The sequence below is a fragment of the Lampetra planeri genome, chromosome 42 (assembly GCF_965212315.1).
Source record: "Lampetra planeri chromosome 42, kcLamPlan1.2.h2, whole genome shotgun sequence".
In the NCBI taxonomy this organism is placed as follows: domain Eukaryota; kingdom Metazoa; phylum Chordata; class Hyperoartia; order Petromyzontiformes; family Petromyzontidae; genus Lampetra; species Lampetra planeri.
Window position 1 is genome coordinate 750118 of NC_136148.1, and position 141208 is coordinate 891325.

Below are 141208 nucleotides of genomic sequence, written 5' to 3' on the forward strand. Positions count from 1 at the left end.
GGAGATCTCGGGCTCACTGGGGGAGATCTCGGGCTCACTGGGGGAGATCTCGGGCTCACTGGGGGAGATTCCGACCCCCCCCCCCCCCTGCGGTAGGCGCGGCTTTAACGTCTCGCGCCTCGCAGCAAGAAGAGCCTGGGTTCGATTCCCCCGACTCGAACGCCTTTGTGCGTGGAGTGTCCGTGTCTGCCCCCCAACCGCTCCCCTGTTCTGCGTGTGACTGAGCGTTGAGTGTGAAGAGAGCGGTGGCGCAGTGGTTGCCGTGCCGCGCTATGAACACCGGACACCCGAGTTCGATTCCCCGCTAACGGCCAACAGCTCCTGGGTCTCCCCCTAGGTCGACTCAGCCTCAGATGAGTTCGTGGTGCGATGTGTAAATATCAGCAAATGGTGAGAAAGGCAGTCGGGCGTGATGCCATGTGGGTCTTCATAGGCGCTGCTCGCTCACAGCACTTGCTTCCAGAGCCTTTGTCTTTGAGTGAGTGTAAGGAGTTTGTGTTCTTGCATGGGTTTCCTCTGGGTTCTCCAGTTTCCTCCCATAGCTCTACCACACAATGTAACTGCAAATTGGGCTAAACAACATCGCAGTGCTGAAAACATGTTACCTGCAAATCACTCATTTGGCGTCGCACACAGCAGCAGCAGCAGCAACAACAAACCCCCTACCCGCTCCACGACGAAATGATTGGCAAGACTCCCCTGACAAGGCCCTGAGACTCGGCGAGGCTTTCCCGGGTGAGCACGAGGAATCATAAATCATGAATGCCTCGTGGAACCTGGGACCACGGGCTCCCGCAGTGTCGGCAACCTTCACCAACACCAGAGGGCGCCCTCACCGCACGCTCTCTCTCTCTCTCTCACCCCACGCTCTCTCTCTCACCCCACGCTCCCTCTCTCACCCCACGCTCTCTCTCACCCCACGCTCTCTCACTCACCCCACGCTCTCTCTCTCACCCCACGCTCTCTCTCTCACCCCACGCTCCCTCTCTCACCCCACGCTTTCTCTCTCACCCCACGCTCTCTCTCTCACCCCACCCACGCTCTCTCTCTCACCCCACGCTCTCTCTCTCACCCCACGCCCTCTCTCTCACCCCACGCTCTCTCTCACCCACGCTCTCTCTCTCACCCCACGCTCTCTCACTCACCCCACGCTCTCTCTCTCACCCCACGCTCTCTCTCTCACCCCACGCTCTCTCTCTCACCCCACGCTCTCTCTCTCACCCCACGCTCTCTCTCTCACCCCACGCTCTCTCTCACCCCACGCTCTCTCACTCACCCCACGCTCTCTCTCTCTCACCCCACGCTCTCTCTCTCTCTCACCCCACGCTCTCTCTCTCACCCCACGCTCTCTCTCTCACCCCACGCTCCCTCTCTCACCCCACGCTCCCTCTCTCACCCCACGCTCTCTCTCTCTCTCACCCCCACGCTCTCTCTCTCACCCCACGCTCTCTCTCTCACCCCACGCCCTCTCTCTCACCCCACGCTCTCTCTCACCCCACGCTCTCTCTCTCACCCCACGCTCTCTCACTCACCCCATGCTCTCTCTCTCACCCCACGCTCTCTCTCTCACCCCACGCTCTCTCTCTCTCTCACCCCACGCTCTCTCTCTCACCCCACGCTCTCTCTCTCACCCCACGCTCTCTCTCTCACCCCACGCTCTCTCACTCACCCCACGCTCTCTCTCTCACCCCCACGCTCTCTCTCTCACCCCACGCTCTCTCTCTCACCCCACGCTCTCTCTCTCACCCCACGCTCTCTCTCTCACCCCACCCGCTCTCTCTCTCACCCCACGCTCTCTCACTCACCCCACGCTCTCTCTCTCACCCCACGCTCTCTCTCTCACCCCACGCCCTCTCTCTCACCCCACGCTCTCTCACTCACCCCACGCTCTCTCTCTCACCCCACGCTCCCTCTCTCACCCCACGCTCTCTCTCTCACCCCACGCTCCCTCTCTCACCCCACGCTCTCTCTCTCTCTCTCACCCCACGCTCTCTCTCTCTCTCTCCCGCCACCGTTGGGTGCGGTTGTGTTCACCTGGAGCTCCTGCTCTAACGTGTGTGTGGGTGGGGGCCTGGGCTCAGGTGTGAGCCTGAGCCTGGCCTAGGGAGAGTTTTCCTAGGGAAAAACGCTAGGTTATCTCTGCGTTTTCTCCCCGTGTATCGGCCTGCTGTAGTTAGTTTGTATTACTACTGTCGTTTGTGTGTTTGTCTGTGTGTTTGTTTGTTTGTCTGCTTGGTTGGTCGCGTTGTGTGTTGGCCTGGTGTTTTTTTTCACCTGGTTTACCTGGCTTAACACCGCGTGTGTTTGGCCTGTTTGTCTGTTTGTCTGCTTGGTGAGTGTTTTGTCTGTGTGTTTGTTTGTTTGTGTGGTTGCTTGTGCGTGCGTTTGTTTTGTTTATCTGTCGTTTTGTTTATTTGTTTGTCTGCTTGGCTGGTCGCGTTGTGTGTTGGCCTGGTGCTTTTACCTGGGTTAACACCGCGTGTGTTTGGCCTGGTTGTCGTGTTGGTGAGTGTTTGTTTTGCGTGTTTGTTTGTTTGTTTGTGTGTTGATTGTGCGTGCGTTTGTTCGTCTATCTGTCGTTTTGTTTATTTGTATGTTTGTTTTGATTGTTCGTTTTCATTTGTCTGCTTGTTGGTTCGGTCGTGTGTGAGTTCGTCTGTGTGTTTGTCCTGCGCGTGTGTGTGCCTGTCTGTGTGTGTGTGTTTGTGTTGTGTGTTTGTTTGGTGTATTTTTATTTTTTATTTGTATTTTTATTTTTTTATTTTTTTTGGTGATTATTTTTTTGTTGCTGCTGGTGCTGCCATGCGGGCGACATGGCTCAGCCCAGCAGCACGGAGGCTCTCACGGATACCCACGGCTTCCGATGTTTTCCATCGTCGGGGACAGCACCCGAGGAAGTCGCCACTGCAGTGGCAACGCACACCGGGCTGCCTGCTGTCCGGGTGGTGCAAAAAGAGAACCGTGGCTATGTTGTGTACGTAGCCACGGTGGAGGCGGCGGCGCGTGTGGTGGAGAAAGGACTCGTAGTCGGAGGTGAGGGGGGGGCAGCGGGTACAGTGCACCCCTCTCACAGCACCGACGGCGCGGATCACCATCACGGGCGCTCCACCATACATGACCGACGCGGAGCTGATGGGAGAGCTACAACGCTTCGGCGCGGTGGCTTCGAACATCAGCAGGCTGCCTATGAGAACGCGGAACCCTGCCATGCGACACATCTTGTCTGGGCAACGGCAGGTGCTCCTCATCCTGAAGGGTGGACGCACCGTGTTGGACGTGGCCTTCAAGCGCACCGTTGGTGGCCGCGTCCACACGGTGTACCTGGCCACGACCGAACCACGCTGCTACGGATGTGGCAGCGTGGGACACGTGAAGAAAAATTGCTCCACCAGGGCGGGGTCGGGTGGAGCTGTGACAGGGACGACGCCGACGCTGCAGCCGCAACCGCAGCAGCAGCGGGAGCATCGCGAGCGGCAGCAGCAGCAGCTGCAGGATCAGCAGCAGCAGCAGCTGCAGGACCAGCAGCAGCAACAGCCGCAGCAGCAGCAGCAGCGGGTGAGGGAGCACCCCCCGCCGCCGCAGCATGACGTGCAGCAGCAGCCGCAGCAGCAGCAGCGGCAGCAACAACAGCCGCAGCAAGATGGTGCCGGTTCCGCGCCGGAGCGCGGGGAGCCGGCCCCAGAGAAGGAACCCTCTGACGAGGACGGTGGAGAGTTCACCAGCGTCGGAGGGTCGCGGAAGAGGAGGAAGATGGGCAGGCGCGGGAGCACCCAGCCCGTGGAAACAGCCAAAACAGCCGGCGACGGTACCCAGCCAGCTGACCGCCCTGTGGAGGAGCGGGGGGGGGGGCGTGGGTGACGCGCCCCTGGTGGAGACGACCGAGCCGGGAGCGCGACCTCCGGGCCCGACCTCATCCCCTCCAACGGAGGGAGAGGAACAACCGACGACCGCCACCGGCGCCGTGGCTGTGCCGGGTGGCGTCGAGGCTCCGGGAACCACCTCTTCGCCTGTCCTGAGGGAGGGGGAGGAGATGGAAATGGACCCGGGGGAAAGTGGGCTGCCTGCGAGCGGGATTGTGCCCAGCGAGGGGCCGGCCCGCTGGGACGGGAGAGGAGGCCTGCGCCGACGTGGGAGGTGGCGTTACCCTCACCGACATCGGGGGGTGGCCCGACACTGATGACAACGGCGTGCCGGGGGGTTTCGTGCCGGTGAAGGGCGACCCTCCGCCCACCCCAAGGTGGTACGATGAAGCGGCGAGAGAGAGAATGAGGAAAAACAAAATGGGCAAAATTGGGCTCGAGCCCGGGGAGGCCCCCGTTCCGGGAACGTCGGTGGGCACCGGAGAGTGGGATCGCGTCGTCCAGAAAGCTGCAGCTGCAGCTAACAGGTTTGACTTGGAGAACGATCTGGACAAGAGGAAGTACCCCCAGAAGCTTGGAGGTTGGAGGGATGAGGCCAGGCCGGGGATGTGTACGCCCAAAGCCCTCCTCGTGTGGTTGAGGAAGGTGGACAGGGGGAGGAAGGGGAATGCGGCGAGGGAGCTGACGAAGGCTTTCCCCGACAGGCGCTCCCTTGAGCAGGCAGTAATGGACGTGGACTGGGAGCCACACAGGTACGGGTTCAGCGCGCGGGAGGCTGAACGGGCGATGGATTTGTTGGTCATGACGGTGGAGGCCGCGCCCCCCTCCGACTCGAAGGGCGGGGAGCAGAGGGAGGCCGGGAAGAGGGAGGCCATGGAGGCCAGCGGCGACGCGCAGGTGAAGGCGGTGACCAAAGGGGTGAAACAGCCAGACCCAGCCTCGCCCAGCCCGTCGTCGCAAGGGAGCACGGTGAGCGTCGTCAGCGGCAGCGACCCAAAGGGACAGGCGGAAAGGCCGAAGAGCTGGCCTCCGATGCCCGAGATGGGGTGCTCTCCCGAATACCTCCTTGGTTTCCTGAAATGGTCGTATGGGAGACGAAACGTCCGCGTGCGGGACAGCTTCCCCAACAGGAGGAACTTTATGGGCACAGCCCGGCGTGTGATCCAGGACCCGGACACGTTCGGATATAGTCGCCAGGAGATCTTCCGGCTAAAGGCCTTGTTGATCAAGGTCAGAAAACAGCCACCATCCCCCCCCACCACCCCCTTCTCCCCCGAGGCGTTGAAGAGCGGGGGTGAGGAGGTGGGAGCGGAGGAGCTGCTCTGCTAGGCAAAGGGGTGTGAGGGCCCGGATGACGAGCACACCGGACACTGGCTGTGAGCGGTGATGACGTGGTGTGTGATGACGATGAGTGTTTATTGCCATAAAGGCAGATACACTGCATGCTTTGAAAAGCAAAAGCACACCGGACACTGACTGTGGGGCGGTGGCGATGTGGTGCGGAATGGAGTTTGTGCATTTATTGTTGCCATAAAGGCAGGTATACTGAATGAACCGGAATATTCCAGCGTAATTTGCGCTGGTGAAATAAACTTATAAAAGTCAAAAGTCAAAAAGTCTCTCTCTCTCTCACCCCACGCTCTCTCACTCACCCCACGCTCTCTCTCTCACCCCACGCTCTCTCTCTCACCCCACGCTCTCTCTCTCACCCCACGCTCTCTCTCTCACCCCACGCTCTCTCTCTCACCCCACGCTCTCTCACTCACCCCACGCTCTCTCTCTCACCCCACGCTCTCTCTCTCACTCACCCCACGCTCTCTATCTCACCCCACGCTCTCTCTCTCACCCCACGCTCTCTCTCTCACCCCACGCCCTCTCTCTCACCCCACGCTCTCTCTCTCACCCCACGCCCTCTCTCTCACCCCACGCTCTCTCACTCACCCCACGCTCTCTCTCTCACCCCACGCTCCCTCTCTCACCCCACGCTCTCTCTCTCTCACCCCACGCTCTCTCACTCACCCCACGCTCTCTCTCTCTCACCCCACGCTCTCTCTCTCACCCCACGCTCCCTCTCTCACCCCACGCTCCCTCTCTCACCCCACGCTCTCTCTCTCTCTCTCACCCCACGCTCTCTCTCTCACCAAACGCTCTCTCTCTCACCAAACGCTCTCTCTCTCACCCCACGCTCTCTCTCTCTCTCACCCCACGCTCTCTCTCTCACCCCACGCTCTCTCTCTCACCCCACGCTCTCTCACTCACCCCACGCCTTCTCTCTCACCCCACGCTCTCTCTCTCACCCCACGCTCTCTCACTCACCCCACGCTCTCTCTCTCACCCCACGCCTTCTCTCTCACCCCACGCTCTCTCTCTCACCCCCACGCTCTCTCACCAAACGCTCTCTCTCTCACCCCACGCTCTCTCTCTCACCCCACGCTCTCTCTCTCTCACCCCACGCTCTCTCTCTCTAACCCCACGCTCTCTCACTCACCCCACGCTCTCTCTCTCACCAAACGCTCTCTCACTCACCCCACGCTCCCTCTCTCACCCCACGCTCTCTCACTCACCCCACGCTCTCTCACTCACCCCACGCTCCCTCTCTCACCCCACGCTCTCTCTCTCACCAAACGCTCTCTCACTCACCCCACGCTCTCTCACCTCACCCCACGCTCTCTCTCTCACCCCACGCTCTCTCCTCTCACCCCACGCTCTCTCTCTCTCACCCCACGCTCTCTCTCTCTAACCCCACGCTCTCTCACTCACCCCACGCTCTCTCTCTCACCAAACGCTCTCTCACTCACCCCACGCTCCCTCTCTCACCCCACGCTCTCTCACTCACCCCACGCTCTCTCACTCACCCACGCTCTCTCACTCACCCCCACGCTCTCTCTCTCACCCCACGCTCTCTCACTCACCCCACGCTCTCTCTCTCCCCCACGCTCTCTCTCTCACCCCACGCTCTCTCACTCACCCCACGCTCTCTCACTCACCCCACGCGCTCTCACTCACCCCACGCTCTCTCTCACCCCACGCTCTCTCTCACCCCACGCTCTCCCCCACGCTCTCTCTCTCACCCCACGCTCTCTCACTCACCCCACGCTCTCTCACTCACCCCACGCTCTCTCTCACCCCACGCCCTCTCACTCACCCCACGCTCTCTCTCACCCCACGCTCTCTCTCACCCCACGCTCTCTCACTCACCCCCACGCTCTCTCTCTCACCCCACGCTCTCTCTCTCCCCCCACGCTCTCTCACTCACCCCACGCTCTCTCTCTCACCCCCACGCTCTCTCTCTCACCCCCACGCTCTCTCACTCACCCCACGCTCTCTCACTCACCCCACGCTCTCTCTCTCTCACCCCACGCTCACTCACTCACCCCACGCTCTCTCTCTCACCCCACGCTCTCTCTCACCCCACGCTCTCTCACTCACCCCACGCTCTCTCTCTCACCCCACGCTCTCTCTCTCACCCCACGCTCTCTCTCTCTCACCCCACGCTCTCTCTCTCACCCCACGCTCTCTCACTCACCCCACGCTCTCTCTCTCACCCCACGCTCTCTCACTCACCCCACGCTCTCTCACTCACCCCACGCTCTCTCTCTCACCCCACGCTCTCTCACTCACCCCACGCTCTCTCACTCACCCCACGCTCTCTCACTCACCCCACGCTCTCTCTCTCACCCCACGCTCTCTCTCTCACCCCACGCTCTCTCTCTCACCCACGCTCTCTCTCTCACCCCACGCTCTCTCTCTCACCCCACGCTCTCTCACTCACCCCACGCTCTCTCTCCTCACCCCACGCTCTCTCTCTCACTCACCCCACGCTCTCTATCTCACCCCACGCTCTCTCACTCACCCCACGCTCTCTCACTCACCCCCACGCTCTCTCTCACCCCACGCCCTCTCACTCACCCCACGCTCTCTCACTCACCCCACGCTCTCTCTCACCCCACGCTCTCTCTCACCCCACGCTCTCTCACTCACCCCACGCTCTCCTCTCTCTCACCCCACGCTCTCTCTCTCCACCCACGCTCTCTCTCTCTCACCCCACGCTCTCTCTCTCACCCCACGCTCTCTCTCTCACCCCCCACGCTCTCTCACTCACCCCACGCTCTCTCTCTCACCCCACGCTCTCTCACTCACCCCACGCTCTCTCACTCACCCCACGCTCTCTCACTCACCCCACGCTCTCTCACTCACCCCACGCTCTCTCACTCACCCCACGCTCTCTCACTCACCCACGCTCTCTCTCTCACCCCACGCTCTCTCTCTCACCCCACGCTCTCTCTCTCACCCCACGCTCTCTCTCTCACCCCACGCTCTCTCTCTCACCCCACGCTCTCTCACTCACCCCACGCTCTCTCACTCACCCCCACGCTCTCTCTCTCACCCCACGCTCTCTCACTCACCCCACGCTCTCTCTCTCACCCCACGCTCTCTCTCTCTCACCCCACGCTCTCTCTCTCACCCCACGCTCTCTCACTCCCCCACGCCTCTCTCTCTCACCCCACGCTCTCTCTCTCACCCCACGCTCTCTCACTCACCCCACGCTCTCTCACTCACCCCACGCTCTCTCTCTCTCACCCCACGCTCTCTCACTCACCCCACGCTCTCTCTCTCCACCCCACGCTCTCTCTCCACGCTCTCTCACTCACCCACGCTCTCTCTCTCTCACCCCACGCTCTCTCTCTCACCCCACGCTCTCTCTCTCTCACCCCACGCTCTCTCTCTCACCCACGCTCTCTCACTCACCCCACGCTCTCTCTCTCACCCCACGCTCTCTCACTCACCCCACGCTCTCTCACTCACCCCACGCTCTCTCACTCACCCACGCTCTCTCACTCACCCACGCTCTCTCACTCACCCCACGCTCTCTCACTCACCCCACGCTCTCTCACTCACCCCACGCTCTCTCTCTCACCCCACGCTCTCTCTCTCACCCCACGCTCTCTCTCTCACCCCACGCTCTCTCTCTCACCCCACGCTCTCTCTCTCACCCCACGCTCTCTCACTCACCCCACGCTCTCTCACTCACCCCACGCTCTCTCTCTCACCCCACGCTCTCTCTCTCACCCCACGCTCTCTCTCACCCCACGCTCTCTCTCTCACCCCACGCTCTCTCTCACCCCACGCTCTCTCTCTCACCCCACGCTCTCTCTCTCACCCCACGCTCTCTCTCTCACCCCCACGCTCTCTCTCTCACCCCACGCTCTCTCTCTCACCCCACGCTCTCTCTCTCTCACCCCACGCTCTCTCTCTCACCCCACGCTCTCTCTCTCACCCCACGCTCTCTCTCTCACCCCACGCTCTCTCCTCACCCCACGCTCTCTCTCTCACCCCACGCTCTCTCACTCACCCCACGCTCTCTCACTCACCCCACGCTCTCTCACTCACCCCACGCTCTCTCACTCACCCCACGCTCTCTCACTCACCCCACGCTCTCTCTCTCACCCACGCTCTCTCACTCACCCCCACGCTCTCTCACTCACCCCACCGCCTCTCACTCACCCCACGCTCTCTCTCTCACCCCACGCTCTCTCACTCACCCCACGCTCTCTCACTCACCCCACGCTCTCTCACTCACCCCACGCTCTCTCTCTCCCCCACGCTCTCTCACTCACCCACGCTCTCTCTCTCACCCCACGCCTCTCTCTCACCCCACGCTCTCTCTCTCACCCCACGCTCTCTCACTCACCCCACGCTCTCTCACTCACCCCACGCTTCTCTCAGCTCTCTCTCACCCACGCTCTCTCACTCACCCCACGCTCTCTCTCTCACCCCACGCCTCTCTCTCACCCCACGCTCTCTCACTCACCCCACGCTCTCTCTCTCACCCCACGCCTCTCTCACTCACCCCACGCTCTCTCTCTCACCCCACGCTCTCTCTCTCACCCCACGCTCTCTCACTCACCCCACGCTCTCTCACTCACCCACGCTCTCTCTCTCACCCCACGCTCTCTCACTCACCCCACGCCTCTCTCTCTCACCCCACGCTCTCTCACTCACCCCACGCTCTCTCTCACCCCACGCTCTCTCACTCACCCCACGCCTCTCTCTCTCACCCCACGCTCTCACCCCACGCTCTCTCACTCACCCCCACGCTCTCTCTCTCACCCCACGCTCTCTCTCTCACCCCACGCCTCTCTCTCTCACCCCACGCTCTCTCTCTCACCCCACGCTCTCTCACTCACCCACGCCTCTTTCTCTCCCCACGTTCTCACCCACGCTCTCTCACTCACCCCCACGCTCTCTCACTCACCCACGCTCTCTCACCCCACGCCCTCTCACTCACCCCACGCTCTCTCTCACCCCACGCTCTCTCTCACCCCACGCTCTCTCACTCACCCCACGCTCTCTCTCTCACCCCACGCTCTCTCTCTCACCCCACGCTCTCTCACTCACCCCACGCTCTCTCTCTCACCCCACGCTCTCTCTCTCACCCCACGCTCTCTCACTCACCCCACGCTCTCTCACTCACCCCACGCTCTCTCACTCACCCCACGCTCTCTCTCTCACCCCACGCCCTCTCACTCACCCCACGCTCTCTCACTCACCCCACGCTCTCTCTCTCACCCCACGCTCTCTCACTCACCCCACGCTCTCTCACTCACCCCACGCTCTCTCACTCACCCCCACGCTCTCTCTCTCACCCCACGCTCTCTCACTCACCCCACGCCCTTTTTCTCACCCCACGCTCTCTCACTCACCCCACGCTCTCCTCTCTCACCCACGCTCTCTCACTCACCCCACGCCCTCTCTCTCTCCCCACGCTCTCACCCCACGCTCTCTCACTCACCCCACGCTCTCTCTCTCACCCCACGCTCTCTCTCTCACCCCACGCCTTCTCTCTCACCCCACGCCTCTCTCTCTCACCCCACGCTCTCTCACTCACCCCACGCCCTCTTTCCTCTCCCCACGTTCTCACCCCACGCTCTCTCACTCACCCCACGCTCTCTCTCTCACCCCACGCCTTCTCTCTCACCCCACGCTCTCTCACTCACCCCACGCTCTCTTACTCACTCCACGCTCTCACTCACCCCACGCTCTCTCTCTCACCCCACGCTCTCTCACTCACCCCACGCTCTCTCTCTCACCCCACGCTCTCTCACTCACCCCACGCTCTCTCTCTCTCACCCCACGCTCTCTCTCTCACCCCACGCCTTCTCTCTCACCCCACGCTCTCTCTCTCACCCCACGCTCTCTCACTCACCCCACGCCCTCTCTCTCTCCCACGCTCTCACCCCACGCTCTCTCCCCACGTTCTCACCCCACGCTCTCTCACTCACCCCACGCTCTCTCTCTCACCCCACGCTCTCTCACTCACCCCACGCTCTCTCTCTCACCCCACGCTCTCTCTCTCACCCCCACGCTCTCTCACTCACCCACGCTCTCTCACTCACCCCACACTCTCTCTCTCACCCCACGCTCTCTCACTCCACCCCACGCTCTCTCACTCACCCCACGCTCTCTCTCTCACCCCACGCTCTCCCCCCACGCTCTCTCACTCACCCCACGCTCTCTCACTCACCCCACGCTCTCTCACTCACCCCACGCTCTCTCTCTCACCCCACGCCCTCTCACTCACCCCACGCTCTCTCACTCACCCCCACGCTCTCTCTCTCACCCCACGCTCTCTCTCTCACCCCAACGCTCTCTCACTCACCCCACGCTCTCTCTCTCACCCCACGCTCTCTCACTCACCCCCACGCTCTCTCTCTCACCCCACGCTCTCCCCCACGCTCTCTCACTCACCCCACGCTCTCTCACTCACCCCACGCTCTCTCACTCACCCCACGCTCTCTCTCTCACCCCACGCCCTCTCACTCACCCCACGCTCTCTCACTCACCCCACGCTCTCTCTCTCACCCCCACGCTCTCTCTCTCACCCCACGCTCTCTCACTCACCCCCACGCTCTCTCTCTCACCCCACGCTCTCTCTCTCACCCCACGCTCTCTCTCTCACCCCACGCTCTCTCTCTCACCCCACGCTCTCTCACTCACCCCACGCTCTCTCTCTCACCCCACGCTCTCTCACTCACCCCACGCTCTCTCACTCACCCCACGCTCTCTCACTCACCCCACGCTCTCTCACTCACCCCACGCTCTCTCACTCACCCACGCTCTCTCACTCACCCCACGCTCTTTCTCTCACCCCACGTTCTCTCACTCACCCCACGCTCTCTCACTCACCCCACGCTCTCTCACTCACCCCACGCTCTCTCACTCACCCCACGCTCTCTCTCTCACCCCACGCTCTCTCACTCACCCCCACGCTCTCTCTCTCACCCCACGCTCTCTCTCTCTCACCCCACGCCTTCTCTCTCACCCCCACGCTCTCTCTCTCACCCCACGCTCTCTCACTCACCCCACGCCCTCTCTCTCACCCCACGCTCTCTCACTCACCCCACGCTCTCTCACTCACCCCACGCCCTCTCTCTCTCCCCACGCTCTCACCCCACGCTCTCTCCCCACGTTCTCACCCCACGCTCTCTCACTCACCCCACGCTCTCTCACTCACCCCACGCCCTCTCTCTCTCCCCACGCTCTCACCCCCACGCTCTCTCCCCACGCTCTCACCCCACGCTCTCTCACTCACCCCACGCTCTTTCTCTCACCCCACGCTCTCACTCACCCCACGCTCTCTCTCTCACCCCACGCTCTCTCTCTCACCCCACGCCTTCTCTCTCTCCCCACGCTCTCTCTCACCCCACGCTCTCTCCCCCACGCTCTCTCCCCACGCTCTCCCCACGCTCTCTTCCCACGCTCTCCCCCCCACGCTCTCCTCCCCCCCGCTCTCCCCCCACGCTCTCTCCCCACGCTCTCCCCCCCACGCTCTCTCCCCACGCTCTCCCCCCCCCGCTCTCCCCCCACGCTCTCTCCCCACGCTCCCCCCCCCCCCGCTCTCCCCCCACGCTCTCCCCCCCCCGCTCTCTTTCCACGCTCTGTCCCCACGCTCTCTCCCCACGCTCTCCCCCCCCCCCCGCTCTCCCCCCACGCTCTCTCCCCACGCTTTCCCCCCACGCTCTCTCCCCACGCTCTCCCCCCCCCCCGCTCTCCCCCCACGCTCTCTCCCCACGCTCTCTCCCCACGCTCTCTCCCCACGCTCTCTCCCCACGCTCTCTCTCCCCACGCTCTCCCCCCCACGCTCTCTCTCCCCACGCTCTCTCCCCACGCTCTCTCTCCTCTCCTCGTGGTCCCTGCCGCACCGGCCACCGGCTGTGAGCGCACGTGGAGCCGCGTCGAGTGCACGAACCGACCAATCCACTGCTGGATGAAGGCTCCCCCCCCCCCGCCCAACGAGTCGCCGTGTCTTACGGTCCAGCCAACCCCACCTCGCACCCGATCTCATTTCGTCGCTCCATCTCTGCGGCGCGCGTTCTCTGTCGGGCCGAGTTGTTCGTCTCGGCCAATCGGCTGTCGGCATCTCTTCTGGCCGTGACGAGTCCTGCCCAAACCAACTCGCTTCTCTTCACACCCTGCGCGATGTTTGAACCCTCTAATCCACGTCTTCCTCTAATCCACGTGTTCCTTTAAAACCACGTGCTCACACCTACGTGTCTCGGTGTCATTCCAAGCACGCGCCTCTGCGTGGTGGCGAGGGGAGTGAGAGACTCACTGGCGGGAGGGGTCCCCGCGTCAAGACTCTTTGGCAGATTCGCTTCGCAGGGAGCGATGTGCGCGCGACAGGAAACCCGCGCACCCGGAGAAGTCTCGCCGCGCACAGCGAGATGACCAACTATCGACGGTCTGCTAGCTCCGCAGACGGGAGCACGAGCCCGCTTGCTGTACTGCCATCTTCGCGGTCCCTTTGCCGCCCAGAGCTTGACCGGTGTCCACGTGATCCACCGACACTTGCATCCGCGGCGCTGGAGGTGTCCCCTCCTCTTAACTCTTAAACCGTCACTCCACATTCCCATGGCGACTAACAGGTAGCAGGCCCCGATCGGGAGTAGTCGTCCCGGAAAGCGCTGCGAGATGCGGGGTGGTCCCTCGGGCGCTGCGGTGGCGAGATGCGGACAACTTCGCCTGGTGTCGAGGAGGTCATGGGTTTGTTCCCGACCCTGACGCCTGTTGTCATTTTGAAGTTTGCGAGTCTCTCTCTCTCCCCGTGGTCGCATGGATTTTTTTTTCCGGGTCCTCCCTTCACATTGAGAATCGTGCGTTTAGAGTATTTGGCCGCTTTTATTCTCCACACGCTGATGATGAGCTGCTGCCGCTTCATTGGGCTGTCATTTGTGGCCAGGTCGCTTCTGGAAAAGGGCCGTAGAGCTCAGTACGCAAAACATTGTCTCGTAGTTTAATAATCCAGCTTTGATCGTGATGCGTGGAGCTTAGTTATTCATTCAATCATCATCAAGTGCACGTCATCAAACACCTTATCGTGCCATTTTCGATCATTATCATCAGTCTATACCATCTGTCATCGTATTGTCGCTTCATCACCATCACTACATCGTCAGCATCGTTTCGTAATCTTCATCAAACGTCACCATTGGCCATCATCGTAATCACACCCTCGTCATCGACACCACCGTAATCGTGTTGCCATGTCCATCAATCATCACCAATCATATCATCAGTAATCCTTATCATCATCGAGTCATCAATCACCTCACCATCATCACCAACACCATCATCACCTCACCATCATCACCAACACCATCATCGTCTCGCTCTCGTCAGGTGAACTCCTCATGAGTCCGTGGTCCTCCCAGAGGGGGTCACCGCCGCTCATTTCGAATGCGCCGGGCGCTCTCTCGCTTCGCGCCCCTACTAAGATATTGGGGGGGGGGGGGGGTTTATTGTGGTGCGCCCCGGGTCCCTGAGTCATGTACCGGCCCCCCGCTGTGCGCATGCGCGGCCCGGCTCTTTATTGGAGCGCGGCGTGAGCGGCGCGCGCCGCACTTCAGCACCTCCCGCGTGGACAGCGCCCACCGTGCCCGGGCGGAGCCCCCCCCCCCTCTCTCTCCACACGAGCCCTGCCACCCCACGGTAAGCTGGGGGGGGGGGGGGGTGCGAGCCCCCTACGGATTCTACCCCTCGCTGAGATCCTGGCGGGGGGGGATAAGGGGGGGGCGGGAAGATGGAGGGGGCGTCTCTTCTCCGGAGCTGCGAAGTTTCGCTGAGACGCGCGCAGGGCGATGTGCGAGGGGTCCTCGGAGCCAGGGGGTCCGGGCTCGGGTCCGGGTCCGGGCTCGGGGCGGTCTGGGCAGGGCACAGGCGATGCTGTAAGCCGGAGGCTTCGCTCGGAATGAGCTCTCGACGTGGCCTTTACCCGCACCTGTAGCTCTGTGTGCGCGTGTCTACACGAGTCTCTTGTGCGTCTCCGCGTGTGTGTCTGTGTGTCTGTGTGTGTGTCTGTGTGTGTCTATGTGTCTGTGTGTGTGTCTGTGTGTGTCTGTGTGTGTGTGTCTGTGTGTATCTCTGTGTGTGTCTGTGTGTGTGTCTGTGTGTGTGTCTGTGTGTGTGTCTGTGTGTGTGTCTGTCTGTGTGTCTCTCTGTGTGCGTCTCCGTGTGTGTCTCTGTGTGTGTCTCTGTGTGCGTCTGTCTGTCTCCGTGTGTCTCTGTGTGCGTGCGGGGAGCGGTGGTGCAGCGGTTTGCGCACTGTGCTAAGAACCCAGCGACGCAAGTACGATTCCCGCTCACGGCCAACACCGCTGATAATTATCTGAACCGGTCCTGGGTCTCTTCTACGTCGACTCGGCCTCAAATTAATACCAGGTGTGGTGTGTAAACATCACCACCGGGAAGACAAAGGCGGCCGGGGGTGTTGCTGGCTACCCTCTGATGAGCACAGTTGGCTACGTATCGTACAAAATAAGTTCAGCGCGCCTCTACGTGCCATGCCGGGCTTCAAAGGTGCTCGTGAACAGCACTTGCTCCAACAGTCTTTCAAGCGATGCGGGGATATTTGTTGTGTTGTGTGTGTGGCTTTGTGCATGTGTGGTGTGAACGCGTAGGGAGCGGTGGCGCAAGTGCTTAGCGCAATTCACGAGGAAGCCGGCGAGACGAGTTCGACTCTCAGACACGGCTAACATCAGTGGCGAGTGGTCTGAATGAGAGCACCTGGTGCGATGTGTGAAACAGTGGGAAGACAAAGGCGGACATCACTCACCCCGACGTCACTAGCCCCGACATCACAAACCCCGACGTGTGTAGGTGTGTGTGTGTAGGTGTGTGATGGTATCATAGGCCCTGACCTGGTCAAGGCCTATGATACCATCAGTAGGACTGGGCTCTGGGTTGTTCTTCGTGCTTTCGGAGTCCCTGACCCTCTGCTCACGATCATTAAGGACCTTCATGATGGTGAGCGGGCCCGGGTAAAACTACGTGGCCGGGAGTCGGAGCCTTTCCCTGTACACCTTGGGGTGCGACAGGGATGTCCTCTGGCTCCCACATTATTTAACATCTATTTCGACTGCGTAGTTCGTGAAGCCTTCAATATCTGTACCGGGGGAATTACCATTTGGTACAGATATAATGGGAGGCTGATCGACGCCCGGGTGCGATCAAGGGATGGCTCCCTATTGGTCAACCACGTTATGTATGCCGATGATTTGGTAATAGCTGCTCATTCAGAAGAGGAGTTGGAGACGCTGCTGCTGAGACTGGAGCGTGCCACTAAGAGGTGGGGCCTTACCATCAGCCCCACCAAAACTAAGCACCTGCCTGGGTATTTTGTACCATCGGACACTCCGCCCCCACAACTCCCAATCGGTGATGGGGCAGTTGTGGAGAGAGTAGAGAGTTTCCCATACCTGGGCAGTGTGCTCATGACCGGCTCCAGTTTATCAGCAGAGGTCTCACTCCGAATCAGTCGAGCGGCAATATCTTTTCATCGGTTGCGTAACGCTGTGTGGAAGCTACCTGGTCTGTCGCTCCGCACGAAGCTTCAGGTCTTCTCGGCCACGGTCATTCCCTCCCTTCTCTATGCTTGCGAAACGTGGACCCCCCTAGTGGAGCATCTTCGCCGGTTGGAAACATTTAGGCTGGCCTGCCTACGATCCATCCTGGGTTTAACCAGGCTGGATTGTGTGAGGAGCTCACAAGTCCTTGAAAGATCTGGGCAAAGTCCCATCAGTGAGCTCCTCCGGCAGGCAAGGCTGCGTTGGCTGGGTCATGTAGCCCGCATGCCCAGCCACCGCATGCCTAAACAGCTTTTGTTCGGCCGGATCGAGGGGGCTAAACGGGCGCGGCACGGGCTAGAGAAGAGATGGAGTGATGTGGTACAGGAGGACGTGGAGCTGAGTGGACTTGCCGATGACTGGTACCAGCGGTGTCAAGATCGGCCTCAGTGGAGGAGGCTCGTGAAGGACGCTACTGGGCAGTTGGAGGCAGTCGCCCTCCAACAACAACGGAGGGCGGAGGAGCGACGCTCACAACAACGAGCGGAGCGCCGGGTGGCTAAAGCACAGCAAGTTGGCACAGTAGGGGGCACAGGTGGTGCATCAGCCAGTCATCTCGGTCATCTCGGTCAGTCGACCCGTGGCACCTGGGTCTGCCCCGTGACCTCCTGCCAGCGGGCGTTCGACACTTCACGTGGCCTCAAGGTGCACATGGCCTGGCACAAGCGTCGTGGTGACGTCACCGCCACTTAGTGGCGAATGGCGGTTGTTGTTGTTGTAGGTGTGTGTAGGTGTGTGTGTGTATGGGGGGGTTTGGCCAGGAGACGTCATAAAAGCCTGACCCCCCGGGGCCTCCGGCACAAGCTTATTTGTTACAGCTTTTTGTTCATATCGTAGTTTAGTGGTAGTTAATTCGACACTTCACGTGGCCTCAAGGTGCACTTGGCCTGGCACAAGCGTCGTGGTGACGTCACCGCCACTTAGTGGCGAATGGCGGTTGTTGTTGTTGTTGTGTGTGTATAGGTGTATGTGTGTGTGTGTATCTTTGTGTGTAGGTGTGTGTGTAGGTGTGTCTGTGTAGGTGTGTGTGTACGTGTGTGTAGGTGTGTAGGTGTGTGTAGGTGTGTGTGTGTGTAGGTGTGTGTGTATAGGTGTGTTTGTGGGTGTGTGTGTAGGTGTGTGTGTGTAGGTGTGTTTGTGTGTGTGTGTGTAGGTGTGTGTAGGTGTGTGTGTGTGTAGGTATGTGTGTGTGTAGGTGTGTAGGTGTGTGTAGGTGTGTGTGTGTAGGTGTGTGTAGGTGTGTGTGTGTAGGTGTGTGTAGGTGTGTGTGTGTAGGTGTGTGTGTAGGTGTGTGTGTAGGTGTGTGTGTGTAGGTGTGTGTGTAGGTGTGTGTGTGTGTGTAGGTGTGTGTGTGTGTAGGTGTGTGTGTGTGTAGGTGGGGAGCGGTGACGCGGCGGTCAATGCGCTGCGCTCAGTGCGCTGCGCTCCGAACCTGGCGACCCGAGTTTAGTTCCCGCTCATCGCCCATAACCATTGCCAATTATCTCAACCGGTCCTGGGCAACCCCTAGGTCGACTCAGCCCTGAATGAGTATGCTGTGCAAAGTGTAAATATCAGCACTGGAGAGACAAAGGCGGCCGTGGACGGTTCTGGCTTCAAACGCCGTCGCGTGCCATGTGTGTGCCATGTGTGTGCCATGCGCGTGTCATGCGTGTGTCATGCGTGCGTATTAATGCGACTTACTCTGTGAGCAAAGACAAACATCCCTCAGAGAGACTGTTGGGGCAAGTGGTGTTAGCGAGCACCTATTAAGGCTGGCACGGCACACGAGGGGGTGGGGGGGCGACACCACGCCCCCCCCCCGCCTTTGTCTCCACAGTGCTGACGTTCACATATCGCACTGTAGTAGTTTCAGGCTGAGTCGACCTAGGGGAAGCCCAAGGCCGGTTTAAATATTCGCCGCTGTTTAATGCTTCGTGAGCGGAAATCGAATTTGGATTTCCGAGTTCGTAGCGAAGCGCGCTCACCGCTGCACCACCGCTCTGGGCGCGTGCGCATAGGGGCCGCTGTCGGGTCGAGGTCGCACGAATTGAATCCGCTTTGCTCTCTGCGCACAGCCACCTGCAGCTCTGTGGCTTGAGCCCCTTCGAGCGCGCTCTGCGAGGTGAGGCACCCAGGCGGGGTGCCGAGGAGGACCAGGGGGCTCCAGGGGGCTCCAGGGGAGGGTCACCGCGAGACCGCGCGGCAGCATGGGGCGCGTGGTCGAGTGGAGCGCGCAGCCGCCGACTCTGAACGTCACCTTCGGCCATCACCTCCAGATGCTGCTACTGCTGCAGCAGCAGCAGGCGAACGCCTCCTCCAACGGCACGGGCAGCAGCACGCCGCAGCCGCAGCGGCTCTCGCTCGAGTTCCAGGTGGTGAGCGCGCTGCTGGTGCTGCTCGTGTGCGCCGCGGGCATCGTGGGCAACGCCATGGTGGTGGTCGTGGTGCTGACCACTCGCGACATGCGCACGCCCACCAACTGCTACCTCGTGAGCCTGGCGGTGGCCGACCTCACGGTGCTCGTGAGCGCGGGGCTGCCCAACGTGGCCGAGAGCCTGGCGGGAACCTACGTGTTCGGCCAGGCCGGCTGCCTCTCCATCACCTACCTGCAGTACCTGGGCATCAACGCCTCCTCGTGCTCCATCACGGCGTTCACGGCGGAGCGCTACATCGCCATCTGCCACCCGATCCGCGCGCAGTTCCTGTGCACGGCGAGCCGCGCCAGGAAGATCATCGCGCTCGTGTGGGCCTTCACGGCGCTCTACTGCGTCGTCTGGTTCTTCCTCGTCGACCTCCAGCGGGACGAGGCCACGGGCGGCCTCTACTGCGGCTACCGCGTGTCGCGTCGCCTCTATCTCCCCATCTACCTCATCGACTTCGCCATCTTCTTCGCGCTGCCGCTGGCGCTCGCCACGGCGCTCTACGCGCTCATCGGGCGCGTCCTCTTCATGAGCCCCATGCCCTCCAAGGGGCCCGGGGACGACGCCGCCGCCGCCCCCGCGCAGCGCTGGGGGCCCGCGGACGCGGCGGCTGGCGGCGCTGGAGCGGCCGGGCAGGCGGGGCGGCTGCTGCTGCTGTGCAGCAGCCGGCGCTCCAAGTCGGCGCTCGCGTCGCGCAAGCAGGTGCGCTCGGACACGCCGTGCTGCTGCTGCTGGTGGAGGTGGTGGTGGTGAGGTGGTGATGGCATATGCGGTAGTGCTCGCGATGATGATGGTAGTTGTCAAATGTGGTGGTGGTGAGGTGGTGATGGCATATGCGGTAGTGCTCGCGATGATGATGGTAGTTGTCAAATGTGGTGGTGAGATGGTGATGGCATATGCGGTGATGGTGATGATGGTAGTTATGATGATGTCATGTGGTGGTTGTGATGATGGTGGTTGTGATGATGCCATGTGGTGGTGTTGTTTGTGATGATGATGGTCGTGATGATAATGTCATATGCGGTGATGATGTTTGTGACGATGATGATGATGATGTCATATGTGATGATGTCCGTGATGATGTCGATGCTCCTGGTGGTGACGACGACGCTGATGTCGATGTCCGCAGGTGGTGAAGATGCTGGCCGTGGTGGTGGCGCTGTTCGCGCTGCTCTGGACGCCCTACCGCACCCTGGTGCTCGTCAACTCCTTCCTGTCGCCCCCCTACGCCGACTCGTGGTTCGTGCTCTGCTGCCGCCTCTGCGTATACCTCAACTCGGCGTGCAACCCCGTGGTCTACAGCCTCATGTCGCAGAAGTTCCGCGCCGCCTTCCGCAAGCTCTGCGCGTGCCCGTGGCGGCGCGTGTGCCCGCCGTGCCCCCCGGGCGGGGGCCCTGGGGCCCGCGGGGCCCGCGGGGGCAGCGAGCGCGGCTGGTGGCCGAGAAGGCCCGAGGGCTCGCGGGCGGGATGATGATGATGAGGATGAGGAGGGGCGGGGGAGGGGAGGTCGCGCGTCGCGACGGGTGAGCACGTGCGCCGCACACGGGAACGGGATCGGAGTCACGTGCGTGACCTTCGGCGAGCGAGACACGGGGGACGTGGAGGTCACGACCTTTAGCATCGCCTAGAGATGAGGTCGCGACCTCGAGGCTCACCCACAGGCGAGGTGAAGACCTCGAGGGTCATCTTGAGTCGAGGTTACCGCCTTGACGGTCATCTTGAGTCGAGGTCACGACCTTGACGGTCATCTTGAGTTGAGGTCATGTGACCTTGAGCGTCATCTTGAGTCGAGGTCACGACCTTGAGCATCATCTTGAGTTTAGGTCATGTGACCTTGAGCATCATCTTGAGTTGAGGGCATGTGACCTTGAGCATCATCTTGAGTCGAGGTCACGACCTTGACGGTGATCTTGAGTTGAGGTCATGACCTTGAGCGTCATCTTGAGTTGAGGTCATGACCTTGAACGTCATCTTGAGTTGAGGTCATGACCTTGAGTATCATCTCGTGTCGATGTCACGACCCCGATGGTCATCTTGAGTCGAGGTCACGACCTCAAGGGCCGTTAAGAGGTCACGACCTCGAGCATCACGTGGTATTGTATCAGGAGCTCTGGGCTCCTACTGGCAGCAGCACCGGACACTGCTGCGGCAGGGGCTGTGCTCGCTCCACGGTGGCCACTCAGCCCGCAGCATCAGCAGCATCAGCAGCTGCCACTGCTGATGCGGGCTGACTCTGCACTGTGGTTGTCGCGGAGTGTCTCCACCTCTGGAATTCAAAATCAACCTCGAGGGGGGCGGTGGGAGTTGGTGGTGGTGGGGGGCGGGGGGGGGACGCGGTTAAACCGGTAACGGAGCGGTTAAACGGGTAACTGCTTCTCCTTCAAGGTTTATTTCGGATGGAATATCAATCACTCCAAACATTGTACAATGTAAAAGATGAAATCAGCTAAAATGTGGATCTCTAAAGCACACTGAAGGGAGAGCAATGAGGAGGAGGGGGGGAGGAGAGGGGGAGCAAGGAGGGGAGGGGGAAAGGAGGGGAGGGGGTGGGAGGGGGGGAAGGAGGGAGGGGGTGGGAGGGGGGGAAGGAGGGAGGGGGGTGGGAGGGGGGGAGGTCTTTGCATCCGGCCCCGAGGCTAATCGACGGGGACGGGGACACGAGGCGCTCCGTGCGTCCTCCTCCCCCGTGCCGTCGGCACCGCGGCGCCTGCCGTGTGCGGTGCCGGCCAAGAGGCAGCGGCAACTCCGTGTCCGCTCGGGGTGGTCAGACCACGGAACGGCCACGCTCCGTGCCCCCCCCCCCCCCCCCCCCACACCGTAGTCCGGTAACCTGTCTGGTGTTTTGGTTCACTGTGGACTCGATGGCGTTGACGCCAGGGCAAGGCACGGGGATGCGGCTCGCGAGCTTCGTCATCGGTGCCTTTGAGTCGAGACCGTGTCGACCCCCGTCTCTCCCCGGGACAAGGGCCTCGATGTCGGGCGTCGTGACGGCCAGGGCTCTCGCGGTCGCAGCCGACTGCGTTTAAGCGGGGAGCCGCACGCCTCTTCTACGGCGGTCACGCACTTGACGAGACGGCTGATCCCCCCCCCCCCCCCCGAGGATGACGCGTGTCCAGGAGCGATGTGGGCCGACGGCTTCTCGCCAAAGTTTGCCCGGTTCGAGTATGGCCATGCTTTTGGCGTGCGTCCAGATTCCAAGGTTTTGGTTTGTTACAGTTTGTTTGGCAATCATTGGAATCCGCCGGGAGCCGAGATGGGGGTGGGGGGGCCATCTCGACCCCCATCTCCACCCCCATCTCCACCCCATCTCCACCCCATCTCCACCCCCATCTCCACCCCATCTCCACCCACATCACCACCCCCATCTCCACCCCCATCTCAACTCCCATCTCAACCCCCATCTCCACCCCCATCTCCACCCCCATCTCCACCCCCATCTCCACCCTCATCTCCACCCCCATCTCCACCCCCATCTCCACCCCCATCTCCACCCCCATCTCCACCCCCATCTCCACCCCCATCTCGACCCCCATCTCCACCCCCATCTCCACCCCCATCTCCACCCCCATCTCCACCCCCATCTCCACCCACATCACCACCCCCATCTCCACCCCCATCTCAACTCCCATCTCAACCCTCATCTCCACCCCCATCTCGACCCCCATCTCCACCCCCATCTCCACCCTCATCTCCACCCCCATCTCCACCCCCATCTCCACCCCCATCTCGACCCCCATCCCCACCCCCATCTCCACCCCCATCTCGACCCCCATCTCCACCCCCATCTCCACCCCCATCTCCACCCCCATCTCGACCCCCATCTCCACCCCAATCTCGACCCCCGCCCTCGTGCATGTCGCCCGTGCTGGTGGCGGTGGGATCCTCCCGTGCAGGGAGCGAGGTCACTATCCTGCCGAAGTTGACGCGGCATCTCTCGCTCGGGGTTCTGTCGAGTGGCCCGGTCGTTACTCTCCGCCGACCTGGAGGCGATGGAGTCGGGCCAGACTATTGGGGTTCCGTATTCAGTCGGAGCAGTTGGTTCTTAACCCCCTGGGGGTGCGAGACATGGCCAAATTGATTTTTTAAGATAAATGATCGAAAACACAAATTTGGCACGTAGGTACAAAAATGCTTTGTTTCACCAAACCCTAAGTGTTTATTAACTTTGTCATTTGTTTAACTATTGAGAACCAAACGGGTGCAGGTTTCGGTGAAGTTTAAAACCCACTGGATAAGTGGCTCCAAGCCGTCCCGGTCTGGCGACTCGCGTACGAACAGCTACCAAAGTGGTGAAACACCTCCCAGAGCCGTGAACTTAACATGACAGTACAATTGCTAATGTGCTTAAACAGTTCAATGGTTAACAATGTGGTTATGATTATAACAAAGTGGTTATGATTATAACAATGTGGTTGTTATTATTATAATGTGGTTATTGTTTACGATACGCTCTAGCAGTTAAAAACGCGGTAAAACAAAACACGAAAACACATCAGCTCATCAGTGAAAGAACTCGGACGAACGGAGACAAGTCGTGGCCACGAGCAGCAGTGGGGAGCGCGCCGAGGGAGTTCACAGCGCAGGTGGCCGCCGGGCGGCTCACGAGGTCACCACTCCGTTCACCCGGAGCCAGCGCTGTGAGCACGCAGCCCATAACCTCGGTGACCCCCCCCCCTCCACGCCCCCCCCCCCCATGCCCCCCCATACCTCCCCCCCCATGCTTCCCCTCCCCCCCCATACCCCCCACGCCCCCCCTCCCATGCCTCCCCCATGCCCCCCCCCCATACCCCCGCGCGCTCCTGAACTGCGCTCGTCGTGTTCACTGATGGACGCGCGGCAGCCGCGAGGCCGCGCTCCGAGTGGCTGTGATTGTGACGATGACTGTGATTGTGACGATGACTGTGGTGGTGACGATGACTGTGGTGGTGACGATGACTGTGGTGGTGACGATGACTGTGGTGGTGACGATGACTGTGGTGGTGACGATGACTGTGGTGGTGACGATGACTGTGGTGGTGACGGTGGTTGTTGTTGTTGTAGTAACTGTCGCTCGTGGTTCGCGCTGTGGTGTTGCGCCCCCCGCCATCCCCGCGCCCATCGCTTGCGCAATAAACGGCTGTGCTGTACGCGATGGTGGTGGTGGTGATGGTGGTGGTGATGGTGGTGGTGATGGTGGTGGTGGTGGTGATGGTGGTGGTGATGGTGGTGGTGATGGTGGTGGTGATGGTGGTGGTGATGGTGGTGGTGATGGTGGTGGTGATGGTGGTGATGGTGATGGTGGTGGTGATGGTGGTGGTGATGGTGGTGGTGGTGGTGGTGATGGTGGTGGTGATGGTGGTGGTGGTGATGATGGTGATGGTGTTGGTGGTGTTGGTGGTGATGGTGGTGGTGATGGTGGTGATGGTGGTGGTGATGGTGGTGGTGATGGTGGTGGTGATGATGGTGGTGGTAATGGTGGTGGTGATGGTGGTGGTGATGATGGTGGTGGTGTTGGTGGTGATGGTGGTGGTGATGGTGGTGGTGGTGGTGTCGTGGTTAGCGCACCGCGCTACGAGCCTCGGCGAGCACGAGTTCGATTCCCGCTCACGGCCAACACCGGTGATGAATACGTGAACTGGTCCTGGGCCTCCCCGCTAGGTTGACTCAGCCTTAAATGAGTCCCTGGTGCGGCGTGTAGACATGGGCACTGTGTGGGGGGGGGACTTAGTAGGTGCTCGCTCCAGGCAGCGCTTGCCCCCCACGCTCTGTTCAAGTCGCGACGGGTGGTCTTGGGTGGGAGTGGCGCGGAGGAGTTGCGGGTTGCACGAGTCGAGGCTCGTGTGGCACAAAGCGCCAAGCGGCCAGAAACAAACAGCGCCGTCAGAGTTGTAACAGATGAGATTGAAGCATGCTTCTGGAATTCGGCGAGGTCATTGTTGTTCGGGGGGGTTGGGGGGAGAGAGACGGTGGCCACGAGAGGAGTGGTGCGAGGGCTACGCAGCGAGACAAGGGAGGTGACCTGCCGAGTGGCGAGTGTTAAGTGCGGGAGTGATTGGGTGGGTGGATGTTGTTGTCGCCTGCGGTGGTGGTGGTGGTTGAAACGACACAGTCAGCATGTGGTCGACCGAGTCCTCAACGCGGGTGGAGGAACCAACGAGTGAAGTGCATGGCCACAGGGACCAGAGCGCTTGTGCCAGGCTAGGTGCACCTAGAAGCCAGGTGAAGTGTGGAAGGCAGCTTGGGCTTGCGGTGGCTGGGACACACACACAACAACAACAACAACCACACACAACAACAACAACCGCCATTCAGTGGCGGTGACGTCGCCACGGCGCTTGTGCCAGGCTAGGTGCACGTTGAGGCCACGTGAAGTGGCAGGAGGTCACGGGGCAGTCCCAGCAGGTGCCACGGGTCGACTGAAATGGGCACACAGACCCACAGTGACACGCAGCGTGTGTGGGCGCCGTGTGGCCGGGGAGGATTTCGACTCCATACCCACTCACATCGCGTCTGCACAATGCGACTCTACTTTAACATCACAACGCATTGACACCGCAATGACACCACACCATTGGACAATCGTACGCGGCAATTAATCCCTCACTCGATATTTTCCGGAACGCCGCTCGTCCTGGCTTGGGGTAGGGGTTATTGGCGTAAGGCACTACCACTTAGAGTTCAAGGTACGCCCGATCCATAATAACACAGCTATGTTTTTCTCTTCCCAATGTAAATGTTCTAATGAGTGCTCTAAGGTGAACAAGGTCACGCGAGATGGATGTGGCTGGGAAACAAAACTGTCCCGGGAACAGCGTCCCGGGCTATCCCGGCACTGATCTCCACATTGTGCCCCTACGGAGTCACAGCGGGGCGACCCCAGCCCCAGCCACCCCTTCACCCCAGCCCCCAGCCCCCACGTCCAACCCCTAGACCCCCACCCCACACCCCCCCACCACCTTAGCCCCAGCCACTAGACCCCCATCTCACACCCCCTACCCCACCCCCAGCCCTAGACCACCCCCACCCCACATTCACCCGCACTGAACGGAGTGCCCCCCCACCCCCCGTTCCAGGGGCCCGAGGATCAGAGATGGGGGGGGGGAGGCTCTGGGAGTGGGGGGGGGGGCTCTGGGAGTGAGTGGGGGGCCCCTCAGACGATGACGATTACAGAGATGACGGCAGCGGATTCGTGCCCCAATTCGCGACCTCACCAACGCGCCGCGCCGCACGCCTCTCAGGCCCACGAGTGAACAGCGAAGCCCTTAACGCACGCGAATCGATGCGCCCGCGAGCTCTCACGCCCACGAGTTGACACGCTCCGCACGCGCCGTCTCCCATCCGCACCGGACACGCGCCATTCATCAACTCGGGGCCACTCAATTACCCCTCCCCCACCCCCTCACCCCCCAACCCCCACGTGGGGGGTGTTAGGGGGTGCTGTCGGGTGAGCCTGGGGGTCGGGGCTGTTTGGGATGACGAGTGCTGCCAATGGCTCGCTGACGGCGTGTTACACTCCAGATCGCGCGCAGCTGCGGTGGCAAGGTCGCCGCGGTAGCTTTGTGACAAGGATGGGGGGGGGGGAGCCCCCTTAATAGGGAGCCTTCACAGATATTCACTGGAACTCAAACACGAGGCCTCGTGTGGGGGACGCTAGTAGATTTCCCACGCCAATTGGAACCGACCAACCCCATGCATACACAGGGGGGTGCTTCGAAAAGATGTGAACACTTCTGAGAATTTGCAACAACATGACACTTGTTATCATGCTACAGCGTCGTATTAGCCGTTCATTTTCCCCTTAAAAACGACAGTCTCATGTAAGTATTAACATTTTTTGGAAGCACCTTCTATATTGTTGTTTACTCAGGAAAGCCTCACCGAGTCTCATTGCTCATTTTTCAAGAGGAGTCCCTGCCGAGAGTCTTAGCAAACGCGGAGCGTGACACCGACAATGCCACACACACCACACACACACCACACCACACACACCACACACACCCCACATACACACCAGACACCACACACCACACACACCACACCACACACACTACACACACCACACACACGCACCATGCGCCCTGCTCTTGCCAACGACGCCACGGGGTCATCTTTAACGTCCCGCCGGTTGAGTCGACGCTAATGACGGCGCGCGGTTCACGCCGCGTCGCAACGTTAACCGGGGCGGCCGCTGGACCCTCGAACCGCGAGCCGCTCGCCACGAGCCGCTCCCAGAAGGCCGCCGCCGCCGCTGGGCCGCGTGGCTGTGCGCTCAGTGCCCGGTCTCTGTACCGCGGCTATGAATATTAATGAGCTGGGGGGGGGCTCTTGGTGTTGGGGAGGGGCACGGAGACAAAGGGTCACCGTGAGTGGCACCCTCCCCAGCCCCTCCCCCCCAGCCCCTCCCCCCCCGTTATCCTGGTATTTGCTGCGCCGGTGTTTGACCTGGGTTCCACCTCCAGAGCGAGTGGTATTTGCATGAGAAAGCCGAGAGTTAGGGAACGGGGTCGATGTCTGTGAGTGTCTCTGTTTGTGTATTTGCAGTGACGTAAGGGGCCGTCCATAAATGACGTCACGCGATTTTGGACGATGTTTGACCCCCCCCCCTCGTCACACATCGTCACAAATGTCTGACCCCCCCCCCACCCCCAGGTGCGTGACGTCATTTATGGGCGGCCCCTAAATGGAGTCACTATCGCGTTTAGCGCAGCTGCTGTCACAAGAGTGAATCTGTGCGTCTTGAGCAACTCTCTCTGGCACCAGAGTCGGCATGGCATGGAAGCGGCCCTCGGGGGCATGGCTCTGGTGGCGGTCAGAGAGAGGGCAGGTGAGCACGTGACACTCTGGGTGAACACGAGAGGGCCACGTAACCGGGACAGGGTAGCGAGGGGGGTAAACAGGGGGCTTGAGGGACACGTGATGCTCGGTCGAGAACCTTCTGGTGAGATCCAGAAGGGGGCGTGGTCGAGGGCGGAGCGAGGCCACGCCTCTCGGAGTATAAAAGGGAGGTCCCGAGAGCAATCACGGCTGTCTTCTCGACATGGAACCCGCCGGTGCTGCGTCTCTTCGATCCTCGGTCTTCGGTCGTCACGCTCGGCATCGTGGGTCAGGCAGGTTGTTGCTGACTGACCCGCTTATATAGTTACCCCGTTGTGGTCTAGTTAACCCGTTGTTACGTTTATGTAGTTACCCTGTTGGAGTGTGGTAAAAAATGTGTGGCCTCCAAGTTCAAGTGTGTGCCTCCGTAGAACCCGTTACATATTTGTTTGTGTTTATGTGTCTTTGTGTTTGTGTGTGTTGTGGCTGTGTGTGTTTGGCTGTGTGTGTTTGTGTGGGTTTGTGTCTCTGTATGTGTTTGTGTCTGTTTGTTTGTGGCTGTGTGTGTTTGTGTGGGTTTGTGTCTCTGTGTGTGTTTGTGTCTGTTTGTTTGTGGCTGTGTGTGTTTGTGTGGGTTTGTGTTTCTGTGTGTTTGTGGGAACGGTAGTGAGGATCAACAGCGAGGATCAACAGCGAGGATTGTATTGGTTCTGAACGGCGTTTACAGGATCAGGGGGGGGGAGAGGTGAGTGGAGGGTGATGGAGGGAAGGGCGAGTGGAGGGTGATGGAGGGAAGGGCGAGTGGAGGGTGATGGAGGGAGGGGTGAGTGGAGGGTGATGGAGGGAGGGGCGAGTGCAGGGTGATGGAGGGAGGGGTGAGTGGAGGGAGGCGAAGGAGCGACTCAGATAAAGGGGCGAGGGAATGGATAGCGGGGGGGTGGTGGAGGGTGAGGGGGGGGAGATGAGAGAGTTGGAGAAAGAGCGAGGGGTGAATTGTAAGTGGGGGGGGGGGGGCGCGTGGGGGAATTGGAGGGGGGCGGGGTGGGGGGTAATCAGACAGCGGGGGGGGGCACTACAATTCTCTCGTGGCCCCAGGGCCCCCGCCCCCCCCCGCCCTGTGCCGCCATCCCCGCGTGCTCGCTGCGTGGCTGCTGCTGCCGCTGCCGAGTTTCCAGGGTGTCGCCTCGCCCGGCGTGTGGTGGTGTCCAACTCGAACTTACTGCCGGGTTTTGCGCCCGCGGAAATCACAGTGGGGATCTCACAGCGGGGATCACAGCGCGATGAAAGCCGCCGGAGCTCTTCAACTCGCGCGGTCCGGAATTGCACTTCGTGTTTATAGTGTCCCTACGGCGTGCGACTGCAGCAGCAGCACCACCACCACCAGCACCACCACCCACTACCACCACCACCCAGCACCACCACCACCCACCACCACCACCCAACACCACCACCACCCAGCACCACCACCATCACCCACCACCACTCAGCAGCAGCAGCAGCGGTGGTGGTGGCGGCAAGAGATCTCGTCCCGTGCACCGATCGGAAATCCGCGGCAGCTCGGGGCGTAGACCGCAGATTTCCGAAATAACGTCTCGAGCAAGAACTCCGATTTACAGCTCGTGCTCGATCAGGTGGATTGATGGGTGACGGCCGCCCGTGCTGCACGCGGCATGGGGGTCGCGTGGCAAGGCCGTAGCTCACCGCGCTCGGAGGCTTCGTGAAGGCGGTGGGGGGGAGGTTCTCGTATCGGGTGACCCCCCCCTCCTAAACCCACGGGGGGGGTCCCGCGTGCCCCCCCCCCCCTCTGGCTGTCCCGCTGGGCCGAGTCGATCGAGGACGACTCGAGTGGCGAGCCGAGCGGGTCCCGCTCGACCCACGGAACTCTTTCCGCGGTGGACACGCCGAGTTCCACTTTGTTGGGACGACGGCGACGTCGGAGGAGAGAGACCTGGCAAAATCCCGTCACGGGAACGTGGAGTTTGCCCGTGGCGAGGCGCTGTCGCGTCGCTCCCGTGCTCAGCGAAGACGTGATGATGATTATAATTATAATTTATATAATAATTATAATTGATATCGCTGTGGTTATTTCTCGTGTGCCCCCCACCCTGCCCCCCCTCCCCTGCCCCCGTCGCCCGGGATACGCGGCTCCTCGCTGCCTCCTTACCCACAGTTGCCATGGCGACGAAGCCGCGGCTCTGATAGAAAGGACCATGTCACATCTAAGCAGTCATTTACACACAACATACAACATACACGCAACATACACACATCATACAGCCAACATGCACGCAACATACACGCAACATAAACACAACATACACACAACATACACACAACATACACACACACATACCGCCCCCCCCCCCCCCGTAACAGACTGTAGGGGCAAGTGCTGTTCGCACCTGTGAAGGCCGGCACGCGAGGGGGTGATGTGACCCCGCACGTGGTGATGTTAACAGAGCGCGCGCGAGGTGCTCCTTTAAGGCCGAGTCTACCTACGACTGGTTCGCACACTCGCCACTGATGTTGGCCGTGAGCGGGAGTCGAACTCGGGTGGCCTGGGTGCTGAGCACAGCGCGCTCGTGACAGCCCTGCACCTCCGCTGCCGCGCCGAGAGGTCGAAACGCGCTGCGCTGCAAACCCGCCCAGCCGAGTTCGACTCGCGCTCACGGCCAACACGATGATCCGAACCGGTCCTGGGCCCCTCCCCTAGGTCGTAAAAACATCGCCACTGGAGAGACAAAGGCGGCCGGGCGTGGTTCTGGTTAACCCCCCCCCCACCTCGTGTGCCGTCACACCTTCATCGGTGTTCGTTAACTTGCCCCAACAGCAGCCAGGCTACACGGGTGGTCTTTGTCTTTGTCACCTGCTGTGAGCGGATTACGTCCGGGGCGTCTCTCTCATGCTGACGATGCCCAACGACGACGATGGTGGTGGTGGTGGTGGTGCGGATGATGAAGCTGATGAGAAGAATCTCGGGGGCTCGGGGATTAGCGGCGCGTGCCGGAGACCCTCCACCCCGCGGGCCCCCACGGTCTCCCCCAACGGCCTGACGCTTGCGCATTGCGCCACTGACTCTTTCACGGCCACTGCGAGTGAAACAGACGGCGCTGGGTACGGCTGTGGTTGTTAGCGCGGTGTTAATCTTGGGGGGGGGGGGGGGGGGAGTCCTGGATTCTTTACAGATGCAACAATGTTCACGATTATCAGGAACCAATTCAAATGTTTCGCCGCGGAGGGAGCCGCGATGGGGTTGGTAGATCACCGCGTGACCGACGGGGCGTGAAACTCCCCTTCCCGTGGCCCATGACGAGGAGGAGCCCACAGACTGGCTCTGCCAGGAGCAGCAAAAACACGTGGAACTCCACCTGCTCCACCTGTACGGGATCGAGTGTTTCCCCCTCGCACGCGTGGGTTTTCTCCGCGTGCTCGGATTTCCTTGCACGTGCTAATTAATGATGTAGAAAGACCTCAGGGGCTTGGGGCAATTGTTGGCGCCGGCTCCCGCATTGTCTGTGGTTTATCCTCGCGCCTGCGAGTTGCTCTCTCTCTCTCTTCCATAGTGAGCGAGAAATGTGCACGTTGTAAGTTGAATTCATTATTATTTGATGATGATGAGTTGTGTTTAACGTAGCCGCCCTGCGATACGCCAGCAAGCCTCAGCAATGTTTATAACATCGCCATTCTGTATGCAATCTCTGGTCAGTACTCTCTCTGTAACACATTCCTGCGGAGGGAGCTGGTAGGAACGTTGGGTTGCTCGGTCAATGGCCAGCGTCAACGGCGGTGTGGTGTGTTCCGCAAATATGCCCGACTGTGAGGACGGGCACACGCCGGCGTGAGTAGGTTAAACATTGAGTTTTATAAGGGCACCACGAGGTGACCAGCCCCACCCCTCTCACCCCCCACCCACCCCACCCAGCCCCTCCCTGCACGACAGACGGACACAATAATCCCCTGTTGGCTGGTGTAACCAGGAGGTTCCTACCAGTATTAACTTCCAATTGTTTACTTAATATTGTGATATAACATATTTTTGTACTTGCTTCATATATTTTTCTGCAAATGTTTATTTAAAAAAATTATTCCCAGGACTGTATCCTAACATCAATGGAGGATATCTGTGGGACCCTTTAGCCAGTCTCTAAAATGATGGGAAATACGAAGAGGTGTTATACTCTTTCTGGCAATGAAACAGGTGTTAAGATGTTCAAAACACCAAACAGAATATCGCTTTTCCAAGGCATCAACTTTGCATGAGTGAGGTTGATGCACACTTGATGCCTTGCAAATGCTATCTACTTGGCGCTTTGACCATCTTTACACCGGTTTTATTGCAGATAAAACCTATTCTTATATTTCGTCAATAGATGACTTACCGCAATTGCAATGCAGTGCCCTTGCCAAATAACCTCTGGCGATCCGGCAGCATTTATTTAACAAGCACGAAGGGCAAAACCGGCCTCGTCATTGTTTGCTGTCGTGCAACATGCTGCTGAATTGTGTTGCTCTGGAGAGGCAACAACCGTCATCATGGTGGTGGTGGTGTCGACTCGTCCCGCACAGGACCCGCTCCCCGCTCTCGTGGAGGAAGGGGAACCAGAGACGAGGAACGGGAAGGCAGCAGCAGTTAGCAGCAGGAAAGTGGCGAGGCGCCGTCCCGACCAACAATTGCCCAAACTCTGCGCGCCTCCACATGTGAAGGTATTTTCGGCCAATTCATGACGAGCGCCTACTCCGCGTGGCAGCGGGGCAGCGGGAGTAACCCGCGCGCGCCACGGGGAATCACTCGCGTACAGGCGGAACAGGCAGTGCCGGATTATCCTGGTAGCAAAAGTAGCTACATATGCTCCGGGCCCGGCACTTTCAAGCTATCAATTCCGGTTCAGTGATTCTGCACTTGCTCTATTACTATAGTGCTATACTGCCTTCAACTTTTATGAACGACTGGGTGTTTAAAGTTAGCAATTTGTCGTATTATCTGGCTATATGGCAATTAATAAATACAATTACTTTACGATGCAAGTTAAAAATTTGTGTTTTAATATTTGTGTATTTTTTTTTAATTTAGGGCCCCTTTATAACATCACATGTTACAGGCCCCGCACTAGCTGAATCCGCCCCTGGGACCAGGTGGACATGCGCGTTACCACCTCCTCGACCCCCGTTTGTGTGGCGATCCACCACCCCTCGCTGCTGCCACCACAGCGCTGGGTTGCAGGTCACGTGGGTAGCCGCCGCCACCACCACCACGACCATCACAGCCCAGAAGTTGGAAACCGGCCCAGGGTTTTGTGTTATTGTTGCAACAAACGCTGCTGGCTGGACCGCATTGCAGTCTGGATATCTCGGCTGATGGTGAAAAGCCGTGGTGTTGTGCCTAGAGACAGAACGGAGTTGTGCGTGTATGGACTTGTGTGAGGACCCAGCCCAACTCGGGCCGTCGGAGTCACTCCCAGTGGAGGAGAGGGCAGGTGGGGGTGAGGGGGAGAGGTTGGGGGTCTGTGGGCTCCTCTCCGCAGGGAGCCACTAATAGAGGTAACCGGGCAAAGCGAAACGCTTTCTCCACTCTGTTCACGGTTCATTAAGAAGAACGGCAGCAGCCACAGCAGCCACAGCCACAGCAGCAGCGGCGTCACGTGTCCCGTAGCGGCGCTCGCGAGATGATTGCCGGGACGCTGCGACCTCGCGTCCCGCGCGAGTGACTCGGGGCCACTGGGACCCGCGGCGCAAGCGGCATCCACTCGCACCGCAGGGCCCCGCTCCAACCAACTATCTTCATAGCTGACGGAGCTATGAAGATCTTGTGGCACTGTGGGTTCCCATGTGGAGCTGTGGGCCCCTGACGGAGCTATGAAGATCTTGTGGCAGTGGGTTCCCATGTGGAGCTGTGGGCCCCTGACGGAGCTATGAAGATCTTGTGGCACTGTGGGTTCCCATGTGGAGCTGTGGGCCCCTGACGGAGCTATGAAGATCTTGTGGCAGTGGGTTCCCATGTGGAGCTGTGGGCCCCTGATGGAGCTATGAAGATCTTGTGGACCTGTGGGTTCCCATGTGGAGCTGTGGGCCCCTGACGGAGCTATGAAGATCTTGTGGACCTGTGGGTTCCCATGTGGAGCTGTGGGCCCCTGACGGAGCTATGAAGATCTTGTGGCAGTGGGTTCCCATGTGGAGCTGTGTTCCCCTGATGGAGCTATGAAGATCTTGTGGCACTTTGGGTTCCCATGTGGAGCTGTGGGCCCCTGACGGAGCTATGAAGATCTTGTGGCACTGTGGGTTCCCATGTGGAGCTGTGGGCCCCTGACGGAGCTATGAAGATCTTGTGGCACTGTGGGTTCCCATGTGGAGCTGTGGGCCCCTGATGGAGCAATGAAGATCTTGTGGCACTGTGGGTTCCCATGTGGAGCTGTGGGCCCCTGATGGAGCTATGAAGATCTTGTGGCACTGGGTTCCCATGTGGAGCTGTGGGCCCCTGATGGAGCAATAAAGATCTTGTGGACCTGTGAGTTCCCATGTGGAGCTGTGGGCCCCTGACGGAGCTATGAAGATCTTGTGGACCTGTGGGTTCCCATGTGGAGCTGTGGGCCCCTGACGGAGCTATGAAGAACATGTGGACCTGTGGGTTCCCATGTGGAGGAGCTGCGGCCCTGGAGAAGTTGCTGGGTGTGTGTCCTACCTCAGGGGAAGCCGCGTGCAGCGAGACAAGTCGGCAATGAAGCTGCGCGAAGCGGGGAAGCATTGCTGGGGGAGGCGACACTGGTGGGTGGGATTGCAGCGGAAGGGGGTTGACGGGGGTCTCTGTTGGGGGTATCCGAAGGACCCCTGTATAGATATTAGACGCGTGGACGAGACTCGTCCGCGGCTTCACAATAACGATGAGTTGGGTGCTGACTCTTTGGGTTGCCATGAGCAGAGATTATGTCTGGGGGAGACTCCCCCCCCCCCCCCGTTTTCAGTGTATGCACTCCCCGTGAGATGACGGCAGAGATAAAAGCCAGGCATGCAGCGAGGAGAGCTGCAGACATCGAGACAAAAGTCATCCGCGTGTGCGTGATATCTGGAGGTTATATTCGGAGCCGAATAAAGAGCTGCCCTTGTGCCGCATTCACGTTCCTCACGACTGCCGGGCCCCTCGATCCACTTCAGGGTCCGAGCATTTGGCGTGAGCATACCAAGCTAATACAGCCCATCAGGTGCGTCCTTCAGCCCCGATCTCCGATTCACATCGCACGTGCCTCCCCCACCACCCTGACTACCCCCTCTTGCGACCCCCAAGATGCTGGCGACTCGGCGCCCATCGCGGATAATTCCACTGGGCCCGCGGCTGGAACCTCCTCCGCCCGATTGTCGGCCACACGGAATGGCACGGCAGCAAATGGGGGGGGGGGGGGGGGGGTGAAACTCTCTGCCCGTGATGCGAGGGGGTGTAGAGCGAGGAGAGGGGAGAGTGGAGAGGCGCGGAAATGGACAGAGGACGGGGCAAGAGGGGAGGGAGGTGGGTCCGCACTCAGCCTGGTTTCCTCCACCTTGCCCTTCCCCCCCCCCCCCACCTGGACTAATGACTCTGCGACCTTGGGCCTTGGCCCCTGACGCGTTAATTAAGCGGAGCGCGCCGCGTGGGGTCAGCGCGAGTGAAGATCCCCCGGCACGACGTCCATCGTCATCGGCGATGTTCACCTCGGGAGAGACCAGCGGTGGAAGTTGTGGCCATGCCATCGTTGCTGTTATTTGGTGACCACGACAGGGTTAAGTTTTGAGCCTCACCGAGTCTCAAGGCTCTCCTGCATCCAGCAGTGGCTTGGCAGTCGCACCCATCTCTCGGTGACCCGGCGACCCTCTCCTCGCCCCGACAGCGTTCGTCATGAACGCGCAGAGCGAGACCTCCGTTTGGAGATGCCCCCACTCCCAAGGGTCGGGGCGAATCCCAGAGAAAAACCGCGTCCCATTGGGGAGCCCGCGCTCGGCCTCCCGCCGACCACGACAATGCCGCGCACCATCGACCCCACCGCGCTCGCTCTCTTCACTCCGCACCGCCGACAAGGACGCCAGAGGGATCGGGGCAGGCACCAGTTTGTGATTACAGCGCTCAGTGAACCGCCTGTGTGCCAATTGCAGAGTTGTCACCCCATGCCCGGTCCGAAACTCCTGCCTGCCCGTTCTCTCTGGCGTCGTCCAGAACTTCTCATCTCGACCGCTCCCCTTCCCCCCCCAACCCCCGCCCCCCCCCATCTGGCAGGAGCAACCATGAACAACAGCGTGTGTGGCCTTTAATAGAAACACGGATCTAGCAAGAGTAATCGGCGACGCTATTGACACAATGGCCATTGTTCACAAGCAGCACAGGGAGAGACCGCAGAGGTGCAGTGACCTCAGTGGGGGGGGGGGGGGGGTCTCTGTGAATCGATCGCCCCGTGTTGTTACACGAGATGATTCCATCACGGGGGGATGGGGGGGGGGATTAGCTCGCACGCTATTGGCCGTAGGCGGGGTTGGGGGTGCGAACGGAGCAGCGAGAGGTCGCTGTTGGTTGAAGGTTGCCACCAGATGGGACACGGTCCGGTCTGTTGGATTTCGCCAGGGAGCCAACGCCACTCCGGCTCGTTACCATGGCAGCTGTCCAACACGGGAAGCACGAAGAGGTCCTTCCTGTGGTTCCCTCGCAGCCAAAGGGCGACCGTGAGCGCGACTGCGCGCCATGAGCACGCACTGGCCGAGGGGTAAAAAGAATTTGCCTTTATTACAGAGCGGGCGAGTGAAGGACGGTGGGCGGGATGGGCGGCGAGCGCGCTGAGGGATGGAGGCCTCTCCTCTGTGGAGAAACGATCGACTCGGATGCAACATTATCACCACCATCATCATGATCGCCCTTCACACGATATCGCAATCACCACCACCATCACCTCCTTCCCACCAGACATCGTGTGTGTGGTTCAACAGGGCGGCGTGTGTGTGTGTGGTTCTGCAAGGTGGCGTGTGTGTGTGGTTCTTCAAAGGAAGCGTGTGTGTGCTTCTGTAAGGCGGCGTGTGTGTACGTCTCTGCACTATCCGTGCGCCGTCTCTGTGACGCGCAGCGCCAGCAGCTTGCTCTGCGTGAGCAGGAACACTCGCTCGTCCGTCACCACGAAGCCCAGGAAGGGCTCGGAGCCAGCGGCTTCCAGCGTGGCCACCTGCAGGAGACACGAGCGCCGCTCACCTCACCATCGCTCTCACCGCACCCTTCCACTCACCTCACCGGCACCCTCGCCCTCGCCGCATACATAGTCATGCATATCGTGCTTTGTTTCTCATGTATTTCCGGAACGTTGCTAGGCTGGCTTCGGGGTAGAGATTACTGGCGTAAGGGACCGGCTATCCACAACAATCCTATATTCTCATTCCCTGTATTCCTATAATCATATAATGTTAGGTGGATGTGGCTGCCAAATTTATTCCTGGAACACATTCCTGGAACTCTGTAAACGCACGGAGACACAGATCCCCGTACACACTTCCGCCATCATCGTTGTCGCTCTCTCCAACTTCTTTGTCCCGCGAAAATGCACCTGCGTGCTGCACGCGTCGTCACCCGAGACTAGGAAAATCCGGAGTGGAGTGTTGTGCTTCCTGAACCGGGGCCTGAGAGCTGCTGCCACCGGCACGCGTGGAGATAGAGGTGAAACTGCGATACGAAGTTTGGGAGTCCTTGGCTCCGCTTGGACAGCACGGCTGCGGCTCTCGCACGCATGAGCCAATGAGGGCGGCTCGGGCCAGGCCTGCCTGCCTGCCAGTGCCTAAATGGGCTTCATGACGTTGATGCCACGTGGGGGGTAGTGTTAGCTTTTGTTGTTTTTATTGGAGGAGGCAGTGGGGGCAACGCCGGCACGCCACGCGTCCATCCCCGCGGTCGTTATGTTAGTGCCGCCGTCTCGGCTCCGTGGGCGTGGTTATATTGGTGTTGTTGTTGCGCTGCCGGCGGGCCGGCACGTTCACCTGCTGGCGCGCGACGCGCCCGTCCCCCGGGCGGCCGCGCTTGCGGAGCTGCGTGCCGGGCGACGCGGCCGGCTGGCGGTAGAGGAAGACGCGGCGCGAGCACTCGCACAGCGCCGCGAATGCGCGGCCGGGCGCGCACGCCAGGAACTTGCGCTCCTGCTTGGAGGCTTGAACGTAGCCTGCAGCACGGGAGGGGGGCAGCGCGGGGGAGCGGAACACAGAGCAGATTGTACACACAGTACGGAAACACACGGACAACACGAGCATGCAGACTACACAGCACACAATAAATACAGCGCTTAAACACACACAGCACACACGAGTACAGGGTAACAGTACACACATGCAACACAGAAACAGACAGCAGACATACACAACAGACAGCGCGCACACACAGCGCCCACACAGCACGCACACAGCGCGCACACAGCTTCGCCACCTGCTACATGACTCAGTTGACCCCCTGCACAGACACCAGATCATGGGTCAGTAGGAGGCACAGGCCAATCAGATTCCACCACACGGCCGCAGGGAGGGGGGTGTGGTTTGTGGGCCGTGGGCCACGATGGCCCTCCCTCACCCCGGGCCCCGTCGGCCCGCGAGAGAGTGAATCCGGCTCGGGGAGGAGGCGGCTGAATCTCAGATTAAATAATCCACGAGCCACTCGAGAAGGAAATTAAATTCACCAAAGTGACAGGACGTCAACAAGGCCGCCCGTCGTCACCCCCTGTCACCGGGGCGAACCCTCAGAAGTTAAAACGGAGAGGCGGCCGGGCGGCTGGCCGGGTGGCTCGGAGGTAAGAGACGCCGAACCGCCGGGAGATCCAGGGTCCAATCCGGGTCACAGCTGCTGCCCGCGATTGCAAGGGAGCGGGGTTCACAAGGGAGTCACGAGCGACTCGCACGGAAACTCACGGGTGTCGCCGCGAGACAGCGGCGCCAATAGCGCAGCAGGGATAAAAGCGGGGAAAACGACAACAATTTCCCTGTGAAACCACAGCCGCTACCAAGTGAGAATCACCCCTTGTGGACGCCGCTCGGTTGGCTCGGAGACGATTTTCCTAGAGCAGCGGATCCGCTCAGCAGCGCCAGGCTCCGGCTCAATTAATCACCGTCAGCGCCAACATACGGCGCGTCCACAAATCAGCGCCGCCCCATCAATCTCGTAAAGGGATCTCCCGGGCTGCCGGTCGCCATCAGGGACCGCTCCTCGCCGGCCCTTCCAAGTCACCGCGACGGCACCCGCGGGTATTCCGCACACGCGTGCGTCACGCATCACGCGTCGCGCGCTAGCCGCGACACAGCCAAAGCCGCGACACAGCCAAAGCCGCGACACAGCCAAAGCCGCGACACAGCCAAAGCCGCGACACAGCCGAAGCCGCGACACAGCCAAAGCCGCGACACAGCCAAAGCCGCGACACAGCCAAAGCCGCGACACAGCCAAAGCCGCGACACAGCCACAGCCGCGACACAGCCAAAGCCGCGGCGGGCACGGCGAGCGCGGCTCGCAGCGGCGAGGGTGGCGGCGTCGCCGCGAGGGTTAAACAGGCGACGCTGCGAGTGGTAACGCGGCGTGATAATTGTGCGCGTGGCAAATTACGCGCGGACACGCGCTCGGGCATGCGATCCCGTGGCCTCGCACGACCCCCCCCCCCCCGCCATACGCATGCGTTCATTAGACCACAGGTTTTGCGACCCACAGGAAGGGAGTGAGGAGCCGTGACTCCAGGATTTTTAACCCGTGCCCACGATTCAAGTCATTACTGGGGAAGGGAGATTGACAGGGATCGTAGACCTGTGCGTGCGGAATTCGTCAGTGAGCAGCGTGGGTGGGTGACGTGCGTCATCAAGCAGCGGGACACTGGGGCAGCGAGGAAAGGTTTCCGTGACCGCTGCAGCGAAGATGATCGCCCACTCCCCATCGCTCATGATGATGCAAACCAGAATGCGCCCGACCTCATAGAAACTCACAAGGCGAGCAGCATGGAGCCTGGTCCGTAATTGAGTGTGAGACCTGTCCCTTTAAACTCTAACTCTAAACCCTAACTGTAACCATTAACCAATAACCTCCAACCCTTAAACCTATCGTCTAGCTTTAGCCCTGTATCTGTGGCGCTGTGGGGGGGGTCGGCATGGCGTGCTTAAAAATCGTTAATGCAATCGGCAGCGACAACGGGCAGCTGTACCATGTAAGTGTGCGTGTGTGTGTGCGTGTGTGCGTGTGTGCGTGCGTGCGTGTGTGTGAGCATGAACCCGGCGACCTGAGTTCTATTCCCGCTCACGGTCAACACCAGTGATGATTATCTGAACCGGTTCTGGGCCTCCCCGAGGTCGACTCAGCCTCAAATAAGTACCTGGCGCGACGTGTCAAAATTTTCCAACAGAAGTGGCCGGGCGTGGTGCTGGCCACCCACCCCTTTGTGTATCGTGTTGGCCCGAACAAGTGCTCGCTAACAGCACTTGCCCCAAAAACCTGTTAAGACTATACGGGGGATCTTTGTCTTTGTGTGCACGGGGTTATAAACGAGACTGACTTATCGGGCTTGGCGTGTGTGCTGACAGGACCCGGCCACACCGACTTAGCATGGCAATCCCTCCACAAGCCACCGCATCGATCGCTATTCATCGTGAACAAGCGGTTGGCTGGCTCGCCGAGGACTCTCTCCATGCACACGCCGGAATCGCCCGAGTCCATCCAGAATCGCTGCTACCGCCGGCGACAGAATTTGCGCGGCGATCGAAAACTCGTTACGGCGAGTGCAGGGGTTGCGGGGCGATGTCCCCCCGCGATCGTCGGTGCGTTACCGGCCGCTCTCCCAAACCCCCCCCCACACACCACCCCCTTCCGTGTTGCGAGTTCACGCGGCCGCTTTTGTTTGAGTTCACGGAACCCATGCTACCCAAGGGCTCAAGAGTTCGGGCCTATTATGGCACCATGCGACGCGTACCCTTTCATCTTGTGCCGTGCGTCGTATCCCCCACCCGCCGCGCCCTGTGCAATGTCCCCCATCCACGCTCACCCAGGGCGTTGAACGTGTCCAAGTGCTCCCAGGGCCGGGCGTCGTCCTGGGGCCGCGGGCGCCACAGCAGCGCGTCCACGTCGTGCCGCAGGCACAGGCCCGGCATGTCCCCCGCCGCGAGCTGTGCCGTGAACAGGAACTGGTGGCCGCCCAGGTTCACCTGGCAAGGCACCGGCACAACCCGTGGTCAGAGCCGCCACGCCGCCGCCACGCCAGGGCCCGCCGCTCTCCTCTCACGCTGAAAAGGATTCGGCTTATCGTGGCCTGAATATTACCCCCGACCCTTCCGACTGCCCCCCACCCCGGCATGTATTAATCACCGCGTACTGCGCACGTGGCACAGATACACCGCGGCCATTCACAACACAGCAACAAAAAACCGAACAATGCATAACGGAAGCCAGGAAAGATGCATGCTGGTGATTACCCCGGGAGACAGACAGAGGCACACGTGGATGAGAGAAGACACGCAGGTGAACGACATCATCCAAGTGAGCGGGGCATGGGCAGGATGCAATTGCCGACGGTCAAGAACGGTGCCGGAGCAGCATCCGAGGAATGGGACGTGTCCGACAGGGCGTCCACCGAGGAGACGGAGGGATGGAATGGGCTCGTGCGCAGGTGCTGGGACGAATGTTGCATCGCAGGATCACGAGAGAGAGCGGCGGCTTGGGGAGTCCTTAATCCAGCAGTGGGTTACTCGTGGCTGATGATGGTAATGATGAGAACCAACCACCCCCCCACCTCCCCCCATCTCCCGTCGTCAAGACCCTTGCCCCCCCCCCTCCCAGGACCCTCGTCCTCCCGCGTGCACGCCTCTCTCGCTCTCTCACTCCCGTCCTTGCATTAAGACCGCGGCGTGGGCAATTTGTCCCAATTGTTCATTGAAAAACCTAATCTCAGCAGCACTGGTTCTCAAGCACCTCGGAGGCACAGCGGGGGGAGATGACTGCGTTGTTCACTCGGCCTTCAGGAGGGACGCGCGGAGCCTCGCGGGAGCGGCGCATGTGCTCGGCTCCATGGCCCTTTGACCATTTGTCCCCGGTTTCGTTCAGACTGCGCGACGGCAATCAGCGACGTGTCACGACGCGGAGAGTTCTCTCCGGCGCGTTTGCGGTTATCGCCGTGCGCCGTCCGGTGCGTCTCTCCGCGTGCTGGCAGCATCTTCGGCGCGTGGAGCGAAACGTGGTACGCGCGAAAGTGCCGCTGCCGAACGCAGCCGCTTTTGTCTGTTTTACACCGCACCAGATACCATTTTAAGGCTAAGTCGAGCTAGGAGAAGCCCAGGACCGGTTCAGACATCCGTTACGGGTGTTGGCCATAAGCGGGAATCGACCTCGGATTGAGTTCATAGCGCAATGCGCTGACCTACTACACTAATGCGCTGACCGCTACACTAACACGCACGCACCCAAGATCTTGAGCACTCGCACATTCAAACGCCCACGCCTTTACACACTCGAACGCCCACACTAGCCCTGCCGCCCGCTGTAGCTCGAGAGGGAAGAATAAGAATAGGGATGCCAATTTATTTATTTATTCACTGTTCGGATGAGAAACGCGGGGGGAAGTGGGGGGGGCGGTGGGCCCTTCTCGTAATGATGACACTTGAGCCTCGTGCACCGGGCGGTGCTCGCCGACACGCGGCGCGCACGGAATGCCGATTCTCCTCGACGGGGACCATCTCGGCGAGAGACCGAGGAGGGATCGCGGCGCCAAACACGCGGCCCGGGACGACGCAGAACGCTCGTGCGACCTTTTGCCCCGCGGGGGTTTTGCACCGAACGCCCGCGTGCGGCCCTCGCGAAATAATTACCGCGGCCGGCTTTGAGCTGTCTCCGGCAACCGGTGACACTGCTCGGAGCCAGGCCGGATGTCTGAGGCATCCGTTGTTCGCCGTCATTTATTTGCTTATTTGTTTATTTCTTCGATTTGTCACAAACTTCACTGCGCTGTAGGGAAATTAATCCGCCGATCGTGGATGACGACTCGACGAGATAACCCGAGGGCGGGCGGGCGGCCGGCGCGTCGGGGCGGCGTGCCGGGAGATCGGTGACGCGTCTGCTGGGAGACGATGGGTGGTGCAATGGTTAGCTCACCGTTTCAAAACCCGGCGACCAGAGTTCGATTGCCGCTCACGGCCACCAGCAACCAGTGGCGATTATCAGAACGGGTCCTGGCTCTCTCCTAGGTCCGATCATCTTTAAAATGAGCACCCTGTGCGGCACTGGGAGACAAAGACGGCCGGGCGTGTGCCATGCCAGCTTTCATTAGGTGCTACTAGCTGACAGCACTTGCTCCGGACAGTCTGTCGAGGCTACACGGTGATCGTTGTCTTTGTGTGGCGGGAGCAGGGCCACGCCTCATCGGCTCCAGACGCGGCCGCTTGGCATCGCCCGCCAGACGAGCGGCGGGGAAAACGACGTGGCGACAAACGCATCGTCAAAAAGGGCGCACACGCAGACCAATTCGCTGTTTCCCTTCCGTAAGCGTTTGCCATCATCGTCGTCATCATCACGGCATCGGTCGGGGATGCTTTGTGGATTCATCACTGGTTTGGCGCAACTTTCATCGATTTGTTTGGCTTTCGCTCCGGCGAGTCCTGAATTGCAGCACAGCTTTACTCTGAAGTGTCGTTTACGGGAGCTATACGCAGACAGACAGAGCCGACGCTTAACAAAGCATTCACACTCTCAAAAACCTCGGTTGCACACGCGAGGAGGAAATGGACTCGTGAGCCGGATCGTGATCTCAAACCCACCGGCGCCGAGTGAGCACGCAGGGAATGACGGTGGCAGTGGTCGATGGAAATTACAAAACGAGTTTTCAAGTGGCCCCAAGATAAAAGCTGAAATTATCACCACAGGTGGGGTTAAGGGGGAATGGGGGGGGTCTGTATTTGGCAGAAATTTTCCTGGGCTCCACCACCCCCCCCCCCATCTCAATGCATGCCTCCTTCCCCACCCCCAACCCACGGCGATTTTCGCTCCATTACGAAGCAATCTGTGTTAATTGCGGTCGGCGCAATTATCCGACGCGCGTTTGCTCGGGGGTAGCAATTTTCCCGCGGAGCGAGGCCTCCGCATCGATTCCCCGATTCCACACCCACCCCGCCACCCCCTGCACGGCCGCTCTCGCCCACAGGGTCATCGTCCTCACCATCGTCCTCCTCACCGACGGTGCGTGGTGTGGCGAGTCGACCGAGCACGCTCACCGTGTAGTATTCTCAGGTTTTTTCGGTAAAGTCACGTAGGTAAAAACATTAAAATTAATGAAAGTAAAATAAAACAAAACAAAATAAAATTCACGACGTTTCGGAGGCAACACAAGTCTCCGTCATCAGGTGGGACCGTCACAGCCGAATTAGCTGCATCAAGTGAAGCAATGATTCAAGATGTAATCCCTTATAAGCAAGTTGAAGGTAGGTGGAGAGGGGGGGGGGAGAGCTTATCAGGCTGTGGTAGCCAATGAATGGAAACGTATCGGGAGGGAGGAGGAGCGGTGATCAAAGACTGCACGCAGTGCTCAACACAATGAATGGAGACGTGTCGGGACGGAGGGCGAGCGGCGATCAAAGACTGCACGCAGTGCTCAACACAATGAATGGAGACGCGCCGGGACGGAGGGCGAGCGGTGATCAAAGACATCCCGTAGTGCTCAACACAATGAATGGAAACGTGGCGAGCGGTGATCAAAGAACAATGAAGAGATTACTGTTAAACACTGTGGATGTTAACACTCGGTGAAGTAAATTAAAATAGTGCCTGTCAGATAAGATGGTCCAAAAAGTGTAATTAAGTCTTCTCACCGTGTAGGTTCGCGCGTGAGAGTCGCCGTCGATGCGGCACAACGTGGCCATCTCCTCGGGAGCGGCGTCACACTCCTCCAGCTGCTGCGGGTTGTACGCCACCTGCTCCACGGGCTGACGGCGCAACCACGGTCACCACCACGACCAGCACCACGGCAATTACCACAATCGCGACCGTGATCACGATAGCCGTTCGAACCACAGCTACACGAAAACTACAACCGCAATCAATCTGAACCCAAAAAAATCAGTTTACAACCACGGTTGACAACATGATCCGCAACCACAACCTTGGTGATAACGTCGCGGCAAAGGAGGAGAAGCTCACACAGTGGCGCCCACACTAGCCACACACCAGCCACACACCAGCCTACCAGACACCTCCAAAACAGTTCCACAATCAGCACACAAATTGCGAACGACATCACAATGAATGTTTGACGTCCACTGTGAAGCAGGCGGTGCACACAGTACTTTTTACGGTAAATATGCCCGCAATATTCACCAGGGCGGCCACTCGACTCGAACCGTGAACCTCATTTAATTAATTCTGTTGTATTACATGGATTGGGCACTTGAGTATGGAGATCGGTGATGCCTGCCTCTGGCTATTATTATAATTATTTTGATCATCAAGAGGCACAGTCTCAGCTGCTCCTTCAGCCCGGCACATAAGTCATATGTACACGCGTGTGGGTGTGTGTGAGTGCGTGCGAGTGTGACCCCGTGTGTGTGGAAAGCGGGGGTTCAAGCCGTTAGTGTGCTACGATTCGAACCCTGCAATTCGAGTTCAATTACTGCTCACAACAAATATTGGCGACGCGTATCTGAACCGGTTTCTCGCTCCCCCTAGGTCGACTCAGCCTTAAACGAGTACCTCGTGCAGTATGTAAACATCAGTACTGAGGATACAAAGGCCGCCGAGTGTGGCGCTCACCACACTATCTCATTTCACACGTGCGTCCTTTAATTTGCGGCGAGCGTGCCAATCCAGCAGGTTAACAACCGCTGTGCCATGCTAAATGGAGTAATTAGCATTTCCCGGCTCGGCAAGGAAGCGTGACAGCTGACACTCGATTAACGAGCAAATCTATGCCGGCACGAGCGCGCATCGCCACATGTCCCGGGTGCCAAATAACACTCATTAGCACCGACGAGAGAAACAGTTTAATCGGTTGAATAAATACCCGAACGAGCACGTGCCGCGGGCAGGCCGGGCTGCTGCGTCCGTAGCGAATGCGGCTGTCGAGCGATGGGACTCCCCGTCTCGCCGGAAGGACGGCGCGTCACGCCCGCGAGCGATCTCGACGCCGCGGCACTGTGAACGCCGTGTGGATGAGCCACGTTCACTGCCCGCATTGCCGGACACGGGCGTGCGCTCCGCCTGCCATCCAGCGCTTCGGAAGCGAGGGTTGGTGTATATATGTGTGGACGTATATATGCGTGTATATGTATGTAGAACTTCTTTCGCACCATACCTAGCCAACCGTACCAATAGGAGGTGCAGGCTTCTGTGAAACTCCCAAACCCGCCGAGCTACGAAGTAGCAAGGTGATGACAGCACAGCGAGTGGGTCAGTGAACCTGTCTGCCGGGACCTCGTGAGCGTTGTCCCATCGCATGCTTGGCGGGGTTTTCTCCGGGTTCTCCGGTTCCCTACCACGTGAAGCCAAACCCGCACGAGTGGAAAGATCATTCTCATTGTGGCCACATCACATACGCGTGACGAGTTCCCCCCCGGGTTCTCAGTTTGGCTTCGCGTGGGAGGGTACCATCAAGTGAATTGGCCAAACATCCCGATGCAGCAGGACGCTCCTGAAAGAGTCTCGAGACTCAGTGAGGCTTTCCTGGATAAACCAAACCCACTGTACGAACAAATGCTGTGCACTCGGGCAGCGTTTGCCAACGTCCTTGCGTGTGTTTGTGTTTGACACACGAGCGTCTCGCCGGCGCCAGGACCAGCGCGAGGAGGACACCAGAGCGGGCACCTGCACTGCACGGGCTCACGCCACGCCGCCGCTGCCGCCACCTACCCGCCGCTCAAAGTCGTCCCCTTGAGTCGCTCCGTTCGCTCCGTTCGCTCCACCAACTCCACCCGCCAGCAGCTCGGCCCAGTCCCCGCTAGGCTCGGCCTTCATGAGCGTGAGCTCCAGCCTGCACGCAACACGAAGGTGCACGGCTCGCAAGGCGGCCACAGACTCGCACCCCCACGACGCGCCGCACCCCCACGACACGGTCGGTCTTTGGGTTGCGGGGGTCACGATTTGACTCGCGCATTGCTTAGCGTGGCCCTGTTCATACCGTCTCATTTTTATGTGTTTCACGTGCACCGTTTCTATTTTTAAGGGACAAGGCAATAATAAGTGAAAGTCAGAGGAGAAGAGGCTGGAAGATGTTGAGAGCCTGGACTCGAACAGAGGTAGGGAGTCGACAGCACGGGTGGCTGGGGAGAAAGACTTCTAGACTACAGGGGCAGCAGAGGAAGAGCAGCAACCTCCACCAAGCGAAGGCTGTGAACAAGCGTGGCAGCTGTCGACCGTAACTTGAAAGTATTTATTTTTTCCAATTAATAAAGCTTCAGGCTCGAGTGGAGCAGCCCCGTGACACACAGCGTGAGCTTACAGCGGTTTGTTAGTCTGGGCCGTGTCTGCTCAGGCTGGATGTGGCCCACGACTTAATTTCATACGGCCTGTGGCCCCACGAGGCCTCCTCCCATTTCTAAACCGCCTGCAGTGTTTCTCCGTCACTGCGAGCATCTTCGCCATACTGATCGGGCACTAGAGGGGGGGGGGGGGGGGGGGAGTATTTTCGACTTGGCAGTGACGTACGTTTAGCTTTGCGTTGTTATTAACTGGACGACGCTTACGTGAGTGACCTAACGTTGTGTGTGGCCGATCGGGGGAGCAGTGGCACATTGGTTAGCGCCTTGCGTGATAAACTCAGCGACTCGATTCACGCTAGCCACCAACACCGGTGACGAATATCCGAACAGAGCCTGGGCCTCTCCTGTAGGTTGACTCGGCCTCAAATAAGTATCTGGTGCGATGTGTGAACATCAGTACTCGGGAGACAAAGGCGACCGGGCATGGTGTTGGCCACCCACCCCCTCGTGTGCAGTGCCAGCCTTCAAAGGTTCTCGCTAACAGCTCTTACCCAAAAAGTCGACTAAGGTTATACGGGGGATCTTTGTCTCTGCGTGACCTTCAATGGCCACGCAAAGGTTCCAACCACACAGCGTCGAGCTCCAGCCACTTTGCAGACGAATAAAGAACAACCAACGTACCTGACACCATCACCATTGTAGCCACACACGGCGATCACGAAGGCGATATGTCTCACAGATGGGTCGGAACCGCCGAGCGGTTCGCATGGTTTTCAAATTGGGCAATTGTAGCCCACGACGCCGGCACGTGGAGTCGCATTCCGGGCTGCCGCCGGGGTAGAAGCGAGAAAGCCCTGGAAGCAGGCGGGGCAGGCGCTGGCGCTCGTCTCGCACAGACGGCGCCGCCGCGGCCCTCTCGGCGCGTGAGTGACCGCGCTCCCCATTAGCGCCACTTCCCTCTTCAGCCCCTTCCCATGGCGACGTGCCGGCGCTCCGACGGAACGCACCCACGGCCCCCACCGCCCCCACCGCCATCCCTCGGCCCCTTCCCTTTTGTCAGCTCCACAATCACAAACACCCCCACATTCCGCTCCCCCCCGCCCCCGCTCCACTGTGGCGGTGGTGTCTCAGCGAGTGTGTACCAGCAGTCGACGTTAATTAGCGATCGCCAGTGGAGCAGCTCTGGGGGGGGCGGTGGAGTGGGGGAGGGCTTCGCTGCGGATTCCGCGCGGAGGAAGTTACTCCAAAGCAGAGCACTCGCTCGGAACGCTGCGACGTTCTGGAATGCCTCGCTATACGCTGGGGAATTCCGGATCCAATTGAACGCCTTACAAATACAGCTTGTATCGTACAAGTACAAGAATGATTGCCAGCGTTTCATCATCCCACTGCTGGATGTATGGTCACACTTCAGCACGCTGGTCAGTGTGGGTGGCTAAAGGGTGGGAGGTGCCCAGGACTGGTTCAGATGTCGCTTTGCCACCGATGTTAGTCGTGGCCGGGAATCCAGCTCCGGTCATGCATTATACAAACACCCACGTTGCACTGCGTTGCTTTGTACTTGTCGAGATCGACAAGCAGCTCAAACAATGGAACACAGCGGTCCCTTTGTGCCGATGGGAGTGGGTACCGGGATTAGTGGGCTCTGAAAAGGGGGCCATTCCCCACGTGCCGTGTCGGTCATGGGGGTCGTTTGGCCATACCTGATCACGCTGGCACCGTGGGACACACCGTCACACACTTGGCGAACTCCAGAAGCGTCCTGGCTACGTCCCAAGTCACTCGTCCCTGCAGCCGCATCACTTCCTGTGCGTGTCGGTTGTGGGGGGCGGTCGCGTGGAGATGTCCCCCCCACCCCCCCAGGGACCCCCCCCCCAAGTCTTGGTGACATTGTACGAATATCGATGCAGGAATTAGCATCAAGAACAAGTGACTGCCCAAGTCAAGGAGCCCTTGTAAGGTCCTCATGAATTATGCATGGCATTCTGGGAACCTTCGCCCAGTCCGTGGATGGAGTCCGAACGCGTATGTTTACTGAGAGCGACAAACGGACACGTAAACGCGCGAACAGACAAGCGCACACACAGATATACACACAAAGGCCCCTCATAAAGCCTTCACCGACTGGGAGGGCACATGCTGTTCACGAACAGCTTTGAAGGCCGGCGCGGCACACGAGGGGGTGGATGGCCAGCATCACGCCAGGAAGTCTTTGTCTCCCTAGTGGCGATGTTTACACAGCACACAAGATTCCCATTTGAGGCTGAATAGACCTAGCGGAGGCCCAGAACTGGTTCAGATAATCACCACTGATGTTAGCCGTGAGCGGGAATCAAACCCTCATGTAGGGCTTAATTCAGCCGGGTCTCATAAATTATGTCCACAACCCAACACACCACATCCAGTTGCCCTCCCGTTTGCTATTTCAGTGGCTGCTAACAGTCGTGTGCCGGAGACACGGGAATGTTCCGCGGGAATCTGAGCCGCGGTCTCATCATCGACGTGATGGATGCGCAGCCCGAGCCGTCGCGTGGCCGGGGAAACGGACAGGATGTGAGGGTTGCGGGGGTCGCGGAGTGGCAGGAGATGCGTCATGCTCAGCGGTATCCGACTCGTAGGGAGCTGTCTGCGCGCGTTCTGCACTGGGCTGGATACGTGGACGCTTGGCACGGCACCCCATGGGCAACACTTTTAAAGGGCTGGATCGATAAAAGCACGAGGGGGGAAACACGTGGCAACGCCCGCAGGGGCGATCGCTCACGCCGCCACCCCTCAGACAAAGAAGAGCAATGGCTCTGCGCGTCTGAATCAAAGCCTCCCTCCTGAGTGCTGACTTGAATGAGTTGAATGTTGACTGCAGGTGGTATCTCTTGTTATGACCAAAATGCTCATTTGCCGCGTCCTAAACGCGTTGAATGGACGACGCGAACAGAAGGACGTGTCCATTGTTATCAGTCCCTGCTGGTTTGGCACAACATCTCTTATTGGCAAGACATCACCAAGCATCATCTATCCACTGCGGAATTAATGATCTATGGAGACACCTGAACACGAGCCGAATCTCATCGCTCCGTCTCCACAGCGGATGCCCCCCCCAGGCACACCCCCCCCCCTTTTATTGCCACTCCGTCGCCAATCTCCACCATTGGTGACGTGTCATGTGCAAGCCTTTACTTCACCGTTTCCATACTGCATCTGCATGGGAAAGGACACTTGGACAGAAGAGTGAGTTGAACCCGGGTTGGGAGACGCACGCTTGGCAGCAAGGGGAACACGTGTATTAGAGAGCATGGGCTTGTTTGAGACACCACGTTCACCGTTACCAAGGGTGAGCTCGGGGTTGCGTGGTGTTCTGTAAAGCACCGCGAGGTCTCGCGTGTGACCGGCGCTGCGTAAAAATAGAGCATTGGTTGGTTCCTGAGTGGAGGTTGGCCGGACACGTCGCAGCAAGGGACCATGGGTGGTGGCGGCCGATACCGATGACGGGAGTTGCACAACGGAACGCGCTCGGCCACGGAGACGGAGCGATGAGACCGGCCCGTGCGTAGAGCAGGTGCCGAGTGGACCGTTAACGAGGACGTAAGAGATGACGACGGCTCGGGGAGGCCTTCATCCAGCAGCGGATTGTTCATGACAGCTGCTAATGATGACGACGATAACGAGGGGAAATGACTCACCGTCCCGGGCTCCAGGTCCACGCGCTGCCCTCGGGGTCGGCGCGGCCCGCGAGCTCGCCCCGCAGCAGCGTCGCGCCGCCCTTCACCCCGACCTCGAGCCGCTCGGGGGTCACCGTCACCTCCACGTCACCCTTGGGCGTGTCCTCCGGGAGGTCGAAGGTGACCGTGACATCCTCGGACGTCTGCTGCCACTGGTACGGGGGGGCTGGGCGAGGGGTGGGGGGAGCGCAAGAGACGCACAGACGCGCAGGCGAACACGGGAGAAGAGGCGACGGCCAAGGGGAGACGTTACAAGACTCTCACAGAGAGGTAGAGTAGGCACTCGGTCCATCAGAGCCATCGAGAATATCTTGAATAAAAAAGGCAGCCGACTGGTGCAGGTGTGCGATTAATCTGAGGCGAGCGACTTCCCTCTATCTACAGGCAGGATGAGAGCCCGTTCACATGGCAGTGGACACGACGGGTCCCTCACGGGAAAGAAACGTCGCCCGCGTGGGTCCGTAGCGGCGGCGACGGTCACCGTGGCTTGTCTGCGTCTCATCGCTCATGGAGCCGCCGTGATCACCACCCGCGTTCGAATTCGGAGTCAGCCGCTCGCGACGTAAACCGGGTTCGAGTGCGGCGAGTTGGTAGTCCCAGCCTCGTCACGGGTGACTGCACAAACTGGCCACCATCATAATGGGATGCCATGGTGGTGAGATGTTAACTATCTCGCCTAGAATACAGGTTGTGGGTTCGATCTCGACCCTGACGTCTGCTGTATAATTGGAGTTTGCATGTTTCCCCCACCAATGCGTGGATTTTTCTCCGAGTCCACCGGTTTTTTTTCCTCCACATTTAGAATCATGCATTTAAAGAATTTAGCTGCGACATTTCCATGTGATAAGCCCCTTTGTTGAGCTATCATTTGTTACATAGCTCAGTGGGCCTCACCTGCAAAAAAAAAAAGTGTTATAGTTTTTAGACAATGGCCCCTGGAAGCGGATATCACAGAGCTACTCCTGAAATCCCTTCAAGCGACCTTTTATCCACACACCATGGGGCAGCACTTTGCGACCCGCTTCGCATACCAAAGGAATATTTGCTGTATGACAGTTGAACAATCGTGGCGGATCGATCGATGGACCGTTACACGGCCCCTCGGCTCCTTTCTCTTATTTTGGTCCCTGGAAGCTACGAGCGCTGCTGGCTGGGATGAGACACTGGAGCACGATCCTAGCCAGTGAGACGGCCTGGGGCCTGGGGAGATGGCGCAGAGGGCGAGGAGGGTGCGGGGAGAGCACGTGAGGGCGCGTGAGCAAGCGAGCGAGCGAGTAGGGTTAATCGTCCCTTCAGCGAGCGACCCCCTTTTTTCCTGGGATTGACAAAACCACTTGGGGACGCGGACGCAGCTCAAATCGCGGCGCGGGAGATGAAGGGGAGCGAGAGCAACGGTGAAATGGACCAATGATGCCACCGACGCTCCTTCCCCGGCCCCACGCCACCTGCGTCACCAGCGATGAACGTGGCGAAGCTGATGAACAACATCGAGCTCGCGTGCACGATGCGATGGAGATTATGAACGCCATCGCGCGGCGTACAGCAAACATCGGCGGCAGCGGGCGACGCTATCCCACCAGGTGAGGACGTGCGACTGCTCTCCGGAGACGACAGTGCGATGACGCGACGCAGGCAGCGCTCGGGCTCACGTCTCCCCACCGTCGGGGAGTCGTACGTCGCACTCCACTCCATGGTTTATTTGTCAGCTCGCACGCCGCGCACCACTCCACCGGGCACTCGGAGTCCGGGGTCACTTTGTCCTGCGAAGGTTTTTAGTTTTTTTCTCGGTGCGTTGGGCGGTGCCGGGTCACCGGATCTTTGCCCATTGCCGGCCCACGTTGCAACCACTTCCCCAACCAGGGCTCGGCGCCCGCAAATTATTTTTCATTTTTTACAAATTCATTATTTCTAAATGAGAAAAAAAATGGAAAAAAAGGAGAAAAACTCCATGATGCTCAACAAAAAACAAATCACGTTTCACAACACGTTTAGAAACAAAAAATATCACGATCAATCGACTCACAGCGGAAGCCGCTCGGCCCAGAAGTGGCGGCACTCTCTTTGTCGTGGCCCAGCAAGGATAAAGTGAGTGCGTTGCCACGTTTGGGGGTTGGGGGGGGAGGCTGGATCGGTTCCCGAGAAGTTCTTGAGAGCGAAACAGAAAATTAATTCAGCCGAGCTCGAGGGGCGTATCGACATCTCACGCCTCGCCCCCTCCCCGCTGCCCCCTCCCCGCTGCCCCCTCCCCGCTGCCCCCTCCCCGCTGCCCCCTCCCCGCTGCCCCCTCCCCGCTGCCCCCTCCCCGCTGCCCCCTCCCCGCTGCCCCTCCCTCGCTGCCCCTCCCTCGCTGCCCCTCCCTCTCTGCCCCTCCCTCTCTCTCGGCAGCTTCTGCTCCGGTCCCCCTGCGCACACATCTCTCCTTCCCAGCTCAAACTTCCTTTCGGGAAAAAAGTATTCACCCTTTCCCGTCCGTCCGCCGCGCGGATGGTTTGCCGGTGACGCCGTGGCCCGGCGCAGGCAAGATCTCATTGTCGCTCCCTTTCCGGCAGATCCTCGCTCGCCTCCAGAATAGCAACGTGACATTTCACATTCGTTCCTTCGCTCTGTCGACATCTCGACTGTACCCACGACAGCCCAACTCTTGCAAATGAAACGGCCTCCACGACCTGCGATATATATTCCTCCTCCCTTTCCACCCCCTCCACCACCCCCTTCCGTCGATGCCTAAGCGTTGGCGGTGCTGTCGTGGCCTGACCCTGGCGATCGTGCAAATGTGCAAGACACACTCGCCATCCCTGCCAATTTAATCGGCAGGCTGCTGAAATAAAAACAAATTCTCCCACTGTTTTTTTTACAGAATGCGGGACGCCTGCCTCTGACGCAAAGTGCTCGATGATCGGCACCATGCAGCTTACACCGTGTGGTACAGTACGCCGCATAAAATCCGCACCTTTCACGTCGTCCACGGCCAGCTCCTTCTCCTCTTCCTCCTCCTCTTTCTCCTCTTCCTCCTCCTTTACTTCCACCTGCTCCTCCTCCTCCTCCGCGACCGGCCGCGCTGAGTCGCTTGTCACACGGAGGGCCCTGTCAGCCGCGACCACGATGCCGGCACCCCACGGCTCCAGGGCGACGTAGAATGGCGCCGAGGGCCCCGCCAGCTCCCGCCGCCGAGACACCGAGAAGCGCGCCGGCGCCACTACTCCTGCCGGCCCCACCACGTGGATGGGAGAGGAGAGCCATGGTGAGACCCGGGCGGGCGGTAGGCAACACCTAGTGGTGGGGCTAGCAGAGTTTGATTCCCGCTCACGGCCAACACCAGTGACGATTATCTGAATCGGTCTTGGGCCTCCCCTAGATCGACTCGGGCTCAACTGAATACCTAGTGCGATAGGTAAACATCGTCACTTGGGAGACAAAGGCTGACCAGAGTGGTGCTGGCTACCCACTTCCTCGTGTCCCGTGCCGGCCTTCCTAAGTGTCTGCTAACAGCACTTTCCTAAGAGTTGGTTTAGGCTATACGGGGATCTTGTGTCTTTGATGCTAGTGATGGTGCCAGCAATAATGTTAGTGATTGGACTGGTGGTTGGGTTTGCAGTTGAGTTCGAGGTAGGGCTAACCAAGGTGTTAGTGATGGGGATAGTGGTGGCGAGAGTAATCACGTCAACTCGTAATGTGTAGCCGCACAGGATTGGGCAGTGTTCGCGGCTGGGCTATGGGTAGTGCTGGTGGCTGGGCGAGAGGTGCTACCTTCGTCTGGCTCCAGCGTGAGCCACTCGAGCGCGCTGTGGAAGCCGCTCTTGCTGGAGGGCGCCGGGTCGCGCTCCACGCGCAGCAGCAGCAGCTCCAGCACGGCTCCAGCGGCGCCGGCTCTCTGCAGCCCGTCCACCACGAGCGAGGGTGTGCTCACCGCACCGCTATACACCACCTGCAGCGCACGGCACACGTGCACCACGTTGCTGGCATACGGATCGATGTGAGTAGGTGCGTATACGTTCGACGTAGTGAGTTCTTCCCGTCACTCCTCACCGGCAGCGCAGTGAGATCTCGCCTCGACTACAGGATTGCAACTCCGTCCTCGACCTTCCATCGAGTCACCAAGAAACTCCAACGGTCGCGAAACCATCTCGCTCGGGTTGTGCTCGGCATTACCCCCCGCCTCCCTCAGCTCCCTCCACTGTCTCCTCACCATCGCCAGCAAGGCCGGCTATATAAGATCTCCTGCCTCCAGTCTCTCCTCCACTGGCTTCGCACCATCGCCAGCAGCGGGGTGAGCTGTAAGATCTCAGATTGTCTGTGCCACCACCGTGCCTCCGGTCGTCCACCGTGTCTCTCCTCGCTGCTGTCAGCCTGCACTGCAGCTCACAGTGACATCTTCCGCAGCAGCAGCAGCAGCAGAACAGTGACTCACAACCTCCTCATCCTCCTCCTCTCTACACTAAGGACCAGCACCGCCACTACCGGACGTCATTTCTCCGTGGAAGCCACCGCCATCTGGAACACGGCCATCATCACCGTTCCGCTGCTGCTGCAACTATCACAGCAGCAACATGAGCAGAGAAACTTAAAAGCCCCCCCTCCTCTTTCCCCCGGCTTTCAAGCGACACTGCACGTGGCTCCGCGCCTCCGTCACGCTCACTCGTGTCTGTGTAACATGGTGCGTGTTACAAATTGCGAGAGTATCCTCAGCATCGTTTCCGCAGGCGGGACGACGCAGCGCAGCGTTGCGAAAGAGGCGATCGGCACAATCAGATCGCCGAACGGCGCCGCCGCCCGCTCGCCCACCCGCACGCGCCCTTCCCGGTGGCGGCCCGGCACGCCTGAGCGCGTGGTTTCACTTTTCATGTTCGGGGGGAATAATAAATAATAAATGACGTGATTAGCGGCGGATCCACACGGTGCGCGCCCTAATCGAGTTAACGCAGTCTCCCCCCGGGCGGCACGAGACAAAGCGCGGAGTCTCCGTGCCCCCCCACCGTCCCCCCCCCCGCCCCCCCACCCAACGGTACTGATTATCGAGCGGTGGCTGTGACGGCGCGTCGGTAATTAAACACGAGCCCCTGCGGACAGCGCCGCTAATTGCTCTGCTGCCGCCACTGCGACTGCGCTCACACGCACTCGCGCATTCATGCACTCGTGCACACAGTGACGCACGCACTCATTCACTCATTCACTAACTCACACACTCATTCATTCACTCAGTCTCACGCACGCACTCACCCCATTAAATATGCACGCAGTCACTCACCTGGTGCAATCTATGGCGTCACACTGATGTATGGGCATCCCTCGACAGACAGAACAGATACATTGCTGAAATGTTTTCTGTAAAGCGGCATTCTGCAGATCGAACCCTGTTTATCTATTGACTTCCATTACAGAATTGAAGATGCATTCCCATGGAAAGAATTTCGGACCAAAGACGAAAATGAAATCACGCTTAGGAATGCCACAAACTTTTGTTAATAAAAAATACCCTACAGTAGTTAACCATCGTTACATTTTTTCCTCTAAATATTTTACAATTCAGAGACTCAACATGCCGTGAACGCGGATTTAACGTGACGTACATCAAATTTGTTCCCTCATGTACAGGCGTCGGCAAACAAAATAAGAGTCATTTTTTCGAATTCTGTAAAAAAAAAAACTCAGTATTTCAAGAGCCGCAATGCGTACGGTGATTACGAGATGGTGGTCCTTATTAAATAACATGACCAAAGCGGTCCTTAAAGAGCCGCACGCAGCCCCGGACCCACGGGTTGCTGACCCCTGCTCAAGTTATTTTGCAGCGATATAGCCGGCAGTACTGCCCAGTCAACGACGACGAAAGTCTACACCCAGGGGTAAGGAACCTTCTTCTACCGCATCCCACTTTCAAATCTCTTCAGCAAGTCATCGCACGTCAACACGCACGAATGTCCGCCACTCCTGTCACGCTCGCACTCCGCTGCCGCTCCAGCAGTAAGCTGCAAATATCTCGGACCAACAGACTCCGAGACAGCTTCTACCACCAGGCCACCAGACTGTTGAAAAGCCATCACTGGTTGTATATCTGCCCTGTCCTCTTCACCCACACTCACACAAAAACACACACAAAGCTCAAACACACACCACACACACACGCAGTCTCCCGCATAAAAAAAGACAAAGATCCCCCGTATAGCCTTAACAGACTTTAAGAGCAAGTGCTGTTAGCGAGCACCTATAAAGTCCGGCACGGCACACGAGGGGGTGGGTGGCCAACACCACGCCCGGCCGCCTTTGTCTCCCTAGCGGCGATGTTTACACACCGCGCCAGGTACTTATTTGAGGCTGAGTCGACCTAGGGGAGGCCCAGGACCGGTTCAGATAATCGTTTCTGGTGTTGGCCGTGAGCGGGAATCGAACCCGGGTTGCCAGTTCGTAGCGCAGCGTGCTAACCGCTACACTACTGGTTGTGTCATTTGTCCTCACACACACACACCCTTACTCACGCACACACATACAGACACATACACAGTCAACGCTGCTGTCCTATGTATATAGAGACATTGATCACTGGACGCTTCCAATTTATATAGTGTTTAGACACACTGTATTTACATACCGTACACTCGACAACGCTCACTCTAATATATCTATTGTTGTACATATCATTGATAGTATATGTTTGTGTTCATTCATCCCATGCATATATGCACAGATTGCTACTTTGATTATTGTTCGACGGGCAGGTGTGGTTCAACTGTGGGCGCAATGCGTGTCAGCAGCGTACACTCCATCCGTCAACAGCAGTGAGATAGGCCTGTAACTTGAGGCCTCATCTTCTGGCTGTCCAGGTTTCACGGCAGGGCCGTGATCTTTGCTCCCTTCCAGGCTCTGGGGATTGTGCCACCGAAATGGACGGTGGTAAACAAGGCCGCGTGCCAGTCGTTGCCGACAGGTCCCAAGTTTTGGCTTTGGTGGCCAGAAGAGCGTCAGCAATCTCTTCCCTTGAGTATGGACGGGAGATCGTGGAGCTTGTCGGTAGGCTCCTTAAGGTTGCAGTGAGATGTTTGCGCACGTCTTGTTTGTGTTGCTTTTTCATTGCGGCTTTTGTGCAGGTGAGGAGGCGAGAGGCGATTTGGTTGGCAGTGACTTGCGGCACTTTTTTTTTTATAGGTGGTACGTTGGCGCCAAGATGGTAAAGAAGATTCCACGCTTTGCGGCCGGAGTGTGCAAAGTTAATCACCAACTGTTTCTCGCCAACGCTGTTGTCTGGCCGAATTTAGAATCTCTAATAGTGCTGATGCCTTTGTCTCGTCGCGAGTTCTTTTGAACGCTTTCAGGAGTTCACCGCTCTCCAGATTCCAGCATGGAGTGTATCGCTTTCCGTGGCCTCTGGGGATATTGTTGGTGGCCGCTTCGATGATGGCATTGGCAAAAATGTTGTAGCTATGCGGCACCGGGTCAATGGTTTGCAGCACTATTTCTGTTTTGCCCTGAAAGGCCGACCAGTCCGCCTTCCGGAAGTTCCAGCGAGCAAATGGTTTGGCTGTGATCATCGTAATTTGGAGTCCAATGTGGACGATTGCTGGTCGGTGTTGGCTTCTGGGGAATGGTCCTCGGATTTTCCTTGTCGCGTAGGGCGGGAGACCATGGTGGTCTTTGGACACAAAGCAGAGATCTGGATTGTGCTCCCCCATCGAGGAGAGTGGAGACTCCCTCTGTTTAGGGTCGAAAATCACAAACATCATTTATGGACGACCAGTCAGTCAGTTGATCTCCTGCTTCATCATTTGTGGAATAGCCCCATTGTGTGTGGTGGCTATTAAGGTCACCCACATATACCGATGGATGTGCTGTAATAGGGATCATTGGAGTTGGCCAGGGATTCTTCGGCGGTTTATCCACGGTGGTCATGGACACATGACCTATTCTGATGGTAATGGTTCATGTTTCATTGGTCGTGACTTCTTGTCACCCCATAGTCTGTAACGCCTTGCGTGATGTAAGTGGCGAGGCCGTATTTCGGATGGTTAATGGTGGAATTATGTCATATCTGCTGATTTTATAATTCACGAGTCGTTTATCTTCAGCGTGGGTTTCCTGGAGTGCTACAACGTCAATGTGTTCTTGATGTAAACACTTTGCGAGCACCTCACACTTTGCTCGTGAGAGGCCTTCCACGTTAAGTTGGTATACTCGTAATGTTGGTCCCACTCTTCTTTGACTGATAATTTTGGCCCTTAAAAGGACCGTTATTTTGGATGCGATTTACATATTTGAAATCGAAAATATGCGATATCCAAAAATGACGAAGTAACGGTATTAGTTGTACAATGAGGCACTTAACAGTTGGGCCGCGAGAAGGCTACCATCTGTTAGGACAAGTGCTGTAAGGGAGAACCTATGAAGGCCGGCATGGCACACGAGGGGGTGGGTGGCCAGCACCACGCTTGGCCGCCTGTGTCTCCCGAGTGGCGATGTTTGTTACACACCACGCCAAGTACTCAATCAAGGTGGAATCGACCACTTACCATACACGTGCGCGCACGCACGCATACTTAGCTCGCAGCACGAGTGGCTTGCAGTAGCACTTACCTCCCACGCAGCGTCGGTCTCCACGGCGCGAGCGCCCGTGTGCAGCACGAGCAGCGTCCCCGCGCCGTCGCACAGTGCCGCCCGCTCCTCCGACAGGAAGTGCATGGATGTGCTGACGCGCCCGGGGCTCCCCGCCACCTCCCGCGTCAGCCGGAACACGGGCACCGGCGTTCCCAGGTACGTGTCCTGGTGGGCGACAGAGCCAGCGCAGCACGGATAGATTCAAGCTGGTACCTATTATCTAAACACGACTGGTCGCGTTTAACCAACCGCGAATCATAGCGATTCACTAAACATGACTAATCATAATTAACTCAACAAGACTTGCCACAGTTAACTAAAAATAACTCGCAAAGAACCAACTGCGACTCGTTTTGGTTCACTAACCACAACTCATCGCAAGTAACGAAACACGACTCATTGCCTGTCACGCACCAGCGCAACGCGCACGCGCTGCACGCGCCCGGCGCGGTCCACGTAGTAGACCGATGTCGCGTCCCAGGGGTCGGCGACCAGGTGGTTGCGCATGCCGTAGACGCGCACATGGTCGCGCGTGTACAGGTCCTCCGACAGCTCCACCTCGTCCACACCTGCGCACACACGACGATGACGGCAGGTCAGCCATCTCCTCATCCCCCCCCCCCTCTCTCCCCAAGTCCAGTTGTGCTGCGGATGGCAGAGGGACACGGTAGCAGTGAACACTGATGGTCGTACTCTACTGAAGAGCCCTAATGAGGACGGAGCCGGACTAACGTTGTGTCTTTGTTGCACCGCCGCTTGTTGTTGGGATGTGGCCACATTTTCTCAACTCATTGAGCCGGTGGTTTTAAACCACAACATGACCACACGTTCAGTTATTGCGAGCTAGTGGTCTGGACAAGGCATGAAAAATTGTCCACGCAATGCTGCACACACCGGTGTGTCATTAAATATGATGGCATTGTGTTGTCAAAAGACGAAGAAATGTCGTTTGAGAGTCTCGCAGTGAGCAGTGTACCACCACGTGCCGAAGAATCGGTCCTGGAATTTGACATCCCAGAACTTGTAAAATACAGTGCTAATTCAGGGGTAGGATGCCCTGGCACGCCCGTCTTATTTACAAAAACCCTGCGACTTCCGTAAAGTTATTGATGTTTTGCTTTTAGAATATTAAATAATAATAATATCAATACAAAGGAAAGTTTGAATAATCGGCCACCAAAATCACTGCGAATCGCAAGCAGCGTTTGGAACGTGCAACCCAACGCCGCGGTGGTTACCGCCGCAGTACTGCACGAGACTGGGAGCGCACTGTGGAGATTACACCGGCAGCGTCGCCTTGCGCTGCTGCTCAATTTTCGAGCTTTGGGAGTGGATTTTTCAATTATTTACACTTGTCAAAGCTACAGGTCTCCATTGGTGACCATCCTGAAACCATCGACTCACCACACTTGAGAGCCCAGATGTTAAATAGTAGGCAACTGTCAAAATTGAGACGCAGCATTTCAGCTTTGCCGGCTTGACACTCTGGCCACTGGGCCACTTGGAAACCCCAATGGATAGAATATGGCTGGCGATGGCGATGCCACGGCTCTGTCACACACGGGTTACCGAGACGCAAGCCGTGGGTGCAGAACCTCATACCGGCGATGCCTCGCACACCCATCACTGCCCCTCCTCTGCCGCTCCCCCCCCCACTAGGGAGCTTTAAAGCTTAGCTAATTCTCAGCAGCATGAGGGCCGCGTTACATATTCATGCGTGCAATGTTTATTCAAGCGGGATCGCAGCTCTTTTTATTGGAGACAAATCTGCCATTCGAGAGGATTTTCAAATTACATTGAAAAAACGCTGCCGCGTGCAGATAAAAACAAATCGCAGATTTAGCGACAAAGCAACCGCCCCCTGCCCCCTTCCATGCTGCCACCGCTAACCGGACAGCCGCACCAGAAACCACGGATGGTGCTGGTAGCACAGCGACACGCAGCCAGCCGAGGTGGCAGGTCAGAGATGCTGAGTCGGCACCGCCGAGTTTATGGGTTCAGATCCAGGTTTCAGCCGGCCGTGATTAATCCAAGTTCTCAAGTGCAGTGAAGTCGATGGTCTCAGCCTGATCACCATTGACTGACATAGCCACCCGTAAACCTACATAAAGGTGCACAGACTCGCAAAGAGACCTGTAGACTCATGTAGAAACCCGCGGACTAAGCTGTAATGCACTGTTTAGTCGATGTTCTCAGCACGGTCATCAATGACTGCACTTGGTTCTGTGCTACAACTAGCACAGCGCCAGATTCACGCAAACCCCAAGGCTCCTAGGGATCTGTGGCACCGAAAGGTGGAGTCTAACTCACCCGCGCGAGGTGTGCACCCGTCTCTTTTCCTTTGACCGAGGGGCAAGAGATGAAAAGTGACAAATCGGTTGAGTGGCACGGTGTGCGTGCGTGCACCAGGCTTGGTGCGATACCATCGATCGCCACGACTCAGTAGCCACCATTCTGTGGTACTCCAAACTTTAATTTCATTTTTACCGTATCATGTTTTATTTTTTATTTTTCTGCCTTCTGTCTCGTACAAACTGTGTCTGCTCCAGCAGCTTTCACGCGTGAAAAGAGCGCTCGATTTTAATCGAAGGCAGTCCGCGATATTCCGGATGTACGTTTCAGACATGTCAACGATGTGGACAACTGTGTGTTTAGCTATAACAGTGGCTTCTTTACCGGGGAGTAGCACGTCAACCGATTTAGCACCGTAATCCGCAAAAAGGAAAACGCTCGCAATATTCCGCCGTGACACTTTAAATAAATAAATGCAGTGATTTATAACGTGCACAATATTTCACGAACACATATATATGTATGTGACCATGACTCTGAGGCGGACAGCCTGCCTCAATGCCCATAAAAATCCAGACGAATGAGGCGGGGGGGCCTTTAAGCATCTCTTAGAAGTCAGTGCAGACCGAACGTTGCTGCTGCTGCGAATGTGCAGAGAGGAGGAGGTGTTGAATCACGTTGCGAGTCGCGTCGCTCCGGAGAGTTCTACCTTGAGCTTTGTCATCCTACGATTGGTGGTGATGGTGCATTCAGATGCATGTGTGTGTCAAACCTTATACTTATTTCGTAAGTAGGGAATGGTGGCATAGTGGTTAGCGTGCTGTTGCACAAACCCGGTGAACCCAGTTCGATTTCCATTCATGGCCAACGCCGCATATCCACGCCGCGATGGTGCTGGAAGAAGAACTGAGCAGAGGATGGCCACGGTGAGAGCGTGTGGTGTGTATGAGTGTGTACGTGTGTGTCCGTGTGTGTAAGTGTGCGAGTGCATGCGTGTGTGCGAGTGCACTGCGCTACGAATCCGGCGACCCGAGTTCAATTCCCGCTCGTGGACACTAACAGTGGCGAATATTTGAACCAGTCCTGGGCCTCGATTAGGTCGACTCAGCCTGAAATGAGTACTTTTTGTGATTTTTAAACATCACCAATGGGGAGAGAAAGGTGGCTGAACGTGGTGCTGGCCACCCACCCTCGTGCCGGCCTTCACAGGTGATCGCTAACAGCACTTGCCCCAACAGTTTGTTAAGGTTATATGGGGGATTTTTGCCTTTGTGTTATTTGAATTGACTGCGAGGCTGCCTAATGTACATAAAAATAATCCCTGCTCACACACAGGATATGCAAAGTGGTTTATATATATGTTTATATAAATGCTGAGCATGGGAATCAATATGAATCTATGAATTGATGCATCATAGCACACCACACAACAACAACAGCAGCTGCCATGCCCAACGAGGTGACGCTGACATCGTCACCAACGCTGCGGCGAGCTGCACCCGTTGACGTGCGGAGGATGGATGCCAGCAAGAGGTCACGGCACAGACACAAGGAGTTAAAGGTTCACCGACTGCAATGACTGGTGGATATACCGCCTATGGTGCCAGCTGTGGCAGGCAGTTGGACTCCTTCACGCGTCACACATGCACACAAAACTTACTTGAGCCTCTGTGCCACATTTAAAAAATAATGCCCACACAATGTAACTGGAATTGGCCAAACGCGCTAATGCTGAAAAATTACCTACAAATTTACTCAATTGGGATTAAACACGGCAACATTGCTCCCTACTGCTTCAACATTGGCAGGGCCCTCCTGAAAAAATTGTCCGGAGACTCAGTGAAACCTTCCTGGGTAAACAAGCTGAATTATAATTAATAATGATTGGGGGTTGCCAAACAATTCTGCCAAATCACTGGGCCACTGTGGTGAAGAGAGCTCAAGTGCCACGTGCCCGTCTGGGGCTGGATCCGAGCCACGTGCCCCCTCGCCCGTCCCTCTATCTGCTGAGTAAATTAAAACCGACCACCGGTGCTCTCCAATTTAATATTGGCGAAGATTCTTAATCGTTTAACATAGCTGCATGCAGTGGTGCCACCGCCACCGCCGCCGCTGCTGCTATGGTAACGGCTCGAGTTGGAGGCAGAGTGAGATGCGGGCACAAGATTACACGGAGCGAGGCAGAGCTGCTTGCGCCCGCTTCGTTGCTATAGCCACAAAATAAGCACGTATATAATACTGATAATAATAATGTGCATTTACCCAGGGAAGACTCCCCGAGTCCAACGACTGTTTTACTGCAGGGTCCTGCTACAATGCAGTTTTTGGCCAATTTTCTAAATTGACAGATTTGCTTTCGTGTCAGAGGAAGCCGGAGAATCGAGAGAGAAGCCAGGACGCTGTGTACGAGGGGGCGACCATCAGCACTGCCATCTCCTCGCCACACCTCGCAGCTCCACGCCAAAAACACCAGCCAAGTCCTGCCAGTGTAACCCATTCAAGTCAGAAGATATTCGCTCCAATTCAAATATTAATTGTAACATTGCAAACCTATGAACGTCTGCAGAAACTCAGAGCCTTTCGAGTGAAGGGAAACATTTAAACTATATCCAACCAATCATCATCATCATCATTTAATATTGATAACACGCTTCCCCCCATGAAGTGCTATGCTCGGGTTGCACGGACAATGATCTACAAAAGCCCCCTCTGTGACTCGGCTGCCACCTGGTGGCCGCAGCCCGTGCCACGTGGTTCCAACATTAACACATTGAACTAGATTCGAAGCTTTCGTGACTGCAGAAATTACTCTTTGGTTCTTTCGGTAAAGTAAAGTAGAAAATCAAATCAAATAATCGTAGAATACGACGTTTCGGTTGCAACAAGCAACCATCGTCAGGTAAGAATGAATGATGAACACACATACACGGGAACAACACAGGCAGACACACGTGCAGAGAGAGGCACACACCAAGACACACCGAGCGAGACACACACCAAGACGAACAGAAAGACGACTCTGTGCCGAGACCTTAAGTCGAGAGAGGAGTGGGGAGGCGAACAAAACGAGGGGCGCAGCAGACAGACGAGGGGACAAGGAGCAGCGTGGAATTCCGGACCACAGTGGCCGGAGGAGAGACAGTGGTTTAGAGCAGGCATGTCCAAAGTCCGGCCCGCGGGCCAATCACGGCCCGCGGTCAGATTTCATACGGCCCGCAGCTTCGGTCTTATAAATCATAAAACTTTAAAGATGTAATTCCTCCTTTCACCACACGGTAGCAGCACCATTATAATTCTATCTGGCTCTGTATCCGTGCCGCAAACCCTTCCCGAGTCATTTCTGCCATGGCGACTGCAAAAAAAGAAATGCGGTCATTCGCTAAGAAAATACTGAGCTTATTCGGCTCCACATATTTGTGTGAGCAAACATTTGCAGTCATGAACTTAAACAAGAACCGATTGAGGTCAAGGATGAGTGACTCCCACTTGCGTGGCATTTTACGCATCTCAACCACTGCCCTCAAGCCAGACCTGGTCTCTTTACTGAAATCTAGATCTCAGTATCACCCTTCTCATTAGTGTCAGCAAGTTATCTGTTCCTTGATCAATCTGAAATTGAGTGTTTTGAACGGTAACATCTGTCACCATTAACAGTGAAAAGCCTAAAGCACACTAATGCACTTGGACTTATGGCACTTGTTTTATTAAACTCTTGAATAAGATTTGGTGATAACTGTTGGTGTTATGTACCTGTAGATGTGACACAAACTATTGCTTTCTGAAAGATGTTGTAAAAGACAAAGGCAAAATTCACTTGATTTAAAGTTTAATGATAACAGACCACTTTGCATTACGTATAACTCCTGTTTAAGATGTTCATGAGGCAAAGCTATTTAACTCATGGAAATTTAAGGTATTCTATACAGTTTGTTCAATGTTATCTGACTGAATGAAAGGCAGAATTGTGTTTTTAGAGTTGTTCACTTCTGCTTGAGTGGGTTATATTTGCTTACATTGTCAATTGAAAAATAAAGGTAATTGTGACAATGAAAATTGTTTTATAACAGTGTGTATTTCCACGTAACTTTTGTGGTTAAAAAAATGTCAAAAGGAACTATTGGCCCCCGGGCATCTTCACTTTATCAAATGTGGCCCTCTTTGAAAAAGGTTTGGACACCCCTGGTTTAGAGCAAGACATCGAAATTTTGAGAAAGCAAATTTAGTAAAATTAAGAAGTGTAATGCAATGCACAGAGTCGTTGCCCTCCTGTTTGTCTGGGTGTGTCTCTCTCTGCACGTGTGTCTGCCTATGTTGTTTCCGTGTCTGTGTGTTCATCATTCATTCTTATCTGATGATGGTTGCTTGTGTTGCAACAGAAACGTCGTATTCTATTACTATTTGATTTTATTTTGTACGTGACTTTACCGAAATAACCAGAGAGATTAATACATTAAGCAGACAACACACTTACTTCTTCCCATTATGTCTCCCCACATTAAAAACTAAATTTAATTACATCCCATCAGCCACACACGGCCATCTGGGAGTGCATAATTTCAGCAGCATTGATTTAGTACAAGAAAACTCTGGACCGGTTTTCAATATATGCAGCGTCTCAATCAGAATCCGGCTTGTTTAAACGACTGCTGGTGAACTGCCAGAGATGTGTGTGAGCAAGTGTCCTCTGTGAGATATCGGTCCTAATTCAATGCAAAACTATCTAAATGTACATTTACAAAACATCTAACAGAGAGGTTTCCTTGCCTTTGAAAATCTGGCAGTTCACGAGCACTATATGTTTATCTTGGTTGTTTCGGGTCGATATACCAGGTCCCGCATATAACGAGGTTTTGAGGGGAGCTCTAAGTATTGAAAGCCATAAAAATAACCCCGAAATCCACCAGGCGGGTGGGAGCGTGGCACATTTATCAAATGTGACAGGGGTGAGTCCACGTGGCCTACCGAGCGAATCCCCCGGGACAGAAGCTAAGCAGGTGTAGCGCCTGGATTATGGTGCTTGCCTTGGCTACCGCCACACACCAGGGGCTGTTATAGACTGCGGGGCGATATCTTGGGCAGCACAGGGCAGTGCAGCGAAGTTGCATTGTTGTTACTTCACCGCACTGGGCAGCGCGGTGGTGAAGTATGGTCAAACGAACTCCACGACACGCACAACAGCGGGGGGGGGGGGCAGCGACCTCATCCAGCAGTGCGTTGACAAAGGAGCTGGACACACACGGGCATTTGAACAGAGGTTCACTCGTAGTCCCATCGTAGTTGTGTGTTGGCGTGAGGGGTGAGAGGGTAAGAGAATGAGGAGCGAGAGCGTGAGGGCGAGAGAGCGAGAGGGTGAGAGAGTGAGAGGGTGAGAGAGAGCGTGAGAGATGGTGAGAGGGTTGAGAGTGAGAGGGTTAGTGCGTGAGAGCGTGAGAGAGAGTGAGAACGTGAGAAGCTGAGAGGGTGAGAGAGTGAGAGGGTGAGAGAGAGCGTGAGAGAGATGGTGAGAGGGTTGAGAGAGAGAGGGTCAGTGAGAGTGAGATGTACCATTGCTCAAGTGCAACTCGCAATGCCCGCTACTTGGCCCTGTACCCATCTCACAGAGTCCACCTGCTCGGTCCCCAGAGCAGCGGAATTGATCATCAGCTCACCAAGCGACTCGTTACCTTCTTGCAGCTGCACGCTGTAGGTGGGGATGGGGTCCAGGGAGAGTCGGTAGCTCTCAAAGTTGGGGTCTAGCAGGGCCCGGTTCACGGTGAGCGAGACGTTGACCGCCATGGTTGGCGAGCCGCTCGTCCGTCTCTCGGTGCGGCTGCTGAAGCTCGAATCGCTCTCCCGCTAATTTCTGGCGAGCTGCGATCGCGGCGAGGGTGGGACGCGTGGAGCCCCGCACACTCACATGGACGACTCACAGCACGGAGGAGGCGCCGATAAGTACCAGAACGCCATATTGGGTAGGGGGGGGGGCTCGCGGTGTCGTCACGGACCTCCACCCCTTAGTAAGATGGCGATTTTGTGCGAAGATTGCCGGTGCCACCATCTTACTTAGGGGGTTCACCGCTGAAAAGCGTGAGGTTTGCCATAGTCGCCATCTTACTAAGGGGGTACCACGCCCTTAGATGCATGAAGATTGCCGTGAGCGCCATCTTACTAAGGGGGTTCCACCCCGAGCCAGATGTGTGAAGATCCCCGTGACCGCCATCTTACTCGGGGGGTTCACCGCTGAATAAGAAGCGTGAAGATTGCCGTGACCGCCATCTTACTAAGGAGTTTCCACGCCCTTAGATGCATGACGATTTCCGTGACCGCCATCTTACTAAGGGGGTTTCACCCCTTAGATCAGGGGTCTGCAACCTTTAAGACATAAAGAGCCACTTGGACCCGTTTCCGAAGGAAAAAATAAACTGGGAGCCGCAAAACCATTGCAACATTTAAAACAAATATAACACTGCATATATTGTTTCTTACCTTATTGCTATATACAGGATCGTGCAGTCAGCTGTCAATCTGAATAAAAAAAGGACTTTTTCACTTAACAATGTAAAATATATTTTTGCAAATTAATAGCTAAATTACCTGGTTAATGGGATTTTTGCTCCTGAACCTCAGTGCACAGTGTCTGCACATCACCTTCATTTTCACACAGGCTTGCAAGCTGTCATCTGTGAGGCGTGATCGATGTTTGTTTTTAATATAGTTCATGTTGGAGAAGACCTGCTCACATACATATGTGGAGCCGAAGATCGACAGGACTCCAAATGCATACTTTTTCATGTTTATATAAGTGTTGGGGATGGCATTCCATGTTTCGAATACAAGTTTGTCCTATTTGGGAAGGTTTTCAATATCACTCCATTTATGATTCTGAGCCAGAATGGCCTTCTGACGGGCAACATCCTCAAGAGTAGCGGTCAAGCATTTGAACTTGGACACCCATATATCTTTGTCGGCTATATCGGCCAGTTCCATCTCAAGATCAGGTTGACTTACACCTGCAAATGCAGTCATATTCAATAGGGATGGATCGATCGCCAGGGGAGTGACAGGGAAGGATAATGTCGTTTTTTCCTCTCTGAACTCACAGAATCGTTTCCCAAACGAACTTTGCATTGTGGTGATTGCAGACTTGAAATATTCCAAATTTATCGTATCATGACTTTGTTTGAACTCTCTCAAAGAGGGAAAGTGAGACAGTGTACCTCTCTGTAAATCTTTGACAAACACTGTCAACTTGCGCTCGAATGCCAAAACCTCCTCCAGCATGTGCAGGGCTGTGCCTCCTTTCCCCTGAAGGGTTGTATTTAGCGTGTTTAGATGTGCTGTCATGTCTACCATAAAATGTAATTTTTCCAGCCACTCTGGCTGTTCCAGCTCAGCAAAGGTGAGCTCTTTGCTGCCCAGGAAGGTTTTTACTTCTTCCAAACATGTGACAAAGCAACGGCAACGTTATTGCCTGTCACCGGGCGGGCAGTGTGGAGCGGAGCGGCGACCTGTCAGCAGCGGCAACGCCAGAGCAGGTGTCACAGTGCGCCTCCTCCCCTCGCTAGCATCCGCCCCGGAGCCGCGGTCAAGGTTCAAAAGAGCCGCATGCGGCTCCGGAGCCGCAGGTTGCCGACCCCTGCCTTAGATGCATGAAGCTTGCCGTGACCGCCATCTTACTAAGAGGGTTCCACCCCCAGCTAGATGCATGAAGTTTGCCGTGACCGCCATCTTACTAAGGGGGTTCCACCCCCAGCTAGATGCATGAAGTTTGCCGTGACCGCCATCTTACTAAGGGGGTTTCACCCCCAGCTAGATGTATGAAGCTTCCCGTGACCGCCATCTTACTAAGGGCAGTGGGAGGAGGAGTTGGGGGGTAACCCCGGCGCGCGCGCGCGAGGCGCCCCAGTCGGGGCCGGGTGGCACGGCCCAGCAGGGCGACATGGTGGGGACGCGGGGGCGACTCTGGCCACGGGAGTTGGTGGTGGCAGTGGCGGTGTTCGTGGTCGTCGTGTCTCTCACGGTGCGGGCGCAGGCGGAGCCGTGGCGATCGGGGCGCACGGGGTGAGTGAACGCAACCCGGGCCCCCACCACCCCCCCTGTTACTTTCATTTAACAGTTTGTGGAGCACGCACACGGGCGTTAAGAGGCCAGCAACAAACAGCACTATCCGAACTGTACTCTCTGGTTCTTTCGGTAAAGTCACGTCGGTATATAATAAATCACGACGTGTCGGGCGCATTCACACGCGTCCGTCATCAGGTGGGAAAGGACGCTCGTGTTGCGCCCGAAACGTCGTGATTTAGTTTATTTTCTACCGACGTGACTTTACCGAATGAACCACGGACTGTGGATTCCTGCACTCACGAAAGCTTCAAATCAAGACGGCACCATGGGAACTGTGACAGGCACGAGTTGTCAACGCGCGTCTTGGTCTGTGCGGGTTGCTCATTGAGAGGTGGAGTGGAAGAGACGAGGGGAGAAAGACGAGGGGGGGTCCTTGCTGGGAGGCATTTGCCTGGACGTGGAGTGAACGTTCTGACCAAGACGTAGACCCAGGCCCGTGACGTGTGACGCGCCGACGACGACTCCGCATCTGTGTCGTGTTGCTGGTGGCCCGTGAGGAGCGGTGGGCGCAGTGGTTAGCGTAGTGCGCTATGCAGTGCTGTACTATGTACAGTACGTACTATGTACAGTACTATATACAGTACTGTATACAGTACGTACTATGCAGAGTACACCGATGGGAGTGAGTGGGGTCCACCGATGGGAGTGAGTGGGGTCCACCGAGTTCGGAGCGGTGTCCGAACGGGGTGGTGGTTGCGAGCTGCCTCTCCACACACGAACTGCAGCCACCGTCAAGTCTGCTTTGAAGAAGGGCCATTGTCCGAAACGTCGTCTTCCTAAGTACGTGTCCCCCTCCCCACCAAACTTCCCTTGAGGGCAGTGTTGTTGACACATCCATTGAGTTTGTTACTTGCGCTCATGTACCAACGCGAAAGATCTCCCCGTTGTACCCTGAACGGAGGGCCCACACGGACCCACGATGGTGGTGGGTGGCCGAGCACCTTGCACACAGCGTTGTAGGAAGATTTGCTGGTTTATCCAGGATGTTTCTGTTGCGCGTCGCCGCTTTAAGATGTTCCCTGTTCATATTTAGTTTGTTGCGGTTGCACCCGACTCAAGAGCCGCATGGCTCACAGGGCTACATACTCGTACTCTGAGGTTTTTTCGGTAAAGTCACGTAGGTAGAAATAAATAATAAGAATAATAGAAATAATAATAGAAATAAAATCATAAATCACGACGTTTCGGAGGCAACACAAGTCTACGTCATCAGGTGGGACCGTCACAGCTAGATTTACTGTATCAAGTGAGGCAAAATTCCAAGAGACAAGCTCTTAAATACAAGTTAAGGGGGAGGGGGGAGGGGCTTATCTGAATGTGGTAGCCAGGGAATGGAACGTGTTGGGGGGGTGGGCGGGGCTAAAAGAGAACCATGGCGCACCGGGCTGCACCTAATACATGAAACTTGAAACCCCGCCAGGACGGGGTCACACATTCCCCGCTGGTCGTCGGCCGCGGGCGGGAATCCAACTTGGGTAGCCGGGTTTGGAGCGCAGCGCGCGAACCACTCCCGAAACCGGAATGCCTTCATCCGGCAGTGGAATTTACAAACAAAAAGGTTGGACGGTGGGGCGATGCAGTATATCCACACAAGTGTGCATCTTGTATAATGCGCTCGTGATTGTGGTGTGTATTTGTGTAGTGTTGCGTCGAATTAGAGGGGCGTCCTGAGCTGTCAGCAAACATCTGGCAGTTCGATATTGGTTAAAGCATGGATCTGCTGAATGTCGAAATCGGTCCAGAGCTTGTGTTGAACCAGTTCTGCTGGTATTGTGCATTCCCAGAAGGCCGTGTTACTTTAAAAAAAAAATTCTGTTGAGGTACAGATATGTGGAGGCGGATTATCCCGCGGATTATCCCGTTATTTTATAACTTACCTTCTCCACAGCGACGCTAAATGGCCGTTTTGTGTTGTACAATCTCATAACTGGAGCAACTGTTGCTGCCGATGTCGCTAATTATACGGCAGTGGTGGTTACTGGAGTCTCGTGGATAATCACGAGACCACGCCAGGCCAGGTCGACTTCCCCCCACCGCACAGCCCGGGACTGCAACGTGGCAGCAGCGTTCCTTCCCAGGGCCACTCCCCACTGAGGTGGCGTCACCTCACCTGTGTGTGTGTGTGTGTTCACCGTAACATCGGGGGTCATGCACACTGCGCGTGACCCCACATTCAAAAGTCGAGGGAGCAACAGCCTACAATACGTGCACAGAAACACAGGGAGCTGCATGTGTACCACCGTGGGAAGTTGCCGACGCGAGCGAAGTATACGTGGAGGCGAGCTCCTGTCAGTCGCGACAGCACCCAGCCTGGCACCGAGAGTGCTGGCTGAACATTATTCTTCCCGGGTCCCAGCAGGCGCCTGGAGATCGGCACCAGCTAATCAGAAGCCGATTTTGGTCCACCAATCGGACCGCTTCGATTTTTTCCACATAATTGTGCTCAACTCTGATCGATTATTAACGTTTCTTGTACGCATTTTCACTGTAGCTGATGTATCGCTAAGGAGAGTGAACTTGGTGGGCCAAAGGGATATTTGGTAGTGCAGGGCCCACTCCAGCACCCCCCTTGTGGGAGCCAGATAGTTGCTTTGCGAGACTTTGAGAGATGGCGACGGATGGGGGCAGGAGGGGGTGCCTTCATCCAGCAGTAGATAGATCTTGGCTCATGATGATGATGGAAGAGACCGAATAAAGTCTCGTATGATTCCATACCGTGACCCTTCATGACCCCGGTCTCCCCCGTGCCTCCTCAGGCCGTCCCTCGATGACGATCTACTGCTGCCCTACCCGGTGGGCTCCCCGCACGGAGCCCGCGTGCCGTTGCGCGTGGTGCGGCAATGTCAACCGGAGACCTATGGCAACGTCACCCACGAGGCGTGGCCTGCTCACCGGCCCGGGCCCGGCGCGGTCCACGGTCACGGTGTTATCACGCACCAGTTCGTCTCCGACATCAAAACTAGCGACGGCGCTAAGAAGGTAGTCGTGGTAGTAGTCTTCTTCATCATGTTCTTTCTTGTGGCACTTGAAAAGCAAGCAGTGTGAGCTTGGAGAAGAAATATCTGGAGTCTCCAGATGGAATCCATTTGCACCTCCCCGGCATTGATCTGTAATGTGAATGATGTTTCCCACGCAGTTTCCCGCCCCTCTGCGCAGTTCGTGTACGGCCACTGGACGGTGGTGGAGGATCCGGCGCGGACCCTGTCGGTGCTGGAGCCGGGAGGAGAGGGCGGGTGCTCGGATTATCGGCGCGAGACGGTGGCGGAGACGGCAGGGACGCGTCGCTGCCTCGTCTCCGCCAACGGCGGCTTCTTCCGCCCGTACACGGGGCGCTGCCTCGGCAACATCGTGAGCGACGGGCACTCCGTGCTCGGTGCCAACGGAGTGAGAAACGCGAATTTCGGCATACGCCGGGACGGCACCATCGTCACCGGGTGAGCATCGCCGCGAGGTTAGGGCTAGCTGCTCATGTCGAGATCAGCGTAGAGCTGTGACTATAGACAGTTGGAATACAAATACAGTTCAGTTTTGATTTGCATAGCGCCTAATGCGACTTCTGATATATGAGCCACCTGGCTATCGCCCGTCACATATTCTGTCAACGTTTATAATTCTTTTTCATGTAATGGACAATGCTAAGATTGTGCGTGTGTGTTAATGTGTGGTTGTTTGCCAAAGGTAATTGATAGCCCTGTCCGGCGCTCGGTAAGGAAAAGAGTTCTCAACTCCTGCATCATAACAAATGCTCGCTCCACGGTTCTGGTACTAACCCAAGGAATTTTTCTCTCTGAGTGTTGGCTTGAAGTGTCTGAGGGACTTGGCACATTGTTTTTTTGCAGCAGCAATAGAAGTGCGATGTCTTGGGTTAGGCCCTGTGTGGAGCATCCTTCTCTACAGCTTTTTCTACTCACTACCTTGTGGATCTTCACCTTCAGATGCCCACGATCTGGATGATTTGGTCCTAGGCTAAGCATTCAATGTCTGTCTGTCCTCATACCATACACATGGATCATTATTCATAACAGTCCCCTGCATCTTCAGACGCCTGCAATAGCGCATGGCAAAAGTTTTCGAGAGTAAATTCTCAGCATGCGGTCTGAGCCAGAAGTCCACACTTGAACTCCGCTTGGGGTATGGTGGTATCTTGCAGGTACCTGTCGGACGACGAGGAAGAGGAGGAACAGGATGGTGCGGAGCAGAGCTCCTGGCTGCAGCTAGTGTCCGGCGTGGTGTGGCTGTTGCGTAACGGCTCCATCTACATCAACGAGAGCCGTGCCGTCGAGTGTGGCGACACCCAGGAGACCGGTGCGGCGCTGTCCCTGCTTGCCCGCCGTGGCGCGTCCCGTGTTCCACGCAGCCCCGGTTTCATCCCCCATGTGTCGTCTGCCTTGCAATGCTTTTCAGCCAAGGTTGAAATTGGTCAATGGCAAGCCGCATTCGTTCTTCCGTATTACTGTACTGTATTTACTGTATTACTGTCTGTTCTTCTACCTCTAACGGGGTGGGGGGGGGGGGGGTTCTGTCACGCTCATGAAGGTTATCCAAGATAAACCAATTTTTTTTCATAAAGTGGCTATTAGGGACCCCCACCCTATTGCAAACCGGCCGAACTTATTCAGGGGTTAAAGTTGAGAAACACTACCCAGAGCAGAGGTATCAAGAATGGCCTATGTGGAGGAGGCTTGTCCAGGTCGCTACTGGGCAGTTGGAGGTACCCACCCTTCAACAACCATGGCATGAGGAGGAGTGATGGTGACAATAAAGAACAAAGCACCGGGTGGCCAAATCCTAGCAAGTCGGGTAGTGGGGAGCGCAGGAGGTACATCTGTGAGTCATCTCAGCCAGTCAATGCATAACACCTGGATCTGTCCTGTGATTTCCTGCCAGCAAGCCTTGGACACTTCTTTAAGTGCATCAAGCCTGGCACAAGCGAATGGCAGTTGTGTGGATGTATATATGTGTGTCTGTAGGTGCTCGCTAGCAGCACTTTGCCGAACCGTCTGCTAAGGCAACACGGTGGGCATCTGTGTCTCTGTTCCGGCAGGCACGTTCGACCGCTTCATTAGCGTGGTGTCGGCACGCACGGCCGTCGGGCACGACCGCGAGGGGCGCGTCGTCCTCGTGCAGATCGACGGCCAAACGGACGCACGCGGGTACGAGCGCGGGTGCAGACGCACACGTGGGACTGCCGCCTCCACTGCTCCCACCGCCACCACCACCACTCCCACCGCCACCACCACCACTGTTCCTACCACCACCATTCTTACCACCACCATTCCTACCACGGCCGCCATCTCTCCCACCACCACCGCCTTCGCTACAGCCATGGTGAATCCGCGGCCTTGATTTAAGAGCTGGGGAGCAGTAGTATAGCAGTTAGCTTGCTACGCTCACAGTGACGATTATCGGAACCGGGTCCTGGGCCTCCACAAGGTCGACTCAGCCTCAAATAAGTACCTGGTGTAAACACCACTTGGGAGACAAAGGCAGCCGGGCGTGATGCTGGCCACCCACCCGCTCGTGCGCCATGCCGGCCTTCATAAGTGGTCGCTTACAGCACCCCAACAGTTTGTTAACCTTATCTGGTGGGTCTTTGTCTTTTATTAAGAGCTGCTCATTGGTTTTCAATTCCATGTGTCGTGTCTGTGCCATCCAGAGTGAACCTGTGGGAGTTCGCCGCCTTCCTGCAGGCGCACGGTGTCATGAACGCCGTGAATCTGGACGGCGGGGGCTCGGCGACACTGGTGCTCAACGGCTCGCTCGCCAACTACCCGTCCGACCACTGGTGTGTGTGTATGTGTGCCTATGTGTACTTCCTGTAAGGCGTTACCACTCTGCATACTTCATGCTGGTCAGTGTGCGTTGGCAAAGGTATGGAGTGTTGGTGTTGGAGCATAGAAGTACAGTACTGCAATGGGTTTTGCTGCCCTTCCCTCTGCTGCCCACAACTTAATCATCGCAAGCCCTGTGCCAATCCGTGCATGGTGATCACCCACCCACGTGCTATGCGGGCTGAGCCCTGATTAGCTTCTCATGAGATCGGGTGGGTCCTGGGTGATTGCGCGATTATAACTTTTTGACAGACATGGAACGGTTCTCCCCTGCCATGATTCTAAGATTTGTCAATATGGCTTTGATTCAAAAATCTATTTAATTTCTCCCTGAGCGGCGCACGTAGAACGTATCATGGCTACGGGTTTTTTAGAGAATCTGAACAGCTTCCACGAACCAGCCGTTTGCACGAGGAATTAAAAACACAATGGGTTGTTACCCACTCACTATGAACAGTCGACCCCATGCTAGCACATCACTTCTCTTTCAAAAGCTCTTACATGCAAACACAATCACAATTTTACAATACCACCACACACACGGTCCTCTTTGATTGACTGTCGCGTCATGATGTCCCCGCGTGCGTGCGCGCGCGTGTGTGTGTGCAGTGCGGAAGACCCCATGTGGCGTTGCGCGCGCCACGTCTCCACTGTGCTGTGCGTGCATGAGCCGGCGTGTGCGCCGCCTGGGTGCGGCGAGCACGGCGAGTGTGTGGCCGGGCTGTGCCGGTGCCGGCGCGGCTGGGTGGGCGCTGCGTGCGACGCGCTGCTCTGCGGCGCCGGCAACTGCAGCGGCCGTGGCATTTGCACGAAAGGTACCGCCCGGCCCGGTGCTCGGTGGAGGCTCCCTTAACGTGCCCGTCTGCATTGGCGGGAGTGATGTTGTGAATGCCTGTGGCCAAATTGAGATGGAGCGGTGACGCATTTGTTATTGCGCCGCCCTATGAACCCAGTGGCCTGAGTTTGAATCCCGGTCCAAATTAACATCGGTGGCGAGTGTTACGTCCTCCTCCCCCGCTTCATCAACCCGCACTGACCAACCTGGTGAGGAATGGTCATATAACCACACGCACCACCGATTAACACGGTTGGCTACGTACGTTGCGAAAGAAGTTCAGCATCAATAAATACAATAACCCTTGAAACCCGAATGGCATGCGATGACCCTCAGCCAGCAGTGGATTGACAGTAAGGGCAGCACATGTACGTGATTGGGTAGTGAGCACGTTAGCCTGCAGTAGGCCCATAATAAACACATTACGCACTGCCCGGCCAGGTGCTGATGTAATACCTGTGCACGTGTGTGTGGATGTGTGTGCGTGTGTCCCGGCAGATGGCTGTGTTTGTGACGCCGGGTGGATGGGTGAAAACTGCACAACCGGTAAGCGCTGCTGCTGTTGGTGCTGCTGCTGCTGTGGGGGGCACAGGTGATGTATCGACCAGTCATCTCAGTCAGTCGACCCATGGCACCTGGGTCTGTCCCGTGACCTCCTGACACTTCACATGGCCTTTACGTGCACATAAGCGGCATCGTGACGTCACCGCCACTTAGTGGTGATGGCGGTTGTTGTTGCTGCTGCTAGTAATGGGATTTACGGCCGTGTTTGTGCCATCGAGAGAGGGTTTTTGCTTTGGTTTGGTTGTACCTGGAAGAAACCTGAACTGATGAAATCATTCCTCACACGGAGTGAAGAAAGCACTCCAGATCGATGCAGTCAGCTCTTGTGTGGCGGTGCAGAGTGGATCGTTAAATTGAGATGGATAAATGATGGCCGAGTGTGGTGGTGATGATGATTATGTCGTCCCCGCTGTGCGCCAGATTGCCCCAAGGGATGGTTCGGGGGCGGCTGTGCCCAGCGGTGCGCGTGTGCGCACGGCGCGACCTGTGACCCTGTGAGCGGGCGCTGCGGTTGTGCGCGTGGGTTCCACGGCGCCCACTGTGACGCAGGTAGCGCTGCACTCTCGCCCCAACACCACCTTACACCGCACCCCAACACCACCCTACACCTGCACCCCAACACCACCCTACACCGCACCCCAACACCACCCTACACCGCACCCCAACACCACCCTACACCGCACCCCAACACCACCCTGCACACGGTCCCCTCTTCCTCGATCCAGCCTCTCATCTTCACGCAAACCGCAACTACTCGATCTAGAGGCAAGTCGGTCATAGGCTAAGAAGAAGAGGAGGTCTTGAGCTTGGACCTGAACAGGGACTTCACAGCATGGAAGGCTGATTGAGTGTGTGAAGGACAGTAGAGTGAGACGAGTGGGAAGAGATAAGGGAGTGTGTGGAGGAGAGTAGAGTGAGATGAGTAGGGAGAGATAAGGGAGGGTGTGGAGGAGAGTAGAGTGAGATGAGAGGTAGAAGAGTGTGTGGAGGAGGGGAGTGGAGTGAAATGAGAGGGGAGAGGTGAGCAGGGGTGAGTCCGTGGATGATGTTGAAGGCGGCGAGTGCAATCTTCATATTAATCCAGCATTGGATTGGTGACGCCTCTGCAGGGGAGGAGTCTGGCAGCGGCGTTTTCGACCGTGTGGAGTTCGGAGAGGAGGCCTTTGAGGCCACGCTGCTCTCACGACGCAGGACACTGACTTCCTCTCTGCACACTTTTTTACGGCAGCGGTTTTTGTAAAATTATCAACAACTCACCGAGTGTGTTAAACAACTTGATTCATATACCCTTACCTGTCCCCCCCCCACTCCCATGCCCTGCAGAGTGCCCTCCGGGCCTGCACGGCTCTGGCTGCACCCTCGAGTGCAACTGCAGCCACAGCTGCACGTGCGACGCTGTCACCGGCAACTGCACCGACGACGCCCTCCCCAGCAGCATCAGCAAAGGTGGCGGCCCCGGCAAGGCCCCGTTAGGGGGGAGCAGGAGCCTTCGTGTGACCACCCCTCCGGCCACACGTGGGCCCCCACTCCACCAGGAGAAGGGGTGACGACGATGGCGACGATGGCATCGCCATTGACCAGCGCTGTGACGTGGCCGAGCGATAGCGCGTTCGCCGCTTGTTACAGCGGTTCGAGACCAGTGGCCACCCTGGTGTAATACTGCGACGGGTGTATTAACGGTTAACAAACTACGGTGCCGTCTGCTTCACGGCAGACGTGAAAGACCCGACGGGGCTGTTCGGACTTTGCCAACTTTCAAAAGATTGCTCGCAATTGACTTAAACCACACGGTAACGTCATACCCCAATGGCAGACTAATACCCATCTGTGAAACACAGGCACCTGTGTGGTAGTCTCGTGTTATGAGCCAAATGTACTTAACCGTCGTTGATTGAATTTAACTTGCCACGGGTGGTTGGTTGGGTTAACTCGTAGTGGCTCGCTGTGCTGTGCTCCCCCTGCAGTGTGCTCCTGCCTGGCGCAGCGTGCGGTGCGGCAGGGCGCGGCCGCCAGCCTCTCGCGTCTCGCTACGGAGTAAGTGCCGCTGCGGCGGCGCCGCGGATCCCCGCACTCGACATCGCAGCATCGAGACATCGGCGCTCGTCTCGCGTGTACAAACCCTGCAGAGCCAGTGGTGGAAATTCCACATTCCTATGGCGCGGTCGAGTATATCTATAGGAAAGCCACTTGATTTCCCCACAAAGTGGTGCTCGTTTCATTGACCCTAGGAGAGAGATGGTGGACTGAGTGAGCAGCGAAGCAGGATATGACCTCACGCCCATCCGATTGGGAGCCGCTCGCTCTGCCGCTGAGCTCCCTGCTGCTCCCCATTGTATTAAATGCATGTGTCCATAATTCCGCTTAGAATTTGAAAATGAAAGGGAGAAAAAAGTGATTTGTGATACTTCACCATGCTGGTTAGTTCATGTTGGTGAAGGGGGCTGGGGTAGATGGTGCTTGGGACCAGTTGAGGTATTGCCACTGAGGTTAGCCTTGTCCGGGAATCGAACTCGGGTAACTGTTTTCATAACACAGTGCACTAACCCACTGCGCCATCACTACTCCGCTCTCCTTAATCCTTTTGCCAACATCATTGTCATGTGTCCCACCTCGTTAGCGTCGATGGGGATTAATGCATTTCCACCATGAAGCCGGTATCATTGCCTTCCTCAGCCTCCACAAACTCCAGCCACTGTCTCCATAAACCGGTCCTAAAGATCTTGGATGCTTTTCGCCATCTAACATTGAGCCATGTGGCAGAAGAGGAGATCCTGCTAGATCTCCTACGCCTGTGTCTGTCACCCTGGGTTCCCGTCTCCCCCAGCTCCGACTTCCTTCCACTTGAGCGCTCTGCATTGCCCAAGTACGGGGGGGGGGGGGGGGGGGGTGGCATCCCGTGCCGGGAACAAGCCCAGCACAGGGCCCGGCCGCTGGCTGCTTGTCCTTCACTTTGTCTGCTGGGGCCGTGAATGCATTTGTGAAAGTAAAGGTGCAGACCCTGCGGTTGCTTGCTCACACCACTGCTACAAGAAGGATGTGCACTACTTTGGCCTATTCTGCCACGATGGTCAGGCATCTTGGGCGTACCCACACTTTACCCCACCACTTGCGACTTGATGATCACCTGACTGATTCATACTGCTGGGTGGACGGAGTTGGTGGAGGGAATTTAAGAAATGTCCCCCCTTGTCTGAACTGCCGCGCCGGGACATGCAACCGGCCCGACACGCGATGATCTAATTCCTCCCCTCGCCGTTCCGTCCCTCCGCCCAGCCCCTGGTTCGTCTCCTCCGCGCTGGCCGTCCTGGCGGCGCTGCTGGTGCTGGGAAACGTGCTGCAGTGGTTGGGGCCATCCCGGTGTCGGCGAGCACGCGGGCCTGGGCGCTACGAGTACCACGCGCTGGTGCCCACCGCCAACGGCCGCCAGGCCCGCGAGGAGGAGGTCAACACAGGCGACGACGACGACGATGACGAGGTGGAGGCCTCCGTGGTGTCGCTTACGGGACCGCCAGGGGTCACGTAGAGGTCGGTTACATTGGGAGAGGGCAGGTGAGCGGGGCGGTCACATGGTGCTGAGGTAGGGTCGCGCATTTGCTGCTGATTGATGAAGTTCGTGGATTGAACCCAGTAGTAGGTGGTTTCCTGCTTGAATGAGCATTGAGGCTGTGCTCATCTTCTGTTTACAACCCTGAGCCTGTGGTGTAAATTCTACATTCCTATGGCAGGGGTGAGGCTATCCATATGGTTGTATTAATCGTGAACACGCAGTGTACTTCACGATGGACGTTAAAGTTCCCGTGAACGTTATTCAACAAAAGATGAGGCTGTGTGTGGCAGCTCCGCCATTCGAACTCGCCAAGTTTGGTAACTTACTCGCAGTTGAGGTCGTGTTGCCACGTGGCAAGATCGCTGCATGCCAGCACACCAATGCCCACTTGCTGCCTGGTGCTATGCCCACCTTTTGCTGCGCAGGAACAGATGGTGGCGGAGGGTGGTCCCCCTTGGTGCTGTATAAACGTCACGCGTTGACGATGCCTGCAATTTTATTGGAGGTTGCCTGCCCAGTTGATTACCAGTTAGGGATGGCTGATTTAGATTTGGCCAGATTTTAGCGACAGCCATTGACATTTGCCATCGACGATCACTCTTGTTAAGTAGCCCTGGTTTAGCGCGGCCTTCAGCTCCGTCAGATGATGGAATAGCGCACTAGGCCACGGCAGCTCCGTACCAGTTATGTCTTCCGGACTCGCATTTCCATGCCAATGGGGGGATGCCATGGTCTGTGCGGGAAGTGCACGAGTCGTGGGCGGAGCGGTCGCGAGGGCGATTGCGCGTTCCGCGAGCGCGCTGCGGGTATTAATTTTGTGGGATGTGGGAGCCGGGCGTTGCGTCCCCCTTCATGCGTGCGCAGAGCCTTCCCTGCGGCTCTCGCGCCATGCGACGCGGGAAGAGGTGGCGACGGATGTGTTGAGGTGCAATTCTTAACTGTGAACGACTCGCCGCCGTTTACAATCGGTTTAATATAATTGTGCGGCATGCTGTGACGTCAACGGGTCGGGTCTGTGGCCGGCAGGCAGAAGCGTTCGTTTGTTTGATTTTCGTTTCCCAATGATGTTCCCCGGCCGGTTGTGTCGCAACACTTTATTGATCTACGCACATTGCTCATCTCTTGGGACTACGAGCCAAGGAAGGCTGGGCTGGGCGGATTCCGGGGGACGAGCAACACGGGGACCAAGCGTCTGCTGCTGTTGTGTTGGCAAGTGCCTCGTGGTTTGTCCGACGGTGGAACTCGCTGCATCCGTGGAAGCGTTTCACGGGCCGTGATGAAATAAACGTTCCGGCGCAGGACGTCGCATTGTCGTCGATTTTGCCGGGCGGTGAGTGGATGACGAAGTATGTATGTAGAACTTCTTTCACACCGTACGTGGAGGTGCGGGGAAAGTGTGTTACTGTGAGCCTCAGTGGGTTTAGCACAGAGTGGATGAGCAAACCACCGATTGGAGGATAGAGCTGCCGTAGGTGAGAGGTGATGCAGGCGTGGATGTCTCGATGGAACATCCGGATGGGATGAATCGGAGTAGAGTCCACTCCTCCCCTCTCGACGACTCCATTTGGCACATCTCGAAAGGCTCCGGGGCACCGAGCCAGCCACTTTAGTACCGACCGCGCGGGTCAACGAGCACAGCGGTTGAATATCAAAGTGTTTTGTGGAGCTCCGTGTTTATATTGGGGGGGCTTTTGTACGCCACGATTGGTCCCGAGTGGCACTCGCGTGCACATCCGCCAGCAAAACAACAGTAGGTATTTGTTTCAAAGCCAAGGGACTTTGATCCAGGTTGACACTCGGTGCATAACAGCTACAATTTGTTCAAAATCAATGCATCTTCCTCTGCTTAATTGGACATGGATGGGTGACCATGCATAACAGGTACTGCAGGGATTCGTGGACAGCAGAGGGTGATACAGCAAAATCATTTGACCTGTACTTCTGTGCTCGCGTTTAAGCTGCCGACCTGCGCTGACCAGCGTGGTCAAAAATCGTCCCCACGACCCACACAGCATGCACAGGAGTGGAGTGACAATTTTGTACGCATTTAATTGGCAAAAGAAGCCAATTCGTTGAATCACAGAAATTACACGATCATAAGAATGCCCTTTAAAGACTGCATGTGATGCAACCGTAATGGAGGATAATTAATCCTTGCATGGTGGCGGTATTAACCGTTGATATGCCAAATTTAAGACTATCTGGTAACCAGTTTTTTTATTATCAGGGCAGCACATTGTGCAGTCTTCAACTCTTATTTGCTCCATCTCCCTTTGTTCTGGTGCCATGAAGGACCATTGCCCGAAACGTCACCTTGAGAGATATTCTCTTAAGTCACAGTATTGTTGATGCACCACAGAGGGTCACACAGGGCCAGGGTAATGCTTGCACACAGCCCTCCGTCGAACCGGAAGAGAAGCAGAGGGATTGGCGTCCAGTGTGAGGCAAGCATGTTTATTTCATTTGTTTACTTAAATATCAAATCCCTTCGGCTTGCACAAACAGTTTACAGATATGACACTACAGTGATGCACAAAGATTGTTGTAAAATAATGGTCCTTGATGAGGAGGGTGGGAAGAAGAGGGTCGGTGTGAAGTGACAACACCCTGGCATTTGCGGCGAAGCGAGAAGGCACAACCACAAACAGAGAAGACACAAACTCTCCAATGTGTTTTCGGGTGGTACTGCATGTTCCGGCATCGTGTCCGACGTTTCGCCCACGTGCAGGAGCAGCTCCCAGCACGCGGAGCAATACGTTGGGACACCGTGCCGACCGACGCACAATGCAGCCCATGAACACATCGGAGCTACACAGCAGCATTGTGAACACCTACCGCAGTAGGGACACGGCAAGCCCGAGCAATCGCTTACAGCGGTGGAATTTCACATTGTCACCGGAGTCCAGAGGGTTCTCATCCCGCGCTCACTGAAGGCTTTCATCCATCGCCTCTCCCCAACCCGACCACCATCACTCGGCTCTCCTTAAACCGCACAAATCGAACGTCATTCCGAATTGCAGCAACTGTGGTGATCTCAACCAGTAGCCGATGTCTGTATGCAGGTAGTATGCGTCAGGGATGCAATGATGCAGATTTCAAAATCAATTGATTTTCTCACGATATGTGCATTGATTTGTAGAAGTACCGACAGTTACCTCGCCTAATCATGAGGATTCAATCGCAAGGGGAGGCGGAATGGTTACACAGCTCCGAGTTCGCATTAAACATCTTCGTCGGGGTTTACGCGCAGGTATAGGGGACAATCGTGCAACATTTGAAAAACCATGACCCTGGGACAGAATTATTTCAGTTCAAGCTGCTGCAGGACTCGACACGCGCCATTCGCACACTCGAGCGACCGATGTACACTTACGGCAAACGAAACAAACAAGGAGACACCAATTCTGCCAACACTAGAGCTTGCGCAGAGTTACGCTGCTACGAGCACAGCCTCATACAGAGTGGACACAGTCGCAAGGGCCGGCAGAAGGAATGTACAAAACGCCATTTCCCTTGAAGCGGTCACGTCTTCCGGAGGCCACCTCAGAGGTCCTTGCCGGGGTCGGCCAGGTAGAAGTGGTACATGACGAGTATGACGAAGATGCTCACCACTGGTACCAGCCAGTTTGTCCACGACCTGATCACAGAGTCGGAAGGGGTCAGGAGAGACTGCTTGGTCAACCCACTGATACAATGACGAAGCCTCACCGTTCGGAAAAATAATGGTGAGTGGCACATGGGGTGGTGTGGGACTCGTACCCTGCTTTCAGCCCGCCTGTCGTAGTGATGAATATGTCCTGGAAGAGATGGGGGTGACTGTCAGCATCGCATGACCAACAATAGAAATTTCAGTGGCTGCATCTTACGACTTTACAGCATTGGTCCTGGTAGCAGCATTGGCTGTGGTGGGGCCACCACGATACAGCCAAGAACCTCGCAAGGATTCACAGCTAAGCTACTGCGCTCGTGACAGCGCGCTTCGTTAATATCAGATTATAATCTGATATTAACGATAATAATTCAATTATAATTCATAATTATGAACAATGTCCTCTATTTACTCATTAAAATCTCAGTGAGTCTCAAGATTAATTTTCAGAAGAATCCTGCTTCAGGATATTCAGTCAATTCCGTTAATGAGCATTTGGTTTAGTGTGGGAGGACACTCGGGTTCCTCGGGGAAAATGCAACACATTCAATCCATTGCTGTTGGGTCATCTTCTGGCCACCTCACTGCCCAAGCAATGCAACAGCTGGTATTCCCAGGTAGTCCCCATCCAAGTCCTATCCAGGCTCAGGCCTGCTTAGCTTCAAACATCAGTCACTGGTAAGCATATTCTTGTTTTCAGTAACGTGAAGGCGAGTGCAGAACCCGGCCGTTATACGTACCTTGGTTTCTGTATTTTTCCTCTCGTCCTGGAAAGAGACAGAGCTCACATCAGCATGTGCGGTTTAAATATCACGTCTTGAAGTGATCACCCCCTGCATCGCCGCGAGCGGAAGGTGGTCTGTGCTAGGGCGCCAGGACCTGACACGCCGTGCCGCCGTGGTTGGTGGGGACCGGGTGGGGGCCGGGTGGGGGCTGGGTGGGGGCTGGGTGGGGGCTGGGTGGAGGCCGGGTGGGGGCAGGAGCGTGGAGGAGGTGGCAGGGAACCAAAACCACGCTCGGTGCTGGACCCCCCCTTGCAGGATCCACTCCAGTTTCCGTGAAGCGAAATCTGATGCCTTGGTTGGGGTGTCAGTGGGCTAATGTTTCCACTTATTGTAATAACTGTAACCCTTGTACAATGGGTGCCTCAGCAGGTGTCGGGCGGCTCAGAGGTCATAGATGGCACCACTGAGCCTGGGTTGGAATCTGCCACAGGTGATTAAACCGGCTTCTCAAGTGCTGTTGCTATTCGTAATCCTTGTTTATTCAGGAGTGACTTGATAGCCTCGGATATGCCATCAATGACCGCACACACAAAAACCCATCACATTCAATTAGTTTTTGTAATAAAAACTGCTGTTTGTGGCAGGGCATCTGAGAAAGAGCTCACCCCTACCGTGTGAACCAGTGATCACCTGAAGACATCTCAAAAGTCTCGGCCCAGTCGCCAATGACTGAACGAAAAAAAAACTTCTCATTAAATTTCGATTTGTACTTAATCTGGCTAAATTACAGCCCTGAGAATAAAAATATCAGTTTGCCTGTTATGCAACGAACACTAAGTCTCATATGCAGACCTCGTGGGAAATTGCTGCTCCCCAGTGTGTGGAGCAGATATCACTTGAAGTGATCTCATACATAGCACTGTGATATCTGCTTCCACGAAGTGTTCTATAACAGAGGTTTACGCTGATGTCCAAGCAGTACACTGTAATAATTGTCTCAGAAAATTATGCTGGGAATGCAATTGGGATAAACCGGGAAGCAAGTTTTTTTTTGTACTAAAATAAAGAGGAATTCAAATTTCCCGCTGAGTCAGAGACCCACAATTCGTTTTGAGGTTGCATCACTCAGAAGTCACGGGGGTGGTGAATGGCTGCGCTTCACGCGTGCCAGCAACACGACAGAGCGCGCATGACCGCCCGGCCCTTCCCCGCTGCCGCCAGGGTTATCCCGACTGCTCAAGCTCCCTGTGGGTTCCGATGCCCAGACTCATCATCCCCCCCTGCCACCCCCCCAACGTCATCACTCGCGCGCGTCGGTCGCGCCGTGGGTGGAAATGCGCCGGTGTTGCAATCGGAAAAGGTTGCGAGCTCGAATCCTGCCTGAGAATCGACTGAGCCCCCTTTCGTCCCTCTTGTCTTTGGTAAAAATTTAAATAAGTACCGCTTTGTGGGCAGTGGTTAACATAGACTTGTACCTGACACAGGTCAATTCCACTAGCAATGCCAAAGTCCACAATCGACTTCGAACTGGAAACAAGAAGTGAGGAGCCACTCCTTTTATGTTAATACAATTGTGTCAGACAAAGGCAACTCGGTAAAAATGTTCTCATTCATGTAGAGTAGACTGAATACCTACAGAGTAAGTAATTGCTTGCCCAGTGGGCTGCTTTAGTATCACAGCACTGAGCCAACACCTCTGAACCTTGGTTCAATCTCAGACATTACCCACCCCCCCATTCATTCTCTTTCGCTTGCTGCCACCCGACGGTTACGCAACTGCCCCAGTGTCAAGAGTGACCGCTGGACCCGTCCACTCCCCGTGGCAGGCCCCCACGTACCGGGTGAAGGTGACCGACGAGGTATTGCGGCAGGAGCTCCCGCGCGTCCCGCGAGTGGCCCACGTCCTCGAAGGACTCGGTTCCGTCTCCTCCCGCCTGCTCCAGGAGAACCTCCTCCCCGCCTGGGTGCTGCGGGGAATTGGCGGGTGGGAGTCCCTTAATCACTGCCGTTGTGTAGTGACACACTCCTCTGGGTAAGAGGAGCCCAGATCCCTGGATTTTTAGTTAAGGTAGCGGAGTCCTTGGCCCCTCTCTGGGGTAAGGGGACCCTCTGGCAGACAAAACTCCGAGACTCTAGGGTAAGGAAACCCTTGAATACTGATTTGTATATGAGGTGGGGGAACCCAGCTCTTGCGGAAGGGACCCCTGGGTGGACGCCCGCGTGTATAAAGAGACCCTCCCAGCGCTTTGGGTCTTGGAGCCCCTGTGTGTCGTGACCCCTGTCTAGGGAGACCCGTCTACTCTTAAGATTCCTGTGAAATATAACTCACGAGCTCTGGAACGCCTGCATACAGGAACCCCGTTTAAGGGGACGGCTGTACAGAGACCCCCTGTGTGTGGAAACCGCCGAGGGAGACCCCTGATCTCTGGAATACAATTCTAGAGGCATGTGCGATAAACCCCTCTGTGTGTGTGTGGAGACTCCTGTACTGCCGAGCTCAGGAGAAACCCCCGGGCTCGGGAGAGAACCCCGAGCTCGGGAGAGACCCACGGGCCCAGGAGAGACTCCCGGGCTCGGGAGAGACCCCGGGGCTCGGGAGAGACCCCCGGGGTTCAGGAGTGACCCCCGGGCTCGGGAGAGACCCCCGAGATCAGGAGAGACCCCCGAGATCAGGAGAGAACCCCGGGGCTCGGGAGAGACCCCGGGGCTCGGGAGAGACCCCCGGGGCTCGGGAGAGACCCCCGGGATTCAGGAGAGACCGCAGTATTCTGAGATCTCCTCGCGACTGACACCGCCCTGGGTCGCGCCGCGCGCTCCGGACGCGGGAGGGACCCCCGCCCGCCCGCTTGCCCGCAGCCTTCCTCACCACCCCGCAGGCGCCTCACCTGGTCGAGGAAGGAGCTGACGTCGTAGACGTTGTCGTGCAGGATGATCCAGGTGCCGCTCGCCGTGTCGTTGTGGAGCTTCACGTCGGCGCGGCGGTAGAGCGGCAGCCGCGGCGCCGCGTCCTCCTGCTGCTGTTCCTCGCACGCCGCCATGACAGTGGGGAGGGGGAGGGGGCAACGAAGGGGGCGGGGTCACCGCGCGTGACGTCACCGCGACGGGGCCTCGCGCGCGGAGAAGTTCTCACGGAACGCGATTTGTTAATCGCCGCCCCGCCCCCAACTGTTTATATTCCGTCTCACGTGAATGCTCGTTGTGTATGCGGGGGATGAATGGCAACGTCGCTTGAGCAGGGAGCCGTGTGGTTTGTGCTGTTCTTCCGTTGAAGGAGCGCACAAGACAGCGAGGTTTCTATAATCTGTATGGTCCACGCACCCACAATAGGCCTGACGGAGGACCACCGTGAGCAAGCACAACGAGCAAAGTCAACACCACTGTGGTCTTAATATGCAACGTTCCGCGCAACGACCCTTCTTCAGAGCACCGAGAAACCAGGCGGACGGCGTCCCCTCTACGCCTGTTGCACGACTAAGGCCGCCAAGTTGGCCAGCGTGCGGGGTGCGCTGTGGGGACACAACAGGCGGAGGAGCCTCGATTCAGAACGGGTGGCGGGGACTTTAGTCCATCGGATTAACTTTGTTGGTGCCACCGCTGGGGGATGCGGGATTTCAATTAACTTTATTGGTCGCGCCGCTATCCCCACGACCCCACCTCGGAAATGGAATGAACTTTATTGATCGCAGCTGCTATCCCAATATCAGAAATGGAATGAACTTAAATTTGTATTTAAAGCTTTTGTAACTGGAGGGATTCATATTCTTGGTTATTTCGGTAAAGCCAAAATAATAATAAGAAAAAAAATTCTCACGACGTTTCGACTGCAACACAAGCAATCATCATCAGGTGTGAAATCCAGAGCAAGACAATTTGTGGATTTCACACCTGATGATGATTGCTTGTGTTGCCGTTGAAACGTCGTGAGAATTTTTATTGTTTTATATTTTTATTATTTCCCTTCTACGTGACTTACCGAAAGAACCAAGAATATAAAATGATGATTCCTTGCAGTCACGAAAGCTTCAAATCTAGAATATAAAATGAACTTTATTGTCACACTGTTATCCCCACTTCGGCAATGGAATGAACTTTATTGATCGCGCCGCTCACGTGACGTCGGAATAACTTTATTGCTCCGTCCCGCCGCCGTTTGAAGATTTCGCGCGACTTCTGAACGAGACGTGAGGGGCAGACGGAGGAGAGGGAGATGAGGAGAATGATGATGATGAGATAACAGGGACGAGGTAAAGAAGACGAGAAGAACAAGGTGCGAGCAAGGCAAGAGACCCCACGAGGAGGAGTAGAGGAGTAGGAGGCGCCATGCAGAGCGCGGATCTCGGGAACAGGGAGCGCGGCCTTCTGTGGCACCGGAGAGCGGCCCCGGCTGCGGACGGGTGAGTCGGAGGCCCTCCCTGCGGGCCTGTGACCCTGGCACGCCGGGGTCTGTGACCCTGGCAGACCGGGGTCTGTGTGGGACGGGCGAGTCGTACCGAGATCTGGTTACCGGTGTTGCTCTGTTGAACTTTATTACAGTAAAGCTGCACAGCACTGACAGGAGACCTGACCGAATGGTGACTGAGAAATGTGTATGGGCTTGCTCTGTGGAGAAGGTGGCAACCCTGTATGAGAGAGAGAGACGAGGTTAGGATCAGGGGTAGAGGCAAGAAGGTGTGAGGTAAACAGGTGGTATGAGGCAGGTGTGAGGAGGAGGTCTTGATATGAGGTGATAAGCTGTTTGTTGTGAGGAGGTGTGAGGTGAGATGTGAAGGAAAGAGGTGGTATGAGGAGATGTTGATGTGAGCTGAGGAAGTGGTGTGTGATTGAGCTGAGGATCGGATATGAGGTGAGGGGGTGTGAGATGGGATGGTGTGAGGTGAGGAGGTGGTGTGTAATTGAGCTGAGGATCGGATGTGAGGTGATGAAGTAGTGTGAAATGTGAGGTGAGGAGATGTGAGATGATGGGATGGTGTGAGGTTGGTGCATGTGCCGTAGCCGGCAGCGGTGTGCCGTAGCCGGCAGCGGTGTGCCGTAGCCGGCAGCGGTGTGCCGTAGCCGGCAGCGGTGTGCCGTAGCCGGCAGCGGTGTGCCGTAGCCGGCAGCGGTGTGCCGTAGCCGGCAGCGGTGTGCCGTAGCCGGCAGCGGTGTGCCGTAGCCGGCAGCGGTGTGCCGTAGCCGGCAGCGGTGTGCCGTAGCCGGCAGCGGTGTGCCGTAGCCGGCAGCGGTGTGCCGTAGCCGGCAGCGGTGTGCCGTAGCCGGCAGCGGTGTGCCGTAGCCGGCAGCGGTGTGCCGTAGCCGGCAGCGGTGTGCCGTAGCCGGCAGCGGTGTGCCGTAGCCGGCAGCGGTGTGCCGTAGCCGGCAGCGGTGTGCCCCACCGTGCCTTGTCCACCGTGCCACTTTGCGTGGTGCGGCGCAGGTCGGTGCTGCGGGTGCTGCGCTCGGTCGAGGGCTCTCACTCGCGCACCGTGAGGTTCCTCCACGCCGCGTTCGACTCCACGGGCGAAGCCTTCGTCGCTGGTGACCACCAGGGCCACGTCTACCTCCTCGACCTCGCACGCAACTCGTGAGCGGACAACTACCCGTCATTACATCTTGTGTTTTTGTGACACGTTGCTGTTCGTGGGAGGGCATGTGGGAAATGCTACCCCCTACTTGAATCGATCTCTCAAAGGCAGCTCTGTGGTATCTGCTTCCATGGGTCATCCTCTAACACGAAGGCTCACACTGCGCTGTGAGGTTTCCAGATGAATTCTCCAACCCGTTACATGATGCCATTAAAACAATTAGAATACGAGCGGGAGAAGAGACGAGGTAAAGCGGGTTTGGTCGCGTGTTGGCGTTGATTTTTGTGAATGACCTGGCGCCACATTTGTCGCGCGGTGCGCAGGTTCCGCCTGGTGCAGCGGACAGGGCTGGCGTGCACAGCGCTGGCGTTCTGTCTGCGCCGGCGCAGCGAGTTCCTGGTGGCGCTGTCAGACTACTCCATCAAGTGCTTCGATGCCGGTGAGCGCCGCGCCGCACCATCGTCCCCGCGTGCATTCGCCCGAGTGTCGCATACCTGTCAACCCCTTATCAGTGCCTACCTTGTTACAGACCAATTCGGACCGTATTGGTTACCCCCGTGCCCTTGTAAATCTCAACGTTCATCCTACAACGTCCCATCACAAACGAGAAACGCGAACAAATAGACAAAAACAAATTTCCCGTCTTGAAACGGCTGTACGCCGTATGGACCTGAAAACACAATTTCCCTGTACAAGAATACTTGATGCAGTAAATTTAGCTGTGACGGTCCCACCTGATGACGGAGACTTGTGTTGCCTTCGAAACGTCGTGATTTATTATTTTATTTCTATTATTACTTCGATTTTTGTTTTTTTTTTGCCTAAGAGTAATACTGTACGGGTAAACCGTATGGGTTGACAAATATGGTGTTGGGTAGCCCTCCTACTGGATAGCAGCTTCACTGAGAGTCTTCCACACATGTACCTGTTCGCGCACAGCCTTTTGTCAATCCACTGCTGGATGAAGGCCTACCCCTGCCGTGCAGGTCACGGGGGTTATTTGACTATTATTCGCGAAACTAATTATTCTGTTTTGCTAAAGGCGGAGAGCGTAGATGTGGGAGCACAACGAGTGTTTCACTGCACCGCCCTCTGCTGTCCATAACGTAGGGTTTCACACAGTTGCTCCGAAATTCTCACACGATCACGACCCTTAATATCCCTCATTGCAACTCCTGAAGACGCGATGGTGTGTGGCGGTGAAAGCCCAGGAGATGGAATGCTCAACACGTGGCTTGACCTGGAAGACCACACTTGTACCTCTTTTCCACTATACAAACGAGGTGCGCCAGGGTAGTGCCGAGCCAGCCTGATACAGCAGCCAGATTATTTTCCCACTGCAGAACAACTAAGTACTCAATGACACAACATACGGCGAATACTATTAACCCCACGCAACACCAGATTCCGATACATTGTTAGGCCAGAGTTTGACGGTGTAGTCCTGGCTCATCTCAGCAAATAGCCAGTGGGAAACTTCCTGTGATGGCCACGCTCTGCTGAGGCTAATTTGTGTCAAGGGGAAAGAAGTATTGGATTACTAGTGCCTGCGAAAACCGATGCGTGAAAGCGATGCGTTTGTGTAAACGCATGCGCGCATTCAAGAGACGAGCGAGCTGGTGAGCTGGATGCGCGGGCACAACTCGGCGGTGAGTTGCATCTCGGTGCACGCATCCGGGCGGCTGGCGCTCACCACGTCCGGAGACACCGCCCAGCTCTGGGACCTCGACACCTTCCAGCGGCGCCGGCGCCTCACCCTCAACAATAATGACACCTTGCAGAAGGTAGCGCTAACGTCACCTCGTAGCCTCGGACTACACCCTGCAGCCCAGGCTTGTAATGATTTGTGGATCAAATATCAATCCTTTTGCTCACAATACAAGTATAAAACTGTGTGTGTGGGAGCTGATTGTTGTCCTCTCTATGTTAATGGTCTCGTTGAATGTGATAGAACAAACGAGACTGATACAGTTGGCTACGTATTGTGCGAAAGAAGTTCAACATATATACATACAGACCGTATTAAGATGAAGGGAAATGGGATGGGGAAGGGTCCATTCAATTTATTTCACCAGGACCCATGCCAACCATGTTATGCTACTGTTTACAACATCAAGGGACCTCTGATTCCAACTGCTCAAGTAAAATGGGAATACACCTTCGAATAAATGGAGTTAGATGGAAAGAATCATCATCAACGTTCTCATCATTCCTTGCACCAGGGCCCATGCCAACCGCGCCAGGCCACTGTAACCCCCGTCGCCTTCGTGAGCATGTGCTTGTGTGCGTGTGACGCTGCGCCAGGTGTTCTTCCTGCCGATGAGCAACACCATCGTCAGCTGTTTGAAGAACGGCTCCGTGTTAGGCTGGGACGGCGACTCGCTCGACTGCCGCTTCCAGCTCCCAGTGCCCCCCACGAGCGCGCGACTCGCCTACCGTGTCTTTGCGGCCACGAGGTTACCACGCCAACCCCCCTTCCCCCACTTTACCGTCGAACCGACACAACCAATTAGTAAGGTTTGTCACGTAAAAAGAACATGCGAATTTGTTACTAGTGCAGCACATCGGTGTGTTGAAGAGCAAAGCAACAACATTTACGTGACAAACCTTACTTATTGGCTGTGTCTGGTGGTGGCGGGTTTAACGACATGTATATTTACGCGATATAACCCACAAAACCTGTATTATGCATTATATTGGTCGCTAAAGCCTATGTGTTGAACTAAATTATCTTAATCTGCGTATTCGTTCAGCCTTGTTAATTTTGTCTGGTCATCGTCACGCTTGATGATTTTTACCCACTCGTTATCATCTAAAATATGAATCACTTTGTTGCCAAATGATTTCGAAAACGAAACTGACGCTGCTGTGCTCGCAGGGACGGGCGGACGCTGGCATGCGGGGGCCGCTCAGGCTGCGTGCACGTGTGGGCGCTGGAGCCGCGCCGTCTCGTCTCCGTGCTGCAGATGCCCCCAGCGGTGCGCGCCGTGCGCCAACTGCACTACTTGAGCGACGCTTTCGACGGCGGGGCCAACCAGGTGGGGCACACGAGACCCGCAGAAGCACAGGAGGAGGAGCGACTTGCCACGCTTTGGAGGGAAATTTTTTTGGAAGCGAATTTTTCACCGAGACTCCTTCTCCTTGTGGCTCACCTCCCTCCCACCCGGCAGGTGCTGGGCGTGCTGGCGCAGGACGGTGTGGCACGCTTCGTGCACGTAGGGACGACGCAGCTGCTCTTCTCGCTGGGCAGTGGCAGCGGCGGTGGGGATGGCGCCCTGAGCTCGCTGGTGGTGTGCCCGGCAGGCCGGAACGTGCTGGGACTCGGCGAGGACGGCGCAATGACCCTGTACAGCATCGCGGCGCTAACCCACGCGCTCAAGCAGGCACGTGGACGCGGGCTCACAGGAGACGCACACACACACACACAGGGCGTGACGATAACCGAATTCTAACACTCCTTGTAAACGATGAGACACTCATCGGACAGAAAATTGCGTGCAGTGTGGAAACAAGAGTGATGGTACGAGTGCAGCCCTTTGTCAATGCACTGCTGGATGAAGGCCTTCCCACGGTATCAGTTTTGACAGTTTGCTTTGACTGTGCTTTACAATCCTGGTCGGTGCGCGTTGATGAAGCACCCAGGACTGGTTCAGATATCACCCACTACTGATGTTGACCGTGGCTGAACGCCGGATTCATAGCCCTCCACTCCCACGTGTAAAACTACATCCACAATGTTACTTCTAGACGGCAAAACGTGTGATCGTAACCCCTGGTTCAGTCCTCCCACCATGCCTTGCATGTCACATGACATACAAAGCCATGTTGCATGCATGTATCAACCTTGTTTCAGTCCACCAGGACTCACAATTATGGCGTTTTTAACACATAGGCTTACGCGACCAATAATTATGCACAATATAGGTTTTAGAATTAAAAAGGAGGATTTCTCCACAAATCTGCCTGTTGCCTGAAGATGCTAGTTGTCATTATTGGCAAAATGTACTCAGATTGTAAATGTTGTGGATTTACTCTCCAACACACTGGTGTGCTGTACTAGTAACGAATTAGTATGTTCTGTTTACGTGACAAACCTTCCTAATTGGGTGGTGGTGGTTTTAACGACACATTTATATTTACGTGATGTAACCCAAAAAAAACCTGTTATGGATAATTGTGGCCTTATTAACTTATACAGCAGCATGCACGATGTAACTGATGAGTTTCTCATCAATTATGGAAAGCATTATAATCGGTTTCTTGTCACCCGTAGGCAGTGCCAAACTGTCCCTCGCTTTACATGGAGAAGCAAGGGCTTCTCCACGTAAAGCTCCTGTGGCACAAGGCGGCCGTAGTAGTAAGCAATTATGTGCTGATGATTCCTAACAAAGATGAACCCGGTATTGTCCTGCTGGTTCCAAAACACAGTACAACCTGGAACTGAATACTTTAGTCCCGTTCTATAAGGAGCTCCCAGTACATGCACTGAAATATGGGACATCACGCTGGGCAACACGCGGTGCAACCCGGAAAAGCATCGCATTGGAAAAACGACATCGTGGCAACCCTAGTGGTGAGCAGGGTGGATGGATAGGTGGGGCATCGGCTGACGGCGCCATCTCGGTTCTATCTGCGTGCAGCCGCCTCTGTCACTCGTCAGGGTGGTGCAGGAATCGAAGTCGCGCGGAAAGGTGACGCCCGCCGGTGACGCCCCTCCTACACGGCGCGTCGGCTCGGGGAAAGTGCGGCGGCCCTCCCGGGTACGTGGGGAGGCCGTGGGCACGCGGATGGAACGAGGAGGAGGTGGGCACCAGCATGGGGAGGAGCAGGTGGAGGGGCAGGGGGAGGAAGTGCTGGATCGGAGGCGCCTGCTCGCACTGCTCAAGGGATTCGGGGAGTACCCGGCTAAGTACAGGTCAGGGTTGTTACCTCTGCCCTTTATTGTTATTCATTATCTGTGCTCTGCATTATTTTTTACGTTATCAACTCGTTCGAAATATCAGTTGTATTTAACATGATCTTGTGTGTCTTGAGACATCGCATCGAGTCCTTTGTCAGTCGCCTGCTGGATGAGGTGCTCGTAATGATGATGCTTTTGTCGGTGTTGCCGGCGCAGGTTGTTCATCTGGCGTGCGCTGCTGCGGCTGCCGGAGAACCATGATGTGTACAACGCGCTGGTGGAGAAGGGCACGCACCCCGCGTACGGCGCCCTGCACCGGCACTACCCCGTGCGCTCGCATAAGCTGCTGCGCGGCCTGCAGAGGTGCGTCCCACCCGCCGGTGGCAAACAGCGGCACGCATGTTGGGATTATGACTGGCTTACATTTACTGTCATTCACAGGACCAGTTAAGATAAAACGTTACTCTCCACTGATGTTAGCCACAGCCGGGAATGGAACGTGGGTCGTCGAGTTCATAGCACAGTGGGCTCGCCACTCTACCACCGCTCCACCTCATGACTGACTGGTAGAGTGGTAGATTAATACCAGGGGACTAGGTACATGAACTTTGTCTGTGCTGTGTTTTACACTGCTGGTACAACCATAGTGGTTGTGGTCCCAGCTATGGATTCACACCTGGTGTGTATGAGCATGTTATTTGAGTGTAGCTGCACAATGCTGATGATCTTCAGAAGGCGGAATCTAGCGGGTTCACTCATGTGCATGCGTTCATTTCGTGCGTTATGAACGTGGCGATCCCAGTTCGATTCCCACTCATGGCCTCTGCTTGGTCGACTCAGCCACAAATGAGTACAGTTTCTGGTGTGGTGTGTCAAAATCACCACGGGGGCGTGGTGCTGACCACCCACCCCCTCATCTGCTGTACCGGCCTTCATAGGTGCTCGCTTACAGCACTTGCCCTGACAGTCTGTTAAAGGCTACATGGGGGATCTGTGTTTGTATCTGTGAGCAGGACCCTGTCGGCACTGGCGCACTGGGCGCCCATTTTTGGAGAAACGGAGTTCCTCCCTCTCCTCGCTTTTCCCTTCGTCAAGCTCTTCCAGAACAACCAGCTCGTTTGCTTTGAGGTCCTCGCCACAGTGCTCGGTGAGATAACGACATTTCATGCAGTTGCACAAACAGACGTTATTTTAGCAAGCCAGCCACCCTGTCACATCGTTCACCAGCCATTCAGTTACCCAGATACCCAGTCACACAATTAACATAGCCAATCAGTTACCACCCACCCATCTCATGTGCCTTGCTGGCCTTCAAAGGTGCTCACAAATCACCCTTGCCCCAACAGTCTGTTAAAGGCTACACGGAGGATCTTTGTCTTTGTGTTGCACCGTGGCGCGCTGCAGTGAACTGGTGCAGCCGCTGGTTTGAGTATTTCCCGAACCCCCCTCTGAACGTGCTGGCGTGCGTGGAGAACGCACTGGCGCACCACGACCACCAGCTGCTGCAGCACTTCGTGGACCACGGAGTCACCGCGCAGGTGCAAACGTCATCACTGTCTGCGTTAATAAAACCGATTCAAATCAAGTGTGCGCATGTGCGTTCGCATCTCCAGTGCATGCATGCACGTGTTGCACGTGACGCAGACAGCATTGATCGCTTGGCGCGTTATGTGGGACGTGTGTAACAATTATCGGGTGTGTGCAGCGTGGAATGAGTTAGTATTTCAATGGAAGGAGGAAAGTGGTAAACGCAGAAAGATGTAGCGTGGTGATGGGCCATGACCACTGGAGTTTGGTACACCCTGCCACGTAAAAATAGAAAATAATTATCGCGATATTTGTAGCATGCGTTTTGAGAAAAATAATCGGTAACTCGATGCATCGTTCTGTGTTTGCTAGGCCGTGCAGTCCCTTGAATCTGCGTGTGTGCAGTCTGCTGAGTTTGTGCGAGCGTGTGTGGTAGGTGAGGAGTAGCAGTGTCGCAGCGGTTAGCGCACTGCTCGATGGACCTGGCAACCCGAGTCCTGTTCGCGCTCACGGCGAACATTGGTGACGAATATCTGAACTAATCCTGAGCCTTCCCTTGGTCAACTCTGCCTCAAATGAGTACCTGGCGCAGTTTGTAAATATCAGCATTTTGGGGGACAAAGGCAGCCGGATGTGGTGCTGGCCACCCTCCCTCTCTTATGCCTTGCCAATCTTTGTAAGCGCTCACTAACATGCACCTCCGATTAGCACGGTTGGCTGCGTACGATGCAAAAGAAGTTCAACATACATACGTAAAAGCATTTCACCTCAAAGGTCTGTCCAAGGCTATACGGGGGATCGTTGTTCGGTAGGTGTACGCATGGCCGCTGCTGGAGACGCTCTTCTCGGAGGTGCTCACGAGGGACGAGTGGCTGCGGCTCTTCGACTGGGTGCTCTCGCGGCCACCCGCCTTCCTGCCGGCTGTTGCCGCCGCCTTCTCGTCCTGCGCACGCGGGGCCCTGCTCCGCCTCACGCAGCTCGAGGACTTCCAGGTGAAGGGTCGCTCGCTCGCTCTCGCACCACGACAAGCGTGCTCACACTCGCGCGCTCGTGCACTCATTTTCACGCGTGCGGACGGACACGTGCACGCTCGCACGTTCACACGCGATACGCACTCACCCTCTCACACTCGCTCAAAAGGCAAAGATCCACCCTATAACAGATTATATTTTATTGAGGCGAGTGCTGTTAGCGAGCACCTATAAAGGCAAGTATGCCATAGGAGGGCTTGGGTAGCCAGCACCATGCCCGGTCGCCTTTGATGTTTACATTTTGAGGTTGAATCGACCTAGGGGAGGCCCAGGACCAGTTAAAATATTCACCATGAGCGGGAATCGAATGGCTGTCGGGTTTGTAGCGCAATGCATTCGCTCACTGACACACATTACAAAGCTCCCCCGTATACCCTTAACAGACTGTTGGGGCAAATGCTGTTAGTGAGCACCTATGAAGACTATACTCACACATACACACTCTCACGCACACGCTCTCCCTGTCACCGTCCTCTGCTCAGTTCTTCTTCCACCACCGTGGCGGCGTGGACATTGGGCGCTTGCTGCGCGAAGCCCAGCGGCTGCTGGACACGGCACCCCAGGACGCGCAGCCAGGCCCCGCCGCCGAGGAGCAGTTCCAGCCGCTCCCGCGCGGCCTCTACCCAGTGTTCAACAAGTACCCCGAGAGCGTGGTGCAGTTCCACGCTCGGGAGCGCGACCGCATCTGCGCTCAGGAGCTGGAGTACTTGCGGGAGAAGTGAGTCACCTCCATCTCCTCCGTCTCCCCCCATCTCCAGCCACCGTCATTTTATAGGTGGTAGCCACGATGAGATGGGCAAGAGCTTCACGGTGTTGGCAGGAACCTCAGTCGGTGGCGATTCTCTTGACAGTTTTATTCACAGTTTTAGTCACAAAGCAGTGTTGTATAGCTGGTATTCACACATACAGTTGTTACTTTTGTGAAGCACCATTAGTGGGGGTGATTGGGTATGATTGTGGGGGTGAATGTCATAATGAGTGGTGGTTTTAAGGATGACTGTGGGCGGTGATTGCGTGGGTGACTCGGTGACGTATATGCAAGTCGCTCTGGCCGGCGCATGCTCTCCGCGAACTGGCGGAGGAGGTGGAGGGAGGTGCCTTGTGATGGTTGTGGCGGTGATTTGAGTGACGATTGCCTGGTAGTTACCGTCACGATGGCTGTGTGGGCGACGGAGTGACGTGTGCTCGATTCGCCGCCACCAGGCAGGTTCTGCACGAGCTGGCGGGGGAGGCGGAGCGTCGCCGTGCCGCGGACGAGGCCTGGAGCCAGCAGCAGGCGGAGCTGGTGCTCGCCGAGGAGGGAAAGCGCAAGCAGCTGCAGCTTGAGGAGCAGCGTCTGGTGGAGCAGCGGGCACGGTGACTGCTCCCTTGGCCTCGCACTCAGATACGCACGCTCACACCTGCACGTATACATATACACGTACTCGCACAAATATACCGAGGCACTCCGACTTGCTAACTCGCACATATTCACATATGCAAGCATGCAAGCATTCACAAATATTAACTTACACAATCACACATGCTCACACATGCAATTACACAAACACTAATATAATTAATTCAATCCTATACGTATACACAGACAAAGATCTCACGTATAGCCTTAATATACTTTTGTAGCAAGTGCTGTTAATGAGCACGTAATGAAGGTTGAGCACCTATAAACACACAAACTCACACATACATACACACCAACACCTATCCATTTACACAGTTACTCACATACACAAATATAGCATGCACACTTTTACACGCTCACACTCCCACATGAACACAAGCACCTACACACTTGCACATGTACACACATGATCAAACCAATATACTCACACACCGCAGACGAGTCGTCTTTGGTCAGGGAACTTTTATTGTTCCAACTCACAGCGCACTCGTGGAAGCTTACTATCCGATTCTCCCAAAAAAACCCCAGCATGCGTAACACGACCATTTTTATAACCTCCTCGTTCTAAAACTTTCTTGAAGGTTCCTCAAATCTCCCACTCCTCTCCAACAATCCTGTCCCTTGGTTTCTTCTCCCTCCCTCGCCTGTCCCACAAATCTCTCTCTTCCACGTCCTCATCCAATCCCGTGCTTTTTCCGAGTCCGCCAGTGCGCAAGCAGCCCTTTCATTAATTATTTTAGCAAAGGTGTCCTTACGTGGTCAGTGCCTCACCCCAAAGTGTCTCCACGTGACCCCTGAACATTCTTGGGGACCCACACACGCTCGCAACTCGGCGTGTGGAGGCCACGGGGGCTCTGCGGGCGCGGTGCTGAGCTGCGTGGTGCGCGCGCCCCGTGTCGGCGCAGGCTGGTGGCGATGCGGCGCGAGCTGCGTGTGAAGGAGCTGGCCATGCTGGACGCAACGCGCCGGCGCCACGAGCAGCAGCAGCTGGCGAAGCGCCGCACCGACCTCGCCACGCTCGACCACCACATCGAGCACACGGTGCGCACTGCTGTCACCCCTGGGCCTGGGGACCCCTACCCCATCTCTACCCTGTGGGACCCCCCTCCCTTCCTCACTGGTGCCCTACTCCACTGGGTCCACTACCCCATATCTCCTATCTCATGGCTTCCCTACCCCACTGTGTCCCCTACCCTGTAACTACCCCATGTGACCCCTACTCCACTGGGTCCCCTACACCACTGGGTTCCCTATCTCATGAGTCACCCACCCCATCGTTTCCCCATGGGCCCCTCCCCAACCTCCCCCACCTGTTCACGCCACTATTGGTACTGCCCTGCGTTTCAGACGCGGCTGCGAGACCAGGAGACCGAGGCGGCCATCCAGGAGGTGGAGGTGCGGCGCTTGGAGCTGGAGACCCAGCGGCGGCTCTTTGAGCTGGTGAGTGATTTGATTATTGACAACAATGCCCGTTGACCAGAAACACGACAGCCAACCGGGTCTTGCTTAATTAAGGTGTCAGACATCGCCGATGGAGATATTATTGAAGACTTTTCGTGTCCCTGTAGAGCTCTGTCTGGAGCAGTTGGTCGTTGGCCTGCACGCTTCACATGCGGCGTGTGTATTCTTGGTCCTCAGGACCTGGCCAAAGAACACGAGGCAGTGGACATGCTGGTGCGTGGTGAACTGGACATGCACCGCCGGCGGGCAGGGGAAGAAGGCGTCGACGAGACGCTGACTCGAAGCCGCACGGCGATGGATTTGGAGAAAAACACATCGACCGGACAGGTGGGGTGCCCACGTATTACCACACCATAAATAATTATCATCAAACCCATTGCAGTGTTCTTGCGTTGAATTCCTTGATGTCTCATTCTCCTTTGCTGCTCCATCGTCAGGAACTCCATTCACTCCAGCCATCTGTGCTGTCGAATCGTTGCCTCCGGTCAAGTCCAGGCTTGACTGTCCATGAATGTTTTTATGAGTAATATGTGCCGACTGCTTCTGGATACTGCTACGACATGCAGGCCCATGCACTTACACAGACTCGCATCAAGACCCACAGACCTACATAGACCTACATAGAAATATATTTACAAAGAAACCCACAGTTTCACGTAGAGGCCCGTGCCTCTCTCTAGGGCATACATTTCCACCTTTTCCGCACAGCGTCTTGAGATGCGGCCGTGTTTAGACGCTGTACAACGCATAATTGTAGCAGGCTGTGCACACGAGCCTGGCGACGGCGAGCGGGCTGGCGCAGGACGGCGCGTGGCGAGGGGCGCTGGCGAGCCGTGCCGCCCAGGGCGCTGCGCGGGAGGAGGCGAGGGCCGCGCTGGTGGAGCAGGGAGAGCGCGCGGTGAGGCACGAGCAGAGGCAGCTGCTGGACGCCGCGCAAGCGCTGCACAACAACCGGGTGAGCCCAGCTCCCGGAGCCACCGTGTGTCATGCTGTTCACACCGCCGCCGAGGTTTGCGCGGTTGTGCTGTGCAGCAGCTCTCCAGTGTGTGTTTGGGTTGTACCACGCGTTGTTCGGCGCGATGTCCCGGCGTTTCGCTCCATGTGCCAAGAACGTACACGTGATTTGAAAAAGCTGCCAGCGACTTGCTTTGGGAGCTCGCCTGTTGTTTTGGTGTCACCAATGCTCTGCGTGTCCTGGTCTGTGGGGTGCAGTGGGAGGAGGTGAGGAGGCGCTGGGAAATCCTGGAGGTAGAACCTCCCTCGCATGACCACGTGGCCCAGCTGGGCCCTCGTGATGCTCTCCTGGTGGATGAAGAGAGCACCGACCATCCCATGGGTGAGCGTCCTCGGTGGCCGGCTATAGCCAACTGGCTCCACAGCTGTGGGCACCAGGACCTCTGTCTTCTTACTGCGGAGGGTATGGCGGATGTGGCCGTTCTGCTGGGATAAGAGACGTCCTGTATAGCAGGGCTCTTCAACTGGCGGCCCACGAGCCACATCTGACCCTCGGAGGTTTTGGAGATACGACTCGATGAAGAGATGGAGAATAATGAGATGAATAATAGACAAACAAAACTGCTGAGAGAGCTGGAAAAAATATAAATATTACTGACATAAAAGATTGATAAACATGAGGTGAAAAATTTGAAGAGGTACAAGTGGTGATCACATGTAACGGGTGTTATGATGTCACAGTGCCATGTGACGTCATGACGTCTGTACATGTGACCTGTGATGTTTATGTAACGTGGCCCGCTGGCAAAATATGGATAGAAGTTATCCTCCTCTAGAGCAGCTGGACAGGAACACTCCGATCTCACAATCCCGGTTGTGTCGTGCAGATTACCTGGGCGATGTCGAACGCCGGGTTGCAACGAGCGAGTCTCTGTGGGACAAGCACTTGCCATCGCCCAACCGGCCGCCCACGTGCCTCAACGACCCCTCCAGATCGGATGCCGCCCACCCACAGAGTGTGTATGCGACGTCACCGTTCGCTCGTTACTGATGATGAGCACACGTGTCTGTGTGTACGGAAACCGCCACTGACTAATTCCATAGTTCATTCGCAGCCCATTTGCCAATCCGCGGCCGGATGAAGGCCTCCATGACAGTCATGGGGATTGTTTGACCGTACTTCACACTGGTCAGTGTATGTTGATGGAGGTGCGGGGAACCCCAGCACTGCTTCAGAAATTACTCGCCACTGATGTTAGCCATGGCTGGGAATCAAACTCAGGTCGATGGGTTCATTGCTCACTGCGGTTAACCACTGTTCCACCCCATTTTTTTATCTAAAATTAGATCATTGGGGGTGTAATGGCGTTACATTGGTTAGCAAGCTACATGATCAACCCAGAAACCCAAGTTTTATTCCAGCTACAGCTAACATCAGTGCCAAGTGATATCAAAACCAGACCTGCCCTCCCCCCTTTGCCAACTCGCACTGGCCAGAATGGAGACAATAAAAAAAAATCCATAATTGACATTGGATGAAATTGATAGTATATCATTCCCTTTAAAATTACAATCATACATAGGACCATTGTAAATTTTTACTGAGGTCTCCTAATTTGTGGAACTGCCCATGTGTGCCCATGTTTGTCTGTGCGCGGGCCTGTGCTTGTGCATCTCTGTGCGCCGATGTGTGTGCGTGTGCGTGTATTTGTTTTGTTGTTGTCCATGTGCCCGTGTGTATTTATCCTTGTGTGTGTGTGTGTGCGCGGGTGCCCCGTGTCCCCACGTGTGTGTGTGTATGTGTGGGTCCCCGTATCCCTACGTGTGCCCGTGTGTGTGTGGATCCCCGTGTCCCCACATGTACCCGTGCAGTGAGGGCACACACGGGGCTGCCGTCCCTTGGGCGTGCGGACCGTGATCTGCTGGGGGACGTGCGGGAGCTGCGGCGCCGTCTGGCCGCGCAAGCCCTGGCCGCACCACCCACCCTGGCGCGGCCCGCCGTGTATCGCACTTGACCCGCCGTGTATCGCACGTGACCGAGCTAAGCGATTGTTCCAGGCTGAGCCCTGATCTTGCTCACGACTGCATGGTGTTACCTTTATATGCAGGATTCTGTGGTCGGTAATGTTACCTTCATATATACACGACCATGGCCTTTGTTTTAATCTGTTATTGATTGCACCAGCCTCTGCTCCATTTGTCGATGAGACACGCATGCTTACACACATGCACACACATGCGCACACTCTAAAAACAAAGACTGTAAAGGCAAGTGTTGCTTGCGAGCAGCTATTTGGGCCAGCACTGCATAGGAGATGGTGGTGGGATCAGCACCATACATGTCCGCCTAAATCGAACTCAGGTTTCCAGGTTAGTTGTGCAGTGCGATAACCTCTGTGCCACCACTTCCCACGTACCCACAATAACAACTGCTGTTCTCCACGAAGTTGCGGTGACATCACGGTGCCTGTTCCAGGCAAGGTACACTCTTGAGACCACGTTAAGTGTCCATGGCTCGCTGGCAGGAGGTTACAGGACAGACCCAGGTGCTATGGGTTGACTCAGATGATTGACAGATGCACCACCTGTGACTGCCCAGATCTCAAGTATCTGTGAGCTCACAGTCCAGTCTAGTTAGACCCAGGATGGATTGTGGGCAGGCCAGCCTAAAATTTTCTAAACGGCACATGTTCTTTCTAAGGGGTCCACGTTTCACAAGCACAGAGAAGGGAGGGAATAATTGTGGCCGAGAAAACCCGAAGCTTCGTGTGGAGCGACAGGCCAGGTAGTTGCCACGCAGCATTACGCAGCTGATGAAAAGATACTTCTCGATTGATTTGGAGTGAGTCCCCTTGCCAAACAGGAGTACAAGCACAGAGACAAGACACCTGATAACCCTTACCAAGTATGGCAAATAACACCCTGTGGCAGACGAATGTGACATACTCGTTATCGAAGTGGGCTTGTGTTTAGTGTTGTATTAATGTATGCCTTATTAAATGTAAATTATCTGTCGTGTAAATGGTGTTAATTACAGTTTGAAGTTAAATATTACTTTGATTTCCTCAGCTTTAAGATGTAGCGGGACTTGCAGTGAACTGATGTCCCTTGTGCTATCATTTAAAAGTGTTCTTAATTGAGTTGTGTTGTTTGTGTGACGTGTGTACGAGCTAAGAACTATGTGTTTCCACGATGTACTCACCTGGTGACTTAGCACAAAAATGTGAGCGATATTGTAATGATTTTGTTAATAAATCAGAGGAGAGGCAGGAGAGTGCGTGGAGGAAGATTTGAGGGGAGGTACGAGAGCGCATTCGGTAGCGAAATGAGAAGGGAGACTTCGGTGAATGCGTGGAGGAATTAGGAACCATTTCAATTCCGAAACAATCAAGATGAGACCATGTCAAGGAAAGATTTTGCGAGTGGGCAGTGAAGTTGGGTTCGTGGAGTGAATGGTGATGAAGTGATGGCCATCATTAAGACTGGAGATTATTTTACCAAGATGGAGCAGATATGTTGAGCAGGGGGGGCATGGATGGAACCATTTTATTTTTGATTTTCTGCGTTCTTATTTTCTGGATCCTGTCTCCATAATATTTGGCGATATTTCAAATTAAATTTTGTTGAGGATTGTTCCTTAACCTACCGGTGTGAGTTAGAACAAACATTCGTAAACCATAGCGTAATGTACACTGGAGGTGATGTCCTCGGTTCATACATATTTTTCTGGGTCAATGAACCTAACAAGCCCAGCTGAACTCAAGTTCCGTGGCCGGTTACAATGTCTGCTTCTCAACTGTTTACACTCCATGGCACACTTTCAAGCTTGTTCGATCTTGGCACAACACTCGTATCTGCGAGATAAATTAATGATCCCTTGCTTATCTCCCTAGAGAATTAGGAGATCGAATGGCGCTGCCAAAATCCGTGACAATTGCCTAACGACGCGAGTGGTTTCGTGGCCGTGCGTGTGTGGGTGTCGGTGTTTATTTTCTCAACTGGGGCATGTGCGACCGAGGGCATTGAGAGGGCTGTGGGTGGGGGGCTGACAGCTGTCCGCTGCCGACCTGCGCAAGCGCAACCAATGGAGAGGCGGAGGCGCTGGAGCTGCCACTGAACGGCACACCGGCCGCGAAGCACATCTTCAGATGAATTGCCATTAATTTCGTACTACCTAATTTAATGCCAACTAAGGAACATTTTCAGTTAAAATATTAGGCAACTGACTACACCAAGTGAAATTATTATGTAGTTTGCATAATTGACGTAAGTTAAACATTTTCAATACCATTCGTTATCAACCTACATTTAAATATATGGGACATCTCGACTAATACCGTTGGTTGCGTTTCCCCAACCATGATCCCTACCCAGCATGGTCGCAGGGATACCCCCACCCAGCATGGTCGCCGGGATACCCCCCACCCAGCATGGCCGTCGGGATACCCCCACCCAGCATGGCCGCCGGGATACCCCCACCCACCATGGCCGCCGGGATACCCCCACCCAGCATGGCGGCCGGGATACCCCCACCCAGCATGGCCGTTTTGGGTTTGTGCGCGTCAGGGGCCACCGCTGACGCCTCCCGGCTCGGGCGTCACGGGGAGTTCCCCAGGAAGCCGGGAGAGGCGACGATGGCGGAGTCGAGCGGGCGGGACGAGTGGGACGAGTGCCTGGACGCGGCCCTCGAGGTGGCCCGGCAAGCCGGCGAGGTGAGCGCTTGGGGGGTTCGGGGCGTAGCAGCAATTGTGTGGTACAATCTGGATTTGAAGCTGTGGTACAGATGTGCATGCGCCGGCCCTCTTGTCAATCCACTACAGGGTGAGGACCTCCCCACGCCGTGCGGGTCGTGGAGGGTGGTGGTGGGGGGGGGTTGTATGGACGTTGAACTTCTTTCGCGCCGTACGCAGCCCACCGTCGTGCTAAATCGGAGATGCGGCGTAAGCACGACTGTCGCCCCGTATTGTTGTACAGGGAAATACAGTTTTCATGTCCATACGCGTACGGCCGTTTCAATGCGGGAAAAATAAATATCCTGTTGTCTGTGTTTGTCCCTTGTGATGGCACTTTGTGGGATGAACGTTGAGATTTATTATGGGCACGGGGTGACCAGCAAGGTCTGAGTTGGTCTGTCACAAGGTAGGGCCCTGATAAGGGGTTGACAGGTGTGGGGAAGCACAACAAACCAAAACACAAACAGCAGTTCTAAATAAATTATTTGTCAATTTGATTAACCATACTTCACCACTGCGCTGCGCTGGTCGGCTGCGGGGTCGGTGCAAGCGGGACGCATAGAAGTGCAGTCTAACAACAACGTGCAGTGTATTTTGCCGCACTGCCCTCTGCTGTTCAACAACAGCAGCCGCAGCCGACTTGCTGGACGAAACAGGTGGACTTCTCCACAAATCTGGCTGTCCACCTGATGAAGCTAGTTGTAATTACTGGCGAAACGTCGTACTCAGATTGTAAATGTTGTGGCTTGGTTCTCCAACACACCGGTTAGTGCTGTACTAGTATACTACACTATACACTACACACTAATGCTGTACTAGTGACAAATTGGCATGTTCTGTTTATTTGACAACCCTTACTAGTAGTTGGCTGTGTCGGGTGGTGGCGGGTTTCACGACACATTTATATATTTACGTGAAAAAATATATATTTACCCAAAAAACTACTATTGCTGTACCCACTCGCCTGTACCCATTCAGATGCTGTGAAGGCTCAAAGCCCTGCTGAGCCTCAAGAGATCTGATGAGATCGGGGCGGTCTTGAGCCACTGAATCATGATCGCAGCAGCAGCAGCAAAATCATCATCATCAGCTGTGACTTGTTCATTTAACTTTTCTCAGCAGCATCAGACCAATAATTATCGGCAAGCTTTTCATGGCTCAAAGCATCACCATCAATTACGGGTCGCATGTCTCCTCCGCCGTCCGTCGCGTCAAAACTCATCCACACAGTTTAGTTACAACCACATCATGGGACCTACTTTGCCAGTACCCAAATATGGGAATAGGTTTTTCACCTTTTTTTGCCAGATAAACCCCTATTCTCTTAGTGACAACCACTTGAGCAGTCTGTGCGACCTTCAGCGGAGGAGGAACAGCGCACATCGACACGAATTCACTGTCTCTCTCTCTCAGGTGCAGCCCTCTTAGTCGTGGCCAGCAGCAGATATCGACATTGGCCTCTCGCTCCGGAACGTTTTGCCATCCTCAATAATAAAAGTCACATCATAAGTACGCGTACTTTGTAGGATGGACGTTGAGATTAATGAGGGCACGGGGTGACCAATAAGGTCTGAATTTGTAATAAGGTAGGAGGCACTGATTAGGGGTTGACAGGTATGTCAGCGTCACCATTGGGCACCATTCGTATCGTTGTCACTTTGATCAGCACCGTCATGTTCATCGCTTATTCTGGGAGTCGTCAGCAACGGTGTCATCAGTACAGCCCTCCCTGGCACCACAGTGTTCTGCAGCTGCCATCACCAACCGCCCCACCCCTCCTCCTTCGAGTTGTCGTTTTAAGTTTATTTTTATTTGTGACACGGATAATCCCGTTCAGCCAGTTTCCCGGCTAATTTGCACGGGAGATCCGTGGTGCATGAGCAACAACAGCAGTAACACAATACAAGGAGGTCCATGTTGCAGAGAACGAGTACACGGTCCTTCAGGAATACTGCACAACTAGCAAAACGAAACTACTTAATGGTCGAAAACAAAACACAAGAATAAAAAAAACTGGCGCAAATATAATATGCGAGCAAAAGGTGCCAGAATAGGTTATAGGTCCTACTTCTATTGCGTTTAGTTGTCCTTCCCCCGCACCTCCGATTAGCACGGTTGGCTACGTACGGGTGCGGAACATGCGTACAGGTGCAAGTCGGCTCTCTGTGTTCGTCTTTACAGAGATATAAATACACGCAAATCTTAAAAGGTAGTGAAAGCACGTGAAGGGCAAAGAATAGCAGGCCATGCAGTATTGAAATACGGGACTTATTTATTGGACTTATATTGTACACAAACACTCAGGGGAGGAGCAGACGGTGTGCACCACGCAAGCAAGGATGGCTAGCGAGGTGGACCTCAGGGATCGGATTCTAAACGAACGAAGAGACGGGGAGAAGGCAAGAGTTGGTGGTGCCCATCTCAGGCAAGCTGAGAGGTCGCATTGGATGGCTAGGATGGGGCCCGTCGTAGGAAATAAGGAAAACCACGTGGGTAAAATCGTGACGAGACATGGAAGCGCCGTGGCAGAAACAGAGAAGCAAGCCTCGGATGAGGTGGCTGGAAGTGGTTAGCCAAGGACATGATGGGCTATGGAGTGGATGTGGAGATTATATTCTATTCTTGCGTATGATGTCAGTATGTTCAGGGGCTAAATGCCAATGTCGAGGCCTCCTAGCCACGACGAGAGGGCTTCAGTGTGATATTGCTGTTCCTCCTTTGCAGGAGCGCAGACTGCAGTGGTTTACTATTTGGTCCATAGTGTGGGTCACATGCCCACGGTGAGATGATGACCAATGACAGGAGTGAGTGGAGAAACAGGACCAAGAGGGCAGGCCCCACATGAATGGAGTAAAAATGTCAGGAGCAAGTCAAAGCCACCATCCCACTCATGAACGCTGCACTACTCGTGGCCCGGGTTCTGTGTCTTGGTGCGTGTGCGTGCGTGCGTGTTCAAGGTGGTGCGTGCCGCACTCAAGACCGACAAGGAAGTGCTGACGAAGAGCTCGGAAGCAGACCTCGTCACAGAGACGGATCAAAAAGTCGAAAAACTCATCATTTCATTTCTTCAGCACAAGTTCCCCAGCCACCGGTTCGTATGCCATGGGCCCCAGGGCCCACATGGAGCACACAGCAGGCCCGAGGGCCCACATGTAGCACACCATAGGTCCCAGGGCGCACGTGCAGCACACCACAGGCCCCAGTGCCGACATAGAGCACACCACAGGCCTCAGCTCCCATGCGAAGCAGCCAGCGACCGGGTTTGAGTGATCATGCGTGCAAGGGGATTACTAGATGATTGGATTGGGCCCTCCTATCATGCCTTGCGTGTCACGTGACTTCACCGCACTGAGCGTGTGACGCATACTGCCTTGTTTTAGACTGCCGAGCCTTCAACAGAGTCCACACTGATGTTGTGGCCACAACATTAACTCTTGAGCTGGTGGTTTCAAACAGGACTGTGTGCATTCCACGCTCGGTGTGGTCAAGTCACGTGACATGCAAGGCATGATGGGAGGACAGATCCAACGGTCAAAATTGTGCCTTTTACCAGCTAGAAATCACCTTTTTACACGAAGTATTATCGTGAAATTATTACTTTTATCTGCTGCCAGCCTACGCTCAATTTCCCGTCTGGTTATACAGAAAATGTGAGAAGTTGGTTAAGGTTGGGGTTTGCCGAGCGGCTGGATGGTCAGAAGGTGGCACTACAGGCTTGCTCTGGCTGGGAGACCATCGCAGAGCGTGACATCACATCAAGCCACATCATTGGGCGAGTTCTGGTTTCATACATTGCAAGTGGAGGCTGGGTTGTGGTTACTTGCAGTTGATTCTGAGGTAGTGGTTTCCATCGTGTTCACAATTTAATCTATTGGCTATAACTGCACCACCGTAAATGTGGAAAACAGATTAGGGCACGTTGATTGTCTGTGTCTCTCTCGGTCTCATGGGGAAAATAAAGGATGTGGTCTGGTAGAGTTGTGCAAAATGAAATTCAATTTTAGGAATTCATTCCAGGATTTAAATTTCCAGAAAACTATCGGAACAGTCAACAGCATGGGGTGCATTTGTGCGGGCGTGCGCATCGAACGGGCCACGCCACCACCCGCTTCGTGCGTCATGCCGACCGTAATGCCTCGAAGGGAGCTCGCTCATGACACTTGCCCCGGCAGTCTGTAAAGAGGCTGTACGAGGGGGCTTGTGCCTTTGTGCGATAGGCAGCGATGTTTGGCCTTCCCCCACCCAGCGGTTCTACGAATGCCCGAGATTCATAGATTGCGACTCATTTCAAGCATCGGTTCTGTTCTTTCCAATTTGTAACGTCTCTCGTCTGTTTTCTAACTGTTACCACGTTTCCATGGTCTTGTTCGCACCAATAGATTGAGCGTAACATCAGTCATTCCATTTGCGTATCGGTTGCATCAGTTGTCGTCGATATTTAGGCGCGCTGTTCAATGCGCACATTGTGATTGCAGGAATTTATTTCACTCGGTGGATTAAGGCATCAGTGCATGTCTTGCACACAGTCCCCTTGCAGGGACACATTCGCTCATAAAAGTGCCGAATATATAATTTGTACTGTGTACGTCTGCGATGTCTGAGACAAACATCCCCTGTGCGGCATTTAACAGACTGTTGGAGTAATAGGTGCTGTATGCGAGCGCCTATTACACCGGCATGATATGTGAGGGCGTGGTCCTGGCTACACCCACCCCGTTGCGTGCCAAACAGCCCTGAGCAGGTGCATGCCTTTAGCACTCGCGCCACCAGCCTGGCAAAAGGCCATACCGGGGATCTTAACCAGATCGGTGACACGGACAAGCGGTGGCACGTTTGCCATGTGTTGCAGAGGTTTGCGGTTGGGACCCAGCGGCCGGCCCGGTCAATACTGCGGCAGGTTTATTAACCATAAGTAGGCGCCGTCTACTTCACAGTGGACGTTAAAGATCTCGTTAATTTATTCGAAAACAGAGCAGGCAATGTGTGCCAGCCAGTGTCACGGTGCAACTTTGATCAATTATTTAATCGGGGAAGCCCAATTTGCAACAACGCCCCCTTCTGGCAGACTAACGCCAACTTGCTGCCTGTTGCTGCAAGTGAGCATCTCGTACCACAGGGACAGCTGCCAGCGGGGATCCCCTGGGCTGGACTGCAGCTCGGCATTGGAATGGTTGCGTGGAGCTGTGGTGTAAGGTGCTCTCTGGCGCCGAAACGCTGAGCGCCACTTTACACGCCCCCCGTGTTGCTCGTGCGATGTTTCCATGCGCGTCACGTATTCCGCGACAGCTTCATCGGAGAGGAGTCGGTGGCGGCGGGCGAGGGCTGCCACCTGGAGGACGCCCCGACCTGGATCATCGACCCTGTCGACGGAACCACCAACTTCGTGCACACGTGGGTCTCCTCTCCAGCCACGGCGGCGGCGGTCGGTCGGTCCGGAGGCACGGGGGACGCCGCGGGGGGAGAGAGCCGCGGAGGGCTTCTGCCGGGGTCAATCGGCTAGTCGATGGGTACCGCCACGTTGCCGGGTGGGACATTCCGCGGTTAAATGCCGTCGGTGAGCCACGACTGCTTTGCCCGCGGGCTACGTCCCCCTGACCTTTCATGTAAATACCCCACCCGTCAAAGAGCGTGGAAAACGCCACTCGGACGTCAAAGCCAGCAGCTTCGACAGAAAAAGTTATTGCCATGGCTGGGAAGTGTCGCCGCGGTTCATGAATGCCCCCCGCCTTGGTGTCGCCTCCGTGTTCCAGGTTCCCCTTCGTGGCCGTCTCGATTGGCTTCGCAGTCAAGAAGCAGGTGGGTGGTGTCGTCGGCCGCCCGTTATCGTCCCGTCGCAATCTCTCCCCCGGGCGTGGTCTCTTGAGACAACACGACTCGGGGAGCAGAATCAGAATCTTTATCTAAGCTGAAAGAATTTGATGAAGAAGAATCCAATGAAAAAGAAGCTCTTTTTCACGGACGTGGCTGCCAGGGATGAAACGGGCAACCTCGTTTCATCAATTTGGCCGCTTTCTCGCGAACAGCAACGTAACTTTGTACTCAAGTTATTTTAATCTTGGATCATCTTTACGAGCATTATCGCAGCGCTCCTTCTCAGAAGGCGGAGAGCCAGTCAGCCACAGATCTTGCATAAATGCTTGTGACCGAAGTTGGAGAGGGCTGAAAAGTCACCTGGATTTGCAAAACATATGCCGAGCAGCGTCGCTTGTTGCCGTCTAGCCGCGGGCCTGTGGCCTACGTGCCGGGCACGTCACTCGCCGCTCAACGGCTCTCACCGACAGCACATTGCCGGCGGCGAGTGCCGTGCCGCTATCAATACACCAACGTAAGCCCACACCTCACAGCGGTCTCTACACCTTGCCAACAGTTGCTCAATGTAATAAATCCCAATTTAACGGTTGCCTCATAAACAAGAACTCTGTGTACAAATACAATGGTACACACCCATTACAGCCATTTGTCAACGTTGTCCTTAATCCTAACTATTACCTTTTTGTGACATTAAGAGTGATTATATTATTAGTCATCCCTCTGTCAATCCACTGCTGGATGAAGGCTTCCCCATCAGTCATGGCGGTTGTTTGGCCTAGACTTCACCACGCCAGACAGCTTGTGCATTGAAGGAGGGTGAGAAGGAGGCATTCAGATATCACTCGCCACTGATGCTAGTCATGGCCGGAAATGGAACTCAAGTCACCGGGGTTCATATCGGAATTCACTCACCACCGCGTCACCACTCCCCACCCACCCGTGACATTAACATTGTCGTAAAAACTACTTGGACGTTAATAATCTTGTTTTTGGTGACATGACCCAGTGCATCCAGCGCACCGCCCTGCATTCTTTAGCGGTATAGGTCACACGCATTTGTGCAGTTACGCGGAAGGCAAGGCAGGGTTGGGTGCGCAGGGATAAAAGCACATATCGAGGTGTTGTGTATTATTTATGACAACTGATTTGGGATTCGTCTCGGATCCAACGTGCCTTTCTGAAATGTTTCAAGTTACGTTTTGCCGCGGAGGGTGGAGGCGGGGTGGCAAGTGGCTGCCCGTAATCCAAGCCGTGCCGGGGTGATTGCCTGCCCGGCAGATTTACGGCTCGCAAATATTATCGCCAGAAAAACAAACAGCGCACCATGGCTTGCACGTGCACGCGCGGGCCGCGCACCGTGTGCTCGCTGGACACCGTGTACCCGTCGCGCGTGGGACGCTTGAAACTCAATGCGCCAAAGTGGCACGAGTTATTCCTAATGATTAGCCAATTTGTCTGTGTGCGTGTGTGTGTGCGTGGGCGGCGCCGGTCCTCGCGAACCTAGCTGGAGCTCGGAGTGGTGTACAGCTGCGCCGACGACAAGATGTACTCGGCCCGCCGCGGACGGGGCGCCCGCTGCAACGGCGAGGCGCTGAGCGTCTCCGGCAAGCACGGTAGCAGCCCCCACGGCGCCACTGTGGCAGCCCCATCTCACCGTCGCCTGCGCTGACTCGTGTTGATGTCCCGCTGCTGATGCAGCGGGACATCAACACGCACCCAACCGGGGGTCTGAGGATGCTGGGTGGCACTCTCGTGGTCCTCTCATGCATCGTGCCTCGGTGACCCTTCTTCACCCCCCGTCACCTCCTCTGCCACCTCTCTGGCGTTGTTTCCTCCGTGCCGCTGACCCTGCCGTCAGCCACCGCCCTCTGCAGCGGCGGCGTCTCACCGCGGCGGCGGCGGCGTTAAACCTTTTACGTGTTGAGAAAAACCTGGACGGGAAAAAAATCACCGGCTGGCCTGATGCGCAGAAAGTCCACACGGACGCTGCACTTGAAAATACTTTACACCAGATGGAACAATTGTTTTAATATAAAAAAGTATTAAATACAAAATGTTAAAATCAACCAACACCATAAAGTGAGGCGAGGCAGCAGGTGTAGGGAACGTTCCCCAGGTGAGCGAGGTTCAGTGAGGCCAGAATGTTTAAACTGCGGGAGGAATCCGATGAGCTATGAAGCTCTTTATTGTTTCACAGATGTCCAGTCGGGGCACTGGGTAAGAACGTCACAACAACAAACAACACACAAACACGACGGTAGTGCAAAATACAAGCAAGGTAAACAAGTCACCCAAACAGACAAATTCAACACTAAACCATTCCCATCCTACCAGGCCAAGCCCACTGAGCTATTCACCTACCTTTCAAAAGCAACCTGGCCACAAATGGTAGCTCACCAAAGTGGCTTATCATTTGGACATTTATAGCAATCAAAATAATCAGCAATGGCAGAGAGGCCACCGGCTCTTCACGTTGCAACACCAACAACAACAACCAGCAGCAGCAACACTCTTCAGTTTGATTCAACAGCGAGACACAGAGGATGAATGAAGAGCGGAGGTAGAATGTCTTGTGAACGGGAGCTACAACACAGAGAAGGGGAGGGGTTACAGGTGTGTGTGAGTCAGCCCCCCCCCTTGCCCTCCTCAGTTCCTCCCCCTGATTCCCTCCCTTATCCCCCCTCTCCCTCCCCCCTCAAGCCGACAATAGGCTAACACTCATCCATCAGTGTGCCGGGAGAATCCAGAGAGAGAAGGACGTTTACACATGAGTTTGGATCACAAAGGGTTTTTACAAAGTGCTACGAGGCATTACGTAATGCTGACCCATTCATTAATTCATTAAAGGCAGCCCATGGTTCATTGTGAAACACACAACCCTAAGTGTGTCTGAAAACAATTAACTACTTTCGCAGCTGGTGCGTCCGCTGTGCCATGCACACACGTCACGTGTAACACTTGTGATGGCAGTGTTTGGGTCTCCGCGCTATCGGGTGCTCGTCTGCCACGGCGTGGCCATTGCCTCGCTCCAGGCTTCTCCATCTCTCAGCTCTACCCCCCCCCCCCGCACGTCACCTCCTCTTCTTCCGTCACATCGTCTTCTGAACCCGCCCGAACTCTGCGCTCGTTCTCCGGCCTTGCCACTGCCACTTCCACCTCCCGGGCTCTCCGTGGTCTCTCCCCCGTAGCTGGAATATTCTGCGGCCGCGGCGGTGGCGGCCGCGTGGTCCGAGTGCGCACAACGCGTGCGTGCCGCGTGGAACGAGCGCGTGTAGTGTACGCGGATTGAAAGCAATGGGACGGTCACTCGCACGTAGACGCGGGGATCGATTTTTTATCGACGAGTCGTTTGCATGCCTAGTAATTGGGAACGTACGGTGGGGGGTGGGGGGGGATTTGGCCCCGAGCGTCAAATCCAAGCCGACGTGTCTGACCGCTTTGCCTCGTTTGCAAGTGATGAAGTGGTGACGAGGTGGGGGCGGCCGTTCCGGTGGGAACGCTCAAAGAGAAGCCGCGTGGGTCCATGCGCGAGCCGCGATTGGCGCCGCGCGGGCGGTCCTCTCCCCGCGTGAAGGGCGCCGCCACGAGACCGCCCCCCGCCTCGCCGGCCTTCGCGCGGCACCTGCCGCCGCCGCGTTTCCCCCGCGGCGTTGCGTTGACCAACCCCGACGTGGAACGCCTCTTGTCGCAGATCTGTCCAAAGCCCTGCTGCTGACGGAGATGGGGTCGAACCGAGACGCGGTGGAAATGAAGACGACGTTGGGAAACATGCATCGGCTGCTGGCGACACCGCTGCACGGGTAGGCACGGCGTGGCCCGCGTGGTTCCCCGGTGGCCGTCCGGCGTCGTTGGAGCATCGAAGGCGTGACGATCGTCCCTGAGGTTCCACCTTCGCGAGAATCCGAACAGGAAGCGGTCGTTACGCAACGCCGAACAATCGGACAGCGCTCCAAAGCGGTTAAAATCCACCGCCGTGTTGTTTTTGTCATGGGTTAAATGGGGGACCCTGTTTTCCCCATAGACAGTAGAAACAATCCTAGCCAAAGTGTTTTTGTCCCCTTTGTCAGCCGTATTTAACAGGGGTTTATTAGGTAACAATCCACTAAAACCCCTCGATTGTAACAAAAGCTCCACGCCAAGTCACGTTCGGAGTCACGTGTCGGAAGATGCGTCGCAAGTCGAGTTTCTGTGTCGCAAGTCGATCCGTGGCGGCGTGAAAACACCTCGGGAGTGCGGATCGTCGTTGAGCGGGAGGCCGCCTCTATTTGTGTCACTTCCTTTAGGCGAAGGCACCGCTCTTGCAGACTCAAGCCTCGTTCCGCTTCGGAGCGCTGTGCCACGGGCACTCGTGTGCGAGCAGCTCTGCCGTGCACGGTGTCGTCACGGAGGCGGCGTTACGCAACGCGTGGTGGGGCGGGCGGTCGGATCTGGTTATGTAATTTTTGGTCCATTTTACCGGAGTACCAAAAAAGCAAGGGTGGGGCAGTGGGGTGAGTGGCCAAAGTGCAGCTAGGGGTGCTACTGCTGCTGCTCCTGCTGCTGCTGCCGCTGCTGTTGCCGCTGCTGCTGCCGCTGCTGCTGCCCTCCGCTAGCGCCAAATGCCGAATCTACGTGCATCAAATTTTTTTTTTTCAAGGCACTCTGCTCCTCCCACCCAGCTTAAATATACGCTGCCAAGCTTAGCAGTGTTCATTACGATGCTGTTTTTCAGACAGCTCTGTTCTTCACCTGAGGACGGCTGCTTGTGTTGTGGCCGAAACGTCGTGAGATTTGTATTATATTATGTTTTATTTTTATTATTTTATTATTTCCCTTCTACGTGACTTTACCGAAAGAACCAAGAAGATACGTGCATCAAATTGTGTGTGTAATATTGGACTGCTTCCAATTTTCAGGGGCGTAAAAGCCTAAGCTGTAACGCATTAGTCCCATTAGAGGTTATGTAACTTCATGTACTTCAACCACTCTGCATATAATGCGACGCTTTTAATTATACGTTCACCAGGTTATTCATTCATACTAATGCACGTAGGTTAATGCAGAGGCGTTTATTTATGAATGGAATTGTGAGCCCGCTTAGCAACGATCTATTAAATCACGGAAGCCGTAACAACGCCAGAGGTTCCGCACACTGTTCACCCTCGCGATGTCTCAAGTGAGAGGCTGCACGCTCAGCCTGGGATGTTTACCGAGAGTGGATTTTTCACCGATGAGGAGTTGCTTCACTTTTTATGGATGGGCAACGAGACAACATCAACGGTCGCACTGACGTCGCCACGGCGCCCCTGCCAGGCAAGGTCACGTGATGTGGCTCACTGGCAGGGAGTCATGGGACAGACCCAGGTGCCATGGGTTCACCGAATGAAATGACCGGCAGGTGAATCACCTGCGTTCCCATCTGTGTCAACTCGCTGCGTTTTAGCCGCCCCGGCGTTCCCATCGTTGTTGTGAGCATCGCCACTCAACCCTCCGTTGCCATCTCGCCAACAAGACGGCCGCCGCCCCACGTGTCGACGTGCGGGGACGCGCGTGGAGACACACGGACCTCTCTCTGTGTCGCAGGATCCGGCAGCTCGGCTCGGCCGCCCTCAACATGTGCGCGGTGGCGGCCGGCTTTGCCGAGGCCTACTACGAGTTCGGCATCCACTGCTGGGACATGGCGGCGGCGGCCGTGATCGTGCGGGAGGCCGGCGGGGTGCTCACCGACACGGCGGGTACGCCCCGCGTCGCCGGCACCGCTCCGCCCCCCGTCACCTTTCTCATCGTCGTCCTCCTCATCTACGTTTGTCATTTACAACCGCGCCTCCTCCCGTGCAGCATATTTCGAGGCGCCAGAACGAAGTGGCAGTTGAGATGTTCGCTCACGAAGGAAGTGATCGCGGACCAAATTTAATGTTCGTTTGCAATGCGGTACGGACGAGACGGCCATTGAGAAAACTCTCACCCGTGCCGCTTCGTCCGTGACGACGAGCAACTCAAATGGCATGCAGGCTGAAACTAATTAGAGTAATGATGATGACGTCGATGCAAACAGTGGTGATATCCAGACGGTCCCCCCTCCCCGCCCGTGCCCACTCCATGTGGCTGACCGTCCGTCCTGTCCCGACCGTTCGTGCGGGTGTGCAGGTGGCCCGTTCGACCTGATGTCGCGACGGGTCATCGCCGCCAACAGCAAGGCCATCGCCGGGGCCATCGCCGCCGTCCTGGAGCAGAGGCAGCCGGAGCGCGACGACGCGGCACACTAACACACACACCCACACTCACACACTCACACACTCACACACTAACACACTAACACCCACACTCACACACTCACACACTAACACACTCACACACTAACACACACACCCACACTCACACACACACACACTAACACACACACCCACACTCACACACTCACACACACACCCACACTCCCACACTCACACACTCACACACTCACACACACACACACACCCACACTCACACACTCACACACTAACACACTCACACACACACCCACACTCACACACTCACACACTAACACACACACCCACACTCACATCTCACACACTAACACACACACACTAACACACACACCCACACTCACACACTAACACACACACTCACACACTCACACACACTAACACACTAACACACACACCCACACTCACACACTCACACACACTAACACATACTAACACACACACCCACTAACACTAACACACTCACACACCCACTCACACTAACACTAACACACTCACACACACACCCACACTAACACACACACCCACACTCGCCGAGCTACGGGGGCGGCTGCCGAGGGTCTCCTCCCGGGCTCCGGGGGCTTCCACCGCAAGCGCCCGGGCTCGCCCCTCGGCTCGCCCCTCGGCTCGCCCTCCCGGCCACTTGACCCGAGCGGTGGAAAACTCCGGCAGCCTCCACCCCCGTTTGCTTAGAGCACGGTTGGCTACGTACGGTGCGAAGGCAGTGCAACGTACGGTATGCGCGGTGCGGGCGGAGGATGAAGGTGCAGCCCTGCAAATGCCCACCCACGCCGCTGCTGGCGGAACAGCCTCCAAAAGAGAGGGCGCTCTAGAGATGGATGCCCTCTGGAGTGGTTTGTTGGTCTCCGCCCCACGGTTTTCGACCAGATAACAATCATCTGTACCATCGTGTAGTCCGCAATCGCCTGTGAGGTTCCACGAGTCATTGACTCGATGATTGAATCCGGTTCAATCCCAGCAGCGATGGGCGCACGTGGTCCCCCGCCGTGGTCCAGTGCCACTGGCGGTCGGTGTAGGGCCCAGCGTGAGATCACCGCACGTCCTCGGAAGAAGACGTACGCACAGGGCTGGACTTTTATTTCGACATTTTTATACGTACGGAAAAAACGAACATCGATTTTTTTTAAATATCACTCGCGATTATCGATGACGCTCAATCAACATGATGCAGCGGTGATCCGTTTTGAAGGGTTGAGTAATCCCTTCATCCCTCTGGGGGGGTCGATAAAGTCAGTACCACATTGTAGTGAATTGAACAGCGTGTTTCCTGTGGATATACTTGCCGATCCATGGGAATGTTGAATTACACCACTGTCTCCTCGGGGATGGCTGTGAGCAGAACATGAGCGCCGCCTCGATGCCCATGCGACCCACAGCTCGCCCTCGTCTTCGTTCAGGAGCGTGCCTGGCGCTGGTTGCTGGCCACCGCGGTGATAACTTTGTGCGTTCCGCTTCTCGCAGTGCTCGTGGCAAACCACGCTCGCTTGTGGGCGGCGGTGGCTCTCTCGCTCTCCCTCTCTTTGCTCCCCCATGTGTGCGCAGTCGTCTCTTGCACTCTCTGCGGCAGCTGCCTTGGCTGCAGTTGCCGGCTTTGCTGCCGTGATAACAACAGTCTCTCCAGCCGCGGCCGCCACCGTATTGGCGCGATCTCCCAGAGAGAGAGAGGAGGAGGAGCCGCAGTTGAGTGGAAAAGCAGTAGCAGCAGCAGCCACGCGGTGAACCGGCGTTACCAACAATTTTCCAAAGCTCTGCGCTCTATACATATCAAGGTGTTTTCGGCCAATTAACATTTACATATGGGAGAAAACCCACGCGTGCGAAGTGGAAACACTCGATCCCGTACAGGTGGAGTCCACGTGTTTGTGCTGCTCCTGGCAGAGCCAGTCTATGGGCTCCTCGTCATGGGCCACGGGAAGGGGATCACCAACCCCATCGCGGCTCCCTCCGCAGCCCTTGATTACAGGCAGCCACGTGCAGCGTGGCCACTTGTTGCTCCTGTGTGTGCGTGTTCGTTGTTCCTGCTGTGGCACTTGCATCGCCGTGCTGGGCGTGCGCAGCGAGAGGCGAGGCTTTGGCAGCGAGAGGCGGCGGTGCTGCGCGGCGAATAAATAGAATCCGCCCGCGCGCTGCGCGTGAACTCCACTCGGCGTCTGACCTCGTTGAGAATTGTGCTCCTTGTCTCCGTGTCTGTGAATCCCCTGCGAGCCAGCGAGCGTGCAAATCAGGTGCTGTACAAAAAAAATGTGGGGTGGGGGGCGTTATGGAATGTATGCACTCTGGCTGGCTGGCTGGCCGTCTCAAGAAAGTCGTGCTCCGATCTCTGCTCCGGCCGGCCGGGAGCGTGGGTTGGATGCGATCGGAGTGGACCGGCTGGTTGGGTCTGTGCGAGCCGGTCCAGGAGCGGCGCGTTGTCGGGTTGCACGGCGCGTTGGTCGGAACGGTGTCCCCCGACGTGAAGTGACCGCGCGTGCTGGGGAACTTCCCAGAGAGCGACACGTCGCACGTCGTGCCGGACGAGGGGGGCGGTGCAACCCGAGGACGCGTCGGAGAGCTCTTCAACAACAGCACGACCGCAACAAAAACCTGCGCAGTCGTGCGCACCCCTGTGGAACGACCCCGGGGTGTCACGCGCCCCTTGTGGAACGACCCCGGGGTGTCACGCGCCCTTGCAGTCTGCGTGCCGCAGAGGAAGGCGGTGCCAAACGGAACTCTCGCGAGGGGCAGAGCATGGGCGTCACGTGGCTGACCACTGGCCTCTTGCAAGGCGACATCGACGAAGCAACGTCGCAGTTCCCGTTGTCTCTCGGCCTCACTTCACATTCCCAGGCGCCCCGCCACGAGTCGTGGCACAGCATGGCAATGCGAGCCACGTTCGTGCCGGTGCTCGCCATGGGGGATTTTGTAGAATTTTGGGGCATTTTACGAAATCCGTGCCGAGCCCATCGTGGGTGCGGGTGTCGCCACGGAGCCGCCTGCCAGATGCCTTCGAGTGAATTCTCTGTTCCAGACATGATGGAGCAGCACTTCCCAAACGCGGCACTGAGAGTGGCGTTCGTGGGCGCACGCACGAGCCAAGCGGATTTTTATGTTTTAAAATCCCAGAGCTAAAATTGTGTGGTTGCTGCATATTCACTGCAGCAGAACCAATTTTTTTTTGTGTTTTACCCGCGGTGATTGGTGACCCGGCTTGGGCCATAAACTCGCTCCACGGGAAAACCCGGTTTCAATCACGGGCGGCTGCAGCCTCAATTCTCACCCCAGGATATCGGCGGCGCCTCTAAATATAATAAATATATAATACACACACATAATAAATATATAACACACATATATAATAAATATATAATACACACACATAATAAACACGCCTTTTTTTACATCGCGTTGGCAGTTCTTATGGTAATTGGTGAGCGGGCCGAGTGCGTGAGGTCACAACGTGCGTGTCACGATCCAGACGGCACTGCCACGAGGTTGACCCGCAGTCTGGAGACGCGGAGTTGGGGAGGGGCCGCGCACATTAACGCGACTCGGGCACGCGGACACAACAGCCCCCCCCACCTCCTGGGCTCGCTCGAGAAGCGGTCCCTAATGTCCTCCACGTGCCGCGCACGCCGATGTCCCGCAGCGCTTGGCGCTCGCCATTCGCCCCGCGCCGCAGTCCTCGTCACCGAATGGCCTCGTGTGGCCAAGGCGCAGAGGCCCCGCGCGAGTGGCGCGCGCGCGAGTGGCGCCCCGCTGTGACGCTCATCGCAGGGCCGCGGTGTTGCTGCTGTCTGAGCTACTGTTGTTGTGTGTGAGCTGCTGTTGTTGTGTGTGAGCTACTGCTGCTGTGTGTGAGCTGCTGTTGTGTGAGCTGTGTGTGAGCTGCTGTTGTTGTGTGTGAGCTACTGCTGCTGTGTGTGAGCTGCTGTTGTGTGAGCTGTGTGTGAGCTACTGTTGTTGTGTGTGAGCTACTGTTGTTGTGTGTGAGCTGCTGCTGTGTGTGAGCTACTGTTGTTGTGTGTGAGCTGTTGTGTGTGAGCTACTGTTGTTGTGTGTGAGCTACTGTTGTTGTGTGTGAGCTACTGTTGTTGTGTGTGAGCTGCTGCTGTGTGTGAGCTACTGCACGTTTGCGCTCATGCGAGTGGAGGAGGCGCATGCTTTTGAATGAAAGACAGCACAGCAGCCGCATTGTTTATCTCCACAACACAACGGCAGTGATGGATGTAATTCCTGCCAGGGGTGGTGGTGGGGGGGACAATTGCAATTGTTGCGTGAGTGCGTGCTGGGTCCTGTGTGCCCGGCCGTGTGAGCGTTGGTAGCGATGGTGTCCCTGCGGAATACCAACGCACGTGTTTTATTTGTATATACGGCTATGGCAAAGCAAGATTAGGGTTTACCCTTTGTGGCAATAAAGCAGCGGGTGTTAAGGTGTGCAAACACCAAATATGCATGGAATAAAGTCGGCACTCACCACACGTACTTGTGGTGAACATCCACACAAACATGCTGTGATCATTAATGTCGCGCGATGTCTTTGAAACTGATTGCCCTACACCAGAGACAGCCTTCTTTATGGCCTCGTCTTTCTGGCCTAAATGTGAATAGGTAAACCTATTATTCTTATTAGGCATACTTTATGATGGCAAAAAGGTCTCATGATGTATGTCTATGTATGTACGTTGAACTTCTTTCGCACCGTACGTAGCCGACCGCGCTAATCGGAGGTGCGGGGGAAGGACAACAAACTAAACACGAAAAGCGGCTCTAAAGAAACGAGTTTGTCAATCTACGCACGTCTGTGTGTGACGAGACGAGCGGCGTCTGCACGTGACATTGGCAGTCTTCTGCCTTTCAGTGTCAAGTGCCCAACCCTATAGAGCTGTGCTTTGTAGGCGACACGCCACCCCTGGTGACTGGTCTCCGAAACGCCACCACGTCTTTTACTTATCTGGGAAATCCACACCACGTCTCACGATTATCCAGATGGTCCTCCTACATTGGGACTTGGTGTGTTCCATTATATAGATGAGGGTGTGGCTTCACGTTGAAGAAATACAGAGTACCCCATTCAACAAAACCCCATTCATCAAAACCCCAGGCATCAAAAGCCCATTCATCAAAACCCCAATCATCAAAATCCCAGTCATCAAAACCCCAATCATCAAAATCCCAGTCATCAAAACCCCAATCATCAAAATCCCAGTCATTAAAACCCCAATCATCAAAATCCCAGTCATCAAAACCCCAATCATCAAAATCCCATTCATCAAAACCCCAATCATCAAAACCCCAATCATCAAAACCCCATTCATCAAAATCCCAGTCATCAAAATCCCATTCATCAAACCCCCATTCAACGACCGAGGGTTAGTGAGGCTCAGCACTCCGCACAGATTGAAGAGAAATACGGCGAGACTCGCTGCATTTCGCGTGTTTGGTCGATTCTGTTCCAATGAGGGGCACGTGAGAACCCACCAGGCATTCCTCCAGGGGGTGACACTCAGCACTGGCATGCTTCCCCAGGCAGTGCCCTCATCCAGGTACGAACCAGGCTAAGCACCTGCTTGGCTTACGAGATTTGACGGCGTCGGTCACACTCAAGGTGGTTTCGTTGTCGGCTTGCGTAGTCAAGGTCATGCCGCCAAGGTGGAACGCATCATTGCATGCGATGCACTCTTTCATTCCAGCGGGACCGATTGGCCGTACCTCTGATTAGCGCGGTTGGCTACTATGCACGGTGCGAAAGAGGTTCAACATACATGCATCAAACACACGTGTGTGTGTGTGGGGAGCGGTGGTGTGGGTGGGGAGCGGTGGTGTGGGTGGGGAGCGGTGGTGTGGGTGGGGAGCGGTGGTGTGGGTGGGGAGCGGTGGTGTGGGTTGGGAGCGGTGGGGAGCGGTGGGGAGCGGTGGTGTGGGTGAGGAGCGGTGGTGTGGGTGGGGAGCGGTGGGGTGGGTGGGGAGCGGTGGGGTGGGTGGGGAGCGGTGGGGTGGGTGGGGAGCGGTGGAGAGCGGTGGGGAGCGGTGGGGAGCGGTGGTGTGGGTGGGGAGCAGTGGTGTGGGTGGAAAGCGGTGGTGTGGGTGGGGAGCGGTGGTGTGGGTGGGGAGCGGTGGGGAGCGGTGGGGAGCGGTGGTGTGGGTGAGGAGCGGTGGTGTGGGTGGGGAGCGGTGGGGTGGGTGGGGAGCGGTGGGGTGGGTGGGGAGCGGTGAAGAGCGGTGGGGAGCGTTGGTGGTGTGGGTGGGGAGCGGTGGTGTGGGTGGGGAGCGGTGGTGTGGGTGGGGAGCGGTGGTGTGGGTGGGGAGCGGTGGTGTAGGTGGGGAGCGGTGGGGAGCGGTGGTGTAGCAGTTATTGCGCGGCGCCACGAACCCGGCCACGCGAGTTCGATTCCCGCTCGCGGCCAACACCAATGGTTATTATCTGAACTGGTCCTGGGCCTCCCCTAGGTCGACTCAGCCTGAAATGAGTACCCGGTGCGGTGTGTAAACATCGCCACTGGGGAAACAAAGGCGGTCGGGCATGGTGTTGGCCACCCACCCCTCCGTGTGCCCTGTTGGTCTTCATAGGTGCTACTCGCTAACGGCACTTGCCCAAACAGTCTGTTAAGGCTATACGGGGGATCTTTGTCTTATTTTGTTGGCACTTCGCTGTGCGTGCTTTTGATAAATGTCGTCTATGAGTGGACGCCTCCGACCAAAGCCCCCGGAGTGAGCCCCATCTCGTCACATCTCGCAAGCCAAGCAGGCGCTGAGTGTGGACAGTCGCTGCTTGTATGGGCGGCCGCAGTGCGCAGACACGCTGGGCAGCAACAGCAGCAGCAGCAGCAGACAGACCGGTGGAGAAGATGCCATGGTTGTACTCTACTTCTATGCCCCCCGCGTCCTGTAATCACCGTCCTCGCCGAACCCGCACTGAGGAGCGTGGTGAGGTATGGTCAAATAACCCCCCATCGGGGTGACATCCATGCGGGCCTCCGTGCGCATCACAAGTGACACGTGCCGTCTGTCGCGGGTCGGGCGCTGGCACCGCTCTCGCCAGAGCGCCCTCGTGTTGTCTCGTGCGCAGGGATGGGAACTCTTCAAACAAACTTAGCTCTGGATCAGCGCCCAGCCACTTTTGGAGCTTGGCTCAGTCGAGAATTGACACTGCCACTTATTGTGACAGTCTCCCCTGGTTTGACCACGAGCAGACATCGGTTTGTTTGTGCGTCTCGTCACAGCGATGATATTATCTGTTGATACGAACATTCATCTTCGCTGTGCCTGTTATAGGTTGCTGTCACTGCTGCTGCTGTTGATGCTGTTGATGCTGCTGCTGTTGTTGTTGTTGCTGCTGTTGATGCTGTCGCTGCTTTTGTTGCTGCTGCTGTTGTTGCTGTTGCTGCTGTTGATGCTGTCGCTGCTTTTGTTGCTGCTGCTGTTGTTGCTGTTGCTGCTGCTGATGCTGTCGCTGCTGTTGATTCTGTAGCTGCTGTTCATGCTGCTTTAGCTGCCAGTCTACATCGTGAACAGCCGTTGGGGCAGTGCAGAACAAAACATCCACTGCCGTGCAGTGCTTCCATGCCCCCGCATCTCTGCTGTCCTTCAGCGACCGGCATTGAGCAGCGCGGTGAACTTTGGTTCAAAGTGAATTCCCCTCCACGACCCGCACGGCGTGGGGGAGGGCGCCCTCCAGCAGCGGAGTGACACGAGCACACGACGTTCTGCGCTACGCGGCAATGCCTCGGTGAGTAGCCGCAAGACTTCTTTCATGAGCCTCCTGCTCGGAGACTGTTAGCCGGGGTCTGGGGTACGTGTCTGCGCCGTGAACCAATGCCCAGAAACAACCCAGCATGGGGCTGGAAATGTGCAATGCGCTGCCCTTTTTGTCGATCTACTGCTGGATTACAGCCCGCGCGGGGTCCCGGGGAGACGTTTACCACGCCGGGTCAATGCGGGTTGGTGCAGGCAGAGGCAGCGCAGACGTGGGGGCATAGAAGTTCAGCACAACAGTGGATATCGCTGCCACCGGGCGCGTATCCCAGCAGCCCCTGCGACGGCCTGTTCATGCGAGGTGGTCACCGGCCGCCCATCCAAGCACCGTCCAGGCTCAACCCCGCTTAGCTGCCGCGATTCGGCCGAGGTCGGGCGCATACTCCGCATAATCGGAGCCGGAAATTTGCTCTCGGGAACCTCGGGGTCACGATCGCCGGAGTGGGGGTGAGAGAGGAATTCTGCGGCGTCAGGGGCCCGCTTCGTCGTTGTTGGGGGTTGGAGCTCCGCCTGAAGCGAGCGCCAGGGATTTGTGGCCGCGTGCAGCGCGCGTTGTAAATTTGCGGTAATTGAGCCGCGCTGGTAAATGATCCCAGCGGAGCTCCGGGGGGTTTCGCTGCGGACTTGGACCCCGGGGCTCGCGCTCGTTGGAAGAGCAGCGCGCCTTTAATCAGCGCTCACCCCTTGCGTGGCACGCAACAGCGGCACGGCCCGCCGCGGCCTCCCCGGTCTGTCCGATACAACTTCCGAAATAAATAGACGAGAACTTAACAACAGCAAAAAAAAAATTCCCTCTCTCCAGTTAAGAATTGAAAATATTATTTTCAGTGCTGTAAGCCGCCCCACTGCTGTTTCGGACGGAAGTGCTTTTCTTACAGCTCCGCATGTGTTCTGGGCCGGGTTCAAACAGATGCCGTTATTCAAACCATCAGAGAGAGAGAGAGATAAAGCCCACGGACTGTGGCGTGGCTGGCATGGGCCACATCCTCTGTCCAATTTCCACCTCGACTCATAGCGCGGCACCTGGGCCGCTCCGGTTTGGGAGCCCTCTGAGAGCTTCGCCATTTGTTTCCGAGGGCGACCTGTTGCATATGTTGTATATGTTGGGGCACAGATACCAGCGACCTGGATTCCTTCTTCTTTTCGAGTCTCGTCGGTCGATGGAGGCTTTCGTCCGCAATGCCAGGAAAAGCACCGGCAGCGTTTTGTTGAGCAGGCCGGACTGCTGACGAGCCCCGTGAAGTTGAAACCTGCACCAGTGTGGGCCTGCTTTGACACACGCTGCTATTAAAGCATTGGGTCCGCAATGGTGATGGGTTGGCAAACCCTAAATGTGAACGTCATTTTACTTAAACCCACAATTGAGACAACCCACGACTGCCAGCTGCGAATGCGTCCCGTTCAACACCTCTTCATCCACGTACCGCCCTGGGCAGTCTCAGCGTGTCCTTCACGTGGATATACCTGGTGCCTGCGATGGGAATGTGCAGTTTCCATGGGTAGGAGTTCGAGCTAGCCAATGTTGACGTGACCGTGGGCACGCTGACGGCCCACGGCGGGTCCGGGTGAGAGAGGGCGCACGGGTCGTGCAAGGCAGCGGGTGGCCCTGGCTGGAGACAGCGGCGAGCAGAGGAACATCCTCTGAAAATACAAATACAGTTCACGACATTTTCAAAGATAATGTTTGAATATTGTGCGCATGTGTGTGTGTGTTGTATGTGTGTGTGTGTTGTATGTGTGTGTTGTATGTGTGTTGTATGTGTGTGTTGTATGTGTGTGTTGTATGTGTGTTTTGTATGTGTGTGTTGTGTGTGTTGTGTGTGTGTTGTATGTGTGTGTGTTATATGTGTGTGTGTGTTGTATGTGTGTGTTGTATGTGTGTATGTGTGTGTGTTGTATGTGTGTGTTGTATGTGTGTGTGTCTTGTATGTGTGTGTTGTATGTGTGTGTATGTTGTATGTGTGTGTTGTATGTGTGTGTGTTATATGTGTGTGTGTGTGTTATATGTGTGTGTGTGTTGTATGTGTGTGTTGTATGTGTGTGTGCTATATGTGTGTGTGTTGTATATGTGTGTGTGTGTGTCTTTTATGTGTGTGTGTATTCCTCACCCTGCCTGCCGGAGGGAGAATAGAGAAACATTTGCCCAACCGCGCAGTGTCAATATTTAATGTAACCAGTTTCGGTATAGGGCGGGGGCCCGGGCATTACTATACAAGGCCACTATCCATTCCTAGCAGAGGCTTATCGTGAGAATAAAATGTGTGTTTTGTACACATCGGACGCACCAACTCAAAGCGTGTCACTAACGACTCAGTCACTCAACGTGACTGAGTCAATGGGTGACTGCGCGAATGGATCGTAGAGGGTGGAGAGTCGGGTCCGATCTCACCCTCGTTGGGTGTCTCGTGAAAAGACGGCCACCGCGTGCGCTTTTCCCGACGGCCTGAAGTCGGCCGGGTCACGTGTTCTACGTCCACGCCTGGCCTGGTGAGCGAGGCGCAGGGAGGCTTCAGGGAGCAGCCTCATCATGGTGCTTGTCTGAAATACTGCCGGCGAGTGGTGGACACGGGCAGTGGCGTTACTGCTTGGCCCACGATATGAGATTTAGACTCCCATGGACATTCGTAGACTTTCATAGAGGCCCATTGACTGAGAAGACACCCATACACACCCATCGGCTCGGGCAGAGACCCGCAGGTACGTAATGAAAGCTGGCATTGGCCTGACTGTGTGGCCGTGGTTTGACACTGGGTGACCGCTGTCACACTGTGAGATTGTAATTTCCCATTATCGATGTAGGAGGAGATGGCCGCACCTGGCGTGTGATCTTATACGACGATTCGGCACTGACCCATTATTTACTGCCATTGCTGTCTCGTGGTATATAAACAAACACCTCCCCCCATCCCAATGTATGTGCACTATCAGCTGATAAGGATGCTTTCACTTCCAAAGAAGCATCTAGCAGGATATGTGTTTACGCGTCTGTGCTGTACGGCGCTGCGCAACGGCTCTCTCCTCTCTGCGTTTGGACATTTGGCAAACGAAACATCGCTCCTCGCCGTGTCCGCGAGGACACGTGCATGCTGCTTCACGGCGTATCTCGCCCCGTGAGATATGCACGCCTCACTGCCTCGAACGTCGGCATCGATATTGCGCTCTCTGTACATTACCGTACACGTGCCGTCCCGTGGCCAGCCAATCCCACTGCAAGATAATACATTATTTAGACGTTAAATTATTGAAGAATGAAAAATGAAAATCGTAAGCAGCAAAAAATCCAATATCAATCCATTGGACGAATACGGCGCTTGGTATATATTAACACACCAGGGTGATATGTTAGAGAAAAGTCATGCAGAGTTACACAATCGGTTGAGTCCAGAACATTGGGTAATTGACTGAACGAGACACTAATGGGCGCGTTATGAATGTTGTAGTCATATGATGGAGCGTGGCCTCTCTTTGGAGTCGCGAACTTCTACATCAAATTGGCAGCGCTCTTGTCGCAGCCGACCCCGTCCCGAGCACTGATCTTGGCACGCAGCCAAGTCCATCTCGCCTTGCTCTGTCCTCGCGATTACTGTTTGGTATAAAACTGTTCATGGGATTATAGGAATATATATCACGCCGATGAATGGGGTCTCCAAGTCCAATCAGATGCAGCTCACTGAGAGAACGTTCCGTAAGCCAAGAGGGACAGACGCAATGCATCTGAAATACGTGACATTAACAGGGGAAACGATACACAGTAGGTGACGTTTCGGGCAATGGCCCTTCTTCACGAATCCAAATGATTAGTGTCAACTTCAAGGAAGGCGTGTGAATGAGTGATGACTCTGAGCTGTGTGGGTAACAACACGGATAAGAAGACTCATGTCTCCGTCTTACCACAGCTGTCCCCCCGCATGACAAATATAAAACGCTTTTTTTTATTACAACTCCCATTCGTCACACGGACAGCTACCTTCCGGCAAATGCATTATTCCAGCAGCATCGGTTAATCCTGCAATGGGAAGGTGTTGGCGAGCCACGTGAAGACAGAGATATAGAGGCAATTCCCCCATTGTGCTCCTCCCAGCGATAAAACACGGGCCAAGGGACATTTACTCTCGTGAAATATTCACACCACACCACGGCGTCTCTCCACCGTAGGGGCAAATCATTGGCTACCTCTCACGTGACATGAGCACATTTGTACCAATATTATCGCCGTATAATCCGAAGTATAAGACGCTCCGGGGAGTAAGTAAGACGCACCCTAAAGCTGAGTCTGGTTGTCAATACTATCAGACGAATCTGGGCTCACACTCACGGCTACCAGAGTATTAGACGCAACCCCAGATTTCGCTTGAAAATGCAGCGAGAACATCGCGTCTTGAACTCCTGAGAATACGGAATTGATTTACAACCGTTTGACAATCCACTGCTGGACGGAGGCCTTCCCACACCGTGTCGGTCATGGGGGGGGGGGGTTGTTTGACCATACGTCACCATGGTGGTGAGTGTGGATTGATGAAGGATGGCAACATCGATATGGCGGATGAAAGTACCGGTTCCGTCATGACACTCTTCACTGATGTTAACCATGGCCGGGGAATCGAACTCGGCGAGTGTGCAAACCTCTCCCTCCTGCACCACCCCATCACCGTCTATCTTCTCACAGGTTCCCCTCGCCTTATGCGGGTTCGCTTTGTGCGATTTCGCGCTGTCCATGCGGCTATTTCTACCCCCAGAATTCGCCGCATGCCGTGTAAATTCACTCGGATGCGGCTATGCGGTGGGACGTGTGGCATCATCGTGGGTGGCTGCACGCGCTACCCTGGCAGGCAGCTGTCTCGGGCGGTTTCGGTTTGTGCGCGTTTTTACCGAACGCATCTACCGCATAAAGCGAGGGAACCTGTTTCTGGCATCTGCACTTCGCTATGTGCATTGCTGACACGCCCCGTGCAAAGACCCCCCCCCCCCCCCACAAGCATAAAGCCTGAACAGGCTGCTGGGGCAAGTGCTGTCAGCGAGCACCTATGACGTGGCCAACACCACGCCCGGCCGCCTTTGTCTGCCGAGTGGCGATGTTTACACATCGCACCAGGTACTCATTTGAGTCTGAGTCGACCTCGGGGAGGCCCAGGACCGTTTCAGATAATCGTCACCGGCGTTGGCTGTGAGCGAGAATCGAACTCGGGTCACCGAGTTCATAGCGCGCAGCGCACTAACCCGCTACACTACCGCTCACCACAGTCTCTGCCGTGCTCACTCACACACTCACACGCGCGTGTGGACATCGCCTCTTCTCGGCCACGGGGATGGCCGCGCTCGCTGAGTGTCAGCCCGGCGCGGTGTCACCCGCCCGGCGTGTTGCTGCTGCGCGTGGCGGGGCGGCGACACGCGCACCGCGAGCCCGCCGACTCGCAGGCATCCTACTCCTGCGCATGATGATGATGATGGCAGCTATGTGGTTCAGGAGCTGGATGCCAACGTCTGTTACTGCTGCTGCTGCTACTGTTGCTGTTGCTGCTGCTGCTGTTGCTGCTGCTGTTGCTGCTGTTGCTGCTGCTGCTGTTGCTGCTGCTGCTGGCCACGAGGAGAGGGCTTCGTGAGGGAGTCGTTCGTGTGGTTTTGCTGTTCGTCCTCCGTTGAAGGGCCGCAGGCTGCTTCAGTGGTTTACTGCACGGTGCATAGTGTGGGTGACATGGCCACAATCGCACTGCTGTGACTCGTGTCTTTAATTTACCATTCATGAAGGGAGATCTGCACATCGGCCTGTTGATGTTCTGATGCGGTTGATGGTTCGACCACCGGTGTCTTCTTGGAAGGGGAGGAGGAATCTCAAAGCCAGGAGGCACGCGAACACCAGAGGCGGATCTCAACACTTCCCGGGGGATGGGTCCAAAAAAATCCTTTCGCGAAATAATAATTTTAAAAATCAACATACGTATTTCCCACGGTAAATGTTGATCAAATATAAATATCCCAATTTTCAGGGTATCAAGGGAGGGCCACGGTGGTGAGATGTTAACTACTTCGCCTGGTATACAGGAGGTCGTGGGTGCGATCCCGACCCTGACGCCTGCTGCTGCTGTGTATTTGGAGTTTGTGTGTTGTCTCTCTCCGGGGAGATTTCTCCGGGTCATCCGGGTTTTCCCTCTACAGTTAAAATAAACATGACGCGTTTAGAGCATTTTGCTGTTGTACATTTCCACGCGATAAGCCAACTTCGTGTGAGCGAGCATTTGTGGTGGCCAGGTCGCTTCTGAAAAAGAGCTCCATAACTCAGTGGGCCTTACCTGGTGAAATACAGAAAAATAGTTTTAAATAGAATCATAACCCCAGTGTGTGCGTGCGCGTGTGTGCGCGCGTGTGTGCGCGTGCGCGCGTGTGCGCGCGTGTGTGTGCGTGTGCGCGCGTGTGTGTGCGCGTGCGCGCGTGTGTGCGTGTGCGCGTGTGTGTGCGCGTGTGTGCGTGTGTGCGCGTGCGTGCGCGTGCGCGTGTGTGTGCGTGCGCGCGCGTGCGCGCGTGTGCGCGTGTGTGCAGAATGGTTCGTCCAGTTAGCGTGTTGAGTTCCGAACCGCGGTTGCGCGAGTTCGATTCCTGCTCACGAACAACATGGGTGACGATTATATAAACGAATATATTAACTAATATATTAACGAATATATAAACTAATATATTAACTAATATATAAACTAAGATATAAACTAATATATGAACCGGGCCTAGGCCTCTCCTAGGTTGACTCAGCCTTAAATGAGTACCTGCTACGGGGTGTAAACAGCATTGGTGGGGAGACAAAGGCGGCCGTGCGTAGTGCGGGTACCCAGCCCCTTGTGTGCCGTCTTCGGCCTTCATAGGGGCGAAGACGGCACAGTATGTTTAAAGGCTATAGGGGTGAACTTTGTCTTTATTCTATAATGCGTATCCACCAACGCACGAAGCCTGCCACGGCTAAAAATATCCTCGACATCGGCGCATCACGTCGCTAATGGGAGACGGTTCGTGTGCACTCGGCAAGGCAGGGCTTCAATTGAGCAGAGAGGCTGTCAAGAGCTGAGCTGCGGACAATGCACTCCACCTTCATTTCGAGAACGGGGTCCTGGCGGGAGAGTGTGAGTTTGGGCGACCGGAGAAGAATCTGGCACGAGGAACTCGGGGGCCTCACTTCAACGCCTCCTTCAAGGTCTGCGTGCACATCTGCCAAACGTGTCACGAAATGCACCGCACGTTACTTAATTTGGAAACCCGCGTCGCAAACATCGCCTCGTACTGGCAGACCGACGCACCACTCGCAGCTCGGTGCTGCCCGCCACTTGTGACACATGTCGCAGAGTCCCCTCGGCTCGACATGCCGGCGGGGCATTGGAATGGCTGTGATGAAGAGTACCTTTCAAGGTTGACTTCGTTCAGCCAGGTGATAACTCAGGAGGCCAGGATGTGTCTCGTTTGCAATCGTGAAGGAATGAGTGGGCGAGTTCACGAGTGAGTGAATGGGTCAGTGAAAGGGTAGGTCAGGGAATGAGTGGGTGGGCGAGTGAGTGAATGGGTGAGTGAGATGGTCGGGGAATTGATCAGTGGGCGGGTGAGTGATTGAGTGACATGGTGGGCGAATGGGGAAAATGATCCATCAAAACAACAAAAGCAAACGAAACCAAAGGGAAAAGGCAGCGAATACAAATCAGCTCAAAAGCAACTGCGGTGTCGCGTTACAAATCGAAACTATTTGCACGAGCCGAGCGTGGGTCTCGGGGAGACTATTTTTGAGACTGATAGTCGTACAATGTACACAGAAACAGTAACCAGATACAGAGTGCGAATGTGTAAACACACGCGGAGCATGTGTGTCAAACGAAGGCGTCCTGAACACGCGAGGCGTCATGTGCGGCAGCACCACGTGCATGTCACGGCAGGACTCAATATATACAGACGGTATTTTATGCTGTGTTCCAGCATGATATACTGTGTTTGTAAAGTTACACTCGTGTACAGCATAGTCCTTTGGTTATCCACTGCTGGATGAACACCTCCGCGTGCCACTTGGGTCATGGGGTTCTTTGACCATACTTCACCACGCTCTGTCTGTACGGATTGATTCAGGGGGGCGAGGTGTCTCTCGCCCTCCTGATGTTGGCCGTGAGCGTGATCTCACCAACTCGGTTCTTAGGGGCGTTGCGCTAACCACTCCGCCACCGCTCCGCCACCGCTCCACCCCTATGTGTAATACTGACGTGTTATATATAATACTAACAGGTTATATATAATACTAACAAGTTATATATAATACTAACAGGTTATATATATATAACCTGTTCAGACGTGTGGGTGAGTGAGAGGCGGTCTATCCATTCAGGGCAAGTGCATGCGGCGTCTGTGTACACAGTGTGTACTGTGTGTGTTTACACACAGTGTGTACTGTGTGTACACACTGTGTGTGTACTGTGTGTACACTGTGTACTGTGTGTATACACAGTGTACTGTGTGTACACACTGTGTGTGTACTGTGTGTACACTGTGTACTGTGTGTATACACTGTGTACTGTGTGTGTACACACTGTGTGTGTACTGTGTGTACACTGTGTACTGTGTGTATACACAGTGTACTGTGTGTACACACTGTGTGTGTACTGTGTGTACACTGTGTACTGTGTGTATACACTGTGTACTGTGTACTGTGTGTACACACTGTGTGTGTACTGTGTGTACACAGTGTGTACTGTGTGTGTGTACACACAGTGTACTGTGTGTACACACTGTGTGTGTACTGTGTGTACACTGTGTACTGTGTGTATACACAGTGTACTGTGTGTACACACTGTGTGTGTACTGTGTGTACACTGTGTACTGTGTGTATACACTGTGTACTGTGTGTGTACACACTGTGTGTGTACTGTGTGTACACTGTGTACTGTGTGTATACACAGTGTACTGTGTGTACACACTGTGTGTGTACTGTGTGTACACTGTGTACTGTGTGTATACACTGTGTACTGTGTACTGTGTGTACACACTGTGTGTGTACTGTGTGTACACAGTGTGTACTGTGTGTGTGTACACACAGTGTACTGTGTGTACACACTGTGTGTGTACTGTGTGTACACTGTGTACTGTGTGTACACTGTGTACTGTGTGTGTAGTGGATAGCGGTCAGCGCGCGGCGCTACCAACCCGGCCGCCCGAGTTCGATTCCCTCTATGGGCCAACAAAGAGCTGGTCCTGGGCCTCTCCTAGGTCGACTCAGCCTCAAATGAGTACCTGGTGCGATGCGTAAACATCGCCACTGGGGAGACAAAGGCGGTCGGGCGTGGTGTTGGCCAGCCACCCCCTCGTGTGCCGTGCCGGCCTTTATAGGTGCTCGCTAACAGCACTTGCCCCGACAGTCTGTGAAGGCTACACGGGGGATCTTTGTCTTTGTACACAGACACACGCACACGCCGTGTACTCGCTGGTTGGACTCACACCGTGACGCCCCCGACTCACCCCCCCCGCCCCCCCCCCTTGTCCCCCACCCCCGCCCCCAGGGGTCACGCGTGTCGCTTGACGCGAGTTTGTGAAGTCGCGTTCCTGAGACTCGGGGGGGGCGGGGAGGGAGTTGGTCGGGGGCTAGGGGGGGGAGTGGAGGTGAGGGTGGGGGCTAGGGGGGGAGTGGAGGTGAGGGTGGGGGCTAGGGGGGGAGTGGAGGTGAGGGTGGGGGCTCGGGGGGGAGTGGAGGTGAGGGTGGGGGCTAGGGGGGAGTGGAGGTGATGGTGGGGGCTAGGGGGGAAGTGGAGGTGAGGGTGGGGGCTAGGGGGGGAGTGGAGGTGAGGGTGGGGGCTAGGGGGGGAGTGGAGGTGAGGGTGGGGGCTAGGGGGGAGTGGAGGTGAGGGTGGGGGCTAGGGGGGGAGTGGAGGTGAGGGTGGGGGCTAGGGGGGAGTGGAGGTGAGGGTGGGGGCTAGGGGGGAAGTGGAGGTGAGGGTGGGGGCTAGGGGGGGAGTGGAGGTGAGGGTGGGGGCTAGGGGGGGGAGTGGAGATGAGGGTGGGGGCTCGGGGGGGAGTGGAGGTGAGGGTGGGGGCTAGGGGGGAGTTGAGGTGAGGGTGGGGGCTAGGGGGGAGTGGAGGTGAGGGTGGGGGGCGAGGGGGGGAATGAGGTGAGGGTGGGGGCTAGAGGGGAGTGGAGGTGGGGGCTAGGGGGGAGTGGAGGTGAGGGTGGGGGCTAGGGGGGAGTGAGGTGAGGGTGGGGGCTAGGGGGCAGTGGAGGTGAGGGTGGGGGCAGTGGAGGTGAGGGTGGGGGCTAGGGGGGCTAACGGAATTGGGGGGTGGGGGTGGGGGTGTTCTGGGCTTTTGATGGGTGGGGGCTAGGGGAGTAAAGTTGGGGGGTCTACGGGAGTGGGGGGTTTGGGGTGGGTGGGGGGCTATGGGATGAGGGTGCAGGTGGCAGAAGGCTGGCGGGGGGGGGGCTGAGCGAGCCGGTCTAGTGACTTGCTGCGTGCCCGGGGCCCCCACCACCACCTCCACCACCACCACCACCTCCACCACCACCTCCACCATCCCTCACGCTGCCGCCAATCTCCTCGAGGGCTCCGCGCTCATCAGCAGCACCGTCGTCATCACCACCACAACCACCACCACCATCATCATCATCCACCTCAGCGCTCAGCGGAGCCGCGTCTCAAAATAGCAGCCGCCCGCGGCGCGGCAGCCGCATTCATCAACCGAGAGCGAGAGAGAGGGGGGGGGTAACGGGGGCGGAGTGAGAGAGGGGGGGGGGGCGAGAGGGGGGGGGGGGCGAGAGGGGGGGGGGGGCGAGAGGGGGGGGGGGGCGAGAGGGGGGGGGGGGCGAGAGGGGAGGGAGCCACCCCCACCCCCCGCGCTGTCGTCGACCCGAGGAGAGCGCGAGCTGCTTGCGATTCAGAGAGCCGCGTCGCGCACGGAGGTCCACGCCATCTTAGCGCTCGCGAGTGCGGCGGGGAGAACGCGAAGGGTTCGTTCGTGGACCCGGGAGCAAGCAGGGCGAGGAGGGGGAGGAGGACGAGAAGGAGGAGGAGGCTGCAGCTGGGATTTGTGTTGGGAAGCATTGGCTGCGACCTCACAGGTGAGGACTTCTGCAGCTCATCATCATCACCAATTACCACTATCATCACTACCACCACCACTATCACCACTATCATCACCACCACCACCACCACTATCATCATCACCACCACTATGATCATCACCACAACCACCACTATCATCACCACCACCACCACTATCACCACTATCATCACCACCACCACCACCACCACTATCATCATCACCACAACCACCACTATCATCATCACCAATTACCACTATCATCACTACCACCACCACTATCACCACTATCATCACCACCACCACCACTATCATCATCACCACCACTATCATCATCACCACAACCACCACTATCATCACCACCACCACCACTATCACCACTATCATCACCACCACCACCACTATCACCACTATCATCACCACCACCACCACCAATTACCACTATCATCACCACCACCACCACTATCATCATCACCACAACCACCATTATCATCACCACCACCACCACTATCACCACTATCATTACCACCACAACCACTATCGTCATCACCACAACCATCACCACTATCATCACCACCACCACTATCGTCATGATCGCCACGACCATCACGATCATTACCACCACTATTATCACCACCATCGCTATCGTCACAGTTACCACTACCGTCATCATACTCACTGTCATCATCATCACTACCACCATCCTCATCTTCACGATAATTGCCACCACCAATTTCACCATCACCACCATCGCTATCGTCACAGTTACCACTGCCATCATAAGCATCGTTATCACCACTGTCATCACCACCACCACCGTTCTCAATTCATTGATAAAAAAACAACCTCCCCCATCACTCGCGCCGCATGTCCCCGCTTTTCAACGCAGGGAAATCCCAGACGACAAACAGATCATCGTCACTGGCGTTAGTGGCCGTGAGCGGGAATCGAACTCGGGTCACCGAGTTAATAGCGAAGCGTGCTAACCGCTGCCCCACCGTTCCCCCACAACACCGATACGTGGTCGAGTGTTGCGTGCTCATCACCACCAGCAACGGCCATGGTCAATCCACTGCTGGATGAAGGCTTCCCCAGTCCGTGGCCCGTCTCCTCTGTCGGTGCTGCGACGTTGTAATCTCATCTGGAGCTATGTTTGCACGGAGCGCCTTCACTCGAGGCGCTCCACGTCACCTGCGACACGATGCCAGAATGGAATGGTGTCGTGAACAGGGGCGTTACAAGGATTGAGAAATGGGTGACAGCGCTCGAGGGGTGCCGAGGGATCACGGAGGGATATGGGAGGGATGGGAAGGAGTGGAGGGGCGAGGGAAGAGGAAGAGAAGGGGGCTGATTTCATCGCGACGTCTCTGGTGGAGGACGTCCTCTCAGACACGCGCTTCCTCTCTCTCCCCTCCCCTTCCTTTGACTGTCACTCCGTCACCAGCCTCGACCGCCTGTGATCACCGTCCCTCTCGTAGCCGCGTGGACACGCGGATTGTCTCGAGTCGTTGTGATGTCTCTCACCTGCGCACCTTCTCCAATCGCGGTTTATTGAATGGGGCGTTTCGTCGCCTGTTCAGGCTGCCTGAATGGAGATGCGAGGGTGTCTGAGTGTGCGAAAGTCCACGGGTCGATACCGGAATACAGAGAACACGAATTAAGTCGTCACAATAGCCAGCGGCGAGGATTGACAATGCCAGTGATTTTGCACACGAAAGCCTCAGAGGGGGGGAGGGAGCGAGAGAATTTAGAGATAATTAACAACATACCCAACACATTCGTCAATAACGCTGCGTGGATAAATACAGGGTGAATAAATATGCTAAATTTTTCTTGATATGCTAATTATTTTGTCAAGGCGCCCTTCCCCCCTCCATCCCAGCTTCAATAGTCGCTCCAAGCCTGGGGCGTGTCATTCAGACTCTGTCTTCTCGACAGACCTGTTCTCCGCCTGAGGACGGATGCTTGCGTTGTGGCCGAAACGTCGTGAGAATTATTTTATTATGTTTTATTTTTATTATTTTATTATTTCCATTCTACGTGACTTTACCGAAAGAACCAAGAAGATAAATACAGGGTGCTTCAAAAAATGTTTACACTTATATGGGACTGTCGTTTTTATTGAAAAAAGAACTGATAATACTACGCTGTAGCATGATAACAATTGTCATGTTAATAGCTTTAAAGAGTCTAAGAGTCTGCCCCACTCGTTCGCCATCGTTGTCAACGCGTGCCTGGAATCTTCTCCAGGTGGTTTCCAGAGCCCGCAGGAAGCAGCACATTTCTCGTGGTGTTGTTGCAAATTCTCCGAAGTGTTCACATTGTTTTGAAGCACCTTGTATATAATGGGCGACGTCTCGTGCAACGACCCCTCCTTTGTATGCTATGAAGAAGGGTAATTGCCCGAAACGTCGCCTAGTATATATGTTCACGTGAAGGCCACACGATGTCACCGATGGACGTGTTGATGTTGTTGTTGCTGTGCTTGTGCACCACGGCCAACGCAGCAAGATCCCCAGATAATCATTTGTCTTGGTGAGATGGTAACGCTCAAAGCTCCGCGCGGGTATTTTGAGGAATCTTGACGAGTCGCGAGATTTGTACTCAGGGGGACCCCTGCTCCATGGGGATGCTTTGGCCATGGAGCCCCACTCGTGATAGACAGTTTGGCTTCGTGTGTGAGGAAGGAATTGGAGACCCTGGAGAACACCCGGCACCGCGCTGCCGTGTACGAGTGGGACAGACTCAGCACTGCCACCCCGCACCTACCGCACCCGGCAAGCCCTGGTGTTGTCTCCCTCGCCTTGTACGCAGGAGGTCGTAGGTCCGGTCACTGACCCTGACGATGCCTGTTGTATATTTGGAGTTCGAACGTTCTCTCCGTGTCTCTCCCCGTGGTGATCGCGTGGAATATTCTCCCATCCACATTTAGAATCAACATGTCTTTAGATGATTTTTCTGCTCCGAGAAATTCCCACGTCTGACGACGATATCAGCCACTGTGACGAGTTATCATCACGTGTGGCCAGGTCGCCTCCGATAAAGAGCCGATAGCTTAGTGGACTTTACCTGGCAACATAAAATAGTTTCGTTCTTAGATTGATTTAAGCGAGCTCAAGTTCCTGCTTAGCTTACGGAGGTGATTCGAGCCCGTAGCGTTGCAATCGAGAGGCTTTTGCGCGCAAGACGCAGCTCCCATCGGCTCCGAGTAAAATGACAGTTCCCCTATTTTCCCAGTGAAGGGTCAAAGGAGTCTCATGGCTCCTTCAATGAGGGTCCTGCCGGCGACGTTTGGCCAAGGTCTCGCCCCAGCGGCCGTCATCCCTTCGTCGCGTCCAATCCCGCCGATTCGTCCCCACGCGTGTCGCGTTCCTCGAGCCACGCGTCGCGGGTTGCCGACTCCGGGACGCGGGTCACGCGCACGCAGCGATGGGCGCGCGCGTCCGTGGTGCGTGGCGACCGGTAGGGGGGTGGGGGGGGGCACCGCATCTCGTCCTCGACCCTTCCCGGTTCAGGGTTTTTTTTCGCTTTCTCTCTCCCAGAACGAGTTTAATTCTGGGCGCCAGACGATCGTCGCCTTCTCTCAGCGAG

The 141208-nt window shown here is 56.0% G+C and overlaps 6 protein-coding genes across 8 annotated transcripts; 4 read left to right on the plus strand and 2 right to left on the minus strand.

Moving 5' to 3' along the window:
* The first annotated feature begins 18927 nt into the window (after positions 1 to 18927).
* LOC144732221 (thyrotropin-releasing hormone receptor-like) lies at positions 18928 to 20917 on the plus strand. Its single transcript, XM_078613622.1, is given in 3 exon segments — positions 18928 to 19866; positions 20294 to 20569; positions 20571 to 20917. Coding segments are annotated over 3 exon segments (1413 nt in total). The 5' UTR covers positions 18928 to 18951; the 3' UTR covers positions 20793 to 20917.
* Positions 20918 to 36204: 15287 nt separating this feature from the next.
* On the minus strand, positions 36205 to 67916 carry NUDCD1 (NudC domain containing 1). Its single transcript, XM_078613690.1, has 11 exons — positions 67607 to 67916; positions 60066 to 60220; positions 59631 to 59816; positions 54819 to 54996; positions 54022 to 54273; positions 51033 to 51237; positions 46787 to 46907; positions 44755 to 44868; positions 40947 to 41106; positions 37927 to 38105; positions 36205 to 37124 (listed from the first exon to the last, which is right to left on the minus strand). Exons 1-11 carry the CDS (start codon positions 67716 to 67718, stop codon positions 36999 to 37001), a joined length of 1788 nt encoding a protein of 595 aa, XP_078469816.1. The 5' UTR covers positions 67719 to 67916; the 3' UTR covers positions 36205 to 36998.
* Positions 67917 to 69774: 1858 nt separating this feature from the next.
* On the plus strand, positions 69775 to 82124 carry LOC144732267 (N-acetylglucosamine-1-phosphodiester alpha-N-acetylglucosaminidase-like). Of its 2 annotated transcripts, XM_078613693.1 has the most exons (12): positions 69777 to 69983; positions 72803 to 73025; positions 73203 to 73480; positions 74197 to 74351; positions 75091 to 75199; positions 75703 to 75831; positions 76487 to 76692; positions 77211 to 77258; positions 77697 to 77825; positions 78600 to 78722; positions 79241 to 79310; positions 80550 to 82124. In XM_078613693.1, exons 1-12 carry the CDS (start codon positions 69862 to 69864, stop codon positions 80797 to 80799), a joined length of 1842 nt encoding a protein of 613 aa, XP_078469819.1. In that variant the 5' UTR covers positions 69777 to 69861; the 3' UTR covers positions 80800 to 82124. The 2 variants fall into 2 exon arrangements, with proteins under 2 accessions (XP_078469820.1, XP_078469819.1); XM_078613694.1 differs by lacking the exons at positions 78600 to 78722; positions 79241 to 79310; positions 80550 to 82124 and adding an exon at positions 78386 to 78592 and having other exon boundaries at positions 69775 to 69983.
* A 1137-nt stretch (positions 82125 to 83261) lies between these two features.
* On the minus strand, positions 83262 to 88274 carry LOC144732269 (cytochrome b5-like). Its single transcript, XM_078613695.1, has 5 exons — positions 88083 to 88274; positions 87036 to 87164; positions 85213 to 85239; positions 84583 to 84620; positions 83262 to 84460 (listed from the first exon to the last, which is right to left on the minus strand). Exons 1-5 carry the CDS (start codon positions 88233 to 88235, stop codon positions 84367 to 84369), a joined length of 441 nt encoding a protein of 146 aa, XP_078469821.1. The 5' UTR covers positions 88236 to 88274; the 3' UTR covers positions 83262 to 84366.
* An 809-nt stretch (positions 88275 to 89083) lies between these two features.
* TBC1D31 (TBC1 domain family member 31) lies at positions 89084 to 105305 on the plus strand. 2 transcript variants are annotated; one of them, XM_078613692.1, is made up of 21 exons: positions 89084 to 89591; positions 90611 to 90757; positions 91082 to 91197; positions 92364 to 92542; positions 93063 to 93214; positions 93637 to 93796; positions 93929 to 94141; positions 95399 to 95673; positions 95875 to 96021; positions 96672 to 96805; positions 97063 to 97196; positions 97998 to 98177; positions 98699 to 98934; positions 99420 to 99572; positions 100524 to 100659; positions 100966 to 101058; positions 101257 to 101406; positions 101840 to 102034; positions 102292 to 102415; positions 102921 to 103049; positions 103906 to 105305. In XM_078613692.1, exons 1-21 carry the CDS (start codon positions 89518 to 89520, stop codon positions 104046 to 104048), a joined length of 3270 nt encoding a protein of 1089 aa, XP_078469818.1. In that variant the 5' UTR covers positions 89084 to 89517; the 3' UTR covers positions 104049 to 105305. The 2 variants fall into 2 exon arrangements, with proteins under 2 accessions (XP_078469818.1, XP_078469817.1); XM_078613691.1 differs by having other exon boundaries at positions 89085 to 89591; positions 101837 to 102034.
* A 1300-nt stretch (positions 105306 to 106605) lies between these two features.
* Positions 106606 to 119295, plus strand: LOC144732270 (inositol monophosphatase 1-like). Its single transcript, XM_078613696.1, has 8 exons — positions 106606 to 106745; positions 109724 to 109857; positions 112053 to 112157; positions 112517 to 112562; positions 114082 to 114190; positions 116269 to 116377; positions 118140 to 118291; positions 118704 to 119295. Exons 1-8 carry the CDS (start codon positions 106668 to 106670, stop codon positions 118820 to 118822), a joined length of 852 nt encoding a protein of 283 aa, XP_078469822.1. The 5' UTR covers positions 106606 to 106667; the 3' UTR covers positions 118823 to 119295.
* Positions 119296 to 141208: the final 21913 nt, after the last annotated feature.

Bases quoted from the DNA above. Each gene is read 5' to 3' on its own strand.
- NUDCD1 (XM_078613690.1), bottom strand. From the start codon at position 67,718: ATGGCGGTCAACGTCTCGCTCACCGTGAACCGGGCCCTGCTAGACCCC. The intron at 51,238-54,021 runs GTGCGGATTTTA...CCCCTCGCCCAG, and splicing joins GGCCGTGGACGACGTGAAAG to CCCCCCCGTACCAGTGGCAG. The intron at 44,869-46,786 runs GTAGGTGGCGGC...TTGCGCCGTCAG, and splicing joins GGGACGACTTTGAGCGGCGG to CCCGTGGAGCAGGTGGCGTA.
- LOC144732267 (XM_078613693.1), top strand. From the start codon at position 69,862: ATGGTGGGGACGCGGGGGCGACTCTGGCCACGGGAGTTGGTGGTGGCA. The intron at 75,200-75,702 runs GTACGAGCGCGG...TGTGCCATCCAG, and splicing joins GGCCAAACGGACGCACGCGG to AGTGAACCTGTGGGAGTTCG. The intron at 79,311-80,549 runs GTAAGTGCCGCT...CCCTCCGCCCAG, and splicing joins CTCTCGCGTCTCGCTACGGA to CCCCTGGTTCGTCTCCTCCG.
- LOC144732269 (XM_078613695.1), bottom strand. From the start codon at position 88,235: ATGGCGGCGTGCGAGGAACAGCAGCAGGAGGACGCGGCGCCGCGGCTG. The intron at 87,165-88,082 runs GTGAGGCGCCTG...AATTCCCCGCAG, and splicing joins TCAGCTCCTTCCTCGACCAG to CACCCAGGCGGGGAGGAGGT. The intron at 84,461-84,582 runs GTACGAGTCCCA...CTCTGTGATCAG, and splicing joins ACAGGCGGGCTGAAAGCAGG to GTCGTGGACAAACTGGCTGG.
- TBC1D31 (XM_078613691.1), top strand. From the start codon at position 89,518: ATGCAGAGCGCGGATCTCGGGAACAGGGAGCGCGGCCTTCTGTGGCAC. The intron at 93,797-93,928 runs GTGGGGCACACG...CCCACCCGGCAG, and splicing joins TCGACGGCGGGGCCAACCAG to GTGCTGGGCGTGCTGGCGCA. The intron at 98,178-98,698 runs GTGAAGGGTCGC...TCCTCTGCTCAG, and splicing joins CGCAGCTCGAGGACTTCCAG to TTCTTCTTCCACCACCGTGG.
- LOC144732270 (XM_078613696.1), top strand. From the start codon at position 106,668: ATGGCGGAGTCGAGCGGGCGGGACGAGTGGGACGAGTGCCTGGACGCG. The intron at 112,563-114,081 runs GTGGGTGGTGTC...TCGCGAACCTAG, and splicing joins GCTTCGCAGTCAAGAAGCAG to CTGGAGCTCGGAGTGGTGTA. The intron at 114,191-116,268 runs GTAGCAGCCCCC...CTCTTGTCGCAG, and splicing joins GAGCGTCTCCGGCAAGCACG to ATCTGTCCAAAGCCCTGCTG.